This window comes from Furipterus horrens, unplaced genomic scaffold (assembly GCF_987537825.1).
Source record: "Furipterus horrens unplaced genomic scaffold, mFurHor1.1.pri manual_scaffold_10, whole genome shotgun sequence".
NCBI classification, from domain to species: Eukaryota; Metazoa; Chordata; class Mammalia; order Chiroptera; family Furipteridae; genus Furipterus; species Furipterus horrens.
In genome coordinates, this window is record NW_028327180.1 from 83,776,868 (window position 1) to 83,921,046 (window position 144,179).

Genomic DNA, 144,179 nt, shown 5'->3' on the forward strand with positions numbered 1-144,179 from the left:
TCTTAATGCCCACTTCTAGCAGGGCCTGTTGTCTAAGGACATCAACATGTGCTCCCCTCAGGGATGGGTTTACTACTAGCTGTCAGAAAGCTATTGGGTATCCTAATGTGTTAATAGCTGAAACTCAGCTGTAAATTTCTCCTCAATCTGTCAGCATTTTACATTCTGTACATTGTGGTGCTTTTTTCACCTCGTATTGTTATAACTGTAAGCTCCTAAGGGGCAGCAATCTGGTCTTAGGCATGTACCCTGTTCAGTGCCTGGCAGTGCCATGTAGTACCAGGGTCCTAATCGTCCTTTCCAGTGATTTCTCCCGTTCTTCATGGAAGTGATGCTCTGGCCATTGTGGACCATTTCTGGTTCCTCTGATGAGCCAGGCATTGCTGACTCCGTGGCTTCAAGTGCCTCTCTTCCCTGTAGACTTGCATCTGCTTTCCCCCTGTACACATTCCTTGCCATTTAAGTCACTTTTTTTTGAACACCCAGTTCAATAACTAATTCGTTTTTCCCCTAAGAGAGAAGAGATTTGCAACAGGAGTGGGGAACCCCTATTTGGTGGTGGATCTGGCCAGAATTTGAAGTGAGGAACAAATTCTTTCTCATCTTCTTCTCTTCCACATTGTCCCTCCTGTTTGATAGTCTGTCTCAATCTTCATTTTTAGGAAAATGTGTGTTTCTAGAGCACTTGATGCTTTTCTCCTAGCTGAAAACTTCAACCTAGAATTAGATTGACCTGTATCTGTTTTTACTACATTATTAGAACATAACCTCCTAGAGGTCAAGGGCTGAGGGAATTACTCCCTGTACTCCACCAGAAGGTACAGTGGCTCCCGTGAGAGACCTTCAGTGATGACTCCTTTAGCTGAATGGATTAATGTGTTTCTGTTTTCATTTTCTCCAGGAAGGCATGCCTAGAGATAAGACTGCATTGAGTCAATTTTAGACACTATGACATTTCATAGTGGAGGGGATTGTTGGGAAGTTTTGAGTGGTGGGCAGAGGAGGGAGGAAGTCACTGGTCATTTTGAGGTACTTCCATCCCTGGTCTGAGTCATTAGTCATTTCTTTCTGACTGTGCCCAGTATATCTTAGGCACTTTGTTTCTATGCAGAAGAATTTTATGTGCCAATTTTTATTTTCACAAACCTACTCCATTGTTCTTTCAGTTCATGTTATCACCCTTGCCCAAGTCTAAGCTGTCTGCCGCCCTTTCTCTTACTGCCCACATCCATTGTCCAGCTAAGTCCTGTCAGTTCTACCTCAACAGTCTTTCACATCTCTCTCCTCCTCGCCTGGATGATTTCAGTGGCCTCTCAGCTTCCTTGACCTCTTCTTACCCCTGCCTACGTTATACCCAGTACTAGACTCATCTTACTGCAGCATAGCTCTGACTATGTATCCTGTGTGTGTTCTATCTCCCCTCCTAGACTGTAAGCTCCTATGGGCAGGATCTGTGTCTGAGTCATCTTTGTATCTCCCGTAGCGCACATATCAATAAATATTTCTTGAATGAATAACATAAAGCCTTGTCTTAAGTGAAATTATGTTTTCCAGATTATATGTAGGCTTCTTTCTGGGGTAATTGCAAAACATCAAAAGCTCTCCTACATATAAAGTTGGTTGAATAACAACTATGGATTAACCACAGAGAAAATTACAGAAAACTTTAATATTTTTCCATTGGAATCAGCATGGATATGTGTATGTGGATGGTTCAATAAATATATTTTTATATACATGTATCACAGAAATTTTACATTCCATCTTCAAACTGCAGAAACAGGTTTTTTGTTTTTTTGTTTTTGTTTTTACAAGCCAAAAAATAACTGCCATAACTTTTATGACTACATGCAAAAAAGGGAAGAATAAGAGGCAAAAGGGAATTGGTTGATCAAGGTTAAGAGTCCTGTAAGAAGTAAAAATGTTACATTAAGGAAGCGATTGCTTAACACGCTGCTTAAGGTGGTAGCCAAACAAATCCTTAACTGCAGCATTAAGGCCATACCAAGTTTATACATATATACAAATAAATTGCCATATAAAAGACATACTCTCACATTTTCTTCTGGGAAAGGATGAGGAGCTTTGTGAGTAATTCTGACCCAGTTTTCCAGGCCATTGTTGAAGATTTCCCCAGGCTACTTTCCAACTCTTGTACTTTGGCTAGCTGTCAGTTACTGCTCTGTGGGCTTGTGACTTTTGTAGTCTTGAACATGGAAGTATGAATGATCTTGAATCTCTTCCATTATAGGTGATCATGCACACTGTAGCTTCACTCATTCACACTGCCCAGGCCAGCATATATTTTCCACCTCCCTGAAGTATTGGAATTACAGAATTTTAACTTCCGTTGTCTTACCTGTGACAAACTCCACAGCCAATGCTGGCATTGTGACCCGAAGAATTACACTGTACCCTTCTGTTCTTTGGGGTTAAAAAATAACTGAACAGTTACAGTGTAATGAAGCAAAATGTGAAGTTTCAGGCAACATCCCCTGGAGCTAATGAAAGTTATAGTGACCTTGTAAACCCTGTGTATCATGACACATTTAAGTTGGCAGCTATCTTTTTGGAAAAAAGAAAATGTAAAATCACTTGCATAAGAATCATAACATGGGGCTTACTCTTCTGTCTACACATCAAATCCAGTAACCTTTAAGACAAGGGACAGGTCTTTTGTGTATATATCTAAATGAGTGAAATGGGGACAACATGGAGGTGCGTCCTTTGGAGATGGCTGCCAGGTATGCAGAAGTCACTTGCTTTGTTAAGGTTGGGGTGAGACTTGACATTGGACACTTTCTGTTGGTAGACACTGGCCTTAGTGGATAATATTGAGTCAAAAAAAATTGAAAAAATAAGTTTATGATAAATCATATAAATAAAAGACGCCCCCCCAGTGACTGAGCCTTTATTTGATAATGTTTTAATTCATTTTGTAATGCTTTAAATGGATCTGATACTGTCTTTTCATTATTGTTGTCTTAGCTGTGAATTGGTTGTAACTAGTAGTCCTGGGCATCCCCAGTTCTCTGGGCCAGTTTCCAAGTATGGCTCCAGCATGTTCACAACTATGGCTGCAAGATAATTTGGTCTCCTCCCATGGGTTCCCCAGGCCAGTCCAGTGTGAGAATGAGGTCTCTGGAAATGGCCTTCCTGGGAGAGAAGACCAAATAATTTGTGATTTGGAAGCACTAGTATGTGTCAACACTTAGAAAGTGAGCAAGTCACTGTTCTTTCCAGTCATGCACCAGCTGCTCTGTGCCCAGATTACACTTGTTATTTACACTGAAGTAATTCTTATCAGTTCTAGAGAAGTGAGTTTGGCCAACAGGTGCGTTGTAACGGTGAGATCCAGACAGTGAGACATGGACACGCTTTGGCAACCTTACCTAGAGGGCTTAAAAGTATTAGGGGTTTTGTCTTGGTACATTTTCAAGCCTCATTACAGACGTTCAGGATGTGTATTCTGTTCAGTTTTTCAGACTTAAATTGGAGGCGGCTGAGTTCCCTGCTGTGATCGTCTTGAAAGTAGAATTTGGCTCTAGCTTTCTTGGGTTTTTGGTTTTCTCTTTTTGAGACTGTTGCATTATTGTCTGCTTCGCACAAGCATCACATTGTGTAGACATTTCATCTATGGCCAGTAGGTGGAGTAGCGAGATGTGCCCATTCAGGGTTTAATTCACTCATTTTAAGTATTATTAGTGCTGAAAATACTATTATGGATTAAGCATTGGAAAATCCAACCATTAAAATATGAAATAGTATGAATTCTACATTCATGGTATAAATTTTAAATTTAATGCTGAAATGCATTATGGGAACATCAATTTCTCAGCTTACATACTATTCTCAGGCTAAATGGCATACTGAGAGCGTGGTATGTACACCTTTGAATGAGGTAGAAATATATAATGTGGAAAAAAAATTGAGTTTGGCAAACTACTTATTTGGTATGTAAGCACCACTTTTAAAAAAAATATTTGGGCCACATCATTTACTAGGGTAGGTAATACTTATCTCTTTCCCCACAAATATTTTTTCTAAAGAGTTTACCAAAGAAAGATAATTTTCTGAAAGCAACTATTAGTTTTACTTACTAGCAATGACTTTGATTAAAGGTCAGTTACATTTTGTCTTTAAGAAAAGAAGTCACATTGGCAGTTTTTACTCTTCATACCTTTTGTTCTCTGTGGACATAATTTCATTAAAGCATGAAATTATGATGCAGCTGGAAATGAAAAGGATATGCTAGCCTATACTTTTCTTCCAGTTCAGCTCTGTTTGATTCAGTTCAATACCAGGTAATAGTGTTTGCACCACAAGCTCTCCTTTAGGAATACCTGCATTGTACTAAGTATTGGCCTTCTGTTTGACAAAAGATAAAGCTCTAGAAGTTTCTCAGAGTCACTGTAGACTAGTGACCTCAATGTGGAATTACAACTTGATTGTACCTCTATTATCCCCTTTCAGTGCCTACCTAACACAACCTAAATACTTAGCATGCGTTGGGTTGAATTGATGCCCTTGAAGATGTGGATTTCTAGTGGGCACTTATAGCTGCTCTTCAGATGAAGGAAAAGGTAAGTCTCCCCCTGACTCCCACCCCCCAATAAGCATACGGAACTCTGAATCTGGCTGGGAGTGCCAGCTCATGGGAAGGAAATAGAAAGAGCTTCTCTGCCCATGAAGGAATAACCTATTGGTCTGTCTTGGAGAACTGCCAAACTGGCATCCTGCCCCCTTGTTCTGCATATAAGGTGGTTGTGATGTCCTCTTAAGTCTCTCTTTCTGGCCGTGCCAACCATCTATTACACTTGAACCAAATGGATCAGCACTGTGCCTGTGTGTGCCCCTGGTTTTTTACCTCCATATTTTTACTCATGTTCCCTCTGCTGGAATACTCTTTCCCCATCTGTCAAAATCTTGTATTCTTGGAGGTACTACTTATTGCTCCAATGGCCCTTACGCCTTGAAATGTCCATGCTTTATTTCCTGCCCACTTCATGGCACCCTCCTTTCTCTCATGTACTTCCTGCACTCCTCATTAGTCCTTATTTTGGTATTTCTGTTGTCCTGAGGTCATGTCTTATACCAGTGCCCTGCTGTTATGTGTTGCCACATTTGATTTAATAAATAGCAGGTGGGTGACTGGCAGGCAGGTATAGGGAGGTTAAAAATACAGCTGATAGAAAATATATATTCTAGTCCTGGCCGTGATGCTACTGAGACACCTCCCTGTGCTTCCCCTTCCGACCCCCAACCCTGAAAGGCTGAGAGCTGCTTTCTCCACGCTGAGGCATTTTGAAAAATATAAAGTCAAGTGTGGAGCAGTTACCTGGAGACCGCTGGCCCTCACTTGAGGTCACTCCACAGTCCATTCAGGGTGCCACTGATCTTACCAGCGTCCAGAGCTGCGCAGATGGCCTGGCCCTCAGAGCAGCTGCTGAGACACCCTGGAGTTACCGCTGGAGCTTGTGGTCCTGTTACGCCAGAGGCCAAGCTTCTGGACGCAGGTGATGAGACATGGATGAGGCCAAGTAGGAACCGCAGTAAGCAGAGGCCTTGTCCCATGAGCTGGTCTGGCTTAGTTTGTACACATCAAGTTGCCCAGGGGCTTGTTATATCCGGAACAGAAGGCCTGGGAGACCAGCGGGAGCTTCTGCTTCAAATTTTTTTTTTTTTTGGTGGAGGAGGGGATGTCCATACGTTTCCCTGTAATCCATTTTCCCACTTCATTTCCAGAGCATGGATGGGGGTCAAGAGTCATTGGAAGGCTCCCCTTTGCTGGGACTTGGGTTGTGCTGCCACTGTAGGTAATATGCTGTTTCAATGGTGTCTCCTGAGCAGGGGCCCCCTCTTTCTTTACCTTCCCACCTGCTTGGGGTAAGCAGTTACCTGTATTGAACCCTTTGAAAGATGAGCGAGACCACAATTATAGAAACCCAGATAGTAAACTGCTACAGAAAATTAAATTTTGTTGAGAGTCGGAGCTCCACTATCCCATCCTCCGAGAGTTCTTGGCCTGTTCCTGTGCGACACAACTTTCCACCTCTGAATTCTGTCTCGTCGCTGAGTTCTATCCATGTCACATCTCCCTTTTACTAAATTTAAGTTCCATAGTTTGGGACAGTGCTTATCTTTGGCTCCTGTGTCTTGCATTGTTTGCACTGGGTTCTTTGTCTTCGTTAAGTGAATATTTTAAAGGGATTTCAGACTTGGGAAAGACTTCCAGAAAAGGTCTAGCCCTTATTCTTGATTCCAGCCAAATCCAAGCCATTCCAGGCACATAATGATCTCTTATGCAGGACTATTAACAGGGAGCATGTTCTGGATTCCTGCCCTGCCCTGCTGTTTACTCCTTTTACTCTCTCCCACAATTCTGTAGCTAGAACGCTGCCCCACATCAACTCTAAAGCCTTCAGGTACCAGAGACTGGATTAGTAGGCTTTCAACATTTTAAGGTGGACGGATAGATTTATATTGTTTACGACTGAGTTCTGAGAAGATGAAGACCAAGGATTGTTTTGTTTGGTTCTTGATCAAGAAGATGTTTAATTTCCTAGTAAGAGAAAGTATTCCTTGGCATCTAACAGATACTGGAATGTACCTAGGCAAAAGGCTCCGTATTATTTTTATTAACAGTTATAAGACTGATTTAAGCTAAAAGGGCTAGTATATATACTGCTTTGTAATGACAAACTACATCATTTACTTGTTTTTATATTCAACAATTTGGGAGGTAAGGGCTTTATAGGTGGGTGACTAAGGTCACAGGGTGAAATAATTTGTTGAAGGTCGAAAACAGGTAAGTGGAAGAGGTAGACACATCACGCCTCTTTCCAAATCTTAGCCTCTTATTGCTTATGTAATCGTGTCCAAACCTGGGCTGGTAAAAGACACTCTTGGATCCTGAGTGTCCTCAGCTGTAAAATGAGAGAGAAGATCAGGGCCACTGTGGGAATTAAATTACTTCATTTTACGATGCTGACATACAGCAGGGTTCAGTAGCAGTACTGTGATATTCAGGGTTTCCTCACAATCCACTACTAGTTCACATGTGAGTAACAGCTATTTGCAGAGCTTAATACAGTGCCTTCTGTTCCGCTGGTGCTCACATTTCTGGGCAAAGGGGATGGAGGTGCTTGATCAGTGTGATCAGGACTAGAACTGAGGTCTCTCCAATGTGTATGCTCAGAGGTGAGTGTAACTCACCAGTGAGAAAAATCCTTGAGCTTGTCGTAAAATGTCAGCTGCTCCGAAGGGCAGGTGGGTTTGGCCTTTTGGGAGCCTGTCTCAATTCTGAAAGAAAGCTCTTTGATGACCTCTTCTGGCAAACAGGAAGAAGTGATGAGAATTTCAGAGAAACTGCTTCAGTTTACCGGGAGGGGGTGGTGGTGGTAATACTCATTATGTGATTTTATCTTAGCATTGGACCGGTGATGTGGACATTATTGTCCCCAAGTACATAGGGAAACTGAGGGTCAGAGAGGTGATCATGCTCAGGAAAACGTGCTTTTTTTGGCAGTTGCTCCTCCAAGCAAGTGCCCTCTGCACTGTGCTAGGACGACCTGGAACGGACTGGAGGAAAGCCGAGAGGATGAGATGGAGTGGGGTCACCTTAGAGTCTGGGGGACATCCTGTTTGCTTCTCCAATTAAAAAGCAACAGAAGTGGCCTTAAGGAAAACAAACAAACAAACAAAAACCAACTTGACAGGAAAACCCTTCAGGCTCAACTGATTCAACACTCCTGTTTTACAGACAGAAATATTGAGGCTCAGAGGAAACTGAGGGGAAAATGTGGAAGAATTTTGCAGTGACTGTCTATTAACCACCTAGAATGTACAGTTACCATTTCACTCTTATTTGTTTTATTGAACAGCTACCCATCCTAAAGGTCTTTTTAAAATATCCCTGATTTTGGTCTTGTTCGAGGGCAAAGAAGGAGTGGCCAGTTATATAGTGATAGGAGAAAACTTTCGTTTGCCATATGGTTTCCATGTTATGGGAAATATAAAATCTTTTACAGTATTAATTTTAAGTCTTGATTTTTAACTTTGGGAACGAGAAAAAAGTTTCAGTCTGCAATATTCTCATTAATTCCAGGGCCAGATGAAGGGAGAGTGAAGAGCATTTGTCCTTTCGTCCTAGTGTTATTTTGAAGAGCCTCCATTGATATAAAGCGTAAATACATCCCTGTTGGGAAAGACAGGAGCAGTGTTTTCTGATTATAAAGAGTGTTTGTTGGAGCTACAGGATCGTGGAAGCAATTTCAGAAACTTCATTGCCAGGGTGATTTGTTCGGGGGTGGGAGCATTGTAGGGAGCTGGCCCAACTCCAGCCGCACCTGCTCTGATGTTTTTTCTTTTTATAGCCTCGCTAACGGTATGAATTGAGAGGAACCTCCCCAATGGTCTGGAGCAGCTCCACTTTTTCTGCCTGTAACCACAGCTAAATGAACAGAGGCAAACAGGAAAATATTCCTACATCTCGCTGTCAGTTTCTTGTTATACTTAAGTTCTGTCAGTGGGGGTGATGGGCTCAGGCTGGGAGGGGACTTGGAGTCACTGCAGCTCTTTCCCTGGGGGCTCTGCTCTGACCTGTTTCTCTTTGATTCTTCCAGAGGCTCTGGCAGAGAGACTGCCCTGGAAAAAGGGCTACAGCCTGCACAGGACATAACATGCTAACACCTGAGTGGAATGTCCTGATATTGGATGGGATGCTCAGGTGAGAAGCTAGACTTAGAGGCAAGTCCCTCCCTGCTGGGAGACACCTTGGCCTTGGCAGAAGAAAAGTTAAGGTTGTAACTTCCTGAGGGCCAAGACTCCTCTTTCTTGACCTCGCCCTACCTGCCCAGCTGCAGGCCTGGTCGGGTTCTAAGTCTGACACTGCAATGGGGAGACAGTGAAGCATTTTACGACACATGCCCTTTCCCCTTTTCTTCAGCCGATACAAGTATCCAGAGTTTGGCTTTGAATTTCCCCTTCAGGCCCCTCTCTTTACAGGGGCATAAGCAGGCCAACAAAGGTCGAGTAGTGTACCTGTGTTTCCATGGTGAGCCTGAGCTAGCACCAGAGCAAGGACCCACTTCCCATTGACCTCTGTCCACTGCAGAAGGCAGATGTGTTTACATAGGATACTGACTGGGTCTCTCAGGTTACATAAGAAAATGGTGGAATCTGAAGAAAGGAGGCCAGAAACAAGGCAATGCAGGTGATTGAGAAGGTGTGGAAATGGGAGACCCCTTCTGTCTGGAATCTTATGTGGCCAGTGGGTGTCTTTCATCCCCAGGTTAGTTAGCTGGTGCTACTCTGTAGCCTTACGTAAAATACAATTGTCATAGCTGGGTGCTTTGAAGGGTATATTTTTGGCTTGCCATTCTCTATACTCTGACTTCTCGACCCAATGTTCCAATGGAAATTTTCCAGAGCAGTGAAATTTCAAAATGCATGGGCAAGAGGAGCAAGAGAAATCGCAGCCATAAATGAGACAGGAGCTTCCAGGTCCGTTCTAGTCCCCTCATATTCCCTTCCCCCTCAGAAGTAAACCAGCATTTTCTGGCAGAGTTTAGTTTCACAAAATGAGACATGCAAACTGATGGAACAGGAATGCAGATGGAGGGGGGCCGTGGCGGCGGGGGTGCAAAGGAGGAAGAAGTAATGGTCTGGATGCTAGCTGAAGAAACCTTAATGATCCTAAAAATTATTGGGCAATAATTTCTACTTTGGAATTCATTTTGCTGTCCCAAAGAATGATAAAGCACCTTAATTATTGCTTTAAATAACCACAGAGCTCCATCAAAACAGCATGAAATAACACCCACGTATGAGCAGAGCTATCTCTTGCCAGTGCTGTCTTTACAGCTTGAGAAACCCTTAAGGAGCAACAGGATGAAAAATCGATGGACGCATCATCTAGGCTGGGCCCTCGAGATTCTAGACTGCGGAGGCTGGGGGAGATGTTTGCGGGGTGCCCTCGTGCTCCGTGGTGTCCTGGGATCTTCAGCTGGGCAGTCAGAAGCAAGTCGTTACTTTCATTCTCTTAATACTGGGCTGGGGTGGGGAAGCAGCATTTCAGGATTTTTAAAGTTCTTCATATCTACAGTGATTTTAATGTGTGCATGGAGATTCTTTCTATCCATTGGAATTTTAGGGAACCAAGAGACCAAAGCCTTTCCAACATACGCTCTTCCTCGTGCTGATACCAGGAATTAAAAGCCAGCCAGTTCAATCAAAACAAGGCCTATTGCCTTTATTCCATGCTTTGGCCAGGACGAGCTCTGGTTCTGGCTTCGTAGAGCTGCAGGAGAGTAGGAGGGTCCTTATTTCACTTTTCTGAAGGGGGTTTCTGAGAGAAGGCGCTTTGTGGAGGGGGAAAAAAAAGCCAGATTGTCTTTTAAGAATGTGTTTCCTGCTTGCCTGTTCAGAGAATTTTTGGTCCGGTTGGTCCATGAGTTAAAGATGCTTTGTATCAGGGGTAGAGGTCCAGCCATTCACCCTTTCTCAACAGATCTGACCACCCCTCTGAGTGCAAGCTTTCTACTTAACCTGAGACTCACAGCCCACAGAGAAAACCCGATCCTGCCTGCCTCTTCAGAGCTGGGCGAGAGGGTGGGTAGAATGTGCAGAAGGTGCTCACTGACTAAATCCGAGAGCTTCCAGAGTGGTGTTCGTTGTGCCAGCTCTGGGCGTCCAGCCGGCCTGGGGCACAGCTGCAAATCCCAGGTTTCGACCCCCAGTCCTAAAGCTGATACAGATTGGACCACTACCAAGCCCTCTGCTTGCCAGCTTTTTCTACTAAGGAGGCAGTTACAGCAGACACATGACACTCAACTCCCTTCAATTTCAGTGTGTTGCAATTAACTAAGGAATCTAATTTTCACAGGAGACTGACTTAGTGATGGTACCAGCTTAGCGGGGGCGCCAATCCACTCGGCAGTCTAATATCACAGAGCCTCACACAACCATCTCTTTAATGATGCTCATAAAAATGGGTACTTTGAAGGAAAGGAAGCATCTCTTGTCTTATTTTCTCCCCAGTATGAAAAAAAAAAACAGCCTATGTAAAATATTGGTGAAATTCTTAGAAGGATACATTTCTTATTTATTGGCAGCTTAGAAGAAGAAATACTTGGGATCAAATGACCTTTTATGTTTCCAGACTTGAACTAGAGTTATATTCAAGGTACTGTGCAGGCGTGCATGCACGCCCTGTTTCTATTCACGGCCGTCCTTGGTCACTCCCTGTAGCCTTAGCTAAGAATGGACTTGTGAATGTTCGAAAGGACCAGAGGGTGGCAGAGCTGAGCCATTTACTTCGGCTGCTCTTGAAACAAATGAGATACATTATAACCTAGTAGGTGGGAAATTACCAGCACTATCTGTCTGCATAATTGCTCTCTCTTAAATTTGGCTCCTAAGAATGGCTGCAGTTTGGGAGGTGGGGGAATCACCTACTTCTCCATTCCAGTATAAATTCTCCCTCCGTGCATAAATACTCGTCTCTACATGGGAAGGGTTTGAAACCAGTAATCCACACAGTACACTTAAATCAGCCCCCCCCCCCAACGCCTCTCCAACCCCCAGTAGCACTTGGCATGCGTATTCCTGAGGCATGGTATCCTCTGTGCTCAAACTAAACAGGAAATGAAGAAAGTATTGTCCTATTTGTTGGCGCTACCTAACAATCATTTGGCCTGAACTATCTAGTTTTGTTTCCTAGAATGATGAAGTCTAGGTGATTTATTGCTAAATCCCTGACATTATGCGTTAACAGTAATGTCTTCTTGAGCATGCTCCACTCCTAATTCATTATGGTAGTTTTGTCTTTAAAATGATTGATGTTTTTTTTCTCACTACTGTTCCTCTTCAATAAAAGAGCCAGAGGAAAAACGAGTCTGCAAGTTTTCCAAAGAAGAAAGGGAACGAGGACTCGAGGACTGTGTGGGTCTATGTATGTGTGCATATCTGTGTGCATATGTATGTGCATGTCTGCTGGGAAGGTTCAGAAGTCCAAGTGACATAATACTTTTTGTTGTGGGACTTCCCACAGACCAGTTCAAGCGCACAGGACAGTTAGAGCTAGGATGGGGTTAGAGGCCACCTCTACCAGTCTCCCCATTGTGTATGTAGAGAAGCTACAGCTGTCATTTACCCAAGTTTGCCCAGCGTATTAGAGGCAGGACTAAACTTCAGATTCGCTTCACTGCTGTAACGCACCCGCTCCCACCGCTTGCCCTTGAGGGACACTGAGTTGGGAAGAGGCTTTGGAGGAGATTTCAGTGGCATTCATTCCCGCTCTGTGTCTTAAAGAGATGATTCTGTTGTCTGTTGGATACTGTCAACCAGATCTGGCAGCTCCCAGTGGGCCCAAAGGTGAATATGGGGACAAGTTCAGGGACCCAGCAGAGGTTGGGCAAATGGCCCAGGGATTTCTCTGTCTCAGAGCCCAGTTCGAAATTTGCAGGCTGGGCTATTTGAGTGGAGGCAGGATGTCTTAGAACTACTGGCCCTGTCTCTAGTCCCTGACAGAGGCCTGGTGGTGCCTTTGCTGCCTGGTTTTCCTAGACTGGAGACTTTCTGAATGCAGACCAGCAATGCATAAAGTAGAGGGAAAGCCTTCCTTAATTTTTTTCATTAAAAATAAATTTTCTTTTAAATAAGGTGAATAAAGTGCTAGTGAAAGGAGCTAATAGCCTCTCCAAGGACTCATGCACCACTTTAGAACTGTGGTTTTCTTTCTCCCTTCCATAAAGTGAATATAGTGCTGATGAAAGGTGCTAAAAGCAGCTCAGAGACCAATATTCTGGCCTTGAACTGGAAGTAGTTCATGTCCGTCTCCGTAACTTTTCCCCCTTTAGACACACGTTTGTGGTGGGGAAAAGGATGGTTTTAGACAAGAGACTCCTACCCGTGGGGCTCCCATCCGTAAATGCTTCTTAGGAAAAGGATTCCCGCTTCTATCCCACATCATCCAGGGCTAGAATACAGTTTAGCTTCCTGGTCTGCATAGGCCAAGAGAAGGAAGGCAGTGACTCGTTGATCTCTATCCTCAAGCCCCAAAGCCAAATCCTTCTTTGGCTGCATAGGGCATTTTCTAGATCCTTGTCTTGGCCTGCTCTCTTGGGCCTCTGCAGAGGTCAGCTATTATGACTCGGGGTGGGAGAAAATTCCCTATGGGAAGGTGCTTGAGGGAGGAGCTGGGCTCCCCTGTCTCATCTCTGTCCTGCCCCAAATTGAGGACACACTAAAGGCAAGCAAAACCCCAAGCCACAGTACAAACTTGATTGTCAGCTCTGTCTCACCAATCTACCTGCTTTGATCCAAAGCCATACCACTAAAGTGCAAAGAAGTGTGACTCCAGTAACTGACTGGGGCAGGGAGAGTGCCGAAGGCAGGGGTGCCGGTGTTGGGGACAGTGACCCGGCTGGCCTCCCAGACCTCCCGTCTGTGGCCAGCTGGGTCCTTTAGCACATCTCCCTCCTCCTGCAACCCATTTCCTGGCCTCTCTCCTTCCTTCCTAGGGTGCTCTGGCTATCCTGGAATAGAGCTGGTATTTCAGTTAGAAGGAAAGAGGAATAGTTGTCACATGTTAAAGCTAAACAAAGCACCAAAAAGGAAAGAAAAAAAGAAGACATAAAAATATAATGGGGTCATCCCCTCAAGCTTCCCACATTATTTGCAGTATATGAAATGTCAAAATAGAATGAGCAGACTTTGTACACATTCCCATTTCTTTCCACCCGTATTTATCTAAGCTGAGCAGCTTCAGGACCACCCTTTTACCTCTTAAAAGTTCACTCTGCAGAACCACTTTATATAAATTCATTTCACCCCACTGACCCTCACCTTCCCAAATAACTCGGCTCCTCGCACTTTGAAAGAGACTTTCCAAAAAAATAGACATTTGAAAAAAGTGCATCTGTTTACAGTCAGTCTATGCATATTATTTCTTGAGATTATTACTTTGTAACCGTAAAAAAGATTGCATATTGGCAATATAATGAGAAAACCATGGTGGCCATTTCTGGTTGGAGGGCAAGAGGGGTGGGTGTTGAAGCACAGAAGCGAGGGGGCTCAGAGAGCGGCCGCGTCATCTTTAGCCTTGAGGCCAGAGGGCTGAGGCGGGCTTATCTGGATTCTCAATCCTTGGTGGGCCTCTGAAATGTCTCATCTCTTGAGTCCCTCCCTCCTCTCCTCTCCACCTCTTCCCATTGCCACTCCCCAGGCTCTGGCCACACAGCCCTCTTGAAGCAGAGGCGGAATAGGAACATGTGGCATGTGTCCCCCTGGGCCCGTTTGCAGATAGGCATGGCGTTTGGAGCGGTGTGATTTGGGACACACACCAGAGCAAGCTTATTTGTGACTGTTTCCACTCGGGGAAAAATTGTCCATCACTTCTGTGACTTTAAAAATTTAAGCAGTTACTAGGCTGATAGGTTAAGAAAAATTGTTTGTTCTTGTGGTTTTGCATTAATACTAAGCATGAATATATATCATATATTACATTGCTTTCCTGCTGCTCTGGGGCAGACCGCACTCTCCTTCCAAACAGGAAAACTGCGCAGCCCACGGACTCAAATGTTTGAAAGTTGTTCTCCCCCTACTCCCGCCCCACCCTTCCCTTCCTCTTGGCCTCTCTTCCTATATCAGAAGCCCCCCTGGCCCCCACCAGCTTACCCGTGCCGAGATAGATAGTGCCACACTCTAAGACTCATGCATCACCGCCTTTTGCTGTTGCACAGGTTGCAGAGAAAGAGAGAGCTGTGCGTGTGTGCCCCTCCCGCACCTCCACCTCTTTCTCTGGCTCCAGACTCCTGTGCTCGCCCTACTCCGCCCTCTCCCAGCCTCCCCCGCCCCACCCTGGCCCAGACCCGTCACTGGTTGTGGACGTCCTCCCTGCGGACAATCTTGTAGATGATCCAGTAGAACATGTTGAAGATGAGGAAGGCCATGGGGAAGCCGATGCGGGATATTTTGTCGATCTTCTTGGCCCTCTGGATGAAGAGTTTCCGCATCTCCTCCGGGGACTTGGACGGGGCTGGAGGGGGGTTGGTGGTGTTGTTGTTGTTGGCGCCCTTGACCGAGATGCCGTCCTTGGCCTGTAGACAGGCGGGGCCCATTCCGTAGGCAGAGAAGTTGAAGCGGCCCTCTCCGGCCTCATCCTCCTGGAACAGATTCAACATGGGGCTCTACTTAAAATAAGACAGGGGCTGGGCACCCTCCCTGCAAGGCACTCCCCTGGGGGCCAGGCCATGCCCACCTGGTTCTCCCTGCCTCCCTGCACCAGGCCAGGTTTCTGAAGGCTTTCGGCTGGCTGGGGAGCTCCGCCTTATAGAGGGGCGCCACTCGCGTGCCCAAACAGAGGCAAACCAGGGGATAGAAACGTGGCTTACAGTCTCAAGGCCTGTGTTCAAGTGTCAGCGCTTGCCCTTAGGCAAGTATGACCTCAGGCAAGTCTTCTGTGAGTCGGGGTTTATTTTATTTCATTTTTATGTGTAAGTGGGAGTAAGGGTCATCCCACTACCTCAAAAGTTGCTTTTGCCCATCAGAGGTTATCGATGAGCATGTACTCTGAACGCTGCTTTATTGGAAATCCAGGGGACAATTTGGAGAGATCCCCCGCTTTGCTTCTGTTGCCTCCTTACCCTCCTCCCCAACCCCCTGGCCCAGTTAATGTCTTCTTGTGTGTGGGTTGGGGGGAGGGGACAAATGCTTAGGAGGGAGCGAGAGCTGTGGGCCTCAGGGCCATTTCTCAAGGCAGGGAAGCCACAGCTTAGTCCTACCTCCACGTTCCCATATCCCTGGTGGCTCTGACTTCAGACCTACCTCTGGACTCGTATCAAGTCATCATTCAAGGCCCTTCATTATTTGGCTCTAACTTACCTTTACAGACTCCCCCCCCACCCCCATATGCTTCGCTCACCTGCCAGTGTTGTTGAGCTTACTGAACCATCTCTGCGCACCCCCCACCCCCCGCCTTATGACCACTACCAAGGTGCCTGCTGCCCTTATCCTTCCCAGTTCTCCCTTTCCCAGCCCATGCCGATCGTGCCCTGGTCAGAACCCTGGAGGCCCTATTGTCTGCTCTGATCATGTCCAGCTTTGTGTTTGTTCCACATGAGCTCTGAGGTGGCCCGGGGGGTCTCCGCTGAGGTCTTGATTCTGTGTGTGGCTCTGGGGAAGTTTTATCAGCTCACATTACCTTTGTAGACTGTGGGAGCTTTCAGAGGGGCAGCCCTGTCTCCTGCTTGTCCCTGGGCAGGACAGGGCCAACAGCCAACCAGCTGGTACAGGAGCTGGTGGGGCCTCTCCACCTCAACTCTTGTCACCTTATTTTGGGCCACCACCTGGGCTTGTGACCACTTTCAGACTAGTCTTCCTACTGCCTCCAGGCTGCCCCACCCCACCCCTTCTGGGTTGTTATAACAGATCTTATTGGGCATCTTTTGCCTAGAACTTTTAAGTAAGCCAATACTGACTTCAGGATAATTAAAAGCCTTATGTGGTAGACAAGGCCTTAGATAACCTGGACCCTGTGTCCTCCCAGTCCCATCTCGTGCCACTGTCTTTCTGTGCTCCAGTCCCCCTGACACATTCCCACGTACTGGAAAGCGCCATGGGCGCTCTCTTTAACTCCGGGCCTGTTCAAGTTGTCCTCTACCTGGAGCGCACTCTTAGCTGCAGCCCTGCTTCCAACTCCTTCCCTTTCACTGAACGAATTCTTACTCAGAAGCCTTCTCTGAGCCCAGTGATAGGCTAAGTGTCTCTGCTCTGTGCTCCATAAGGTCCCTGTACAGCCCCCCTCCCTCACTTAAAGCTCTTAGCACATCATATACCTTGATCAATGTCTGCCTCTCTCATTAGACTGTAAGCCCCATGCACACAGAGGTGAAGTCTATCATATTCATCGACCCCTCAACAGTAAACGAACATGTGAACAGGGCAAGATCACCATAGGCTCAGAAAGGGAGAAATTAGAAGGATAAGGGCAGCAAGCTGGGCCCAACTGTTGCTTGTCATTAATAACCTGCCCTTGCTGTAGGGTGCAGTGTCTGGAAATGTTCTCACTGGGCTCTAGCTACGTAGGGGGAGCACCAAATTAGCTTTCTATATATTGGGTTGGCCAAGAAGTCTACTACGTTTTTTCCATAAAATACAAGACATATTTTTCCTTTTCCCCAATAACTTCATTGATTTGGATATTTTGAGTATGTCAGCTATCTCCCACTATTGGCTTCTAGTGGGTAGAGGCCAAGGTTGCTTCTAAACACCTGCCAATGCATAAGACAACCCCCCAGCAAAGAATTATTTGACCAAAATATCAATAGTACCAAGAAACTTTGCAAACCACTTCTGACACATTTGATCAGTCACAGCACCTTCTCCATGTACTACACATGTTTTTTAGTGTATTTCAGTTGTGTTTTTACCTTTCTTGAAATAATAAAGCATAATTTCCTGAAAATATTGCATGTCTTCTTCCATCTTCAGTATTATAAAGGCTGTACAAAAATTCACCAATTTTGACAAGTTTTTTAAAAATGCGCGCTGATATGACAGCTGTTACAATACAATCTAACAAAGTTGTTTCGAATGAAGTTAAAGACAACTAAGCACTACTAGAGCCATTGTATGGAAAAAACATAACGGACTTTTTGGCCAACCCAATAATTTTGGGCGAACTGTTCTCTGCCTCATTTGCTAAACATGGAAGTGGAAGGGGTGGAGGTGTGTGAATTAGAGGCCCTATCTGGTTAGATGACTATCACTTTCACCTTGCAGCCAGGAGAAGGGAAATTCTCTAGACATGACTGAAAAAAGGCTTGCTATTCCTATTCTAACCAGCAGGTGGCAGGAGATGAATGCCCAGCAGCATGTGAAGCAGCTTGCGGATGAGGCAGGGGAAATTCTTTCATACTCTCTAGAACGCAGGGAGGTTGGGATTGTGCCTGCCCAGTCCAGCTCACAGAGGTTTCCTAATGCTCTGAATAATGAGGCCCACCAGGAATTAGAGAACCAGATGCTTTCTGCCCAGCAAATGGGGTAGCTTGGGAGGGTGGTGGGAGTTGAGGAGCCTGGCCAGGATCACAGTCTGAGAAACTCAGGCATGTGGCTAGCTCTTCTCCATTCACCATCCGTGGCTTAGAATCCCCTCTGCACACTTCCTGCTAAAGGGGGGCTTCTGCAGCCCGAGCTTGTACACCGCCAGTGTACAAGCCACACCAGAGGGGCTAACGCCAACGGAAGCTCTTTACAGTGAGTTCAATTCTGCATTCTTGTAGTTCCTGACATGTGGGCCAAGTTCAGAGCTCTTAGGAACAAGGTCAGGCTAATTCGAACACACACCAGGGACCAGGCAGGAGACATGGGAGTGATGAAATGAGCGGGCTGAAAAACCTCTCCAGTTAGAGGGGCTCTGGCAAACTGGATTCCCTACCCGAAGGCATCTCCAGTGCACCAGTACCACGTGGGACGTGCGTCCTGTGAGACGAGTGATGTTAGAAGTGTGATTTTTAAATGCTGGCACCTATTCCAGATTTTAAAGACATTGCTGGTGAAATTAATGATATTTTCGTGTTGACTTTGACCTTCTGGCTACTAGTTGTTGACTTCCTCCTTATTATAGTTCTTGTTTAAGATCCAATAAATGCAGGACTATTTTTATCTGCTTCAGTATGGAAACATTGATGGGTAGATAGCAACTCATGCTGTGTGGCCAGTGTTGTGAGAAGAGCCATGGGTCCTTGAGAACCCACCACCTCTGCCTTCGCCTTCAGGGTCTCTGTGGTCCTGGTGACTTGGTCCTCCTCGCTGCCATCATTTGCACAGGAGTGACTGGGTTGCTCTCTGGGAGCTCTTCCAGCACTAGCATGCTACGAGAGAGCCAGCAGGGAACTGTGCAAGAGCATCTGATCCAATCTGGCCAGTAGCCTTATCCATACTTTACCTGGCCAGAGTGAAATCATCTGTTTCCCTCTTGTGTGTAAAACTGGTAGGGATTTGGCCATGGAGGAGACAGCCTTTGGAAGGACTATAGGCCCACCACCTCACACATCTGCAGGGGGCTCCATTCACATTTTAGCCTATGCAAATAGCGCCCCCTGGAGTTGTGCAGTGCATAGTCTAGTGGTCAGGCATTACCATCTTTTAGCAGAAAGCCACTAGCCCATGGGAAAAAGGAAAAATAAACTGTTTGGTCAGTTTCTTACTTTGATTATTTTGGGAGTCAGAGGCTAGGTATCCACTGGACAGTAATGGAAGGACTAAAACCAAGGGTCATTTAAGAAGTGATTTCTGGCTTGCTACACCCAAGGTAGTGTCCTCTTCCAGTGCAGGTTATATCTAACTCCCATGGGCATTTCTGTCCTGGAATGTCTGCCTTCTGCCTGTGGTAAACTGTTAGAAGTTAATTGAATCAGATTGCTAATGTTTAAGAAACAGTGATGGAGATAGATGCCTACATAATCATTTTAATCCCTGGCACTTGCAGCAGGAACAAAAGCTACTTTGGTGTCTGATTTAATCCTCACCACAGCCCCCCTTTTGCCTGTTTTAGCCCATGTTATAGAGGGAAAACTGGGCCTGAAGGAGGCTAGCTTGAAGTCCCATACCAAACAGAGCTAAGGGGCCTGAGTCCTTTATCATAATGCAGAGCCCTTGGGTGCAGCTGAGTTTTCAGCTACGTTAAATAGGTCAACCTAAAGCTTGTAGGGCCTTGGTGTGTGGCGGGTGTGTGGTGTGGCCCGACTGGTCACAGCGTGCAGTTTCTTGATTGTTCTAATCTGTTGCTGGAAAATCTAGGCAGGCTCTCTGCCTGAATCTTGATTCATTAGCTTGTTTGTTCCTTTGTCTATTTGCTCTACAAATGCCTCGTACATGTTTACTATGTATCAGGCATTCTGTTAGGCACTAGGAATGTACCACTGAACAAGAGTGGACCTGGTCTCTGTCCTTATGGAGGTTATAATTCAGTGAAAGACATGAGCATTAAGCAATCACATCATTGAATGTATAATTATATATCAAGGCAAATGTTTGTAGGGAAGAAACCGGGTTTAATTAGAACATGACCTTTGCTAGGACACACAGCATCTTTGTGAAAATTAGAAAAAGGCCTGCCCCTCTGGGGCATATGAATTGGAAGCCTTTCCTATGGCTGATACAGTCCATGCCAGAGCATGACTTAGAGAAGCGTGTCTCGTTGGCTAGGGGCCCTTGTGGGATCCAACCTGCACGGCCACACTCGATGGCCTTATAAAAGACCCTCAGTACAGGGCCTGGGCCTTAGCTGAGGTATCAGGGGAAGATGTCTCAGCTGGGGGCTGGAAAGTGAGTGGGTTGAGGCCAAGCAGAGTGCACTGGAGGAGCAATCCAGGAGGAGAGAGGATACCTAAAGATAGCTATTTGAGGGACTGGCACAAAGCTAATGTAATTGGGGCTCAGAGAGCACGGGAGACAGTGATGTGAAGACGAGGCTCGAGAGAAGAGTAGGTTCTTTGACCCCCCCCTGGGCAAGTAGTTACGGACCCAGTTACGGAGTCAGTTTGCTCGCTCAGGCTGCGCGCTCCCAGCATTTGCTGGTTGGACTACAACCTCTGAGTCGGTTAACAGAGGTCGGAGACTTTCAGAGACAGCCTGCCAAATATCCCTTCATTCAGTCCCTCAGTGAGAGAACCCACTCGGGGGAGGATCTGGCTTGATGCCCCTTTCTTGGAGGCAGGAAGCAGAGGCCTGGACTGTGCACATTTTACTCTAACACCTCACCCTTTGTGGTGCAATTCCCCTCTGGGGCCGAGCCCACTGAGATGATGCAGCCTTGCCGAAAACACCAATAAATAGCCCTCAGCCTGCCACGCACTGGGCTTGTAGCCAGCTGTTATCCTGGCTTCGTCAGCATTTGCTCCATCAGCTCTGTCTTCAGGTGTAACCTGGTAATATCTGTAGTGTTAGTACAGTTGAAGGAGTGACTGCCTACAGATCCAATGAGGGCATTAGTTATGGGGGCGGGAGCTAGGACTGCTACGACTTTACTTCCTATTTCGTGCCTGCCTTACCCACTGAGAAGGATGGTCCAGTGAAACAAGTATCACATGACAAGGCTGCCGGGAGTTCCTCTGTTTACCACCCGTTGTCCCTCCTTAGGCAGGGACCCAAAGGCCTACCTTGTGATGTCTTCGCTTCCTCCGGAACCGGAGCAGCTCTTTGTGCTGCCGAGACACAAAGTTGACGGCAGCATACTCGAGCAGGGCGGAGAACACGAAGAGCAGGCACACCGCCATCCAAATGTCAATGGCTTTTACGTAGGACACCTGGGGTGGGGTGAGGGAAGGACACAGGGGAGTGAGGGCAGGGGAGAGAGAGATCCTAGCTACGGTGGAATGGAACACCCCTCGTCCCCCACCGCTGTCCCCTCCGCAGCTGGGATATCAGGGTGGGCAGTACAGGGCAAAACAGAACAAAAACACGCCAGGAAGGCTGGACAGAAGGGAAAACAGAAGAGCACTGAAGAGAGGAGGATGGTGTATCCAGCATTGTTATTGAGTGGAACAGAAGGCTGTGTTTAAGGGTGATAGGAACAGGATGCCATACCTAGTGTCAAAATGGAGAACGTCAGTGAGAATTGCGGGGTAAGATCTTCAAAACCTCTCTCCTCCATAAAAGCAACAAAAGAACCAGCAAAAATGGTCAGAGTCAACTTTTTTTCAGACCTCTGGTAATAGCCAAAAGCCAACAACAATCCTGTGAGCATTTATTTAAGAAAGACAGCTGAATCTCAGTTAAGAATAGCAAGCTTTGTAGTATTAAAAAAAAAGAGCTTCATTGAGATGTAATTCATATACAATTCACACATTTAAAGTGTACAATTGATTGATTTTTACACATTCACAGATAATGTGCAACCATCATCAAAGTCAACTTTGGAATTTTTATCAGCTAAAAAGAAAAAACCAATTAGTAACTTTTAGCTGTCACCCCCCTATTGTCCCAGTTCCCCTACCCTCTGTCTTAAGTAACTAACAATCTACCTTCTGTCTCTGTAAATTTATCTGTCCTGTAAACTTCATATGAATAGGATAATAAGTATGTGGCCTTTTATGACTGATTTCTTTCACTTAGCACAATATTTTCAAGCTTTATCCACATTGTAGCTTGTATCAGTATTTCATTTTTTTATGACCAAATATTTCATTGTATGTTTATAGCACATTTTGTTGATCCATTCATCAGTTGATGGGCATTTGGGTTGTTTCTATCTTTTGGCTATTATGAACAATGGTGCTACAAACATTTGTGTATAAATTTTTGTGTGGACATGTGTTTTAACTTCCCTTGGGGCTTTGTGGTATTTTAAATTGCCTTGTTTCTATCTTCCCTCCCCCAGCTCCATGCAAGCTCAGTGAGCACCACTGTCGAGGCAGCCATTGATGGATAGAACAGAAGTGGAGCTTCTTCAAAGTGCCATTCCCAGAGAATGGTCATCGTTTGACCTAACCTGTGGTTCACTGAAAGACCTCACTCACAAACCAGGCTCTCTTGTCTTGACCTGACTAGTTGCTGGCTCAGTGTGAAGAGCCTTTTCCCTGGGGACATTTGTTGAAAACAGTGACAATTGTCAAACATCTGATCAGCCTGAGGCAGTTGGTAAGAGCTGAGGCAAAGGATAGGTTGATCCAAAGATTTAAAAGGAAAAGCTAGGGAATGAGATGTCCACAGGGGGCTTGAGAATGCTTTGACACATTTCTGGAAATCTGTGTGCATGCCCAGGCGTTGTACCTGCCCAGGGAGGACCTGAGGAGACCCTTGGTGCTCCACTCTGGCTAAGCTTGATGTGCTGAGCAAGCAGGAGGTGGAGGCAAAGGACAGTTAGCTGAGTGTTGAAGTTGTGTCCTGATACCCAGGGCCCCTAGGCAAAGGCTGGGAGATTTATAGGTTCAAGTCATTCAAGGAAATCTCTGTTTAATTTTTAGCTAACTGCCAAGTTAACTTAGCAGAGACTTCAGATGTCTTGCTTCCACAGCTAAGAAAGAATACAAACACTCCAGAATTAGTTTAGAAAAGTTACTAAACAAACAACAGCAGCAACAGCACATCACAAGGGAAGAGAATCTGATTTCCAGAGATGGCAAATTAAATTTTGTAAAATGTGCAATTTTCAGCAAAAAATTATATGCAAAGAAACAAGAAATTAATGGCCCTGCAATGGACTGAATGTTTGTGCCCTGTCCCCCCACCCCACCCCCCAATTCATATATTGAAATCCTAATTCCATTGTGATGGTATTTGGAGATGGGAGCTTTGGGAAGTAATTATGTCATGAAGAGTGGACCCCTCATGAATGGAATTAATGTCTTATATGAAGAGGCCAGAGAGCTAGCTAGCTCTCCTTCCACTGTGTGAGGATACAATAATAAGTTGGCAGTTTGCAGCCTTATCTCAGACTCCCAGGCTCCAGAACAGTGAGAAATAAATTTCTGTTTTTTTATGAGCTGCCCAGTCTTTAATACTTTGTTATAGCAGCCCAAATTGACTAAGACTGGCCCATTCATAGGGAGAAAAGCAGTCAAAACATGCTATCCCTGAGGAAGCCCAGATATTGGACTTAATGGATAAAGACTTTAAATTACTTCTTTTAAATATGTTCAAAGACCTAAAGGAAACCATGTCTAAATGACTAAAGAAAAATATGAGAACAAAGTCTTGTCAAGTAGAGCATGAGAGAGAAATTATAGAAAAAGAACGAAATAGAAATTCTGGTGTTGAAAAATAAAATAAGTAAAAATTCCAACTGGAGAGGATCAACATATTTGAGCAGACAGAAGGAAGAATCAATGAACTTGGGGAAAAATAGTGAAGTTCAGGTTATCATGTCTGAGGAACAGAATAAAGAAAAATGAACAGAGTCTCAGAGACCTATGTGGAACCATCATGTGCATTAAAATATGTCTGAAGGATAGAAGAGAGAGAGAAAGAGGCAAAAAGAATATTTAAAGAAATATAGCCAAAAATGTCTCCAAATTTGATATAAAACACCACACATCTAAAAAGCTCAGTGAACTCCAAGCAAAGTAGGCTCAAAGAAATCTACGCCTAGACACAGAGTCTTAAAAGAGGCAAGAGAAAAGCAACCCATCACATACAAGGGATCATCAATAAGAGTAACAACTGATTTCTCATAGAAACCATGGGGTCTGGAAGGCAGATGAAAGATGACCTAAATAAATGGGACTACATCCCATGTTCATGAATTGGAAGACTTAATAATGTTAAGATGGCAATACTCCCCAAATTCATCTACTGACTCAATGTATTTTTATTCAAAATTCCTTTTTCATTGTTGCAGAAGTTGACAAGCAAGAAATCCAGAATAGCCATAGCAATCCTTAACACAACAAAGTGGGAGAACTCACACTTCCCAGTTTCAAAACTATGACAAAGCTACGAAATGAACAGTGTGATGCTGGCATAAGGATGTACGTCAGATCAGTGGAACAGAATTGAGAGTCCAGAAATAAACCTATACATCTACAGTCAGTTATTTTGGACAAGGATGTAAATTCAGTGGAGAGAAAGAACAGTCTTCTCAACCAATGGTGCTGGAACATTTGAATGTTTACATGGGAAAGAGTTATATCCCTGCCTTATATAACCCATAAAAATCAAAGTGCATCAAAACATAGACTAAACTATAAAACTCTTAGAGTAAAAACTAGGTGTAAATCTTTGTGACCTGGGTTACACATTAGTTTCTTAAAGATGATAAAGCACAAGCAGCAAAAGAAAACAGATAAATTTGACTTCACCATAATTAAAAACTTTTGTGTATAAAGGACATTGTGAATCAAGTGAGAGAACAACCCATAGAATGAGAGAAAATATTTTCAAATCTTATATTTGATAAGGGTTTAAAATCCATGATGCACAAAGAAGTATGACAACTCAGAAACAAAGAGAGAAATACCCCAATTAGAAAGTGGGCAAAGGATTTGAGTAGACATTTCTCCAAAGAAGCTATAGAAATGGTCAATAAGCACATGAAAAGAATGTTCAACATAAGTAGTCATTAGGAAAATGCAAATCAAAACCACCGTAAGATACCACCTTATATCAACTAAAATGTCTATAATAAAAAAGATACAATAACAAGCATTGGTGAGGATGTGGAGAAATTGGAACTCTGGTAAGATTATAAAACGGAATAGCCAATTTGGATAATAGTTTGGCAAGTCCTCAGAAAGTTAAGCATATAGTTACTATTCACCATATATATAAAACCTGTCTACACAATAGCTTGTACACATATGTCCATAGCATTATTTATAAGAACCAAAAGTAGGAGTAACCCAGATGTGTACCAACTGAGGAACAGATAAACAAAATGTGATATATTTATATAATGGAATATTATTCAGCTATAAAAAGGAGTGAAGAACTGATACATGCTACAATGTGGATGAACCTTGAAAACATTATGCTAAATGAAAGAAGTCAGTCATAATAGCACACATATGTATGATTTCATTTACTTGAGATGTCCAGAATAGGTGAATTTATAGAGATAGAAAGTAGATTAGTGGTTGCCAGAGGCTGGGAACAGGGAGTAACTGGTGATAAGTATGGGGTTTCTTTTGGGGGTGATGAAAAATTGATGGTGGTGAAGCTATACAACTTTGCAAACATATTAACTGCCACTAATTTTATGCTTTAAAAAAAAAGTGAATGGGGAAGAATATGAGGTTGAGTGTTAACAGCCAATGAAACCGAGAGTGAGTCTAGTGTTAACATGAGTGGAGCAGACATTTTTTTTTTTTTTTTTTGATAATTAAGGAATTTTAAATGAAGGTTTTATATTAGATGAAATTATGGAATTATTTCAAATTTAATAATAATTATTCAATTAATGTTAATTTTTTAGATGCGATAATATCATTGTGATCCTTATTCTTTATTGTCATGATGTCCGTAGCTTTCAAATGCTTGAGCAAAAATTTCATCTGTCTATCTTCTTACCCACCTACCTATCTGTATGTAGAGAGACAGAGATAAAGTAAATGAGGCAAAATGGTAACAATTGGAATCCAGGTGAAGGGTCTTATGGTGTTCATTGTGTATTATTTCAAGTTTTCTGTATCAAAAGAGAATGTTAGGTGTGGCGTTAATGGGACATTGAGCAGTATGTTGCATTTAGCGTAAGGCTGGAGGGAGCAGAGTATGTTTCTGGCATTAATAGCAGAGCCGAATGTCGCATCGAGTGTTGAGTGAATAAACAGAATGTGTCTCTGATGACAGCAGGGGAGGTAAGAGAAGGCAGTGCCTAGCATTGGAAGGAGAACAGCAGAATGAGGCATCCAGCATTCAGAGCTAAGGGGGCAGAATGTTGGATTTCGTGTGTGGGTGAGCGGACGAGTATGCGGTGTTTGGCATTAATAGTAAATGAAGCGGAACATTATGTCTGATGTTAGAAGTGAATTAAGCAGAATGTGAGGTCTAGTGTTAACAGTGAAAGGAACAGGCTGGTACATTTACTTTGAAGGTGACTGGAGGAGAATTAGCGCCTGCTGTCAGTAATGAATGAAGTGGAATGCTGTGTCTGGCGTTGGAGGAATGGAACGGAGTGATGCTGTGTCTAGCATGGAATGAATGAAGCAGAGTGTGCATCTGGCATTACTAGTAAATGGAGTGAAATGTGGTGTCTAGGGTTAGTCGTGAATGGAGCAGCCTATGGTTCAAGAATTAATGGTGAATGTAACGGAATGTGGAATTTAACATTAGAAATATAAGAATCAGATTGAGGAATGAGCAGAAAAGGGTCAACATGACAGGCATGAGGCTGATATCTTATGAAGGACCTGCTTGCAAGGCTGGCCCCTGGATGACATCTGGGAACTTGGGGTTGGGGAGGGGGTGTTTCCACTTTCCCTAACTGCTAAGTATGTCTGGACTGCTTGTACAAACAATATGGTTTGTGCTGAACATCTTCTTTCTTTCTGGGAGTCTGGAATTCTGGTGTGTGCTAGGCACCCAGCACCCAGTAAACATCTTTGATACCGAATCTTAAATGCATCTTAAAACAATTTCTCTTTCTGTCTTTCTGTCCAGAAACGCCTCACATTTTTGCTGCCTCTTGTTGCTGGGGTAAGAGGGTGCTTTATGTGGCCCCTTGGGTTCCTCCGGCCTCTGCATGTGTCCGTTTTCCTAATCACCTAGCTGTGTATCCTGAATATCACTGTAAGAAGTCTCAGCCTTGAGACAACTAGGTGCTGAGTCTGTGAGTCCTGTCAAATCTCTGAACATGGGGTGCTCTTGGAGATCCCCAACACAAAGTACTCCTATTAATGGTGAAAGGAGAGGAACATTGTGCTTAGCACTAAAATGAGCAGAGGAGTTGATTGTTAATAGTGAACAAAGCAGAATGGGTGTTTACTGTTGGTAGAGAACGGAGCAGAATCTGGCTGGTGACTATTTTCTTCACTTTTTCTCTTTCTCTTCTTTCTTTTTGTTCTTTTTTTTTCTTGTGTTTTTATTAAACATAACTTAAATCTTGAGGAAAGTTTAGATGGATCAGAGTGCTGGATCCTGCCGAGTACGGTAGATGGAAAAATAGTGACTAATTCCTCACGGTCGCCTGTCTCAGGCAGGGGAGGGAGGTGAGCGGGTGCTCTGTGCTCATGGGCAGTGGGCCTCACCTTGGGCAGGGACGCTCGGGAGCCAGAGCTCTGGGTGGTCATGGTGAGCACGGTGGTGATGCCCAGGCCCACGCGGGCTGGTGCAGCATCCATGTTGATCCAGAAGGAAATCCACGAGAGGATGACAATGAGCAGGCTGGGAATGTACATCTGGATCAGGTAGTAGCCCATCTGCCGCTCCAGGTGGAACCGGGCCTCAATGCAGGTGAATTTACCTGCAAGACATTGTAGTGAGAAGGCAAAGTAGCCTAGCGGGTAGAAACAAGACTTTGAGGGCAAAAGGATTGCGACCGGAGTCCTGGCTCTGCCCGACACTAGCTGTGTCCTTAGGCAAATGTTTGAATCTCTCTGTGTCTCCCTTGTCTTGTCCATGGTAACTGGGGAGAATGATGATGATGACAGTAATAATAATAATATAACAATAGTAATAATGCCTACCTCACATGTTTACTCATATGGTTACTGTGGTTACAGTGATGAGAGAGTGAGATGGTGCCTAAAAGAGATTTGCGCATCCTCACACATCATTAGTGCTCAGGAATGCCCGTTGCCATCATCCTCATCATCACTGTTCTATTGCGAAGAGTGGGCCTAAGTGCACGATTCTCTCCCCTCCTGCCACTGTTCTTCCCCAAACATGACTTGATGCTCTTCCTTTTCTTCCTTCTCTGCGCACACAAGAAGGCCCCCCTGACCTGCAGGGAAAGCTCAGACTCTTTACTCCGCCCTGCACGGCAGAGCTGTTTCCCAGCCCATTTCCCGTCCTTCTTCACCGTAACCGCCTCCCCCTACACTCTCCCGCTTGCCTTGAGCGTGTTTGCACACTTGGTCCTGCCCGTCCGTCTGCCTGCAGTGCCCTACTTCCTCCTCGCAAGCAGCCGGGGAAACCCTCCTGCTCCTCCCTGGGAGTTCCACCGAGAGGTCTCCGCAGCACAGCGCCCCTTTTCCCGCGTTTGTTCCTTCAGCTCTGAGCTAGAGAGCTGAGCTAAACAGGGTGGTCCCCACCCCCTTGCAGCGGACGGTCGAGTGGACCTTTTCCGACTTCACTGTTCGCCAGCCTTCAGTGCCACCTCTCAGCTCCCTCCTGCTGAGCTCTAATGTGAGCATTCGCTGTGCCTTGGTGCTATCAGAAATGCCAGTTCCTCTGTGACAGAGACGGCTACATGTCCCCCCAATGGCAGCTCTTCCTTCTGCCTTAGAAACCGGGTCCATTTTGAGTCAGGCACACTGCTATGGGGAACGAAGACTGTATCTCCCAGCTTTCTTTGTAATGAGCTGTGGCCTAAGCCTCAGCTCTCACAGGAACAAAGTGTCAGAGCCACGTTTTGGTTTCAAAGAATATTCTCGTAACCACCAGTAATAAATACATAGCTATGTCCATCATGAGTATGATCTGTGGAAGCAATGACTGAATGAATGTTTGAAACGATCTCTGGCCCCAGTTGGGAGTGGGGGGTGAGACCTGAGGAGGGTGGCCCTTTGCACCTACCTGTGTTGTAATGCTTGGTGCAGTATCTCAAGTCCTTCTCCTCCTTCAGGATAAACTGGGGCAGAGTGAGCCCATCTGCCACCTGCACGGCTCCCTGCTCCTGCCACTCAAAGATGAGGTCATTCATGGTATATCCAACTGGGACGGGATCAGAAGAAGGAGCAGTCAGCACCCAGAAGCGCTTATTTGAGGTGAGTCAGGGTTGGTTGGGGTTAGAGGCAGAGAGGCACCAGACACTCGGTGGAACTCATGAAACCACGTTGCTTCCCCCTCCCACAAAGGAGCTTAACTCTGGGTTAATTGTTTACATTTACCCCACTATCCTTCTTCCTCTCTTCCCACTGTTCCCAGCCTCCTACCTTAGCTCCTCCTGTTGCCCTCTTCCCCTCACCTCCATGGTCAAGTTCAGTTGACATCTGCTGTCTGTGCCTGTACACCATCCTTCCAAGTTCTCTCTTCTGCTCACAGTACTTTCCTCGGGGGAATGGCTCAATGGTATGCTATTGTGGTGGGCTTATCATTTGGGGACCAAAGTGTGAGATGGTGACTCAACCAGAGCCATCAGACTCTGCCTCAGGACTTTAACTCTTGAGTCAGGAAAGGTTTTAGAGTTGGCTGGTGCTGATTCCCTGCGGAGGTGATGCTCCAAGGGGCCCATTAGTTAGTTCATGCTGCCTAAATGCTCTGCCCTGGCTTCTGTACTTTTGGTTTCTCCGAAAAGTCCATGAGGAACCTCCATGTCCTTCCATTTAATTATATTTTAAAATTAGATTCCTCTCTGGGTTTACAGTCAAAGGATCCAGCTGCCTACCCCATCTGTTAACATCCTGGTTCACTTGCTGTCCGTAAAGCCTTCTCCAATACTGTCTCTTTCCCAATCAGAGGGAAGTCCTCTTTCTGCCCTGAGGCCGCCATGTCTGGTACTTCCTATAGCACACATGCCACTTGCTGCTCTGTTTTAGCCTGTCCGCTATCTCCCCTGCCGGACCGAACATTCCTGTGAATTCAAGGACCGTGACTTATTCAAACTATTTCTCCTTCATTCCTGGAGAGTGTGTTCACAAGGGACATGGGACAGCGCCTCTTGGGAGAAGGCTGCCGGCTCCGGAGCTGGGCCTCAGGCAGTGTGAGGGGAGTTACAGCTCTAAAGCATTTTCTAAGAGCAAGCCCCTCATCTGCTATTTTGAGCTATTACAGTAACCTCCTGGGGTCCAGTGGTTAGGGGCAGCTGTGTGGGAATTTCTGCCAGTCCCGTGAGTAATAAGGAGTCTAGAGCTTTCTCAAGGCCTCAGGTAAGGGACTCACAGCTTTCCAGTTGCATGATACAGGTCTGGACGTCCATGGGGAAATTCTTCAAGTCCATGGGGCAGGCCAGTGTCAGGGTGATTCTGGGAAGAGAAGGGAGCCGAGTGATGCCGGGCCCACAGACCAGGGAGGCTGTGCTTCCATTCTAGGTACTACGAGAAACCGGTTCACTAGGAGAGGTCAAGGGTCAAGGAGGTTTGAACCAAGAAGGTATATTTCTCCACTTCACATATGTAAATGGAGGCTCAGAGAGATCAAGTAGGTTGCATAAGGTCACACGGAGTTGGGGGAACTTCTGTGTTTCTTTGGGGTCTGTCTGGTTTCTAGAGGCCTGCCTTAGCAAGGTGCCCGAAGCTCTGTAGGCTGGGTTCCCCCACCCCTGCTCTTCTGCAGAGACAGCAGGCAGGGGCAGAGCCTGAATTTTCAGTGGAGCAGCACCAGGCCTCGGGCATTCCCAGGGCTCTGGCAGCAGGTGCCGTGAGCAGTTCTCAGCTGCCTCCCTACAACCCGTAGGTTCATCAAAAGTCATTTCCAAAGGCCTCCTGCCTTCTGGGTGTCCAAACACAGCTGACACACATCTGTGGGCTCATGCTGGGTCAGCTGGGAAGTGGTGGGCACCCCCGGCTTCTGGGCGAGCTGTTGATTTTGAGTTGTTCACCCCTTGCAGAGGGCTGCAGCCTCAGACCCAGCGGAAGTCCCCTTGGCAGAATCCGAGGTCAGCACTCTGGCTGGGATACAAGGCTTCAGTGGGAAAGGCTCTGCCAACATCTGAGCACCTGCCGCAGGGACCGGAGAAGAAAGGCTCTCAGAGCCTCAGGTCATCAGGCCAACTCCCTCACTGGACAGGTGAGAAAGCTGAGGCTCAGGGAGGGACAGGTAGGGACTCATGTAAGGTCCCACAGCAAGCTGATGGCGCAGGCAGGATTTAAAACCATGTCTCCCAGCCTTGGGATGCTGGCTCACGTGTTGGCTGGCAGGCTTTCCAGCCCTGCTGCCCCGAAAGGCGCCAAGTGGGTGGCAAGGTAGTGGCACTTGGTGCTGGCACCTCGGCTGCACACGGTGAGACACCAGGCCCACATGAACTTCCTCCCTCCAGCTCACACCCCAGCTCTGGGGGTGGGTCCCTTTAAGCACAAAGTAGAAGCAAGAGGGGGAAAGGGGAAGGGAAGGGAGGGGAAGATGAGAGAGAAAGGAGTGGGGAAGTGAACGCAGGTGATTTCTGAAGAGAAAAGCCCCAAAATGGAGCAGCTGTCACACTGGGTTAATTTCCTGAAGTTGAATGACCTCGGGAATATCACTTTCTGCTGATTTGTCCCCCTGTCATGCTGCACGGGGGCTTAGCTTCCCAGATGCGAAACTAGCCTGCAGCTGCAAAATCCATCCAGGGTGACCCTCCCCCGCCCCCACCACACAGCCAGCCAGACATGGCCTTCCCATCAGGATGTGCACTGGGTGGCGTGTGCTGCCAGGTGGGGAAGGCAACTTCTGCCTCTTGCTCTTCCCAGCCTGCCCCTCTGGGGCGCCTCCTCTTCCTGCAGAGACTTCTCACAGGGCCGTGCAGACTCTCCCATGGGCCTGGACATTTAAAGCTCATCTCCTAAGGGAAACAGAAAAACTTATTCCCCTGAAGAAGGGGTGGAGGGGTGGTCATTTAGGACCAGTGCTCCCCTTTAACCTCTTTCAATAAAAATATCCCCATTTATTTGTCAAATATCTGAGTGTCTGTTGAATGCTACGCCCCTGTTCTTCAAGGTTCTGAGTGGGCACTGGATTAGCTGTGGGAACTTTGGTAAGTTACTTAAACTTTCTGATCCTCACTTGTCTAATCTGCAAAATGGGCATAATAAAACCTACTTTATGGGCTGTTAGGAGGATTAGACATCCTCTCTGTAAAGTACCCAGCCTGGTAAGTAAGTACATTCTCAGTGAATGTTTCCTTTGTAAGACTCACATGGACATTGGTCGTTATCTTCCTGCCCTGGGGGAAAAGATTGGAAATTAGGTGGGGATGGGTAAGGGGAGACTGACCAGTATCTGCAGTAAGGTGGGGATGGGAGACCCAGCTCCCTAGACTCAGCGCAAGGTATGGAGGAGGGAAAGCATCTCCAGAAGGGGCACAGCAGTCCCGGCTGACTGTATGAGCAGCACATTCACTGGGCAGGCCCAGTGATGGTGCAGTTGCTGAAACTTTTCAGGTTTTGAGCCTTTGCTCCTACTATTTTAAAAAAAAGGGTGGCGAGAACATTTAGCATGAGATGAACCCTGGTACAGACACGGAAGTGTACACGCAGTACTGTGAACTACAGGCACCCTGTTGTACATCTGATCTCCAGTACCTGTTCATCTCTCATAGCTGCACGCTCTGCTATTGGTCATCGCCTGTGAATCCTTTGTCTGTCTTGTCTTATTGAAACTCTGGGTAAGCTTAGTGGCCTAACTTTAACCCTTCCTTCTCCCAAGTGCTTTCTTGATCTCCCTGCTTAGAATAAACCACTTGCTCCTAGGACTTCCCATGGTGTTTTATTCTCACCTGCTGATTGTGAGTAACAGAGCTGACTCTGCTTGTTTGGCAAAGGTGCAGGTTGCCCGGGTCCATTTGCCTCTGTTCGACACCCTCTTTGTGTCTGCTCCCAGAAGGCACTTCCTGAGGCTGGAGGGAATGAATCTGTGGAACTCACCTGATACTGTAGAGGACGTTGCCATTCCGGGAGATCCTCAGCAGTTTGTTGTCCGTGGTGATCTCGTGGAAGTGGGCCCCCTTCTCGTTGGCAAAGAACAGGTCGGGTTTCCAGATGGAGTCCAACATGGACGGGTCCAGGTCGAGAGAGTCGTCTGGGTATTCGTTGTAGGCCAGCCGGGGGTCATTCCACTGCTGCCGCAGGAAGATGTTGACCCTATAGTCCTACAGCCAGGAGGCAGGGAGGTGGGGTCAGGCTTCGGCTGCGGGGTGTCAACCCTCCGAGGCCCAGGTGCTTTCAGCCAGTGTCCCCCAGAGCCCCTCTGGAGGCTGTAATTAAAGTGTGGTTGCAGCTTATGCGGGAGTAAGACACAGAAGCCTGTGCACCAGGCAAAAGCCACAGGAGTCATCATTATCCCAGAATATTCTCTAACTGCCCCTTTAAGGATATTCAACTCTGAACTGAGCTTATTTAAGCATTATTCCTTCTTCTGAGAAGTTAAAAAAATAAAAAGTTGAGGCTGATGTAATAAACACCTGCTTTCATCCTGTTCACATTGCTTTTTAGATGAGACAGATAATGCATTACAGATAAAGTTGGAGCCTCCCTTGATCGTGAAGCCAAGCAGTGCGGTCACTCTCAGGGGTGCACCGGCTGGAGAGCCGCTAGCCTGGACAGACGGGAGGGGCACAAGGAAAGACTAGTAGCTGGTGCTTGGGCATTATTTTGCCTAAAGAGGACAATTTCCAAGCCTTGAAGGAAGGGTGAAGAAAGATCCCATCGTGTTTCTGCTGGTCCTACGGTTCCCATGGCTCTGTTTCAACACCGGCCTCCTGTAACCTCCTCTGCTGTGTGTTGATTTGTGTGGGGAGAAGTAATGCAATGGATGTTGTGGAGTCAGACCTAACTGGGCTCTAAACTCAGTGCTAAGAGAACTGCTTCTGCGGGACTGCAGGGCAGCTGCTCCACTGGAAAGAAATTCAGGGGTCAAACCAATTAAGGGAAATGTTCATCTAAACCGAATGCAACAGATTTCTTTATTGTAGGATTTCTCAGAAGTCAATTCAATATGCTAATGAATTGTGTGTATCTCTAAGAGGGGACTAGAATATGTAATACTTTCCTGATTTATTTGGGCTATAGGACTCTTACTTTGTGCATGACACATGTCTTCTACAGCAGCGGTCCCCAGGGACCAGTTTCGTGGAAGACAGTTTTCCCACAGACCGGGTGGGGACGGTGGGGAGATGGTTTCAGGATGTTCCCAGCACATTGCATTCAAACTGCCCCCCTGCTGTGCAGCCCAGTTCCTAACAGGCCCGACCAGTAGGGTCAGCGGCATGGAGGTGGGGGACCCCTGTTCTACAGAACATAGGTCAGGAATTTCTGTCTTAGTCAAAACTCTTCCCCGCTCGCTTTTTCCACTTGGAGAAACTTAAGTTCAGAGAGAACTGAGACTGGCCCAGTGTCACTCTGGAAAGGCAGAGCAGAGCTGGTTCTGGAACTCTTAAGTCCTGACTTCTAGTGAGGGGTTGTCCCGGGGGCCTGCGAGGAACTGAGTCTGTTTAGTTCCCATTCACAACCCGGGCAGCAGGCAGTGGGACGGGTAGGCCTCCAAGGCCAGAAAGTGAGTAATGAAATTAAGAAATAGTTGCAAAGATAAGTTTTAAATTTTGTGAGAGAGGCATTATGAACCTGGGTTCCATGAATATCCTGACACCGCAAGCAGAATTGAGGGCACATCTGTGTCGTCGGAGGAACAAAAGTGTAGCTCTCTCCCATGGAGTCTCAAAAGAGTTTAAAGTTCTCAAAGATGAATAACCTCAGTTCAAATGCAACTTTAAACGTTCTCCTTCAGTAAGCTCCGCTCCTGAGCACTTGCTGCTGTGTTTTCCCCTGAAGGCGCAGGTAAATGAGATCCTGCTGTATTTTCTTTGGGGCCCTGCTTCTAAATGCTGATCACTCTTGATCTGTCATCTGCAGGGGCAAACTAAAACAAACTGCCCTCCCCACCCTCAGCCTCACCCCCAGCAAGTTCCTCCTACAGCACACGCCTCCTTCCGTTTGCCTACAGGAACATCGAGAGCTTCGGAACTGTTCCGAGGTATTTTATGGAAGGGTTCTGTAATTTCATTGAAGCCTCTACCTCCAGCCCCATTGAAAATGACATTTGGACTCATCATCTTACAACGCCCACGGTGGAGGAGACCTGCGGGCCAGACCCGGATGTTGACTCTCTTTTTGTGTTATTGACACTCATAGACAGCTCGCAGTTTGTTCCCATCTGATCAGGGGGTTAGAAACAGCTTTCTCCCTTGGGTTTTACATGAAGTGTGTGTGCATGTGTTTGTGAGTGTGTGTGATGAAGCACTGGGGCAGTCATGGCAGAGGGAACAGACTATGAACGGTTGGGCAGAAAAAGCCTTCGGTCCCCAAACCCTAGCTGCACTTTTGATGTTCTTGCCAGCGACATGTCAAGCCTGTTTATGGAACTGGAAGGAAGAAAAGAAGGTGGCATTTCTTAAAATGGTCTGTTAGGCAGCAGGCGCTGTTCTAGATACTGTCACATACATTTAGTCGTCACAGAAGCCCTCAAAGTTAGACATTCAGGTTCCCATGGTAAGGGTAAGGAAACCGAGGCTTAGAGGGCTTGAGAAACTTGCCCAGGGCCCAGAGCTGGTAAGCGGCAGAGCTGGGCTGTGAATCCGCACCCACCTAACCCTCAGTGAGCGAGCAGAGCCAGTCTGTGCCGAGGATGCTCTCATCCTCACAGCCCAGGTAAATTCTGCCCACTCAGCTTAAGCCTTCCCTCCTGCAGGAGTCTTGATGCCTCAGGCTTCCCTGATCCTTCCTTTTCTGATCTCCTAGCAAAACGGAATCACCAGGAACATTTAATTTAGCACTTCCTCACTGTGTGTGTCTTATCTCCTTAACTTGATTGGCAACAATTTGAGAGGATGAACTTGAGCTCATATTCCTCCTGCACCATCCCACCTACTCTGGAAGTCAGTGCACCTGGGAGCTACCCAGTACCCAGGCTAAGGAGGAGGAAGTGGAAGGTCAGGGGGAGGGGGAGGGACTGAGGAAGAGGAGGAAGCAAAACCAGAAGAAGTTGGAGCGGGAAGAGCTTTCCCAGTTTTATGACTGGAAAGACTGAGACTCAGAGAGGGAAGGTATTTTCTGAGGTCACATAGCAAATCAGTCAAGGACCAGGGATTAGAACCTGAATTGCTTCTCTGGGCTTCACTGGTAAAAGAAGGAGTTAGGCTAGATGGTTTCTAAGAACCCTTCCAAACCTAATAGCTAATTGTTACTAGTTTTGCTTTTTCAAGAAGATTTAACTGAGCACCTAGTAAGTGCCAGGCACTGTTCTAGGCACTGGAGAATATACGGGAAACAAGAAAGACCTATTTAGGCAATCCCAGAACCTGCAGTGTAATGTCTACAGCGCGCTGAAGTCAGGGCTCTGATGGGATTAGGCACCGGGCGCTAAGCGGTTAGAGAAGACAGCCCATCCAGACTTCGGGTGGCAGTCAGGGAAGGCTCCAGGAAGACATGGTGTCTAAGGTGAGACTAGATGTGGTTGAGCCAAAGAGGAAAAGCATTCTGGGCAGTTGGAACTGCCTGTTAAAGGCCTAGAGACAAAGCAAGAGTGCAGGTCTTTGCAAAGCATAACAAGTAAGTGAGGAAGGAGGGGGTGCAGGCAGGGCCTCTCAAGCTGTCTTGAGGAGTCTGGACTTCAGGCTGGGAGTAATGTGGAGCCTTTGAAAGAGTTTTAACCAGGGAAGGACATTATTTACATTTCTGGTCCACAACCCAGGCATGTGCCCTAACAGGGACTTGAACCAGTGACCCTTTGGTTCACAGGCTGGTGCTCAATCCACTGAGTCACACTAGCCAGGTCTATTTTTATTTTTTAATAGGAAAAGGACTGCATTTATTGATTGCATACATCTATCAATCTGGTATACAGTGGATATTTTGACATACTATACATCATTTAATACTCACAACATCACTAAAAACTAGCTTATTATTCCCATTTTATAGTTCTTATTCCCATCTTACAGTTGAAGGCCTTCAGGCTCAGGATAATTAAGTAATTTTCATAAATTCAAAAAGAAAATAAATGTCTGTATTCTAGTCCAAATGCTTGATGCTAGACAATACTGCCACTTCATAAATGCATCATGAAGAGTACTTTCATCCTAAGTATACATATACAAAACATATAATATTCTTTCTGGACAGACATAGTCTCTATTTTGTTATTACTGATATTTAAAAAGATTTTGTATTTTCTTATTACAGAAGTAATGCATGTTGATTATAAAAATACAAACATACATCACCTAAAAGAAGAAAAAACCCCACAGGGTCTCATAATGAAATGACTAATGGAAGGTGAGGGCAGGACCTGGAGAAGGTGCCCCAATCCTCAGGCAGCTTGACCCACTGCTCCCGGCAGCCCCGCTTCTCCCAGCAGCCCCGCTTCTCCACTCAGCAGCTCCTGCCTGAACAGGTTGTACCATTGACTTCTCCCTCCTAGCTGGTAAACAGCAGTGGGAAACGCAGTTCAGAAGAGATCAATGTAATTGGTGTAATAGCCTGAAAGCTAAATGCTGTTTTGCTTACTCAGCCCCATATCCATATTGGTTGGTGTTTGACAAGGTGAGGTCCATGTTCAGGTTCATGGGCCCCGGGGAGCACTATTTGAATCCTCTGCCTGAGAACCTCAGATTCCACCTCTGGCAACTGGTTTCTAGGTCTCAAACTCTCAAAGGTGGCCCACCTAAGCCTGAGGCGGGAGGGATCTTCAGAGCTCTCGTTCAATAGTTTTTAGCATTAGCTCACCATTCTTGCCTCTGAGACTCCCTCATGGTCTGATTTCTGGAAACTGGGCAGTGGCCATGTTTGTAAGACCAAGGTGGAGAATTAACTCATTCATTCAGTCATTCGACAAATATTTATGGAGGACTTCCTGTGTGCCCCCTCCCCCACTGTGTCTGATTTCAGATTCTTACCCTTCCCAGTAAACTTCTCTAAACTCAGTATTGCTGTGAAATAGCCTGAGGTGTTTTAGTTTGAAAGAGCTAAGAGCCTGGTGAGTGTGTGGGTGAGAAGCAGGTGGGGAAGGCAAGGTGTGCGCCCCCTGCAGTCCGAACTAAGAGACACCACCCAGGAGGGGGATGAAGAACGAGATGTTTATTCCTTCCTGAGCTTCAGCACGCCAGCTCCCAAAGGGATGTCTCTTCTCTAAACGCAATCCAACCCTATCACCATTAGGCTCAGAGCGAGGGTGGAGTCACACAGTCCTGACTTCTTCCTCCACGGAGCTCAAGGTATCTAGCAGGCAAGGCAAGCTATGGACAAAAGCATCTGCCACACAAAACTGAAAGTGATAAGGGTCATCAGAGCTTCGAATGCATAGCCGTTCAGTATTGCTCCCAAGTCGTCGAGATTCTTCCAGCCAGGTTGGGTGAATCTGGGAAAGTTTTCGGAGGGTTATGTGGCATTTGAAATGGCCCCATCAGTCTCTCCCATCCCCCTGAAGTGAGCTTCTCTAGGTCTGATCTGGTTCCAAGATGTGAACAATATCTGGTTCCAGCTGGGAAGGAGGCCTGTGATGTGTGAGGAGGAGGGACTGAGGCAAGGAGGACAGGACTGGACATGAGGACTCGGTGGCAGCCTCTGTGTTCTCAGGGTTAGGACGTGCAGAGTTGAAGGTCAAAGGACTCTCACACAGGAGGAATAGCACAAGCAAAGGTGTGTAAGGAGGGGCCTTCAAACAGTTCATTTTAGCTTAACTGTTACCAGCAAAAGTGCTAAAAAAGTCCACCTTACTGAGGACCTACTATGTATCTGGCACTGTGCTAAGTGTGCTGTTTTATCTTTAAAACAATCCTACGACGCCAGTATTTTCAAATTAATTTCATAGATGAAGGAGGCTCAGGGAGATTAAGTCATTTGTCCAAATTCACAGTTAGTAAACAGTGGGGTTGGAATTTGAATGTGGTTTGTCTGATTATATAAAATTTATGCCCTCAACCCCTCTGCTGCAATAAGGCTAGGAAATGGTCTTGAGACTGTGGGTAGTCTTAACCGCCAAACCAAGGGATTTGGATTTTATTCTGTGGCCAGTTGGGCACCGCGGAGTCTTAAGCAGCAGAGCTTATCCCAGCTTGACTTCAGGAAGATCAGTATGGTAGGGATGACCATGAAATGCCAGGAGTGAAAGAAAGTAGGCAGGAAACTGTCTTGAGGCCGTTGTGATGAAGTCCAGTTGGGAGATAAGGAGGGGCTAACCTAACACAGTAGAAATGGAGCGTGGGGTGGATGGGAGAATCATAGTTCTTTGTCATCATCATCATCTTCATCATCTTCATCTTTACAGCTAGAAAGGACCTTGGAAACGTCTGCCTCAACTCCTTCATTTTACCCATGGCTCCGAGAGGGAAAGGGATTTTCTCCGGCCACACAGCAGTTCAGTGACTAAGGTAGGACTTGAAGACAGAAATCTGGCCCCCTATCCCACCTCTTTTTCTCTCTACTTGTAGCCTTTGAGGGCAGAAGGAAGAGCCAGCTGGATCTGCCATCAGGCAAGCTCTGCTGTCCTCGGAGAGGCTCTAACCCAGATTTGGCTCTGACAGGGTTTGGGATTAAGATGCATGAGAGCTGGGCCAGTCTGCTGAAAGCCAGGGGCCAGGGGCATTCGGAGTGGAGGGTGCCCAGGCTTGGTTCATGAGCTGCTGCTTCCTCCCCTACCTGCTGCACTCAAGCACTTCCCCAAACCCCTGGGGGTCAGAGGTGTTGCCTCCACATGTGAGAAGTGTCAGCCTCAGGCACCACACAGCCCTGGCTCACTGGCACATGGCAGGTACAATGCTAAGCGCTTTAACGACTCCTCTCTCCAAATTCTCACAGCAACACCATTTTATAGATAAACTGAGGTCTCGGGACATTTAGTGCTCTGTCTAAAGTTAGGGAAAGAGCTGAGGCTTGAATCCACGACTGGCTGATTCCAAAGTCATGCTTTGAAGTAGTACGTACATTGTTTTGATTGGCTCCTTTTATCAATAATGTCTTATTTGCTGCATTTTAGTTTTCAAAGCACCTTTGCATTAATTTTTTTCTCTGAAGTCTGGCAGAGAAGATTCTTAGCCCCTTTGGATAGATGTCTTAACTAAAGCCTTGAAAGCTCAAGTTCCCGCCATGAGTTACTGGTAGATCCAGAATTGATAACAACAGTGCAAATAGTACTAATAGATTGAGACTTTACCACATGCTGAGAGTGTTATGTTATCTCTACAGTAATCCTGTGATTGAGGTTCTGTTATCATACATGGTACACAGAGGTGAAAGAACTACTTCTAACATCACACCCTCATATTTGACCCACTGTCTGCTCTACACTCAAGTCCAGTGCTGGCGACTCCCCAGATCCTGCCTCACTGCCTCCTTGGCTCCAGAGGCCTGCTCTGTGCCTTGATTCTCCCCTAAGTCACCACCCTGCCTGGTGCATTCTCATTTGGATCTCCCACCATCAGAGATGCATTTGTTGTAAAGAACTGTAGAGGGTTTGGACCAGTGGAGCTGAGCATCTTTGTTTGTCTCCAGGGGATCACTAAAGCCCAGCGTGAGTTTAATAATTACATGAACACGCTAATGGCAGCTACGTTTATTGGATGTTTAACACTTGCTAGAATTCTATAGGTATTGTATCTCTAAACCTTTCATCAACCCAGCACACTGGGCATTATTACACTCATTTTAGCAGGAAACTGATATTTGGAGAGGTTAGTCAGAGGTAAAGTGTCTTGCTCAAAGTTCCCTGGCTGGTAGGTGCTAGAGCAGAGATATGAGTCTAGGCCTGGCTGGTACCCACTTTCACATACTGGTGACAATTGCACACTGCTTCTCTATCCCCCTTCCCTGCTTTTTAAAAACCAAGTTCTAGATGAGCGGGTTGAAGAAATGTAGTAGACATAGCATGTCAGCACCCCAGTGAACCCAACTGACAGGTTTGCTCATACATATCCTTATAGTCAATAACAAGGTGGGGAACTTTGGGCTGGCAAATTGAACAGTGAAGCGAATTCATAACTGGTTGCCAAAGGTTGCAAAGTGAAGGGCGGATATTAACCTGGAAAGAGGAAAGAGGGCAGCGTTGCCAGCCCAGGGCACAATGGTGAGACACTAACGAACTTGGAAATATGGAAAATAAGGTTGCTCTCCGAGAGTTAAACTAGCAGCAGAGATGAATACGCAGTAGAGGAGCTGGCCGAGGCCCAGCGTCAATCACAGTGACCCATGTGCAATCCCAGTGATTTAGGATGGGCACGTGCTTGTGATTTAGTAAGTGGAGCCTCAATTTATTTTATCATGTCTTGTTTAGAGAACTATTTCATAAACATGTGGGAGACACTCATTTAGTGAGGAACAGGAATTTGGCAGTTGGTACTCTGGCATCACCTGGGGGATAGAGTCACCCTGTCTGGGGGAACACCAGCTTCTCTGTCACTGGAGAGGGTTTCTTTGTGGTGAGGCAAAGGCGGTCACTTAGACATCTCTTTAAAAAGGCCTGGGTGAAATTTCCTGCAAGACTGTATTTTTCTCCTGTTCCAGGTATGTCAAAAGCAACTTTTGATTGGCTTTCCTAATATTCAGAGAGTGGCAAGGGAGCGCTTTCATGGAGGATAAGAGCACTCCTCTTATTAGAATGGAAAGATCCATCATAAATTAAAATAGCTTGGCAGTCTTACTGACCCCCTTCAGCCTTCTGTGGGTTTGATTGTCCTGAGTCAGCCTTCCTGGATCAGACCTGCGGGAGAGCCAGCTCTGCGCTGTCATAAATTCATGAGGTGACACCTCCCTTGGTGGTGTGTTGGGAGAGAGTCAGCCAGCAGATGTTTCCAAGACTGCCTATAATTTCGTTTTCTGCCTGTAACAGACTAATAGCATTTTTGAGAGCCCTCTCCTTGGCCTTCTCATAGTTTTCAGTTTCCCGAGGCTTTGTGGAGTGTCAAGTCATATCTAACTGGATGACATTTAATAGACTTTCTCTTGGGTCCCCCAACCCACGAGTATAAGAAGTGACCTGGCATTAGCTGTGTAGACAGCCTGGAAGTGTAATGGAAAACACACAAGAAAGGACCACATCCACAGTAGCAACCAGCTCCACAAAACATCTAGGCATAAACCTACCAAGGAATGTATAAGTTTAAAACAAAACAAAACTCTAAAACTTTACTGAGAAGCATAAAGGAATACCTGGATAAATGGAGACACACACCATGCTTATAAAATATAGTAAAGATGTCACTTCTTCCCAAATTAATCTATAAACTTGATCTCTAAAACCGGAGGCAGTTTTTATAGGCTTCAACAAGTTGATTCTAAAGTTCATGTGGAAGGGAAAATGGGCTGAAAAGGTCAAGAAAACCTTGTAAAAAAAGAACAGAGGACTGTCTCTACCAAACTTAGAAATATAATGTTAGGCCACAGTGATTAGGATAGTGTGGTTTCTGGCAGAAACAAACAAACAGAGCGATGGGTCAATAAGCCGGGACTAGAAACACACTAAATACATCTAGGGATTTATTTATGGAAAAAAGCATTTCAACCCAGTGGAGACATGATGGCTACTTAAGAATGATATTGGAAATATTACTATTTAATCAGAAAAGTAAGCCACGACCAAATATTTTACCGAAAACTAAACTAAACCAAATGGATTAAGGAAATACATGGAAAAATAAAGAACCTATGATATTGTTCAGACTGCCCAATAAACAAATGCAAAGTGCTCAAATTCACTAGAAATCTGGAGTGAAAATTAAAAATGATGATAAAGTACCATTTAAAACATCTCATCTGGTAAAATAAAAAATAAATGGTAGTCTCTTGAGCGGCAAGGACAAAGAGGAGCGGACGTCGTTTAAGGATGGTAAGTTATTGAAGCTTCTTTGGAAGTACGTTGGGCAGTAACACCTGTCAAAATAATGGATCAACATGCCTGTATTTTTTATAAAGTAATTCCGGTTCTGGAATATATCATAAGGAAAAGGGCAAAAGGCTCTACACAAGAATATTCATTTGTAAACATGAAAAGCTGCCTAACCCTGAAGGTCTATCAGAAGGGGGGTTAAATAAAATGAAGGGATGTCAGACCATGGAGTTTTACAGGTAGGCCAGTCGGGGAACATGTGTTGAATATACAGTTATAATAATTACCTATTGTGTTTCTAAATTTGGCGGTGTGCGGAGAGTTAGGAATGTGGTAGACCTACATGTAGTGGCGTGGACAGATTCCAAGGTGGCGGCAGTGAAAAAAGCAAATTGTACTGCACAATCCTGTTTCTACAAAGATGTGTGTGTCCACAGAGGAAGGTACAATCAACGACAGGACCTAGTAGGATGTACCCGAGATTGTTCATCTGCATTCCTATTTCTCTCGTTTTATTTATTTTTTATTGGACTTATTACAAAGCTTGTTTTCATCTATTACTCATATACTTTAAAAATTGTGCAGAGTTTTGCTGCCCATAAGCATGGCTGTCGCTAACCTCAGGGGTCCTGGCCACAGTGTGCCTGTCTCTGCGCCAGGTTAGCTTGATCCCAGATGAGAGAGGCTGGGACTCATGACCCGATAATGGAAATACGGGGATTCATGCCCAGAGGACACCAGTACACACACACACACACACACACAATGTACACACACACACTCTCATTTGTTTACATATAGTTCCACATGAATTGCAGTGATGCACATGCCCCCATATGTGCACACTCACATGTATACCTGCACATATGTATAGACAGACTTACACTCACATTATCAACACATATGTACATGCTCTTTCACATATTTACATATACTCACACATACACACATATAAATATGCTGACTCATGTTGATGCCTACTTAACCAGGTGCTTATGTATTTACAGATATCCACATACAGTTACATAAATGTGAACAGTCCCCTTTAGGGACAGCTGGAGGGAGGGGGGATCACTGGGTGGAGGGGAACAAAGGGAAAATAAATTAGGACAACTGTAACAGCATAATTAATAAAGCATATTAAAAACAAACAAACAAACAAAGAAAATAGTCCTTTTTAGGTACATTCACTCTTAAACACTTTAGCATATTTTACATATCTCCATACACAGACATGTGCACATTCACACTTATACACATTCATGTGTACATTTATCACCAGAATGCACATACTTATACCTATACATGGTCACACACATTTCCCTTTGAGGTTACACATCCAATTACATTCAAACCAGCATACACATGCCTTTGTGCACATTTGCACGAACAATCCCACACTATGCACATGTGGATACATACTACACAGGCGCATCGATGCTGCAGTACACACTCATGCACACTTATAAGCATGTGTGTCCAGACCAGCCAGTGGTTCCCTGTAGCTTCTGGCTCCAGCTCTTTCTCTTGTAGCCTGCCACAGAGGCTGCCCTGGATCCGGAGCCCCTCCCTGCCTTTTCCTCATTCGTTCCTGTTCCAGCTCTACCTTTGTCTGGCTGCCTAGACTCAAGGAAAGTCCCTGGAAAGGTCGGATGAAGGACCTCTGCCCTCCCCTGGTCTGGAATGGATCGAGACCCCTGCCGCTTTGCTAGCTGCCTGTTCTGCTCTCAGGTCTGGTGAATAAGTCCAGGTCCCGGGAAGCAGACCGCCAAGCTTAGGACCTCCAGCTGTTTACTGAACTTCTCTGCACTCCTGCTGCTCCTGAAGAGCTAGTACAGCCTCGGAAGTCCCCGACACTGGGACTGCGTCCATATACCTGCGACACCGGGTGCACAGTGAGCTCTTTGCATGGTTGCAGAGACAGAGCCCTGGCCTGGAAATTTGGGGCCCAGACATGTCAGTTCTGTGAAGTTTCCTTTCAGCTCTAACTCCCTGTAATCAAACCTTTCCAGCTGTTTCCTTGTCAGTAAAATGGGGATCACATCCCTTGCCTCAGGGCCATCGCTGTGAGGTCTTAATGAATGAGATGGCACGTGCAGAAGTCCCTGAGAACTGCCTGGCGCACTAGCGTTTCCTGTGTGCTTATGGCTGTTGTGTGCTGAGTGACAAGGGAAGAGGCTTGAATGGGAAGGTGGCCCAAATGGTTTGGCGGGTAGGAGGCAGCAGGGAGAGAGCTGGAGGGTGGGAGCCCCTGGCCTGCACAGAGCATCCGTCCGTGCTCTGTGACCTTTCTCAAGCCCTGTCACCGCGCCAGTCATCAGAGTCCCTTTCTGTAGACCAAGGAACTGGCTTAGACCGTTTCTTAAGTTCTTTTGCCAGCTGTGAGATTTTTAGTTTTTTCCTCCCCTTAAATCATCTTCAAAGCAAATTAAGCACATGTAGATAATTAAGAACCCAGTGGGGGAAAAATCACGGTACTGTGGATGTGCAAGCTGGAAAAGGGCAACTCCTACTTTGGGTTGAGTTTAATAAGCAGGGAGAAACCTGCGTTGGCTGCGGCCCACTCCCAAGAAAGCACGTCTATACCAACCCTTAATTTCCTGTTCACTCCCCCCCCAGCTCCAGTCCTTCTTTGGGCTCCTCTGGTTGGTTATCTCTGTTATCACTTTGTACTGTTTCCCCCTGAGGTGTGCTGAGCCGGGCATGATATGAGACTGGATTTCCACTTCTGATAGCACTTAGGTTATTATGTAAGTGTGCTTTGTGGGTCTGTGGTCCCCAATTTCCTGAGTCTGTGCTCTTTGGTGTCATGACAGCACAGTGTAGAACAAACACTTGTCTGTGGGTTAATCCCTGCTCCTGATACCTCCAAATCTTACGTTCCTCAGCTGTGTAATAGAGAACAGAAGGTCTGCCATGTTTACTTAATAGAGTAAGACTAAGTGTTTGGTGAAGGACTCAAGTGATAGCGTGAGGGTAAAATGTGTTGGAAATTCTAAGTGGCGTTTAATAGTAATAGCTGACACTCACTGTGGGTGTGCTTTGTGTCAGGCCCTGCGCTCAGTCTTTCTGTGCTTGATGGCTTAGTCCTCTCAGCAGGTCACATGGTGGGTGCTCCTGGTATCCCATATTACAGATGAGGAAGCTGACTTAGGCCACCACCTTGCCCAGGTCACAGAGTTGAGCCTCAGGTTTGCTCTCGGCGTGGAAAGCTGTCTGAGTTGCTCCACTCAGTAGGAAGCCACACGCAGCAGGGGTGGAGTCTGGATAGGCAGCCAGAGACTTGGGGGAGGGGGAAACTAAGGGGGGTCTCGCTCAAGAACTCACAGCTAATCAGGGATAGCTTTGAGGCTTCAGTGCCCAGAGTCTCTGTCATCCTCATCCTCATCCTCATCCTCAAAACATTTAGAGCATTTCCAAAGCATTTACTGTGATAGACACCGTCCTGCACATGATAACTTGATGAGGTCACTGTGTTCATCTTATGGATTTTGCAGATGAGGAAAGCTGAGGCTTAAAGGTAGGAAGCAAATCAGCTCCTTACATTTAGTGAGTCCAGGTCTGTGTGACTCCAGAGCCCAGGCTCTTAATCACCACACAAAATAAGGGCAAACAGCTGTTCTTTCAGGAAATAGATCAAGGAAATAGATCTGTGTGGTCATTTCAGGGCAACAAGTGGCAGTAGTGGGAGAGTGTGGATATGCACACCTGTCCTCAGGTGACTGAGTTCTTTACCTAGTGCTCCCTGATGGGGTTTGCTAATTATTAACCATTTTGGAAGAAGAACAGAGGTGTCAACACTCATTGCTCCATGACTATGAGGGATGCAAATGTCAATGCACCTCTGATTCGGGAGGGAAAAGAAAAGCAGAGGGCTCCTCTGGAGCTTCCACAAGCGATCCAAAGTGTGGAAAAACTTGGCTTTTTGACCTGGATACTCAGTGAGAAGCAGCCATGTTTGTTCTCAGGTGACAGGTGGGATCATCTCTCTTTCGAGATAAGGGGCCTCATTTTGGGGGAATTTAATCAATTGCCCTTTGGATGTGGGTAGGGTCTACTTGGCTATATCAAGAAACAGATAATAGTGTGGTGATCACCAGAGGGAAAGGTGGTGGTGGGAGGAAGAAGAGGGTAAAGGGGGGATAAATGGTGACGGAAGGAGACTTGACTTGGGGTGGTGAGCACACAATAGAGTGTACAGATGATGTATTTATATAACATTGTACATCTGAAACCTATATAATTTTATTAACCAGTTCACCCTAGTAAATTCAATAAAAGAGAGAGAGAGAAAAAAAAAAAAAAAAAAAACCCACAAAGGCGTCTTTGAAAAGGAGAGATTTTGGACCATTTGTCCCATGACCTACAGATCTCAGTGATTTTTGACAGTCTGGGACTGAAAGGTTTGATGTAATCTAATTTTTAGGACCAAATGATGGTTTTAATTGACAGGTAATATATCTAATTTGATATATTTATTTTAAGAAGTTATCGAGTACCTGCTATTAAAGCACTGTGCCGGCTGCCTGAGGCCAGCACAGGAAATGAGACCACAAAGCCCTTGCACTGCAGTGAGAGGGGGGACAGAGAAGAGGACTGTGACGGGGGGGTGTGCTATTAGGGAACTGTAAAGTGTGTCATGAGAATGGGAAGAGGGGACCCGTCCTTGTTCTGGGTCAAGCCCATATGTGAACTCATGCATACATGTACACACATGTTAGAGTGTGAAGGCTTCCTGTGGAGGTAATTCGAAGCAGAGACTTAGCAGAGAAGAGGACAGGGTGAGGGAAAGGAGGCTGGAGTGGGTGCTTCAGGCAGCCCTCACGACAGCATCAACAGCTGCTATAACCCAGAGAGGGAGCCCCTCCTGGATGGAGGACTGGAAACAGTTCCCTTGTCCTGAGTAGGCAGTGAGAGGAGAGTTGAAGCCAGGCAGAATCGTGAGGGGCCTTCTCAGCTTTGCGAAGGAGTTTGGGTTTAATGCTGAAGGCGAGGGGGACCCCGGGGGAGGTGTTAGAGCAAGGGGATGGTGTGGTTAGTTTGTATTTTTGTAGTTTGTGCGAGAAAGAATGGATTGGAGGTGGGGGCAAGATGAAAGTTGAGAGCCCTTTGCAGTAAAGTGAACAAGCCGGAAGTAGACTAGAGGTGGGGGTGGGGGTGGTGGTCCAGAAATGGATGGTTTAGAGGAGTCCAAGGAAGTGACATCTATTGATTTCTGTAGGACTTGGTGACCGGGCTTCTTCTTACTCTGCTCCTGAAGAGATGACTTTAAGAGGCCTTAATTATTTTCTCACAGATCACTCCCTTCAATACAAGCACAATTGATTATTTTTGTTTTCAAGGACTGAGAAAAATATTTTAAAGTATCATTGTACTTATTTATAATTACTAATATAATATTTACTCCTTGTGGAAATTTGAAAAATACAGAAATGCTGAAAGGAAGAAAACAAAATTATCCATCAGTTTACGATATAGTTTGCGATAATTGCTGTTAACATTTTAGTATTTTTCCTTTCAGCTTTTCTGTAGTGTTATTGATTTATTTTAAACATGTAACTATAGGACTTTTTAATACATGCAGAAGTAGAGAGTAGAGTAGAATCAACCCAGTATACCCTTTTCAGCTTCTATAACTGGTCCTCTGCTATTCCGCAGTTGAATTTGAACCTTACAATACAAGCAGGTCTTTACGTTCTCTTTTCATCTGATCTTTAACCCATTGATATGACTTTGTTTCTGGAATCCTGGGTGTTGGCATGTGCAGGCCCTGCTGCCTCTTTGACCATTTTCAGGTGTATGTCCTCACCTGAAACATTGACTAGGACAGTAAAAACACCCAATCACTATACCACCGGAGACCTGAAAACACCAGATTCCACACCTTGGTGAAGGCCCTCGCAGAGAGTAGATATTTCAGGGAGAGAGAGGCCCCAGCAGGAAATAGGAGCTTGTGTTTTGACTCACTCACCATAGTTGTCTCAGCAATGGAACCAAAGCTGTTGATGAAAATGTTGCAGCTCACATTCACCGGGGGACCTGCCAATCAAGAGAGACCCCTGCTTAGCTCTGCAGTCACGAAGAAACCCACAGGACAGGACTCATTCTTGGAACACTGATTTCAGGGGTGGAGACCCCTTGGTGAGGAGGCCCTTGCTTGCTGCCCACCGCACTCCTGGGCATCTGGGACTCCCAGCCATGCTGCTCTGCCAGATTCCCTGGTCCCCGAGTGAGCACCAGGGACAGAGCAGCGGAGTCTGAGTTGAGATGTATTTTCATTAACACAAGATGATTCATCAACCTGCCATATGGTTGAAATCCCTTCCCCAAACCCCAACGGCTGCTTTCTGATTTTCGGCTGAAAAGTATTTACAGCTACAACATTTGGAGGCCATCTTGGGAATGACAAGGAACAGCAAATCCCTTGCCTTAAACTTATGAACAAAGAATGGTTGCCTGAAAGGGCATTGATGGGAATTATCAGCTGAGGAATCCAGAGGGAACCTCAAGGGAAGTCCATAGTCTTTGCTAAATACTTTCCAGGCAGGCTTTTTGAATCCTACTGCAAAGCGTAGTAGAGAAGTGGAGGAATCTTTGCTCTTTGGAAACATTGCTAGAGGGACCCCTGTCCAATTGAAGCTAAATATCTTCATTTTATACTATTAATTATAGCAGTTAGCATTTATTGAGCATTACAGGGTTTGCTGCTGGGCTGAGAGTCCATACAGCTAGTAAGTAGACAAGCCAGAGTTTGAATTCGGATTCATCTAATTCCAAACTTGGTGGTCTTAATGGCTGTACTTGTAGAAAAGAGGTTCAGAGGAGGAATGTAGCCCGTTCCAGGTCACACAGCAGTGGAAACCAGGATTTTAAGCACTGGACTTCCACACAAGTTGACCAGAGGGCCAGCCTATAATAATCAGAGTGGGATGTGAGACCCTGGGTAAGTGCGATATGAGCAGTAGGAGCTCAGGTACAAGAGAAGTTCTGGAGAGTGTGGTGTTAGGGAAGATCTCATGAAGGTGATGACCTTGAGCTGACCTTGACAGTGGGTCAGACTTGGATGTGCAACTTGTGAATTTTTCAGGTCCACTTTCTTGTTGATCCCCATGAAGTGGAGGTAGGCTAGGCAAAATTACTGTCCTTACTATCCATGTGGAGCACAGAGAGTCTTAGCAACTTGCCTGGGCTTATTTATCCAGCAAGGGGCAGAGCCAGGACTTGAACCCATTTTTTGGTCATGGAGAGAAGGAAGCAGATGTCCTTGTGTTCTGTTACCAGATTCTTTATGGCTCACTTGAAAAAGTAGCCCATGGATTTTACCCAAACTCAGCCAAGATTACTTTTTTCAGAAATCTTGGTGTATAAGGTGGGACTCAGTCTTGTGGTGAGAATACAGGCTTTCCCTCCTGGGGAGTGCAGGCACAGCTCCAGCGTTCATTGGCTGTTTCATTCAGGCACATCCCTTGTTCTGGGTCACAATTTCCCCATCAATCTAGGAGAGTAGTTCTTGATCTGGGCAGTCACTCTGAGCACCAGTGGTTTGGAATTCCCTTATGGAAGCTATTCATTCAAATCACAAGGTTATAGGATTTCAGGACTGGAAGGTTTCTTCAAGGCCACCTGGACTGATGTACAGATGGGGCTGTATGCAGTAAAGTCACCTGGGGAATGAGTTAAACTGCAGGTTCCTCAGCCCAGCCCCAGAGCTAGTAGACACCAATCTCTGGAGATTAGCCCAGAATCTCTATTCTAATGAGCTCTTTGGGTGCTTCTTGTGCACAGCCAAGTTTAGGAACCATAGCTCTAGACCAGCTACCCATTCATAGCTCAGTGCTTGAACTCATTTCATCTTGAGCAGTCCTTTCCATAGTTGATAGCTCTGTCTGCTAAAACATTTTTCTAATGCTGTGTGGAGATCTGCCTCCTTGTCACTTCCACCTAAACAAAGGCCCATTCAGGGTTTTTTTTTTCTCTCATTTAGACTCAGGCCCAGGTTTTTCTTTTCATTTAGCCACATACTATTAAGATGCCCCAAAGAGTTACTGCCTGTGTGTCTTGAATGATGTGCACAGAGTCCCCACCCAGCCCCTGCAAGTGTCTGGTGCTGTGACTCCCCTATAAATTAGGTCCTGATTTATGTGTGTGGGAGGGCGCCAGCTGAAAGGACCCCTTGGGGAGGTGAGATTCATTGACATAAATCTGAAATTAAATTATCCTCAAGAAAATTACAATCTGGCTGCCTTTGGCAGCAGGATAATGTATATATTTCATTAAATATTAAAGTTTAATTTTGCTTTTGTGTGTGTGTTTGCATTTGGCTGTGCCCCTGATCCTGGGAACCATTATCTTACACAGAGTCTTAGGAGATACAGAAAATCAGAGCCGGAAGGGTCTTGTCCTGCCGGATCATTTTACAGATGCAGAAACAGAGACCCGGCTATGTCAAGGATTTACTCCAGGTCACACATGTCTGGTAAGTAGTGGAGTTCTAGAATTGAATTTTAGCGCTCTTTTACTTCCCAGTTACAATCTGCATTGCCACTGTTTTGTGCAGAACGAGCCTGCTGTTCCCAGCCATCCTTATCTTCAGGAGAGTCAGGAGCAGGCAAGATTTCTGGTGCTTAAAGGAAACCACTGAGTGGTTAATCACTCTGGTGTTTTCAAACAATGCAGGCCTCTTCCTATTGGGTTGGGATCACAGGGGCCTGATCAGGGGCTGTGATTTGTGTGGGGCTTTAGGGAGTCTTATCTGTGTCTGAGTGGAAGCCTGACGGGACCAGGGCTCAGGGGAAGGAGGTCCTCTTGTCATGCCAATATTTCAGCAGGGAAGCTTTGCTTCCCAGCTGTTGGGTGGGGTGCCAGGAAGCTGCACCTTGCTCAGAGCCTGACTCATAGGGGACTGAAGGGGTTAGAGACAGTGCAGGCTTGAGGGAGGACTAAGATTTTCTAGTTCTCTATATTTTTGGTCCCAAGTGTTCAGAGTAAGGTTGTCAGAATGGGGAGAGGAAGAGCCCTGATTCAACAGTTTTATAATCTGGGTGAAACTGTATTTATTTAAGTTATTCACTGCCAAGTAAGTCAGTCAATAAATAAATAATAAGCAAGTAAACAAACAAATAAATAAATGACCAGCATTAGTAAACAATTGAGTCAGAGTAGCTAGCTGGGTTCAAGTCCCTACAGCCTTGGCAGCATGGCTTGGGAATCACTTAGCTGCTCTGAGCCTTAGCATATTTGTTGGTTCATTTGTTCACTCACTCCCTTATGAAAAGTTTATTGAGGGCCTTTTATGTGCCGTGTGCAACAGTATGCACAAAGGGTAACTAGCATGTGAACCCTGGATGTGTGCACATTCGACAAAGGATTCCCTCTGTCAGGTGAGCAAGACCAGGGGACTCAGGATGGAGTTCTGAGAGAGCCCACCAGGGGGCGTGGTGCGCTGGAATTCCTGAAAACTGGACACAGCGTGGTTTGGGAACGGGCCCGGGAGGCAACCTGGTGGTCAGTTCTTGAATGTATTTGATTTCACCAATGGTGTTTCTAAAATATGAGATTCAGCTGCCAACTTGTAAGATTTCACAAAATCCCAGACTCAAGTCTGACCTTGGGACGCCTGCTGCTCAGGGCCTGTGTTTCTACCAGGCAGTTACCGCAGGGGGTGAGAAGTGGCTGCACTTGGACTAGCCCTGTGTTTTCTCATTTTCCTTCCTCATCTTCACCCTGCTTCATTCATGTGCTGTATCTGCCTGGTGCCTCCGGGTGTTTGATACTATGACAGCAACCTTGGTCCTCACGTACCTGTCCTTGAGGGGACCAAGGATTATGCTAATAATGCTGGAAGGTGTGGCCTCAGGAGCATGGTGCTGGGGGAGCGAAGAGCCTGGAGGTAAACAGGCTGGGAGGTGGGCCCAAACAAACCTCAGAGCCTCTGCCAGACCGTTTTCTGTTTGCAGAGCACTCTGAGAATGCGAGTCAAATGAGCAAATATCAGGAAGCTGTTAGCGGCTGTCACGTCCCTTGTTTGGTTTTGGCCTTGAGCCAAAAGGAACAGTGAGGAAGGGCACTGGGAATCGGGAGTAGTTAGAGGCTGCAGTGCGAGCTTGAGACAGGTTTTTTGCAGGCGTGCTGGGAGGAAGGTCGGAGTGCACAGCCTCCCAGGGAGGGAGTCAGGCTGTACCTGCAGAACTCTGCGCAGCAGTTTGAGGTGTTTACAGCCTCCCAAAGCACCAGAGCACAGCGGAACTAGTCCGTCTTAGAGATGTTGAGATCTCACGGGACTGTGAGGGCTAAAAGAAACATCTCAGATCACTTTGGTTAGGGTTTGCAAATTGGCTACCCACAAAGTGTATTTGACTCACAGATGTGTTCTGTTTGAATACATATATTTTAGGAATCAGGAAATTTTGCATAAATGTTGATTTTTGGCTCTTCTTGGAACACTGTAGAATACTGGATTATCTCGCAATATGAAGCCTACGTTCCTGTTTGGTAACTGGGCTGTGGCTAAGGGGAGGCTATCCTCTTCAGAGGGCCTGCACCTCTCTTTCTCCATAGTCTCCACTGCTCCCTATTGCCTTACTCCTGGCTCCCCTCACTCATTTAAGTTACCTACCTAATTCCTGTAGTCACTTGAAATTGTGACTCTGATTTAGACTAGAAAGCTTCAAAATTATTCATTAATCCCTGGGAACCTTTCAGGAGATGAATTTTAGTTGAAAGTCTCTTACCTAAAACATGTAAAAGTGGAGCTGCTTGGGAGAGAAGTAAGGGTGAGCTTGCTTCTTGTGTTCTTTGCCTTTCCCTTTAGGGGCACATGGAGGAAGCCCTAGAGTATCCATGAAGTTTAAAGACTACAGTTATAGCCACTTTCATCACTACAGAGATGAGGAAACTGAGGCCCAGAGAAAGGAAGAGGGTTATCAGAGTTCAGAGAGTAAGAGTATGCCTGAATCAAAAATGGAACCCATTTCTTTACATTCCACGTTGTCTATCTGCCCATCATACTAGAGGTAGCAAATAGGTTTAATTCATATACTGACTCCGGGCAACCAGAAGTATTGTCTGGTCGGGGTGCAGACTGAATCGATTAACAATGTCTGCCTAGGGCAGAGGAAAGTCATGAAATTCCTACCACGTATTTACCATCTTCAACCAATACCATGCTGGTTGCTTCTTAATCTAGGAAAGCAGGTACCTAGGGATTTGAAAGGAACATTTTCTCTACCTTTAAAATTGGGCCTGATCCTGGCATCATATCCGGAGGTTCTCCCCATGAGCTTATCCAGGAAGTCCGAGGGAGACATTGGCTTGGGTGCAGAGCGGGCAGCTTCAGCCTCCTTAGAAGCAGCAAGGCTGAGAAGGGAGAGAGGAAAACATAGGGTTAATGATGGCCCTTTCTCATGCTGCGGTCAGATTCCAGCCTTGCCCAGCCCTTGTAGAACCATTACAGTGTTGTCAGCCTAAGAAACAGGTAATACAGGCCCTTAATTAAGTAAGGCCTAGGCTACAGCCCAATTATCAGCCAACGTGGGATCCTGGCAGGCAGCCGAGTGTCTGATTGCTGCTGAGAAGCTGCTGATCTTTTAAGGCTCTATACCTGGGGATTAGACCCTTGGCTGCTGGTCTCCCTGGGAGAGGAGATTGAAGGCTTAAGCTCCGGCTAGGCCCAGCCCTGTGTTTGGGGTGCCTGACCCCTCCTAGGTCCAGAAACAGCAGGCCGGAAAGAATCTTAGGGACAAGGTGGTCCAGGCTTTCCCCAAAGTTTCTCTTCAGAGTCAGTCACTGATTAAAAGAAAGAAAAGTTGCCCATGTCAGATGCATTTGGGAACACAGGTTTAATCAGGCATCTTTTATTTACCTGAGGTCTCCTCAGAAACTTTAACAAGCTCAGCGCTATGCTTATGGGACTGCCGTCTCATGAAATACACACTTTAGAAAACTATCAGCTGGGAAAAGTGAGGCTGAGCTGGTGGGAGGGCCCTACCCCTCCGTTCCCACTCGTCAACCTGGTTTCAGTTTCTTATTCATACCAGAGCATGAGTCACTAACGTCTAAGAACACGCGTGTTTCTAGAAGAGTCAAAATGGGCAGCTGAAGGGCTGAAGAGCAGTCATTTGGGTTGCTTTGTGCTAAGCTTTCCTAGTCCTGAAAGATACCCAGGAGAGAGCTGGGAGCTGATGCACCCTGTCGTGTGTGCTGAGGGGCTGGCACGTTGGAGGATGTGCACGTATGGAACATGTACCTGTGTGTTGCCACGCAGGACATCGTGTTCCCATTCTCTAGGACTGGAGTTTCCGAGCCATCTTGTGTCCTTGCCCATCTCCTCTCACACCCTCACTGAGCAGGACCAGCTATGCTACCTCGTAATATAGTGCCTTGTGTTGTGTTTTAAGACCAGGAGTCATGGTGTTTTTATTTGTTGTTTGTTTGTTCTTTTAATCTCCTACTGTGCCTACCATGGTGTTTCAAACAAAATTGGTGCTCAGTAATTGCACAGTGAATGAATGAATGAATAAATAGTATGTTCCTTTAATTGATCAAGTATCCTGGTGGGTAGGGTATTCGTAAATATGCATGTATGGGTCAAAACAATTTAAAAATAATTAGACTATTATACCACTAATGAAAAAATACTGAAAGCAACTTAGTATTCCTTTGAAGATTCGGAAGGTATTCCAGGATTATTTAGACACTCTTAGTCAATAATCTGAAGGTCCCTTATTCATAGACTGAAGCACTAGTTTTGATAGACAGGATGAGGGACAAATGCTTTTTACTGTTTTTATGTGTGTGACAGTGGATGTTTATGAGTTTGTGTGAAGTGGGTAGATTTCCAGGTGAGAGATGTATGCAAGGTCTGTGTACAAGTGGATGGATATGTATGGATGTGTGGGGATTAGGGTGTGCATGGGGGTGTTTGTGGATGAATAGTGGATCATCTTACATAGATTTGTATGTGCAAAAATGTGAATACCTGGGTTCATGGGAACGTGTGCTGCTAAGTGTGACATTTAGTATGGGCATTTTTGTGTGTATATGTGAGGTGTATGTATACATGGGGTGTAGGGTGTGACTGTGTAAGATGACTTTGTGAATGAATGTGTGTGGTGTGTATATCACATGTGTGTGTGCGATATAAAATAGAACAGATGATTTGGAACCAATGCTGTCTCATACTAGCTGTGTAACCTTGGGGAAGTTACTTAACCCCTCTGAACTTTAGTTTTCTTATAATGTCATATTAGTTTTACACAAGGAATAACTTAGCACAGGTAAAGAAACAAAACAAAATACCTAGGACAGTTCTTGGAACAGAGCAGACATTCAGTATATTGTCTTGCTCTTGTCTTCCTCTGTGCACACGCGCGCGTGCGTGTGTGTGTTTGAAGTAGTTCAGAACCAGTCTGGAAACTCTTCTTGTCCCACTGTACTTTCAGCTGTACCATGGACCCCAGGTGACTGGAAAGTCCTGCCAGAAGCCTTCCATGGCCCACAGGTAATAAGTTCCACATCCTCAGCCTTTTCTCCATTCCCCAGACTCATGGTTGCTCTGTGGCTCTGGTGTGGGCCAAGGGGACCACAGACATGCAGCTGGTGATTTACGACTTTTCTGCTGCTATAATTCACTTCTAGGACTTCTCCAGGAGTGGCAGTTATGAAGCTTTCATAAGCTCCTGTTCTCTGTTCAGCCCCTCCTCTCGGATAATAAGATTTGGGAACATAGTACTCCCTCTCAGCAGTTACTAGAGCACAAGCCATCTCTTGGCCCTAAGGCCTCTTCCATAAGCCTGAATCCCATTAGGTGGTGCAGTGAGAGTATGAGTTCACCCCAAATTATCCCTTACCATTTGCTATTAGCAAAATGTGCCATTTAATACCGGAATCCTCCCTGAGCTTGCATGTCTGTAGCTGGGCATTTGCAGTCTGGTCAACTGGCCATTGACTCCCTAAAAACCCTGGCAGGGCCAGCTGGGCTGGAGGGGAGGAAACTCTGAGGGTAAGTAACCGACCTCACATCACATAGCCCTTTAATGACAAAAGGAATTAGAACACACATTTTCAAGTGTTGACTCACCCCATGCTACCGGGTATGGGAAAGCCTTTTATAAATGGCAGAGTATAAATCATGATAGTTATTATTATTACTAATTGTTTTTGAAGCTCGTTATGTTCTGTTACTTTCAAGAAAATAAAAAACATGAGTCTAATTTCCAGCAACCCTGATATATACAACTCTGAACTTATCACCTTAAAGGAACAAGGAATAGTTGTAAATGACCAAGTGATCCTCTGTTTTGCTGAGTGATTAACAGTAGAGTCCTCTGAAACTCTGAGATTCTTTTGTCCAGACTCTCCCATGTGTCATGTACAAATGGCTTCTGAATTGTCTTGTTTCTTTGAAATTTACCCTTTTACAAAACGGAGGTTTCTGTTTTACCACTCACAAATGACAAACCAGCGTGGCTTGCCATAATAGAGATAATTATGATAGTGAATACAATGAAACAAAACAAAACCAAACCTAAAAGAGGAGTTTAAAATTCTATGTAAATACTGTTTATTGCCAACAGGACTTCCTAAATTCCAGAGGAGGACCATCAGGTGCTGGGAGGCGTGAGAGACGCATTAACATCTGAGACTTTCTCCTTGAACTGATGAGAAGAACTGAAAGAGAATTGGCTCAATAATTCACTGTTACTGGGTGTGAACCACATAAAAACATTCCTATCTCTTGCTGCCCTAGTCCATAATTTCCTTGTTTTTCTTTTTTGTAGCATACAATGATTCCATTTTAATGGCAAATAGCCATGCCCTTCTATTTGACAGTTGTTGCACATTTCTGTCTATATTTAGATATTTTGCACAGAACTAGTTCAAGGCCCCCCATCATAGATCTGTGCACCCGTACAGAGTAAATAGGCACTGACAGGCCCTTGCTGCACAGGTAGAACCACTACCTGTGCTGAACGCAAACATCTGCTGATAGACTCAGAGCCACTGGCCAGAGAAGCTAGGAAGGGAGCTGAGACAGGAAACATTTGGTTGTTAGGATTTGCTGAGCCTGTACAAGTATTTGGAAATGATGCAAATTGTTTCAGGGATTATTGCCATGTAATGTAGTGAACCAGATTTGGTTTAGTCGGATTTGATTGGAAGTAATTTCCAGAAAGACAGTGGGGTCTTCTGGGACCAAGTGTTCCACCGTTGGCAGAAAAGGCTTATGGCCCTCGCTGACTGGGTGGGGCGTTAAGTTATCCATCACCTTTTAGTTAGGGTATTTGTCTAACTAGGAGACTTTGGCACTTGAAGTACCTCCGTTTTGACTCCTCATGACAGAGACCTGAGAAGGCCCAGGTGTGAGGTTCCACAGTGGGGGTGCCGGCAGGGTGACACACTGCGGTGGGTGCTGTGTAGCCTCCTGTGAGTCGCTCTCCTTTCTGCTTTCAGTTTCCCAGGCTATAAAATGAGGGGATCAGAATAATCTCTAAGAGTCCTTGTGGGCCTAAATCATTTTTGTTTAGTCTGTAATATTCTTTCTCTTCCACTCCTCTGGTCTTGGGATTTGAATTTGTCCGGATTCCTTTGAGGGAATGTGAGTGTGTCTGTGTCTTGATTCTTCCCCATCCAGCCTCAAGATTTCTCCCCAGTGGAGCAACTCACTTTTCAGGGATTTGCTGAAAGAGAGGCTGGATCAATGCTGAGATTCTCGTCCTCCATTTGTGATGTCAGTTGGAAATAGGGAATCAATATGGAGCTGTCAACCTGAGTTTCAAATGAGCAGGGGGTGGTGATGGTTCTGGGGAGAAACAGTTTTCATCACGCTGGCATGGCACCCCCCAGGAACCATTCTGGGTCAGAAGAGGGTGTCCCCCCATCGGATTCCGTCTTCTCAGTTCACCATGGGCAGAGAAGTCAGGAGCAGGAAGAGGGGAGGAAAGGCACAGTGAGGGGAGAAGACAGAGCAAGAGGCTGAGGAGAACCAAGGGAAGGACATGTAGTGCTGGGGAGGAAGCTGGAGGGGCCAAATGGGCAGGGAAGGGCGATGGGGGTGTGGGGAGAGGAAGAGGCAAGTGTGAAGGTGGAGGCGTTCGGGGTATGGCCAGTTGAGGAATTCAGTGAGCACAGAGGGCGGGAACCCAACTGCACTTGGAGGAAGAGCGAGGCTTTCCAAGAGGCTTGTGGAGAGAGTAGTTTTTTACAGTAAAACTTGAAGGTTGGGTATGGAGTTGGCCTGGAAGAAATAGGGAGGAAGAGTGTTTGGGGCAGAAGGAACAACACATGTAAAATCTAGAGGTGAGAGAGGACTTGGAGAACTGAAAGTTTAGTGTGTGTATGAGGGAAGGAAGGGCGAAAAGGAGAGACAGAGAAAGAGAGAGAGGAAGAGAGAGAGGAAGAGAGAGAGGGGAAGAGAGAGAGATAGGACAGTGATACGAGGTGAGCATGGGACAATGAGTCTATGGGGTTGAAAGTAGTAAGGGCTGCACCCCAGGTCTCTGTCCTCACAGAGGGTCTGAAAGTTAAAGGAGATTATCCCTCCCTAATCCCTTTGCAGTAAAAATAATCCATTGGGATTTCTCAGTTGTTCCTGGTCAAACTGAATTGTGGCCTGGTCAAGCTTGGGATATAGGCCCCCCAAAGACACCTCCAAATGGTGGGTGTCCAACGTGGTTTCCAGGCAACTTGTCCTCTGACTTGGGCTAGAATATTTCTTTGCTTAGGCAGAAAGGTAGTACAATGAGCTGGTGTCTATTCTGAGCAGAAAGTACCTGGGTACTAGTCAATGTTGTTTGAAGGTCAGCTCTGTGTTTCCATGGGCATTTACTTAATTCACAATTAAGAAGGTCACTGTGGAATACAGGAAGAGACATTAAGGTCAGAGCTGAGAAACTTGGATGTAGTCTTGGCTCTATTTCTAACTTTCTGTGTGGTCTCGGGCTAAGTCCTTTTCCAGATGGTCCTCACTTGTTTCTTCTGTGAAATGGGAGTTTTGGATTAGGTCAGGCACCATGAACGGTTTTACCTTGCATGCCCACTCCAGTCTGGCAGTGGCTGCTCAGAGCAGGGTTCTGGGGCTCAGCCTGGGAGGGAAGGGGAGCGAGCTGCATCACCGCTCTCCGCCATGGACTAGATTGCGGCGTGCCTGCTTGCCTCATTCCTACAGGCCCTCTAGCTCTAAAAGCCCCTGATCCTTCTGATTTATTAAGCACTGCTATATGCATAGGGCACCGTGGGGGGGACACAGACAAATATGTCACTGCTCTGCGTGGGCAGAGTTTGAGTCTGTCTTGTTCAGTGCCTGGCATGGAGCAGCAATCGATCATCATTGGTTGATGAATAGCCTCTGCCCTCTCATTGTTTATAGTTCAGCAGATAGACTAGATTAGGTACAGAGGCGACTCTAAGAGGCTGCCATCCAGCCCCGGTGGCATAATTGGACTGCAATGGTGGATCAGAGAAGGAAGGCGGTACTTGCGGGAGGTGGGGACATAAATCGGGCAATTTTTCTGAGTTTTATTAATTAAGCCTTTGTGCACATGTGCCATTGTTCACCTTGTGTATTTGGGAGAGAAGGCTTTCTTGTACCCGTGGGCTGTCCCGGGAAAGGAAGGGAGAGGCGGTAGGGAGGGCGTCCTTGGCTCCTGGGAAGCAGTAAGGCTGGCTGAGGCTGCTCTCTGTCCTTATGGATTGAACCAGTTTCCTGGCCTAAGGACTTGCAGAAGGGGCCCTGCTGGTGGTCACCCTCAGCTTTGCCTGTGTGGTTGGAAGTAGTTGCATCCTTAGGTCAACATCCGGCTTTCCTCCAGCCAGCTGTGCAATTTGGATTTTATCTGATTGCTGTAAGGGGCTTAGGCCGACCCTGGAGTGCCTGACGTTTTATTACTCTCACTCCAGGAACCGCTAAGCAGCCCTGGGGCTCTGAGCCCAGTTCTCCCAGGGCACAAGCCATCCTCCCCGCTTCCTGTCCAGCCCCCACAGCTGTATCTGCTTCCTATCAGGAAATTTTATCTGGGCAAAAAGCACATGCATTTGAATGATTCTCTACTACAGTGAGATAAATCTTGGGTCCTTGCTTCTGGTTCTTCCCCTGCCCCTAGGGAAGTCTGATTCTCCGGGGCTCTCTCATGCTCCCTATCATTACTTCTGGTCTGCTCCTCTGGCTAGCTCTCCATCCACTACCTCCCCTGCTTTGTTTTCTGTATTCCCCACAAAGCAGGGTCAGCAGGGTGAGAAGAATGAGGTGCCGAGCAAAGTTTAAGGAGGCACTTGTTCTCAGGCTTGTGTAAGTGGCAATCATACACTTGCTGGATCCCGAAAACGAGTGCCTCCTTAAATGTTGTGCCCCGGTTCACTTGGTTCGCTTGCTGCCCCCTAGTCCTGGCCCTGCTGCAGCATCCCAGACCTCACACCCAGTCTACCTGGGGCAGCAGTTCCTGTGAGTCATCAAATGTACTCACCCTGGAGAGGGAGGCCCTACCTTTCCCAGCCTCCCATTTGATTGCCAAAAACCTTCGTTTTTATTTTCTTGTTTGGTGGCCCAAAACCAACAAAACAAACAACAACAAAAAACCCAAAACAAAAAACCAAAAATCCCGCATTACATCTCTTATCACTTTGTCCTGCAAAAAGCCTGAGAGGCAGGGATGCCTGTCCCCAGTTTACAAATAAAATCAAGATGCGTATGTTTGCATCTAACCCTGGCATACCTCACTGTATTTGGTTAACGTAGGTTGGTGTTCTCCTTTTCCTCGCTTCCCTTCTCTTCGCTTCACAGGTCTGTTTCAAGGCTGGAGTCATGGCCACCCTTGGTGTTCCCTGGCTCGAGCCCAGCCTTCGGCTCTCTACCTTCCTATCCCTTGGAATTGGGGCAATCAGGTATTACGTAGACAAGGGCCTGAAAGAATGATTTTTGCAAGCCTCATCCCAGGCTCTTAATAAATTCGGTTTCCATGAAGCACAGAGCCTGGCCCATGCTCAGGGATCAATAAATATTTGTTAAGTGGATGATAGAAACCTTGCCTTCCAGAGGAAGTTTAGTTTAGCTGTGCAGGTACTTTGCATTGGTGATGTGATTTAAGTTCTAGCTCTGAGACCTTAGTCAGTCCCTGGGGAAAACACCTGACGTCCTCTGAGGAAACCCAAGGCAGAGAAACAGGAGAAGAAACCATCCTTTTTTCTTTTAGAAGCATCTATAACCCTCCACGGAATGACCCAGACTGGTGGGCTAGGTCAAACCTTTGTGCATAAACCTTACATTTCGCCCCACTTAGGACACTAATTATAATTTTACAATGACCTCCTCACTTTGTCCAACCATCCCTGTATGTCTCACTTGGGGACATTTCCCCGTGCCTCTGGCTTAAGCCTGGGAACATCGGGAAAGCCCCCAGATGAGTTACAATGTGAGGAACCTAGGAGGATTCTTCAGAGGCTTGAGTTCTGAAGAACAGGCCCGTGTGGTTTCCTAAGCTCCTAGCAGGCCCCGCATGATCAGCATGCACCCCCTGAGTTGGGCAGGAGAGCAAATGGCTCTCATTACCTTCAATGCAGCTTTCTTTTTAATCAGATAAATCTCACTGGAAAAGTATGTCTTTACAGAGAACGGAGCTCAGAGCTTCTGGACTGAAAGTTTAGGGGAAAAAAAGATTGCATTAATCAGTAGAGATCGGTCATTTGAGGTCGGAAAGTGCTGGGAGAATAAATATTGAGGAGAAACAATAATAGGATGCAAACAGATAAAGACCCGATATTAGCTAATGATAGTAATAGCTACCATTCACTTACTACTTACTGTGTGCTGGGTACTTTAGATATGCTGTTGTATTTAATCTTCCCCACAATCCTCTGAGGATGATCTCATCACCTCCACTTTACAGGTGAGGAAGGCGACACGTGTTTTCATTCAGAGATTTAGCTGAGGTCGTACGGCTTGGGAACGGCAGAGCTCTCCCGTTAGCTGGTCACCAAAGTCCGTACTATTCACCACTGCACTCTACTGACTGAGTGATGTGCAAAGTCCCTCGGAGGAGCTGCTCTGGTTCATGACATAAGTGTTTGCATGACTCTTTGGAGCTACAAGGGAGAATTCATGGAGCTCTGGGAACCGGAAAGTATGGGCTGAAACAAGGTCATGAGCGCCGTCACACCAATACACTTTCAGTTCACATGGCACGCCCAAATCCTTCACTGTGTCTGATCCTCAGACCATCCTCATGTCATTATCTCCACATGCAGGTGGCGACACTATGGCTCATCTGAAGGTTAGGAGCTGCTCAGGGTCTCGGGTGGCAGAGCCACAATGTGACCAAGGTCTCCACATCTGCTCTGGGGCATCTTCTGCTTGACTGTCTTCAATTCATTCCCAAAGAACAAGATGGGGGATGGGTGAACACTTCTTTCTATTTTATGGAATTTATTGGGGTGACATTGGGTAATAAAATTACATAGGTTTCAGGCATACAATTCTACAATACATCATCCGTATATTGTATTGTAAGTTTACCACCAAACCCTTCTTGATTATTTATTAAATCATCTCTCAGAATTTCTCTGTAGGCAGTTTGCCTTTCATTTTATTTTCCTCCATCTCAGTTCACTTGTCCTGAAAATACGACCAGCCTGTACCACTTGCAAGTGCTGTTTGAATGGCAGAAACTCACGAGGCTTTTGCAAATGAAGGCTTTTCCTTCGCAGACCTGCCAAGCTTGTCCATTTGCTGGGCACTCTGAGGCAATCATCAGTTCATTGGTGATAGCATTATCTATTACTTCATTTATTTACTTATTTATCCAAAGTAATCATGGTGCCCACTATATACCAGAGATAGTGCTAGGTTATTGAACAGGACATAAAGAATAACATAACAGCTAGCCCTCGCCAAGTGGTTATACAGTGCCAGGCCTTTCACTGAGAGCTTTATCTGCAATATTTAATCCTGAATATAATCCTATGGGTTGGGCATCGTTACTTTTATTTTACTGATGAAGAAACTGAGGTTCATAGAGGTTAAATAACTTATCCAGGTACTCCTGACCCCACAGACTTCTCTTAACTGTATCAGTAGCGAACATGTCATAACCCTTGTTTTCCAAGAGCTCCCAAACTAATAAAGGGAAACCTATGTGAAGACAAGTGAGTGTCTGACTATCTGCGCCCTGTTAGAAAAAAACATACACTTTCTCCTCCCAAGTCTACACTAGTTCAAACCCACAGTGAAAAATTAGCCGGGTTGCAATGAACCTGTAGGAAATGCAATAGCAAAATGGGCCATTTGTCCCAGAGAAAACATGTTTTCATAAGAAGTGAAGACCACATGTGTGGTCTTCAAGCATTTGAGAGGCAGATTCAAAGGAGAATATTGAGAAAATAAACCATCCTCATTGGGCGCTGAGGAAAAAAATGATTTTAAATTGTAGAAAGAGCAACTTGGATTAAAATCTGAAGCTGCCTGTAATAAACTGAACGACTAGTCTTCAGATGAGAACACTTCACTGTGAATTGAGAGGGTTTAGCTGAAGTGGGTATTTGTATGTAAATACAGAATTTACTGACGCTTGGGGCTCTAATCAGGCTCTAAGTAGCCTCGCTCTCCGTGGATTCCCCGAACCCTCCGTGACAGAGAGCTCAGCTATGCTCAGTGGGGTGGAACTTCTTGGTCTCACTCAGCAGGTTCCTAAGTCTTGGGGAAGAAGTAGGTAAACAAGTCTTAGAATTATGGGACCTGGTCATCTAGTGCATTAAAAAAAAAAAAAAAAGACATTTATTGAGCACCTGCTCTAAATTAATGACTGCATTGTGACTGACTGCAGTGTTAGGAGGGATGATCATCTTCATTTTCTAGATGAGGAAACAAGACTTAGAAATTAACTAACAGTCACAGCAATTGCTACCAACGATTATACCCTTTCTAGGTGCCACGTGCGGAGCTTTTCCATACGTGCTTACTAATCCACTCCACCGCTCTATGGAAAAGGTCCCATTTTCTCTATTTTCCAGATGAGGACACTGAGGCCTGGAAAGGTTAAGTGGCTTCAGCAAGGTGCTTGGATGACAGAGTTGATACGTGAATCTAAATGAGGTAGAATTTGGCATAAGTTTTGAAGCAGCTGTTCAAATGTGCTAAAACAGCTCACTCAACTCGAATATGCATTGTGGTAAGTCCCTGCTGCTCCATGGGTTCGTATAAGCTTCCATCGGGAGTATTTACAGAGGAGACTGTAGGAGCAGGGGCATTAGTAAAACCTGTGGGACTTAATGAGACACAAGGAGGATAGACAGATGGATGATGAGGGAAGATAGACAGATGGATGATGTTTGCCCAGTGCCGCTTCTCGGTTTTAGGATGAGGGAGGGCTAATGCCCAAGGAGTTGCAGGGGCTACCGCTGAGTCTTTTCCTTCTGAGGTGTCTCCTTTCTACCCTGCACCCCAGGATCCTCCAGCAGGGTCACCTCTTTGTAGCTCATGGGAGCACCAAGCAGGGGCCCCGGATTCCTCTGCCTCCTGCTTCTTGTCATATGTCACTGAGGCAGAGAGAAGCAGCCCAGGGATGGGACAAACTGTGGATGTGGAGTCAGGAATCCTGGGTGTGACTCTGCCTGTTCTGATCCTTTCTCGTGCGACCTTGAGCAAGTCCTTTACTATATTCAAGCATCATTTTCTTCATCCATCGAGTGTAGATAGCTCCTGTCCTAATTTATAAATTACTATTTGAGATCATGTTGAAGACAGCGTGAGGCACTGCACAAATAAAGACCTATTTCTGGACTGAACCAGGGGCATGCTCCAGGCGGAAGCACATGGACTCCCATCAAATCCAGGCTCTGTCATTTGCCAGCTGTGTGGCCTTGGACAAGTTATTTATCCTGCGGGTCTTGGTTTCTGCATCTGCTAAGTTGGGGTAATGGTAGCTGCTGCTCATAGTGTTGCTGCAGAGCAGAAATCATTCTTTTCCGGTGCTTACTTTGGTCCCTGGCAAATGATAAATGTTCAATATGATTGTTATTGATTGAGAGAGAATTGGTTGATCTAGGCTTTATGATGGGGGATGAATATATGAACCCCTAGAGGCTTCTTTGTGCTTTGAGCTTGAGTCTTCAAGGAGCACCCCCTCTCACACCTAGAGGGGAAACCACAGCGCTCTCAGGTGATCATTCTGCCATGCTCTTAGTAAGCAGTAAATTAATAGCATTACTTTGGCATTTCAATCAATAGGATTAAGGTGATCTGATGGTAACAGAGTAGTAATTGCTGTCGCATAGATGGAGGCTGTCTAGTGGCTAAAACTGTTCCCCGCTAGCTGGCTGGCTGGCCTCAGACTGGGTTCTCTCAGTCCTTAAAAAAGTAACGTTTTCCTCTGATGATTAAGACAATAAATACACACTGGAAAATTACAACAAGGACCAAAGAAAAATAGAAAACCCACCTGGAAATTTCATTATCTAGATACCTATTGTTAATATATTAGTAAGTCTCTTCTAGTTTTTTTTTTTCTTCCAAAGATTACAATCAATTTTTTCCCTGCTTTTTTTTTTTACAGATGACTCTAAATGAGCATTTTCTCTTGTTATTAAACCTTTAGAAGCACGATTATAAATGACTGCCTATGCCAGTGCATGGCTGGATTAGCACTCATTTAGCTAACCCTCCCTCGATGGGCACTTATATCATTTTCAGCTTTTAGCTATTATAAATCATGCTATGAAAAACCCCTTTGGTCACAAACCTCTGCTCATGTCCTAGAAGCAAAATTTTGCTGAGTCCAAGGGTATGAATTTTTTAAGGCAGAAAAGCTATATCTGTGTAAAGGAGCCCTCCACCCCAGGACCAGCAACTCCGCTCCTCGTTGCAAATTAATTCTTCATAAGGTGCGGTCTGCCTTATGAAGAATTGTTTGTTTTGTACATGGTCCTGCATAGTGCTATACGTTTATTTTTTTTTTAAACTAAATTGCTTTGCCTATAATTTCTGTTTGTTTCATAGTCAATTTTTATTTCTGAAAGTCCTTAAAAATTATAAACATCCCATATATGAGAAGTAGGGTAGTACGGTAGACTCCAGTCTGATTCTGCCAATAGCCGTGTGTTCCTGGGCAAGTCACTAAGCCTCCTCTAATCTATCGGTAGAGTGAGGGTAATAATGGTGCTCCTAGGACTGGTGGGGTGAATGGAGAAAAATATGTGCCAGGTGGTGCTACAGTGCCAGGTGTATGGAAACCTCTCAGTATGTTAGCCGTTATTATCAATAAAAATTAAAATTTCTTTTCATAAGAAGCAAATATTCTTCATTAAAATGTTATGCCAGTCTAGGTTACACCCAGTAATTCTGAAGAACTTTAGAAAAATCTAAAGACTAAAAGAGTCAGGTATGGCAGGAAAAGCTGGCTATGGGCTGTGCTTCAAATCTTGGCTAATTATTTATATTCCATCGTAGGTCCTGCATTTTAAGAGGGACATTAGCAGGTTGGAGCAGGTCCAGAAAAGAACAACTGGGCTGGTAAACAAACTTGAAATTGACCTGTAAGGAATAATTAAGGACTCTGTGGCTGTTTGGCTCAGAGAAGACTTTTTTTAGACAGAGAAATCATTTTTTTACAAATCCCTGTTGGACTGTCATGGGGAAGAGGGTTTCAGCTTAATAAAATAATGTCCTTGAGTACTTACTATTTGCCAGACACTGAGCTAAGCCCTTTGCAAATACTACTTATTTTTTTCTCCAAACCACTTCATGAGGTGCATGTTTGTGTTTGTATTGCACAGATAAGGTGACCGAGGCACAGATGGCAGAAGTGACTTGGCTGAAAGTTAGATGGCTAGTAGGTGGCGGGGTAGGAATAGAACCATATCTGATAGTTATGGTTCATAGTTAATGTACCTTCAACAGCCCACTGACTTGTTCTAGGTGACCAGGGAAGGTGGATGGGAATTGCAAAGAGGGCAACAGCTGCCTAAAACATGTGAGGACAAACTATTTTGACCATTAGATCTACCCAGTAATGGAAGGGCTGCCTTAAGGAGACAACAGTTTCTGGGTGCTGGGACTGTGCAGGTGCAGGCTGAACTCTTCATAGCATGCCATATGGATGAACCAGCGAGGAGGGGGCTAGAACGGTGGTCTTCCTATCGACTGCTATGACCCTGAAAGTTACTTAACTTCTCTTAGTCTCAGTTTGTTCCCCTGTAAGCTATGAGTACTAAATTCTAATTTTAAGATTGTTGGGAAGGGTAAAAACATTCAGATAAATTGCTGAGCCAGGCACCTGGCATTCCGAAGTTGTTCATTGTATGTTAAGTGAAAAATTACCTATGGTCTTGTATTTGCACCTGTGATATTCATTTATATAGTGACACTATCTATTCATTTCTTCAGTCGGGTCAGTTACAGGTTTGGAGATGTCACTGTAGAGTTGGTATTCTATCTCTTTCTTCAGAGGCCGGTATCTGCCAGGATCTGGCCCCTCAGGCAAATGACAGGTTGGACTTTGAAACAGGGGCAGTGAAGCATGTTTAGACTGAAGTGTTAAGCAACAGAATAAGTATTATTGGGAGAGAGATTAGAACCATTTCACCCTATTGATCAATGACCAGATGGGTTTGAAGAGCCCACTGTGTGCCCGCACAGCTGGAGGCACTGTCTTTGTCATCAGAAGCCTCAGAGTCTGGGATGGCTCAGACACCATGAAAAGAGAATGGGACTGAGTGTCATTCTCTGCTAAACCCTTTGGCACAGGGGGTAGGGAAGGGATGCTTAGAATTGGGGGCTGCAGAAGATGACCTTGGAAGATTCTTTCCACCCTGGGATTTTCTCTGTTTGATTGCGTCCTCCCAGGTACAATGCGGTCACGTTGACTGCTAGCTCCCTTGGGCACATTTCTCTAGTCCTTCCCTCTGGGAATATGCTAATCATTGTTGTTCCTTGTCAGGCCCAGAGGAGGAGGGGCTGCCCCCCGTCCTAGACCTGGAGAACAGGGCAGCATCCTCCTTCCTTCCCCTTCCTCCTCCAGGGCTGCTGTTCTTCAGACATCAGCCATGGCTCCTGCCAGCACCAGCGGGCTGACCGAGGATAAAACTTTTATTGTTGTTAATTCTTGTGTGAGAGTTTTTCCTTGTTTACTTTCAATAAGACAAGCAGCCTCCAGCTGCTTTGGGGAACGCTTTCCTTTCCTCCTTCTCATTTCCTCCTCTCATCATTGTTCTTTAGCATTTGCTTCTGCCCACCAACATCTCTCTCCCTTTCTGGCCCTCTACCTTCTTCCTTTTTCTTTCATTTGTTTCTGAACCCTAGAATGATGGAGCTAAAAGAGATCTTAAAAGTCATTCAGTACATCTACACACCCATTTTATAGACGAGAACACTGTGCTCCAGAGAGGGACAGAGATGCACCCACTGAGTTCTTGGCTGAACCCAGAGAAGACCTGAGTTGAGTGCTCTTCCCTCTTTACTTTTCAGCATACCTCCCCCATTCTTGCCCTATTTTTGTTTACCCCCATTTTTATTTCTTATTCTCTTTTGAAAATATGTCCCATCCATCACTTGTTCTAAAAACCCCAGCCCAATATAACTCTGGCCTTCCATTTCCCAGGGACGATTTCCTTCCAGCACACTGACTTCAGTGGGAAAACAACTTCCATTTGCTCAGAGAACTCTTCCAAACACACCAGGCTCAGCCTCCAGGCTTGTTTTCACTCATTTTAATCAACCAGGCAGTGGCTCAGCTCACCGCAAATGCCTTTTTTTCTCTACCTTGTGCCGGTTGTCTTTTATTAAGGTGGGCTCAAAGCATGATTGTGTGCCCATGCTCTCTGACATCCTTTTAAAAAAATCTATTTTTTAGCTTTCAAAAGTAATATGTATAGTTGTAGAACATTCAAGCATTACTGAAATATTTAATGTAGGAAATAAAAGTCCCCCATAGTCTCATTCGCAATAGATAATAACAACTATAAACAGTTTTGGGTCCATTTCTCTGGACTTTTTTCCCCACAGGAGAACAATAAAACATTTAAAAAAATATAAATGGGATCCTACTATACATTCTGCTTTGCTACTTACTTCTCTCCCCGACCCCCGTTTAGTCTTTTGTTTTGGATATTTTTGACTCTTTTGCATTGAATGAGGCCACCTGCCTTTGGCACTTACTGGCTTCAAGACTTTGGATGAATCACTGCTCCTCTCATTGTTTCTGTTTCCTCTGGGTGAAAAGGAACAGTCCTCTTCCACCGGCTCATCTCCTATGATTGAGGCTCAAGTGAAAGGGTAGGTGCCCCTGGGCAGACTCTAGTGGACCATCCTCCATCCCATTATTCTGTTTTACTAGGTTTGTAACACTGACCATGGCATGAAATCTATAGTTTCCCAAGTTGTTCCTTTGTTTGTACCCCCCCACAAAGTTAAGTTCAGTGAGATGAGGGACCATGTCTATTCTGCTCATCACTATTCTATCCCCAGGACTTAGAACAATTGCTGGCATATAGTAAGAATTCAATACATATTTTTTGGATAATGAAAAAATTATCCACTCTCAGCTGGGCTCCCAATGGATGAAAGACCCAGTGGAGAGAACAGAGCAGAGCAGGAGTGAGTTGAGCTTGGGGAAGGGTGGACAGCTGGCTGATCCATTGCCCTCGAGCTCCACCTCACCCAGCTTGCCTGCTCGGCAAGCCCTGTTCCTCTGCCTGCATCATTCTCTCTTGGCACTCCTTGCCACCTGGTGAATTAGTCATTCTTTATAGCCCAGATTAAGTGTCCTGACACCTATGGAATTGTCTTCAGCTTTGTACCATCTCCCCACCTCCAGGCAGGGTTAGTCAGACTCTTCTTTATGTTCCTGCAGTGCTTTGCACCTGTCCCTCTTGAATAATAGTAACCATGGCTTTTCTGCTTTGCACGGCTGCTGTGTGCCACATGCACTGCTAACAATCTACATGCCTTTCTTCATTTCATCTTTAGGGTGATCTGTCAGGGAGGGATCATTATCATTGCCATTTTATAGATGAGGAAAATTGAGGCTTAGGAATCTTAAAAACAATCTTGCTCCAAGGCATTCAGCTAGCAAGTTGTGTAACAAGGACTCTAGATTATATCTGGCTGATACCCAAGCCAGAGTTTTTCAGTGCTGGGTCTTCTGTGAGCCAACTTAATTTAAGAATTATGCAACGACAGCTGGAAAGACCCACTGTCTTTACATAGTCAAATCTTATTTCAGGGATGGAAAAACTGAGATTCAGTTGCAAAGCCGGAACAGGGCCTGCAGGGGGAAGGAAACCTTGCTATAATCTCTAGGTTGTCCAGTTTGAGGTAGCATGGGGGTTACATCTTTTACTGAAACTTGTCACCCTCTTTTTCAGGAAGTGTAGCTTTTTATATTTGAAGGCATAGTCAATGACTTCCTCCAAGCCCCTCTGTCCTTGGATCCTGTGAAGAGTTTTTCTATTCTACCAGATGGTTTAGGTCCGATCAAGAAAATGATCTCCAATGAAGTCCTTGCTTTCTGTCCAATTAAAAACCATTTTAGAAAGTTTGCCGTGTCCCATGGAAGGGGCCTTTCTGTAGACCCAGGTGATGGTGGGAAGCAGCCCTGTCATGGCTCAGATGCTTCAAGAGGCCCAGAGCTTGGACACACTTGGCCACACAACAAGGATAAGGCTGAAAAACTCGCTGCAACAGTGACTGAGTCAGGCCCCAGCTGCCATGTCTAGCTCACTCTCACAGTGACTCATTTCTTGGAGCAAAACAGGTCACGGTGAGACACAGCAGTGCTTTGGGGTTGGCCGGGTAGAAGCCTTCTGATCCTGGACTGCTGCAGAGCCAATAAGAGGAGGACAGCAGCCGGCATGCGGGGACAAAGCAATTCGGTTGCACAAGCACTGAATAGCTAATATGCATGAGCCATGGGGATGGTACTGCCTATGAGGGGGAAGTGGGACAAGTTAAGAACTCTGGGTAGCACCCAAGTTTGTGTCCCTTGTCTTCCTGTTGGCCTTTCGCACATACCAAGAACTTCATTAAACTCATAGCCATCAAAGGGCTGACAACCCACAGGAAAGGCAGGGCTCCAAAATGTACGCAGGGCCACTTGGAGCCAACTAAGCTCAAAGGGGAAGCCCACATTTCCAAAGGGATTTAGGAAGGAGAGCCCAGCCCAGCCAGGGATAGAGATGGTGGCCATCCAGGGGTTCCTCGTGGAGAAAGCGATGGGAGGGGTGGACCTGGAGGCTAGGATCCCAGAGAAGTGGAAAGGGAATTGCCGTTTGTTACGGGCCCGTGCTCTGCTGGGAAAGAGTGCTCCAAAGGTGACTATTATCTCTCAGTGAAGTTGTTATGTCTATTTTCTAAGAGGAGAAACTTGAGACTCGGAAAGGTTGATCAAAGTGTTGAGATAATAGCAGATGGAAGTGACAGAGGCAAGATTCAAAATTAAATGGGCCTCGATCCAGAGCTTGGGGGTGTGTCTTTCAGGGCAGAAAGGAGGAAGGGGGCTTTTCTAGATGTACAGAGGGACAGACAACAGTGTGAGAGATGTACAGACATGGGAATGATGGGCATGTTACAGAGGCCTGTGAGAAAGTCCGTCTGGGCTGCAGTTTGGAAGAGGAGCTGGGAATGGCGGTGGGGCTGGCCTGTGGAAAGCTGAGCGTTGTGTCATGCTAAAAAACCTGGCGCTCACAGCGTGAGGCAGCCCAAACACAGAAAGGAATGAGGTAGACCTGTATGTACAATGACAAGGTATTGACGAGTGAAAACAGGGAAGGTGCAGAACACGGTGTTTAGTATAATCCCATTCTTGTAAAACAGAAACAGCTTACTATTGTAGCAAAGCAGTTAAAGGCTCTCTGAAACCCACGACTGCTAGATTTCACTCTGGCAGCGCTGTTTCCAAGTGGGGCAACCCCAGGGAAAGTATTTCAGCTCTCCGTTTCCTCTCTCTAACCTCATCCATACAACAGGATTAATCATGTTATACTCTTTATAGGATTGTCCCGCTTCATTCATATTCAACTTTTAGAAAGATCAGGCACATAGCAAGCACTCATATTTTTGTCATTATCATGCTATTAAAATCATTTGCAAAGATGAATATCAAACTGTTTAAGTGATTTACCCCAGGGAGTAAGATTTCTCTGTATTTTAGTTCTAAACATATCTCCCTATGTGGTTTAAATATTTGATAGCAAACATGTATCATGTAAACAAACAAACCAGCAAGTTTATTTCAAGAGCTGATATTAGGAGACATATATGTCCGTTGTATTTTTTCTTTCACCAGCAACAGGCCCACTAGGGACACATTCAGAGATGTCTCTGGTGTCCCTTGGAGAACTCTTGGAAACTGGTGTCTGAGGCAGCATTTCCGGGGCTTCCCACAGGCCGTGACTGAGTGACACCCATGATCATGAAGGAGAGGTAGCCCAGTCCTGGCTGCCTCTCTCCATTCTGCTCCCCGCACCCCACAGGCTGGAGGTGTTCTGTGAAGCCCTTTGCGGCAGCTTTGGGAGGTGCAGACCTGGAACTTGTGGTGAGACCTCCAATGCTGGAGACTGGGCGCCTCTCCAACCTTCCATATTGCACAGAAAGGGAAACTGGGCACACGCAGGCCTTTGTGTTCGGGGGTTAGAGCATGCGGCTTGGAAAGGTCTTTGGTCTAAGCACCAGGGAGCAGCAACTAAACAAAAAATTTTAAACAGGCCAGAGGTGGTGCTGTCCTTCCTGACCTCCCAACTCAGCCAGAAATTCTCTTCCATAATCCTCGGCAGCTTTTTCAGGTGAGGGGCTGTGGTCCGAAGGCAGGCGGGGCAGGGGAGAGCGGACGGGCTGCAGTAGCCTGTCTCCACCCTCGGAGCTCTAACCCCGCGCCTCTGCGAGGGGGTGGCAGTCAGCTCCCCTTTCCTCCTATGCGAAGGACAGAGATTGAAAACTCGTATCTATTTATAGATGTGTGTTACCTTTATGAGTATCTAGAACCGCTTGCAAGCGATTGGCCCTTGAGGATCTGGAGAGGCAAATTCTGCCTCCATCTTCCTCACCCAGTTCGGTCTCCGCCCTCCTCCCTGGTCCTTTCCTGGAGTAATGACGGCAGTGCGGTGGTGACAAGAATGTTTTCTGGAGTCGGACCTGTTTTTGAATCCTGTCTCTGCCTCTTACTAGTTGTCTAGCATGGGCAAATGACGTAACCTCTTTATGCCTCATTTTTGTCACCTATAAAGTGGGAGTATAATAGTGCATACGTCTCAGGACTTTTGTGGGTTTATGAGATGAGGCCTATGGTTGTTAGCACAGCACCGAGCATCGAATAAACAATTGTAATGGTTATTGTCAGTGAGTTGTTGTAGTCAAGGCTGAGATGGAGCGTCGTGAGAGACGAGGAGGAAGGGAAGGTGCGGGAAGAAAAGAATGTCTGCCTGCAGTACCTGTTAACATCGAAGATGCAAAGGCTCTGTGCCCGGCAGTTCCATCTCTTGTCCTTGTTATCTGCCTGGACAAATGTCACATGTGTTCACAAAGCTGTAGGCACCCTGTGATTGTAGCAGCACGGATCGCAGTGGAAATATTAGAAAAAATGGAAATGCCCATCCACAGGGGAATGGCTGAAAACAATGGGAAATATATAACGGAACGGCTGGCAGTAGCTGAAAGAAGGAGGTGGAGCTGTAAGCCTCAACAGGTGCGGCTTCCCGAGACACGCAGATACGTGAACAAAGCAAACTGCAGAATTACATGGGCAATGGGATTCCATGAAATGACAGTATATATATTTCAATAGAGAGTATATGGAGTTCAATACATTTCATTGTATTTCGACATGTGGATGTATAACTACTGGAATAAATATATCATTGTTTCATGTGTGTATAAAAGTGATCAGGTAGAATATTCCTTAAGGAAATAAAAGCCAGGATGGACTTGGAGATCATTATCCAAGGGGATTTGAGGGTTCCATCTAGTTTTAGAACTTAAGAAAAAATGCATATATGGTACAATTAAAAGGGATCATGAACAGAGAAAGCAATACTCATCTGGCTAAGAATCAGAAGAAAAGGACTCTGCCAAAGCGAAGCCCCAATGGGAAATTGCCAGTTTTTCTCTCATAGGGTTCTTTCCACCCCTATGGCCCACTGGCCAAGGGTAAGGGCTGTTAGCCTGAGAGCAGCACCAGCTCATAGGGCTGCAGCTTTAAGAGGAACATATAAAGGGGAATAGAGGTAAAGCATACAGGACCAGGGATATGTATGTATTCCAGCTTTATGGGGAAAGAGGCCCTGTGGTTGGCTGGGAGGAAGGAGATCTGTATTTGGATCCTGGCTTTCCGCTGAGATGAACTCTGTGGTCCTAGGCAGGTCCATATGTCTTCTTGGCACCTCAGTTTTCTCATCTCTAAAATGGGGCTAGTAACCACTGTTTTGTATCTCTTCTAAAGGTGAGTGGGCAACTCACATGGGGTCGTGGATGTGAAGCACTCTATAAACTGTGGACTGCATGCGTGCCTGGCAGGGAGGGCTGCAGCAGCCTGGCCAGGCCATATTCCTCTGGAGCTGGGAGTGTTGCAGAACTGAGTGCACAGCAGTGAACACACAGCTCTCAAAGGCCGAAGGTCATAGCACTTCCTCTATTCGATGTGGAGGATCCTAGCGTACTTTTGCAGAAAGGATGATAGGTCAAAGAGGTGGAGAAGGAAGGACATGGGTCCCAAGTCAGACAGATGGTAGAACGGGCAGCAGTCTCTGAACATCTGGGAGTGCTAAGTAGGCCTCTGTCTACGCAGGGGAGATAGAACAACGTGCACTGGAAGGCTGGCCAGAGAGGTCATCTTGGAGAAAGAATCCATGGATTTCCTCCTGAGCACCTTGATCTGCCTCTTCCGTCAGTCCCAACAGACTCTCACTGCTGTGCCCCAGGGTTCAAAGCCCATTCTCCAGGTGCCCCTTCTCTCACCCAGTGTCACCCAATGGGAGTTCCCGGCCGTGGGAGTGAGAGCTTTGGGGGCACTAGAACTTCAGGGGATGTGGAAAGCTCTCAAGGAGCCCTTCTCGGTGCATGTTTGTGTGTTCGGGGAGGACAGTGTGTGAGCGGGTTGAGGGAGGGAAGTGTGCTGGCAGAGTCCAGGCCTCTCGAACTTTACAGATGACCTAGGGGGACAGGTTTGGGGGACACGCACAGTTGGGTAGGGCTTTGGGAGCTCTGCCATTTCCCCTGTAACCTTGGGGAAGTCACTATCCGCTCATCTGCAAAATAAAGGGCCCATCAGGGCCCCCCAGGCAGAATGACCCGGAGCCTTGCTACTCTAACTTTTGGTCCTTGGAGCATGAGCACCCCTGGGGGCTGTTAGAAGCACAGACTCTCAGGCCCCACCCCGGACCTCCTGAGTCTGACTCAGCATCTTCCTGAATTTCGAAAAGCACTAACTCAGAGACTCTTGTGAACATTACAGGTTTCTGGGTCCCGATCCTGAAAGATTCCGTTTCAGTCATCTTCTATGACGATGGGAAACTGTTCTACAATTCCTCACAGCCAGATCTGAGAACTGTTGAACTAGGGAACTGCCCTGCATCTCCATGATTCTGTTGGTACTTAAAACACCGAAGGGAAGTGTGACTCTCTGGGGTCAATGAGTGGGAGATGGAGGCTGGTCCCGGCGAGAAGGGGAGCAGAGACTTGTTCTCCAGGGGCCTGCGGGCTGCCCAGTGTGTGAAGCAGGAGAGAATGCTGCCCATTTCACGGCTGGGATTAATGACTGTCAGCGGCTCCCGGTTAAGACGGCAAACTCATTTAGCAACGGACACTGAAAAACAGCTGAATTCAAAGGCAGAGAGTGGTAATCTAATTGCACTGAATTAGCCTGGGGAGACTCGGACAATATCAACTTCAGAAAACCACAAAGGGATCCTTTATAAGGAGTTTCAAAAGCTTTGGGGCCTCGGCTCCCCTCAGAAGGGCTTGCATTACAAAGCATAGGGTAAGCCCCTCTCCCCGGCATCTTTGGGCATTGTTCCCTTCCAGTGTGCCCTCTGAATGAACATGCTGGCCAGCCGTATGGTGTTATCAGTTATGCATCAGGCTTAACAGGGAGTTGGTTCAGGATAGACAGCAGGAGTTCAGGGCTGAGAGGCCTTCAGCCGTCCAAGCCGTCAGTCCTGTGAGTGCCATCCGCACCGTGTGTCTGCGGACCAGTGCGTTTTCCGGTCATCCTCCTGGCTCTGACTTTCTCTTCTGAGGGCGTTCTCATGGCATAAAACTGGGCTCTTACATAACAAAAATGATTTCCTTTTAATGATCCTTTGTTGTGTGGTCTGTGTGTGTGGTCACTGCCCCATTCATTCTACAAGCCCATTTTAAGGAAGAAAAAGGTATGAGGAAGCATGTGCTTACAGCATGACGCAGAGAGCTTACAAAGATCAGATGGTAATCTGGAAATCAGGAAAGAGGGAACTTAAGTCTCATGAAGATTTGCCTCTAATCTGCATTTCATTTACTTTGCGATAGCAAATTACAAATCTCAATCCACAAAAGCATTTCAAATTTCTTCTATGTCCCTCTTGGAAGGAGGACACCCAATCTCTGCTTGCACACCTTCACAGACAGGGACCCTCACTACCACTGAGGCAGCCCCTTTCACCATGAGACAGATCTGCCAGAAAGTTTGGGATTGCATTGAATCAAAACTTGCATATACACATTAAAAAATTAATCTATCCATTTACTCAAATTCCTCTCTCGAAGCGATATAGAATAAATCTAATGTTTTCTAAATGGGACCCCTGGGTACCTAGGCTGTTCATGAAATAGTAATGAGGACTCAAAACCTATTTTAAACATGTCAAAGAGTCTAACAAATTGCATGTTTAATACTTCTACAAGACTTTACGGACTAACTAAAAATATCATGTGCCTTTACTTTCGTTTTTTCTTAGGTCAACTCGGCGTGGTGACATTGCTTATCTTATGATGTTCCTATTTCTGGCAGTTATGTATGCCTTTGATTAATAAAGATAAGGAAAATAATTTAATTATGAATGGGGTTTGGTAAACAAAAAATTAAAACCTGATCTTTATGTGGGACAAAAAGCCAAACAGAATCACTGACTAGAAAGTACAGGAAGCTTTGGTCTCTGTCTCAGGGCGTCTTGAGGGCTGTGAGGATGGTGATCGGAAATTGTGTTTGCTCATCAGATGAAACTTTTTTGGGAAACTGATATATTCATGGGACCTGTCAATAATGTTTCTAGGTTGGGATAACTCCCCAGAGAGTGAAGTTGTCAGTGAGATCTTCAATTCTTTCAGACCTTTGAAACTGAATATAATTCAGTGTTGTTCCTTCTTGTAATAATTAAAATATGCTGATAGCTGTACCCAGAACTGTTCTATTAGGGAGGAGATTGGGAGAATATTGTCATTGACTGGCACAGCTAAAAATTATTTTAGACAAAGTGATTTGTCCATTTCCTTTTTTTTTTTTGGCTAGGGAAACTGAGGCCAGAAAGGTCATGCAACTCTCTCAAGGTCATGCCATAAACTAAATTCTGGATCCCAGGTTTTCTGCCCTTTGGACCAAGGCCGCTTTGCCTGAAGCAGCAGAAAACCTGCAGCACAGCATCAAGATGGCCAGGCGGGAGACAGTGCCATCCATCTTAGAAATCATTCTGGCTTCTGTCCGCTGATGAAGGAAATCAAGTTAATGACGACCACATAAATGTGGTGCTGTCGCAGGATGCGCACGGGCTGTCTGGAGCTCTGCGGGCCCTCTGATGTAGCTTTAAAGGGAGCAGTGTCTCCCTCCCCTGCAAGGACAGGCACTGTGGCATCTGTTACCTCTGTCTCCCCTGCGGAGTGCCTAGTTTTGGACTGGACACATAGGCCCATGATAGATAAGTGCCTGGTTAAGAAAGGAAGGCCGTGTCAGCAGAGAAGCAGGTTCATCCGGAGCCTGTGTGGGTATGGGCCTCTGTCTCCCTGAAAGACCTTATCCAAGGCTAGGGGGAACTCAGAGGCATTGGAGTCAGTCATTGGAGTTCATTAGCAAGAGAACTGAGTCCCTGTAGGGGAAAGAGACTTGTCAAAGTCATGCTGCAGGGTGGGAGCAGAGATGGCTCTGAAAGGGGCTCTCCATCAGAGCCTCTGCTCTTTCCACTGCTCCACATGGTTGCAACCTCTTTCACAAGGTGGTCTGAAAAACAAATTCCCTCAGCACCACCTGAATGTCATGATCAGTTTTGCAGCTATGCAGAAGGTATGTGCTGATCTGTAACTCCATTTAGGGTGTTAGGGTCCTTGTCCAAGCTGTCCCATGGGAACAGAAGACATGAAGGTTTCTCTTTCTCAAGGTTCCTAAGCTCCCCAAAGTGGGTAGAGTGACATTTTGATTATCCCTACTGCAAACCTGCCCAAGGGGCTTCTTTCCTTAAGAAAAAATCCTTGACCCATTTCAGTAGCTCCTAGATACTTTCCGCAGTGCCCAAGATGCAGCGGGTGAGATGTCAGGAGAATACCGCTATGCTACAGGAGGAAGGACCCAGGTGGTATCTGCCCCTCTTGGCAAGCTCGGAGACCAGGAAGCCAGAAAGGCCACTTCAATGGAAAGCACATTTACCTTTCAACTGGGTGGTTTTTCAGGACCGAGACATGAAAAAAAACATTATTTGCCATGTTCCTTTTGACCCTAATGTGCATAGAAACATTTTTCCTCCAAGGTTTTAGTGACCTTTCTTAGCAAGTGAGCACCATAGTCAGTCCAAAACCCTGTAAGGGCACATTTCCTGGGATGGCAGGTGGAATTGGCACATAATTGAAAAGCGGTCATCTTTTGGGAAAGCCACCTATGGCTTAGACCTGGTTTGTCTCCTCTGCCATTATTCCCGTCTCAAGCATAAGCTAGGTGTCTTTTTGCTTCCCTGGGATGCTTTATGTGTTTTCTGAGGGGCATTTTCTCAAGGAAACTAGACTTTTCTCCTTATTATAATTAGTACATGAGAGCAGTAGATTAAATAGTTGTCACTCTACACCAGTGGTTCTCAAGTGCAGGCAGTTTTGTCCCCCCAGCCCTGGGTTTTTGGCAGTATCTGAAGAGTTTTTTTTTTATAGTTATGACTGGGGAGATGGTGCTATGGTGTCAAGGATGCTGCTAAACATCTTACAGTGTACAGGAAAGCCCTCATAATGAAGAATGATCCAGTTCCAAATGCCAATAGTGCTGAGATTGGGAAACACGGGTCTATTTGAGTTATTAAGGTGAGAAAATTTTAGGGTCACGCTGGTCCCTTCCCACCCATAAGCCACTGTAAGGGATTTGGGAATCAAAGCAAGTTCCCTTTGGCTTGAAAGGAATACATTTATGCTATTAAAAAAAACCATATCTTTGCCTATTATTTTTGACCAGTCTGGATATAAAGCCCCATCCCCATTGATAAAAATAAAGAGACAAAATTTAGGGTATCCTAAAATGTCACTCCTAGAATTTTAGATCCACAGGCTATTCAAATATCAGAGCAGGAACTTTAGGCAAATCACCCCTTCTCACTGATGGGGACACAGTTGAAGAGCACCGCAATGCTGTATGTCTCCCAGGACCCCAGCCCCTGTCCCCCTCAGCTCTCTCTAAGGCCTCGGTTGTTGGCACCAGATGAGGTTTCTGCCTCACGCGCTCCGATTGTCATTTCGTTCGTTTTGCAGTCGGGTTGCCGTCTCGCTGGTTACGTGCCGATGCAGCAGCACTTCTGCTACCCAGCTTTCCTTTTCTAACCCCCATATTTCCCCAGCAAGGTGAGCAGCTGGCATCATTTAATCTAAGGAGAACCTGGGTGCCTGAGAGAATTGGATTGGCTCATCCCCACACGGCACCTGTCCCTCGGGGGACAAGGGGTTATTCACACGGAACCTTCCAGGGAGCTGTCAGTCCCCATTCACCCCCACATGCATTCTGTTGAGACCCCAGATTTTAACCCTTCCTTATTTTTCACCTAAAATTTAGAAAATGAGAGAATTGGAAATGCCAATGCCAATTAGATAATGATAATACTTTTCTTCCTTGTAATCCACCCCCACCCCCTTTTTTTAACTTCTCTGAAAAATTGCTGAGGGTATTTCTCTGGTTCAGGTCTCACGTTTATTATTTTATATTTCAGGATATTTCTGAAACAATGTTGACTCCTCAAATGCTGTAGCCATTTCTGTATTTTGAAAGTGCAGTGGTACCAGTCCCTTTCCAGCTCTCCATTGTCATGACTCTTCTTTCCTTATAAACACATGGGACTCTAGCCCATCTCCATTGTGGCTCATGCATGTCTTGACACATGTAGGGGCAGGAGATGTAGAGTGATACTTCCAGATGGGCCATCACCAGTTTCCTTAAAGTATTAACATGGTAGATCCATAACCTTATCAAAATGATTACCATGCAGACCTTTTAGACTGTGTTTCCCTTTCGTGAAAGATAATGTCTGGAAGAATAAAATCAAGTATTTCATACTATTCATCAAGAAAAAGGGAGTTGGGGGGGTGATGTGTTTGGTCTTATTAATGTGCTCTTTAACCTCTCTGGTTCAGTTCTGTGTCCATAAGGCAAACAGAGACTCAATTTGCATACAAATGTTACCAAGTACTCTACCTCCACAGCGCGTTACAGTTCTGCTATGTATGTAGGGGAGCAATGATTTGCTATTGTTAAATTACGAGGATACTTTCTGGCCTTTCCCTGGCGAAGTCGCTACATTTTACAAGGCCCTGGATTGTTTCACTTTTTTTCGTTCTATTTGACTCCTTGACTATTTGCATTCTGAGCTGTGGGCAGTACTGTGGCCTATCAAAGAATTATTTGAACTGGAGATTAGAAGCTTTAAGAATTGAGTAGCTCAGAGAAGGAGAGGGGTCTTTTCTTCATCTCAAGAGAAAGGCATGAAGAAAGGCTTACATATAGACCCTTACAATTTAGGGGGAGGTATCATTCATTTAATAGACCAACTGACAGTCAAACCAGTAATTCATATGCAGAGTTCTTTACAATGTAAAAAAATACAAAAACAAAAATCCAAGAATTATTTGCTAGTTTATCATAGGGGAGAATAATATTTGATGGTTACTTATATTAAAAAGCAACCTAGAGTAGGTTTTTCAAATTGCTGTTAGTCCTATGCCATGGTAAAACATGAGAGGCAGGCATCTAAAATGAGGAAGATTAATGATCCCTGCAGGTCATGAAAGAAAGATAATTTTTTTCAATTCATGTAAATGGAATTTATCATAATCATCTCTGAAGATGGCATCATTCACCCACTTTCAAAAGGACTATCTATTTCAATGCTTCCTGAAGAGGTGATTTTTTTACTTTTTCTTGTACTAACATAAGAATGCTAAGCCTATAGGCAGAAAATTTTTACCTGGGAGACAATGGGTGGGGGAACTCAGCTACTGAGTCAGGGATAGACATAAATTTAAAAAACAAAACAAAACAAAAAAAAACAACCACACAAACAGAAATTGTCCCCTTAGTTCAGGACCTTCAGCTAACAAAGTAGAGTTTGGAAAGGTGAGTGGGGAGAGGAGAGAGTCAAAGTTTCAACAGGGAAATGTTTCCCAGAATCTGTTTCTAAATAGATCCACTGTGCACCCAAGTTCAGGGCTTTACAACCTGAGGTCATAACTGTCGTTTCCAAGCACCAAGCCTCAGCAACACACTCCCACATCCCGCAGAAAAAGAAAACAACACACACACACACACACACACACACACGCACACACACACACAAAAGGAGAGAAAATGAAATGTTTTGTGTCCAGTGAGTTCCAGTGCAACCTCCCCCGTCACCGCTAGTTGTCACTTGGCTCCCCCAGACAGGAGAGCTGAGGTTTTCGGCACTGCGGTTAGAGAGAATGCAGTCCTAATTAAACTGAGTAACTCCTAAAGCTTCCCCTTCAAGTCCCCAGCTGAGTGAGAGCCAATATGCAGGGGGCCTCGGGGCCATCGATGGGGCGGGGGTGTAGCAGGCGGAAGGACAAACAAATCACAAGAAACAGGCAAACAGCTGCCAGAGCAACGACTGTCTCAGACCTCCACGCACAAGCCAGACACCCTGCGGGCGGGGCTGGGGAGGGGGGAGCGGGGGATGGAAGGACCCGATTGCAGCGGTATACGGCACCCCTCCCCCCAAATGAGGGGATCACGGACAGAGTCAGCCTCCTTGCTCCTTTCCCCCATTTTCATCCGAGCGATGTGGTCAGTAGAAAATTGCATACCTGAAGAATACAATGGTCTCCCAAAGGTAGAGTCGAAGAGTATTGAAGCTGTACATTTTCAGGTCCTTGTGCTTTGTAGTCCACGAGTTATGGGGCCAAAAAATGTTTCAAATTGGTGCGTACAAAACCAGCGAGCGCAATTGAAAAATAATCCAGATGCTAAGGGGAGGTGGGGACCGGGAGTGGAGGGAAAAGCCCCAGGGAAAATTGGAGCCAGGGGGCTGTAGGTACCACGGACAGCAGCCGCCGCGAAGCGTTTCAGCACCACGGAGAGCGTCCAGCCCTGCTTTTCCAGAGCGCGAAGAGTATTGCTGTTTGTTAAACTCCAGCGTGTCTGCTGGCTCCCTGCTGCGCTGGGGAGGCACGTTTGGGGGTGGGTATATTTTCTTTTTTACCCGTTTTTCTGTTTAAACGGCCAGCTCCATGCAAGAAAAAATAATCTTCTATGGAGATCAGAGCGCTGGCCGCAGACTGTTAGATTGGGCGAGCATCTTGGGTAGAGAGAGTAGGGCTTAATGCCCCTGGGCTGGCCTGAGGGGGGATAGGGTTGAGGGGAAGCGATGGATGGTGCTGCCTTCAGTTAAATCCCGGAGAATGTGCCAGGCTGGCGCATCGCAGCCCAGTCCCAGAATCTCGTTCCCCTGCCTGTGAGTCTGTCTGCTGTCGCCTCGCGATTCCTGTTCTCTGGTCCCTGCCGAATAAGTTATGATCGCTGCAGGAAAGATGTCCCATTGCTCGGGGCTGCAGACGTGAGCGAGCTCAGGGCAAGTTTCAGGGGCTGCTAAGGTCCATGGCGACTCCGTGGGGCTCAGGAGCCCAAGGCTTCAGATGCATCTTGGTTTTCCGAGCTCGCCCATCTTCCTTTGGCCAGGATTCCTTCAGATCTTCAGACTTTCTTACTGCATTAATTTAACAAACTGGCGGCGTTGGGGATTGAAGGAGGGGGGCAGGCGATGGCTGATGGGAGGGGGTGGAGAGAAAAAAAGGGGGGAAAACTCCTTAGTATCTTCAAACCCTCCCACTTGAGGTGCTCATTGGCCAACAGCTGCGAAAACCAGATCTTTTCCCAGTGTTTGGCCAATTAGGTGTTAGACTCTGTGTTGAGTTTAACACTTAGAGTGCTGGATGAGATCACATCTCCCTCTCCTTCGCGTGGGAGTGGTGGGGTAGAGGTGGATAGGGAGTTAGTCTCTGCAGGTCTCTCAAAAACAATGCCTTGTTTCGTTTTGCTTTTTAAAGAATGTAGTATGTGAATAAAACAAACCCATAGGCCCCAGTTCAGATGTGCTTCTGGGCTCGGTTTATCATCTTAAATGGGAAGAATTGAACCAGATCCATGAGTTTCTTTAGAGCACTGAAGTTACCATATTTGGCCCCAGAATAAAAGGAGCAGTTTCAAAGAGAAGCCTAGTCCATAAAGGAAGATATTCCATGCCCCCCTCCCCTTCCCCCAGGGCCACTGCAGCAGGAAGATAAAGGGGAATTCCTTGAGCAATTTCCAGGACCAAGAAGAAGCAGCCCTGGCCTCACTGCTGGCCACCTTTTGGGAGATAAGGAAAATATTCCATCCTCCAGCTGTGCAGGAGACAGTTTTATTTACAGCTCATAAACTGGAGAGACAGAGCCACAGAGAGCTGTGGCTTGCTCCCAAATAATGGTAGAGCCAAGCTGTACATACAGGTATTCAGTACTTACTACTCCCATTCTCTGTGTTCTTTCTCCTGCTTCTCTGTTTTCCCACCAGCTATACATTTCACTCTAGAGCTCAGCTGGGGAGGTGGAGTTAATCAGATTTTATTCAAGCTACTAGACTTTAGTGGATTAATGGCCTCTGCAGAATTTTCTGGCTGATTTGAACTGGTTGAGACTCTGGGGTCTCTCCCTCCCAGCCTACTGAGCCTCCTTCTTACCCAGTAGCTTTAGGAGCTCTTTCTTTTGAGTTTTTTAGAGACTGGTTTTCTCTAGAATAATTCTTAACAGTTCAGTTCCCTCCAAGCCCAGGCCTTTTCCCCAGGAAAAAAAAAATCTGGAAAGCTTTGTTCACCAACCTCTTCCCTCCACTAGGGCTATAGCACAGCCTGCATTACTCCCTCTTTTACTGGCTCCTACACACCACAACAGCAATGGGCTACCTAGAATTTCCATGAGATTCTGAGTAGAGAAAGGAAAGAAAATTTTCTCTGAAGGTAGGTATTCATGTAAGTTTGAAACAAATTGATATTATGTATCTATTGATCACTAACCTTTATTAGCATGTCTTCTATGTGCCAGGTATTACTGTGCATGTCACATAATCTCATAAAGTCGTCACAGTCATGCCTTGAGGTAAACATTATCTTTGGCAATGTGTCTGTGTACAGGTGTGTGTACACTTGGGAGTATCCTTGGGCGAGACAAGCACGTATATTTCTGTGTATGTAAATTGAGTTGTAATTTTTATTCTGCCTAAAACTATAATGAATGTTAGGCACACATGTGTATTTGTACATTTGTGTTTGTAAATAGGACCCTGTCCACACAGGCATACAGGGTGGGGCAAAAGTAGGTTTACAGTTGTTTGTATGGAAAATAATATAATAATAAGTGATAACACTAGAATAAACTCTGTGTTTCACAACTGTAAACCTACTTTTGCCCCACCCTGTATATGTAGGTATCTATGTGTGTCATTATTGTGCCCTAGGGTACCAAAACAAAGTGTGAGCTGGCAACTTTGTCCTTGTTCCTCACCTGGCTAGGAAGCACCTGTGCAGGCAGGCAGATGTGGATAGTGTGTAGACATTACTTTTTCTTTTCCTTCTCCTTCAAGGGACACTGTGTGTGTGTGTGTGTGTGTGTGTGTGTGTGTGTGTGGCGGTTTTGCTCTTTGTGGGTGTGAATGCCTCCAAGGCTGTGGCCTGGCCAGAGATGAGAGTAAATATTACCTGAGAGTAACTGTTGTCTAGTAGGCTTCTGTTTGATATGAGGCTACAACTTTTATTTAATCAACACACATGAATCAAGCAGGTGCCAAGCATTGGAGATTTGACAATATGTAAGATAAATGGCACTTTGAAAATGCCTGGAACATGCAATCACTTCAGAGGTTCAGTGGGAAAAGTACCTCATGGTTGTGAATACACGTTTTACCCTATACCTCAAGTGTTTCTCAGGCATAGAAATAGTACACCCGGATCTTCTGGTCTTGTGTAGGCCACTATTAAAAATAAACAACTAGAACCCTGGCCGGGTGGCTCAGTCAGTTGGAGTGTTGTCCTGTACATCAAAAGTTGTGGGTTCAAACCCCAATCAGGGCACATACCTGGATTGTGGGTTTGATCCCTGGTCGGGGTGCATATGGGAGGCAATCAATTGATGTTTCTCTCTCTTTCTCTCCCTTCCCCTCCTCTAAAATCAATTACAAAACATATCTGCAGTTGAGGATTAAAAAAAGAAAAAGAAAAAATAAACAACTATAGGATTGGAGGTCAGGGATTTATGTTCTTATTGTATCTCTGCCCCCAAAAGGATGGATGATGTAGGATAAATGACCAAACTTTCTGGGCTTAAGTCAAGTGAGGACAGTGATGCCTACTCTTCTCAGCACAGGAAACTGCTTAAAAGAAATGGCATTCAGGTCTGATCTTATTGTGACTACCATGCCATGAAAGAGAAATCTGAGTGAAAGGGAATGTATGGGCTTCTGCTGATGGTCCACTTCTATTGGTAAGTATTCTGTGTAGCTTAATTCCAATATTTGACTGGCTCCTTGTATGTCCCAGAAGGCAGATTTGAATCCTCATAAGTATGAATAAATTTTGACACATACCGAGGCTTTGTTATTAGAGGAGATTTGTTCCTTCCTTAATTCAGAAGACATTTATTGAGCATTTACTATGTGTCAGGCACTGCTCTAGGCACTGGGGATATAGCAGGGAGCAAAGTAGGTGAAGATCCCTATTCTAATGGTATGTGTTTTCTAGTGAAGGGAGACAGACGATAAACAAGTAAATTATGATATATTAGATACTCCTAAGGATCGAAAAGAAGCACAGTAAAGGGCTAGAGAGTGACATGAAGGGGCTATTTTATAAAGGGCAGTCAGATCAGGAAATGCCTTCTGAGAAGGAGACATTCGAACACGTAACTGAAGGGAGTCAAGGAATGAGCGCGCACCTCCACCTCTGGGAGGGGAGGGAGAGCATCCCTGGCAGCAGCACATGCAGAGGCCCTTGGAGGGCAGTGTGCTTAGAGTGTGCAAGGAACACCATGGAGGCCGGTGTGCCTGGGCAGCATGAGCAAGGGGAGAACGCCAGGTTAAGGAAGCAGTTTGGGGCTAGGTCATGTACCACCTCCAGGACATAGTAAGGACTTTGGGTTTCATTTTGGTGGAGCCCCATTGGGGGGGATGTGAGCAGAGGAGTATCAAGATCTGACATTTTAAGAAGATTAGTCTGGCCGCTGTGTTTAAAATAAAATAAGTGGGAGGAGCGCAGGGAGATTAGTTAGGAGCTACTGGAAAACAAAAACTTATGCAAGAGATTTTCAGACACTGCTCTTTTTCAGCATTTTTATTTAAAGAAGAGGAAAGTTACATCCAGACAGGTTAAGTGACTTACCTCTTAGACTAGTAGCAAAGTTGGAACAAGAATACAGGTACCCTAATTAGGACTAAAGGGTCTTTTCACTATTTTTTGCTCCAACTAAGATGAAGGGCATGCAAGAGAAGGTCAAGGAAGTCTCCAAGGGAAGGGACTCTACCTGGCATGTTACTGATATATATCTAGCACCTGGCACAGGGCTTGGCACATAGCAAGTGCTCAGTAAATACTTCTTGCAAGGATGAATGAGTGAATAAGTGAAAGAAGAAAAAAGGATTCATGGAGAGGGCCTGAAGACAGGAAAAGAAGAGAAATAAATACTGTTCATCAGGTAAGATTATGCTGTTCTGAGCCAGCTAATGTAATTAATACAATGCCAAGCCTCTGACCACAATGACATTCACAGAGGAGAGTGCTGGATGCTTCAACTCTACTTTGACAGGCTTCAGTGACACTTCGTAAAGAGAGATGGATATTTGGAGTAGCTTGCCTAATTGTGCTGAAGTATTGTGATGAATATGGGTCTGAAAATGGGACCATGGAAGAGCCTGTTGTCCAAGGAGCTGGAGGCTTACTGCCAGCCTATCCTAATCCAACTTAGAGATGCACTTGCTTTATGTATGTATGTGTGTATGTATTGCAGAGGAATAGTCTGTTCTTTGTGCTTTAAAGAGGGGACCTCGGAACCACTTGGGAAATCTCAGTGGCACCAGGAAAATTTTCAGTCATAAGAAGTAGATGCACAAAATGCTGATAGACTTTCCCTTGCATTTTACTGATTAGTCACCCAGGGGCCAAGAGCGCGGCATGATGGGCTTAAGGTATCGCCACAAAGCTGAATCTAGAGTTCAGGACCCCTGTCTCTCAAGTCATGGCTCCCAACCCTTTGCTCAGAGACCTGAAATGCAAGAAGGGGAAGTGGGATCTGTGAGGAAGAAAAGCCTCATATCAAGCTGATTGGACCTTGGCTTTCTGCCCACAGACTCTCCAAAAAAATTTTTTTTTTTTTTGCAGCCAAGTCTATACTTGTCCTCTGGGGTCTAGCAGCTCAACATTCCTGTGAGACTTTTCATTATCTCTTTGTGATTCATCCCCGTCTTTCCCTCCAACCACCCCTGCCTCTTTCCCTGACTTTTCTCTCAGTCTGCCATTAGTTCTTATTTCTTGTTTATTCAGCCAGTTCCTCTTATTGGGTCTCTCATCTTCTTCCTCCACAAAGACTTTTAACATTAAGAAGGTTTAGCGGAGGACTTACTTTTTTTTCTTCTGAGTTTTCATTCAGTAGCTCATTCATTTGCTTAAAAAGATACATAAATATTAAATTCTGGATGAATGTCTGACCCTGGGCTGAAGTTTTACATGTCTAACAAAAGATTTATTTAAGTTTTTAACAAATATTTATTAAGTACCTTCTCTGTGTTAGGAACTATACATGAAGCACAAGAAGAGAGTAATCAATTTTGCTAGAAGGGAGGAGGTGATGGAAAGAGTTTCCTGTACTGCATATTTAAAATAGAAATACACATGTATAAAGTGTATACACTTTGATCAATGATTTATGTAATGAATGATACCCATATCACAATATAGAATACTACTAGCACTGTAGAAGCCTGACTCATATTACCCCCAGTCATTATCTGCCAAAGGTATCTACTATTTAATTTTTATTACATCTAATTTACTTGTTTTTGACTAAATGAAATTATCTTTGTTCATGAGTGGGGCTGACCTATAACTTTCCTTTTAAAGACTATGGTAGCTTTATCAACAAGCTGTGAATATTTTTTCTTTTCTATTCTTTAGAAATGTCTATATAAGATTGTAGTTATTTCTTTTTAAAATGTTTGGAAGTGTTCATTGGTGAAGCTATCTGGGTCTGGAGGTTTCTTAGTGGAGGTTTTTATTTATAAATTCAATTTATTTAATAGATATAGGACTTTACGATCAGATTGATATTCTTTTTGTGTTGGTTTTAGTAAGTTGTATTTTTCTAGGCATTTGTCAGTTTAATATAAATTTTCATATTTATTTGCATAAAATTGCCATAATCCTCTTATCTTGTCAGTCTATAGCGGTGGTTCTTAACATTCCTAATGCTGCGACCCTTTAATACAGTTCCTCATGTTGTGGTGACCCCCAACCATAAAATTATTTTCGTTGCTACTTCATAACTATAGTTTTGTTACTGTTATGAATCGTAATGTAAATATCTGATATGCAGGGTGTATTTTCATTGTTACAAATTGAACATAATTAAAGCATAGTGATAAATCACAAAAACAATATGTAATTATATATGTGTTTTCTGATGGTCTTAGGCGACCCCTGTGAAAAGGTCGTTTGACCCCCAAAGGGGTCACGACTCACAGGTTGAGAACTGCTGGTTTATAGAGTCTTTAGTGACGTCCTTTTTTATTGTTGTATTGGTAATTTGTGCTTTCTTTTTTCTTGTTTATTTTTTCTAGGGGATTAGCCATTTCATTGGTCACTTCAAATAACTATTTTAAAATTTTTTCTATATTATAATTTCATTTTCTATTTCTTTTTTGTCTCAACTTATGCATTTATTTGGGGGTGATTGATTTGTTTATCTTTTTTCTGGCTTTTTGAAATGGATGTGCAGATAATTGATTTTAACCTTGATTATTTATATAGATCTATAAATATATAAATACATATATAGCTTTGTGTTTTCTTCTGAGCTTTACTGTAGATACAGCTCATAAGTTGTTATATTTTCAATATTATTCAATTCAAAATATTTTTTTTTAGTTAAAAGATGAGATCCTTAGTGGTATTTTGAAGTGTATGGTTTAATAGTGTCATTCCAAGGTTTCTGCTCAAGATGGTGACATAGGTAAATGTGGTACTTGGAAGCTTCCACAATCACATCAAAATTATACCTTAACTACAGAGCAACCATCATTCAGAACCACCTGAAATCTAGCTGAATGGAGTCCTACAACCAAGGATATAAAGAAGAAGCCACATTGAGACTGCTAGGAGGGGCAGCGATGCAGAACAGGCTGGTCCCATACCTACATGGGGCAGATAAAAATTGGGAGGGATATCCTAGCTGTGGAGGTTCCTACTGAAGAGCAGGGGGTTCCAGCCCCACATGTAGCCCCCAGCCCAGAGTTCCAGAGTCAAGAAGGAAAGTACCCATAACTTCTGGTTGTAAAAGCCAGCAGAGATTGTGGCTGAGGGAGATGGAGGGCTTCTGGAGTCCCAGGCATGGACTTACTTGGGTTTGCTCCCTCTGAGCTCCAGCACTGGGGGGAGGAATTGAATTGTCTGGCATCAGGGCAACAGCTGGAGGGGCAGCTTTCTCACAGACAGAAGTGCTGACAGAAGCCATTGTACCTTTTTTGAGCCCTTACCCCACAGAGTCAGTAGGTAGGTACAATATCCAAGTCTCCATCAACCTGGCCATCACTGTTAGTTAGACCCTGGTGATTCCCTAGACACCCCCACCCAATTTGCAGGCCCTCCCAAACTCTTTCTTATGACTTCCATACAAATGGCCTGTCTTGGCTCATGCTTCAAACTTTTCTAAAATCTCTCAAGCAAGTAGTATTGGCCTCAGCATGCTCCATACCTCTCACTAAGTGGCCCCAGGCCCAGCACTAGAGGCAGCTGGTCTTGGTTAGCAGCTTAGCCTCTTCTGGGGACCTCCTCACCGAGCACAAGTAACAGCCACCTGCATATCACTTTGTAGTCTATGCCAGGAGGCCCTGGGCAGAACACAGGTGACAACTGACCTTGTCCTGACCTCCCTGGAGGCCCCAGAGTCAGCACACCTAGGGAAGAGCTTCAGACCACATCAAAGCCCATAATCACTTCTGTAAGTGACACACTCAAAGGACAGACTTAGTGGACACTAGATCCCTGCTGAAGTAAGTTCTTCTGGGGTTGGGGGTACTCCACACAGCTGATCCTTCACAGTGGTCCCAGCAAGTTCTTGCAGCTGATGGATCTGGGGGTAAATCCCTCCCATTGCCATGCCAACAGCAATCCTCAACTACAGTAGGAGGATGTACACAGTCCACTCAAGGGGTGTACCTGGAGTGCCCAGCTCAGGTGAATGGAGAGACTGTGCCACTGGACCCTACCAGACAACAACTACTTTAGGCCATTCTACCAAGCCTGAGAGATATAGAAGCTCTACCTAATAAATAGAAACAAGAACAGAGAAGCAGCCAAAATGAGGAGAACAAGACATGGCTTCCAAGGAAAAGAACTAAATGAAATGGAAGCAAGCAAACTAACAGCTACAGAGTTAAAAAAAAAAAAATGTTTTTAAGGATGCTCAGTGAACTTAGTGAGAATGCCAAGAGCATAAAAAGGACATGGAAAGCATAAAAAAACACCATTCAGAAATGAAGGATACACTAACTGGAGAATAATTAATAGGAAATGAACAGAAGAGAAGATAAGCCAAGAAGCAAAGCAGTGATTTGGAATATAAGGAAGCAAAAAACACCCAATCAGAACAGCAAAAAGAAAAAAGAATCCAAAAAATAAACATAGTATAGGGAGCCTCTGGGACAACTTCAGGCATAACACCATTTGCATCATGGGTGCCAGAGGGAGAAGAGAAAGAGCAAGGAATTGAAAAGTTATTTGAAAAAATAATGAAAGAAAACTTCTCTAACCTGATGAAAGAAATAGACATGCAGGTCCAGGAATTGCAGAGTTCCCCAAAAGAGGAGACCAAAGACACCCACACCAAGACACATCATAATTAAAATGCCAAAGGTTAAAGACAAAGGGAGGATCTTAAAAACAGCAAGAGAAAACTAGTTATCTATAAGGGAGTTCCCATGAGACTGTTGGTTGATTTTGCAAAAGAAACTTTTCAGGTGAAAAGGGATTGGCATAAAATATTCAAAGTGATGAAAAGCAAGGACCTACAACCAAGATTACTTTACCCAGTAAAGCTATCATTTAGAATCAAAGGACATATAAGGAGATTCCCAGACAAGAAAAAACTAAAGGAATTCATCACCACCAAACAAATACTACATGAAATGTTAGAGTCTTTTTTAAGAAGAAAAAACACATAAAATTATGAACAATAAAGTGACAATAAATATATATCTATCAAAAATTAAATTGAAAAATCAAAATAAGTGAACAAGCAGAACAAAAACAGATACATAGAACATTTTGATGGTTGCCAGATGGAGGGAGGTTGGGAGAATGGGTGAAAAAGGTGAAGGGATTAAGAAGTGCAAATTGTGGCTCAGTGGATCGAGCATTGGTCTGTGAGCCAAGTGTTGCTGGTTCAATTCCCAGTCAGGTCACATGACTAGGCTGCATGTCAGGCCCCCAGTTGGGGGCGCAAGTGAGAGGCAACCACACAGTGATGTTTCTCTCCCTCTCTTTCTCCTTTCCCCTCTCTCTAAAAATAAATAAATAAAAAAACAAATAAATTATTAAAAAAAACAAAGAAGTGCAAATTGGTAGTTACAGTTAGCCATGGGGATGTAAAGTACAGTATAGAGAATATAGCCAACAATATTCTAATAACTATGTATGATGTCAGATGGGTGTGAGTTTTATCAGGATGATCACTAAGTTATATAATGTCTAATCACTGTGGTGTATATATGAAACCAGTATAATATAATGTGTCAATTCCAATTGAAAAATAAAAAATGATTTAAAAATCATCTTGTAAATTTATAGTTAGGATCTCTATTATTGGATTATGAAACTATAGTTGGAATAGGCAAATAACTTAAAATATATATTATATTAAACATGAACATTTTTTAGAAAAGTGGACTTGAAATTCATCCAATTTTAAAATTTTAGGCCTTGTTTCCTGCTGTATTTTCATCAGAAAATATAAGAATATATGCTATATTATGACATATTGCAATGATAGGAAGGATTAGTATATTTTGTTTATATAAGGACATCATAATATGTATTGAGATAAATATCTATTATTACTAGGGTTTCAGATTCTTCAAATTAGGAGCAGCAGCTGACACAGAAATGTCTCAATTAACCTAATCTTTCCTGCCAGTCTATGATGCTTTATATTTTTGAAAAAGATTCTTTCAAGCCAGAAAATAATCCTGATTATAAGTTAAGCCCCTTTCAAAGCTGCATGAATTTTTTGAGACCAAGATAGTTCTATTTAAGAAACAGAAACAGTGGTTTGGATCGTGTGACCAAGAATGTAACCCTCATTTTTATGAGATAGATACAATATAATGTTTTCTTATGCATTCATCAAGTCTTAGTGTTGTTTGTTGATTCTTAAATTTTTTTTTCAATTAAAAAGTTCAGTGCATATAGACTTATACACAATAAAAAGTCTGGTGCTAAAAAGAGAGCATCACTCCATTCTTTTCTGCCTTATTATATCTTTGAAAAGTCAGCTACAAGTCTTAATTTTTGACACTTTAAAGGCAATGCATCTTTTTTCCTCATGGTTTTTCATATTTTACTGTCTATGTTTTCCATGAGTTTTATATGATGTGCCTACATTTGGTTTTCTTTTTCTTTTTCCTAAAGAATAAAACACAATTTATTTTAGGACTAAATAGGACAGATTGAATAACAGGAAATTTTATCCTAAAGTTTCTCAACAGATATTTTCTCCTCAGGCTGCCTGTTACTGATTTGTATTGGTCCCATCAGTGGCTTTCATAATATATTCACAAAAGATGTATAAATTGTGTCATTTGGTTGAAGAGTCAAGTTTTAAAATAACAACCTTTCCATTTTTTGTGCTTTATAACAATTCTCAAAACACATTTATTATGCTCCTTGTCCAAAATTGTTCAATTAAATTTTTCTTCTAAAAATAACTTAGAGCAAGGGAATCACTTACTTCATGCATATTAAAAAACAGAACTCATCCATTTTCTTCAGTATTCCATGGAGGGAAAAATTAGTCCAACCAAACACATGTAGCATAAAGTTATGTTTTCTATTTGGCTTCTCTGTTTTAATGACTAGAGAAAATCCTTTGCTGTTTTCATCTCGATTTCAACACAGTGGTGTCAATATCCTTTTCTTCCTCTGAACCTTGATCTGGCATCTAACATTGATCTTTTACATTTTAAAAATGCATATTTCCAAGCTTTTGGTTTCCTTTCCGTTAATGCTGCTGTGGAGTGGCTTTTCCTTCTGGGAACACATGGTCTTACTGCAGCAGACCTGCGCCTAGGTGCTCGATCAGGCCTCCCACCCTGCGCAGCCTTGACCTGCTTCAGCCTACAATGCTGCCTGGGTGTGTTTCCTTTATGAATATTCTGCTTGGGGCTGGTAGAGCTTTTTGAATTTGTGTCTTGATGTATTTAATCAGTAGTATTTCCTTAATTATTGCTTCTTCACTCACTTCAAATCTAGAGTCCCAATTTCGTGTATGTTAGACTTTTTCATTATGGTTCCTCTTGTCACTTATGCTTGTTTCTACGTTTTCTATTCTTTCTCCTGTTCCCTCGCCGCATCAGTCTGGATCTTTTCTTCTCTTTTGACAAATCTTCTCTTCTACTATGTTTAATTTGGTTTTACACTTACCTATTGAATTCATTTTAATTGATTTAATTTTCAGGCTAACATTTCCATTGGCTTCTCTTTTCTTTTTGTAAAAATAGATTCTCTGAAGAAATTCTCCATCTTTTCACCTATTTTCTGGAACACATTAATTGTAATAATTTTATATCTCCTGCCTGGTAATTCTAGAGCCTAGGCTATCTATTGGAATGTTGCCATTGCCTGATACTTTATTTCATTGGATTTAGGTCATTGTGTCTATTTACTGGCATGCTTGGTACCTTAAATGGAATATAAAAAATTATAGTGGCTCTGAATCATGTTATCTTCTAGAAAGGATTAAATTTCCATGTGGCTGGCAGAGAGAGTATGGACAGATAACCTTGATCCATCCATGAATTGAGATGATTTGAGGCTGTGTTTCAGGCTTTGGGAGGGGTGTCTGTTTTTAATTTGTCTTACTCCTTGGGCTTAGCTCATCAGGGTCTCAAGGCCAGTACATTCTCTTTGGTGGGCCCTGAACCCCAACTTTTGTTTCCCGACTCTATTGGGACTGCTAAAACCATTGCTTAGCTTTTTCACCTTTCAGCAGCTGCTTTGTCAAAAATAATCTTTTTATTTAATTTTTGTAATGAAGCCTTCCCAGATCACCCTCATTACTGTTGTTTATTATTATTATTTTTAGACATACAGAAAACTCCCCATATATCCTTCACCCAGTTTTTGCTATTGTTAACATCTTATATAACATGCTACATCTGTTGAAACTAAGGAAGAAATATTACCTTTAACTAAACTATAACTTTATTTTGATTTCTCCAGTTTTTTTGCTTTTGTTCTTTTATAGTTCCAGGATCTAGTCAAGGATATGGCATAACATTTAGACTTAGTCCTTTTAGTTTCTGAGTCTTGACAGATTCTCAGTCTTTCCTTGTTTTTTTTTTTTGTTTTTTTTTGTTTTTTTTTTTCATGACTTTAACAGTTTTGAAGAGTGCAGGCCAGGTATTTTGCAGGACATCACTCAATTTGAGTTTATATGATTTTTTTCCTCATGATTAAATGGAGTTTATGAATTTTGGGGAGAATATCACAACAGAGAAGCACCCTTCTTATCAGGTAATATCTGCAGGTACTTGATAGCACCATGATTTATCACTGTGGATGTTGACCTCGACCATTTGGTTATGGTCGTCGCTGGCAGGTTTCTCTATTGCAGAGTCATTAGGTCCAGCTGTCAGTCAAGGAGAGGAAAGGTCGTCCCGCCTCCTAGAGGAGGTGATCAACGTTTGCTTGGCTTCCCAGACTTTCGCTGCACACATGTGCATCCGAGAACCTGGCAAATGCCCTGTGGAGAGGGAGAGATTGCATGGAGAATGTTGGATTCACTTCTCTGCGGTTCCTTTTTCTCTAGGATACTGGCTCCTCAGTTTCTGGCTGCCTGTAACTTTACATTTTTTTTTTTTTAAATTTGTTGTTCTAGTCCAGTGAAACTGCTGTAAGCTCTAGGTCACTGCTTTCTGTTTTGACTTTTTGTTCTGCAATGACAATCCAAAAATGCCCCGATTAGAGAAATTACCAAATCAGAACCCAATTCAGTATGTTTTCCTTCCCTGTGGCCCTTAAAGTCATGGTTGCCTTGTTCCTCCTCATTGCCTTCAAAGACCTGATTTTATTTTTGATCCTGTTTTTATAGTTATTCTCAGCAGGAGGGCTTGTCAGATACAAATTGCTTCTTCACAGCCAGGAGGCACTAGGGACCCAGCGAGGGGCTCCCACCCTGCTCTGTGCTGCGCTCACGGCTCTCCTCCGCTGGCTCAATTCCAGCCCCCCTTTCTCGCTAGCTCACCTTACACTTCCCTCAGGGATCAGCTGTTAGCTTTTCCTCTTTATTTCTTTCACCGAGCACTTTTTCTTCTCTAGCCCTTACTTCTACTTTTATACCCTACCCATAGACCGTTCTTTACATAGTAGCCAGAGTAATCTTTAAAATATCACGTCTTTGCAGTGAATGCTTTACACTTAGAATAAGACACAGTTCCTCATCCCAGACTTACATGCTCAGCCCTGACCGCCCTCTCTGACCATCGCTCATGCCACTCTTCCCTTATTTTATCAAACTACAGTTTTTTTCACTTGTGTTTGAGCTCAGATCGTCACACAATGAGTTCGTGTCCTTCCTATCTCAGTTATAATGTTACCTCCTCAAGGAAGCCTTCCCTGATCACCTTCTCTGAAGTGCCTCTGCCCCATCACTGCCATTCATTTTGTCTTAGTTTTCTTTTTTTTTTTAGTACATTTTATTAATTATGCTGTTACAGTTGTCCCAATTTCTTTTCCCTTTGCTCCTCCATGCAGTACCCCCCCTTCCATCCAACAATCCCACCGCCCTTAGTTCATGTCCATGGGTTGTGCATATAAGTTCTTCAGCTTCATCCTTTCCTACCTTATTCTTAAGTGCCCCCTGTCTATTTTGTACCAACCAATTACGCTTCTTAATCCCTGCACCATTTCCCTATTTCTCCCTCTTCCCCCTCCCAGCTGATAACCCTCCAAATGATCCTCATACCTATGATTCTCTTCCTATTCTGGTTGTTTGCTTAGTTTGTTTTTTGTTTTTATTTTTTTAGGTTCTGTTGTTGATAGTTGTGACTTTGTTGTCATTTTAATGTTCATAGTTTTGATTCTCTTTTCCTTAAGTCCCTTTAACATTTCATATGATAATGGCTTGGTGATGATGAACTCCTTTAGCTTTATCTTGTCCAGAAAGCACTTTATCTGTCGCTCCATTCCAAATGATAGCTTTGCTGGATAGTCATCTTGGTTGTAGGCCATTGCTTTTCATCACTTTGAATACTTCTTGTCAGTCCCTTCTTGCCTGCAAAGTTTCTTTTGAGAAATCAGCTGACAGTCTTATAGGCACCCCTTTGTAGGCAACTCTCTGCTTTTCTCTTGCTGTTTTTAAGATTCTTTCTTTATCTTTAATCTTTGGCATTTTAATTATGATATGTCTTGGTGTGGTCCTCTTTGAGTCTAGTTTGTTTGGGACTCTTTGTGCTTTCTGGACTTGTATGTCTATTTCCTTCACCAGATTAGGGAATTTTTCCTTCATTATTTTTTCAAATAAGTTTTCAATTTCTTGGTCTTCCTCTTCTCCTTCTGGCACCCCTATGATTTGAATGTTGGCATGTTTAAAGTTGTCCCAGAAGTTCCTAGTCCTTTCCTTATTTTTTACAATTATTGTTTCTTCATTCTGTACTGGTTGACTGTTTATTTCTTTTTTATATTCCAAATCATTGATTTGAACCTCAGTTTCCTTCCCTTCACCATTGGCTTCATGTGGATTTTCCTTCATTTCCCTTAGTTTAGCCTTCACTTCTTGTGTTTGCTGTACTCAAGAATATCTGTCAAGTCTGTGAGCATCTTTATCACCAGTGTTTTGAACTCTTCATCTGTTAGGTTGGCTATCTCCTCATCACTTAGTTCTATCACTGGAACCTTGATCCGTTCCCTCTTTTGGGCCATACTTCTCTGTCTCCTCATCTTGACAGGATCTCGTGTTTGTCTGCCTCTGTGTCTTAGGTAGAACTCTCGCACCTGTTACGTTGTAAGGGACAGAGCCGTAGGTATTTGTCAGTATAGGGTGACTCGTTTCACCATGTTGTGGCACTGTATGTCGGGGAGGGGACTGAGAGGGAACAATGCTGCTTGTTCAGCACTCGCCCCTTTTCCAGGCACTTCTCCTGCTTCCTGTATGGGACTGGTGCCTCTCTAGCTGTTACCCTGGTTGTGGTTCCCAGAGTGGGTGGGTTTGTGGATGTTCTGGTTCCATGGGGGCCCTCTTCCTCTACGCTAACCCCCACTGGTTTTCACCTCCAGAAGTAACGAGGCTTTATTTTTCCTGGCGTTGGAACTGTAAGCTGTATGGTCTGGTCTGTTCTGGTGCTGGGATCACTCCCCAGGTGTCCCTCCCTACTTTTTAATATGTGTGACTGCGCTTTCCACCAACTGGCCATAGTTGCTGTTGCCGCTGTTGCTGCTGCTGTGTTCTCTCTGCCCTGGCTCTGCCCCTCCTTCCTGTTTGGATGAGTATTTCTTCTTCATATCTTGGTTTCTTGGACTTCCATGCAGCTTGATTTTCTGGAACTTGTGATTGTCTTCAGTTTTGAGGTAGTTGTATTCCTTCTTAGTTGTAGAGGGAGATGCAGTGTGTCTACCTACACCTCCATCTTGGCCAGAAGTCTGTTCTAGTTTTCTTTATAGCAATTATTCTTATCTAAAATTATCTTGCTCATTTACATATTCACTTTTTCATTTTAGGATATCTGCAGCATGGTAATATGAACTTTCTTCTTCTCCACTGTATTGCCAGTGTCTATAGTAGTGCTTGGCACGTATTAAGCCTGAAATGAATGAGTGAAACCCTACTGGATTTGTCTACTGTGTGCTTCATTCTTTTGATGCACTGTCTCATTGCATTATCACAGTAAGCCCATGCAGGAGAGTCTATCATTGTCTCCATGCCACAGAGGACGTATGTATGGTTAAGGCACAGAGAAGTCAAGCATCTTGTTCCGTTCTAGCAGGTAACTGGTGGTGCTGGGCTTTCGTCCCATGCCTGCACTTTTAACCCCTAATGTCATTTTTTAGACTTATGCTGTGTACACTTATGTATACTTTAGGTTATTTCTTACAATCGGTTTGGTTTTTTATTAATTTTACATGTGGCAACTTTCTCTCAAGTAAAGAATAGTTTCCTTGATGACAAAAATATGGCCTTACTGTAGATTTCCATTTTAGATTTCCACCAGAAGAGTTTTGAGAATAAGACATACGTTGTTTCTGCTCAGCCCATACCCATTCGTCGTTTTTCTGGTAGCAGCATCTGGATTTTCCTCGAGTAACACTCCTCGTCTCAGCCACTGTCAGTTAAGGTGGCTGGATGGGCTTAGCCCAAGATCCCAACATGGGAGTACCTGACAAAGGGCTGTTTCATCCATACACTCCAGCCCCTGAACAGGGACCTGCTCAGGAATAAACATATAACCCAGATCCATCCAATCACAGTTCATTAGACTTCGTGCTTTGAGGATGGAAATAGGAGAACCCACTCTCTCTCCCTCCCCAACCAAAACAAAACAGGAAGGATGAAGCCAATAGTGAGGCTATCGCAGTGAGAGCTGGAGAGGGCCTAGAGCCAGCTTCGCAATGACACTGTTTGAGCACCTGCACCCAGCCCGCTGCAAACCACGATCTCCTCCAGCCTTTTTAGTTAAATGGGCCAGTTAACTTATTTTGTGCTTAAGCCAGCTGGACCTCTCTTCCCGTTCCACCTGTGTGAGCCCTGATTTATACAGGGTTCCCTGAATGTCTCTTGACGGTTGATGACTATGTGGACATGGGACTTGCACCTCACCCAAGAGTGTATCTGTGCAGGTTGATTAGAGGCAAAGGGGGGGTCTCATGGGAGCCTTGCAGTGAGTCTCTGGTGCACCTGCCAAAGCTCTCTGCCTTGGCCCGTGACAGTGTGAGGGCGGGCTCTCCTGTCTCAGGTGGTGGTAATAGTGAGCCAGAGGCAGTGGCTTCTGAGGCTGTGATATCAATTAGTGAAGCTCTAACTGCAGGAAAACCTCTCAGTCACGTCCTAAGTGTCCTAATCTCTCAGTTGGCCTTCTCCTCTATAGGCTTATATGGCTGATAGCATGTTTGAGCTGTTGATCCTTTCTTTGATCACGTCTTATAGGATTATTCTGTAATGAGATGGTGCCGAGGAACCGGGGCTGTTCCCTGGTTGCCTTGGCTCACACTTACGCCACGGGCTTCGCTCCGGCATTTCGGTTTTCTTTCTTTTCCCTCTGATTGTGCTGGGGCCTCTCGCCAAATCACATGTCTTCCGGTTCCTCCAGCTCCCAACAAACTGCAAGTGTCACCGTAATCTTCAGGTAGGAAAATGGGATTAAAGAAGTCCTTGCCCACCCAGGGCATTTTCCTCCATTATCTTATTTCAAAACCCCTGTACCTGATCCATATGGAAATGCGGGGCTGGTCAGGTGTTACTAGTTCTGTTGTAGTTTACGAATGAGGAAGATTGGGAGCGGGGAGAGACAGCCACAGCATTGCAGGTCCCTTCCACCCCCAGTGCTCCCCTGATTACACCACCTGTGCCCCTCTGCCTGCCCAGTTCTTTGCGACACCAGGTGGCCAGTGATACTTCCTCAAGGCCAGGCTCGAATACCTCTCCTCTTGTCATCTTCACATATGACCCAGCTGGGAAAGGTCTCTCCTCTGAGCCTGTATGACACTCTTCCATGTATTCTTACCATTTCACAGTTCGGTATCTGGTAACAATCCTTTGCGTGTATTTTGTCTTCTCTCCTATAACTTAAGCTCCCTAGTCCCTCTGCATGTAGATTGCAAAGCGTTTGATCTGTGGTAGGTATTTGGCAGTGTTTATTGAGAGTGTGAGCAAGTAAATAAATGCCTTAGTTTTTGTGTGTGTGTGGGACGGGATGGGGTATGGGTAGGTAGGGGTGGTATGTCTGAAGGGACCACAATTATTGTTTCCAAAGTTCTGAAGAGGACTGTCAGGTGGAAGAAGAGTTGAATTTGCTCTTTGCCATCCCAAAGGGTAGAAATAACCAGTGGGTAGATGTTTTGGGGAGACATGTTTTAGTTCAGTGTAGAATTTCCGGTAGCCAAAGCTCTTAAAAAGTGAAGGGACTGTCTGATAAGATGGTTAATGTCTGTGTTGTTGAAGGTATGAAACAGGTACTATTACTGGGTGGTCACTTGGCAAGCCGTGCAGAGGAGAGTCAGGCTTCTTAGGAGGCATTGGGCTTCTAGTATCCTTTTATGCACACAGTAATTAGTATTCAAGAGATCCTTGGTGTCATTGGCTTTTGGGAGCAAACCTTGTACTCAAGAGGTGAATCCTCACTCATTTGTTATTCACATAGACAGTTGGTTGTAGTGACTAAGAATGCAGGCACTTGGGTTCAAATTCTGGCTCCCCTGCTTACTAACGTGTGACCTTGGCAAAGTCATTTCACATGTCTGAACCTCAATTTCCTTACATGTAATGATAACAATACCTCTGTCATTGGCCTGTAGTGTAGTTACACACAAAGAGGACTTAGCACATAGTGTGGCACAGAGAAAGGGCCCGATTGTTGTTGTTATTACCACCACTTCTCTCTCACCATGATCCCTAGTCCGAGTCTGTGACCTGTGAGTCCTGGGGCCGTCTCAGTCCTTCCTCCTGGCAGCCTCTCAGGCCTCCGGCAGAAGAGACATCTGCAGGTCTTTCAGAGACCCCAGGGCTTGTGCCTCTGAGCAGCCCGTTTAGAGCCGACTGTGAGACTGGAGATCTGAGCCTTTGAGGCTCCCGGCCACTTTCCAAAGCCAACAAAGCAAGATAAAAACAGTGTCATTTCTCCAGTCTCTTCTGGGATCCTGGCTGCTGGCCCTCATTAAAGGCAATTTTCTCCTGAATTTCAGAAGCAAGCGGTTCTGTATTTGTTTTAAAAGCTTACGGTCTAACATTGGATTCCCAAAAGGCTGATGGCAGTTTCTTAAGTTTCCCTCAAAATCCCTGACCTGAATTTCCAGTGCCTGGGTTCTTAATGCATCAACAAAACATGTGCCCTGGGACTAGAAAATTCGTGTTGTCCTTTGTTTAGAGAACAGCAAGAGGAGATCTCAGGTCCCCGGCACACCCCTTGGGTGATAGCACAGTTGTTCCCAGAGTCCTTCTCTGTCCTGCAAAGTTTGTGATTTAATAAGGATGGAACAAAATTGACTCGAGGTCTCATATAAATTCTTCTTTTATAGAAGCTCCTTGATAAAAAATGACTACACGTGGTAGGTAATTAATAAATATGTTTTATCTACTTAATATGAGTATCATCTCCACTTTAAAGAAGAGAAATGAGGAAGTGTTACCACGTCTGCTTTGAAGATGAACAGGCGCAGCAGCTGCCCTTCCTCAGCCAGTACAGGGTCGAGCTGAGACTCTGAGGCGGATCTGTCTGACCCCAAAGCATGGGGCATTTATGGTGACTCCTGCTGTCTTCTGTGAGGAGGGCTACCAGAGAGTCTTTATGATTTATATGAATATATTTAACAAATGAGGCCCTGGCTGGTTTAGCTCAGTGGATTGAGCGTCGGCCTGCGAGCTAAGTGTCGCTGGTTCGATCTTCCAGTCAGGGTACATCAGAGAAGGAAAACTCTGACTCCAAAAAACCTCCGCTGCCTTGCGGCATACCTCTTTAGGGGAAAGGCTAAGGGAGTAAACCCCGACAGAAAATCTGGAGCCGGAGTCCCTAAGGCGGTTTGACGTTGTAGTCAACACCGGCAACTCCTGCGGCGCACCTGAAGCCAAGCTGTATTGACTCCGTCTTTCCCTTGGACCCTTCAGCTGCGAAGAGAGGGGAGGTCTGCTGCATGGGCAACAGCAGACCCTCCATATTACCCTGCCCAGGCTCTGTAGCTTCAGCGTCATCGCATGATGTCGATTCAACACGGGAGGAGACAGATACCATGTCACTCCCGAGTCGGACTGCACAGCCATTCTCGGCGGTGCAGATAGACTCTTAAGAAGCTACACCATCGTCTCTCGAGACGGACGGCTGCCACCGATTTAACAAATGAACACAGCACAGCTGTGGAAACCTCTGACATGCTAACACATGCCCACGGGGAGCTAACGGAGGCATCCCCACATTTGGCCCTCCGCAGCCCCTGACTGGTGAGTGCTCACCACCCCCGCCCCCATGACTTACAGAGGAAGAACAGACTCCAGGGGGTTCAGGAGTTTGCCCAAGGGCGCCAACTCTGCTTCTTGAACAATTGGCTGGTGTACTTTCTGTCACAGGACCGTTGTAGCTCTATAAGAAATAAATTTTAAAAAAATCTCCTCAAGATAGACCTTCTTTTTTTTTTTTTTTTCTCTTAGTTTTTTTTTTTTTCAGATTTAATGTGTTTTATTGATTAAAATATTACATTTGTGCCAATTTCCCTTCCCTCTGCTCCCCTCCACCCGGTGGCCCCCCTCCCTCCAGTTGTCCCCCCCTTTTAGATTATGTCCATTAGTTGTGCATACAGTTCCTCCCAACCTCTCTCCGTCTATTTCATTCCCTCCTACCATGATCCCCAATTCCTATATCATCTCCCTCCCTCTCCCCACTCCCCCTCCCTGTTGACCTCCCCCCAATATGCTTCCCGTACCCACAGTTCCTTTTCCACTCTCGTTGCCTGTTTAGTTTGCCTTTGTTTCATCTCCCTAGCTTCTGTTTTTTAAACCAGTCCCTTTAACATCTCATATAACAGTGGTTTGGATCTAATGAACTCTTTCAGTTTTATTTTGTCCTGGAAACACTTTCTCTGTCCTTCTATTCTGAATGACAGTTTCGCTGGATAGAGTATTCGTGGTTGTAGGTTTTGGATTTTCATTACTTTGAATATTTCTTGCCAGTCCCTTCTTGTCTGTAGGGTCTCTCTTGAGAAGTCAGCTGATAGTCTAATTGGGACCCCTTTGTACATAATTCTTTTCTTCTCTCTTGCTGCTTTTAAGATTCTCTCTTTATCTTTAATTTTTGACATTTTGATTATAATGTGTCTTGGAGTGGTTCTCCCTGGGTCCAGTCTCTTGGGAACTCGCCTTGCTTCCTGGACCTGCAAGTCTATTCCCTTCCCCAAGTCTGGGAAGTTCTCCTTTATTATATTTTCACTCAATTTTTCAAGTTCTAGTTCATCTTCCTCGCTCTCTGGCAAACCAATGATTCTTATGTTGGGCCTTTTATAGCTGTCCCAGAGGTTTCTGATCCTCTCATTGTTGCTTCCCATTTCCTCTCTCTGCATTGGTTGACTGCTTGTTCCTTCTCCATATTCCAGTTTGTTGAAATGAACTCTGGATTTTTTTTCCTCACCATCTGTCTCGTATGTGGTTTTGTTCCTTTTGTTATGAATGTTTTTCGCTTCTTTCATATCTTTTTCCTGCTCTTTTGTGAATTCTGTAAGCCACCTGATAACAATGGCCCAGAACTGAGCCTCTGACAGGTTTCTTATCTGTTCATCTGTCAGGTTCTCTATCTGTTGGCTGGTGAGCTGTGTCACCGGGATTTCTATAGTTGTCTGCCTCATTTTGACAGATGCGTTTTGTTTTCTTGGGCCGGCTGTAGGGGGCAGTGCCTGTGTACTCCTAATGACCCAGCGACCGGCGCCCTTTGGCAGCCTTTCTTGCTGTGCCATGGTGCTTTGTCGTCACAAGTCAGCGACCGGCGCCTGTCTGCGACCTATTTCGCAGCCCTGTGGTGCTTTCTTTGGGGGCGGGGGTCCAAGGTGGATTCACACAGTTATTCAGCTAGGAGACCGGGATCCGTCCTCCCGCCCCCCTGGGCCTCACTGTTCAAGGCGATGGGGTGGCTGTTTTCCCCAGCGCTGGGGTCGTGCACTGCCAGGGACTTGACTGCCGCCGGGATTTTTCGCCACCCCAGGTGCGACCGCAAACAGCGCTGCCCTCTTTAACTCTTACCTGCCCAAATGGCACCGCTGGTTTATAACTTCATATGTTGGGCTTCCGTGTAGTTTTATTTTCTGGAATTTCTAGTTATCCTTTGTTTTGAAGTAGTTGTATTCCTCTCTAGTTGTAGAGGGAGACCTAGCGTGTCTGTCTAAGCCTCCATCTTGGCCGGAAGAAGATAGACCTTCTTTAACTTCTTTAAATATCATCCTGGAGCCTCTCCGTGGCCCAACAGCCTCGGCAGGTGTGCTCAGCATCCTGTTCTCGTAGTAACTGGCCTGAAGTGAGGAGGTCTGCCGAGTGTCAGACAAGGAGATCAGTGAGCGAGATGGGCTAGGACCAGCTGTTGTCACCTGAGGCTCAGCTTTGGTTCTGCTCTATTTCACTTTTTGTCCTGCTTACCTTTCTGTTCCTTGAGTTGCTCAGTTTCTTTTGACCACTCAGGTCTCCAGTCTGGTGCTTCCTTGGGTCTTCCCTCCCTAGTCATTCATTGTCAACCCCTTGCTCTAGGCCAGGTAGCTCCCTGGGGAAGAGTTTACCTGAAAACCAGTTGTCCTGCTTTACCCCTCACTTCCCCACTCCTTAGTGCTCTCCCCAACGCCACTAACTGGCACCTATCCCATGCCAAGGGACCTCATGTACAAATTGTGTTTTATAGACATTTAGGATAACCTAAAGTGTTACCCTGGTGTAACGGGTCAGTGTGAGGGTGGGAAAGGTCAATGCCAAGTTCCTAGAGAAAAGAAGAGAGCTTGGTGTTGAGATTAAGAGATCAGTCTCTGGAGTCAGACAGCTGTGTTCAAGTGTTTGGCTCCTTGTTAGCTGTGTGACCTTAGGCAAGGTCTTTTGGGCCTTGTCTTCTAATCTATCAAATGTGCCTAATTTATAGGGTTATTGTAAAGATCACAGGAGATAATTATATAAACTATTTAGCACAAGCCATGTGCTCTTTTATTATTGTAGTAAGTGCTGAGTAATGGTAGCACCATTTACTAGGGCAGATAAGACACACACTAATTCAAATACAGAGCAGGGGCTGCATGTTTATGACTGCAGACTCCTCGTGCCCAGCTAGGTGCCTGGCATAAACTTGAGGTTCTAGGTCTACAGCTGTGGGACCACCTGTTGACCACTCTTCTTGCTCCAGGCGTGGGCTAAGAGTTTCACATGCGTGATGTCATTTAATCCTCCCAACAACCCCTGACCGGGGTATTCTGGCTCTCTTACAGATGTTACAGATGATGAAATTGAGGCTTGGAAAGTTTGCGTCAGTTGTGGTCACATGGCCACTCTAAAGGCTACAAACTAGTAAGGTCAGGGTTTGAAGCCAGTCATATCTGATTACAAAGCCTGTGGTCACTTGCTTATTCAGTGATGATTTATTCATTCAGGTGACGATCTTTGAGACTCTCCACTGGCGGAGGTACTGGTTTAGTGCCGGGAACGCAGTGGGGAAGATGGCATAATCCCTGCCCATAAGGAATTCATTGTCTGGGAACTGGGCGTCTATCACATGGGGATGGGAGGAGGAGTGCCATGGAGAGGGAAGGGGGGAGCTCTGGTCACACCCAAGAGAGGCTTGCCTGCTGGTGCAGATGGACTTCAGTCTTTGGAGATGGACCCATGGTAGACCATTGAGCAGAAGGAAGAGGGTATGGAGGTGAGCAATGAGGAACGAAGCTGGAGAGGAAAGTGGAGACCACACTGGGGGTGTTGCAGAGCCATTTAAGGAGGGTGAAGGCGGGGGTGGCCAAGTTGAGTTAGAGACTGACACAGATTTGGCCATGTGGGCGCTTGCATACCCAGAGTGTTCGCTAGAACATGGAGAAGTCACATGACTTCGTCACGTTTTTGTTTTTCTGTGACACAATCTTCCATACCACAGGAGGAAGCTGTGAATTTCAGCAGGTGGGCAGGGTCTACAGAGGTCCTTTTAGGCATTGGGAGTTTTGGGTCATCTCATGTCAGGTACCGGGTCGCAGCTGTCTGTCCCACTTCTTTCCCAGGAGGTTGTGAGTGTGGAATGAGATAAGGTGAGCCCCCAGTGAGCCTCGAAACCCTCTGTTCCCTGAGGGGGGTGTGACTGTCACTAAGGAGGTGCGAGAATGGGCCTTGTTTCTTGACAGTTCTGCCAGGGGCTGTCCTGCTGGTCCTCCGAGCTCCTTGGAGAGGCCCTGCTGGGCATTTTCTGCAGCTGCTTCGCAGCCACCTTGCCTTACGCTGTTACTCACTGGCCCATGTGAGGTTATCGAGTTATCCAACACTCTGGGAGCCCTGCAGGTGGGAGGCAGTCCCCGCAAACTACATTTGCTGCTCTGTGATTCCATTGCAGTCTATAAAGGAAGAACATTTCTCATATTTATGTATGGGTTTCCAAATGAAGGTGAAAACAAGCATGTGATGCTCTATTCTTTCTTTTCAAAAACTACCCTCAGGCTATTCCCATTCCCATTCCCATTCCTTTGCCAGTTCTATGCGGTATAACACATTTGGTGGCCCTGGATTCATGTTGTGTGTGTGGGGTCAGAGCAGGGCAGTGGGATCCTGCGTGGAGAGCACTTGATTTGGCACCCGAGTTCCTCACTACAGTCATCCAAATGAGGCCACCCCAATTTTCTCCTGGAATTGGAGCAATTCAGTGTGGGCAACAGTAGTCTGTCATGGTGGCTGGGGAGAATGCATGTCATTGGTGTAGAAACAGAAGGACAGTCATCAAGACCTAAGTCTGCAGTTTAGTATTTGATATATTTTGAAGCCAGGAAGGCAAATGGGTCCTCAATGGTACAAAAGTCAAGAGCCACCAGTCCTAATTATTCTGTCTGTTCCTTGGGCCTTCTCCAGAGACCCTGGTCCGCATCTCCTTGTCTCCTTCACATAGAAGAGCCTAGAAATGGAACCTTGAGCATCCACCATCTCGGGGAACACTTGAAAAAAAAACCAGCAGGGTTGTATCTAAACCCTGTTCTGGTATTCCAGCCACTCACAGTTTGGAAGCCACATCTCTTCTTAGTCTCATCTCCATTCACTCTTTTATTCAGGGATCCTGGAATGCTCTACCTGAATTTTATGTCTAATGAAACCCTAGACCTTATCCAAAGTCCTGCTGAAAGGCCACGTCCGCCCTTAAGTTTTTTTTTTTTTTTTTTAGATTTAATGTGTTTTATTGATTAAAATATTACATTTGTGCCACTTTCCCTTCCCTCTGCTCCCCTCCACCCGGTGGCCCCCTCCCTCCAGTTGTCCCCCCCTTTTAGATTATGTCCATTAGTTGTGCTTACAGTTCCTCCCAACCTCTCTCCGTCTATTCCATTCCCTCCTACCATGATCCCCAATTCCTATATCATCTCCCTCCCTCTCCCCACTCCCCCTCCCTGTTGGCCTCCCCCCACTATGTTTCCCTTACCCACAGTTCCTTTTCCACTCTCGTTGCCTGTTTCGTTTGCCTTTGTTTCATCTCCCTAGCTTCTGTTTTTTAAACCAGTCCCTTTAACTTCTCATATAACAGTGGTTTGGATCTAATGAACTCTTTCAGTTTTATTTTGTCCTGGAAACACTTTCTCTGTCCTTCTATTCTGAATGACAATTTCGCTGGATAGAGTATTCGTGGTTGTAGGTTTTGGATTTTCATTACTTTGAATATTTCTTGCCAGTCCCTTCTTGTCTGTAGGGTTTCCCTTGAGAAGTCAGCTGATAGTCTAATTGGGACCCCTTTGTACATAATTCTTTTCTTCTCTCTTGCTGCTTTTAAGATTCTCTCTTTATCTTTAATTTTTGACATTTTGATTATAATGTGTCTTGGAGTGGTTCTCCCTGGGTCCAGTCTCTTGGGAACTCTCCTTGCTTCCTGGACCTGCAAGTCTATTCCCTTCCCCAAGTCTGGGAAGTTCTCCTTTATTATATTTTCACTCAATTTTTCAAGTTCTAGTTCATCTTCCTCATTCTCTGGCAAACCAATGATTCTTATGTTGGGCCTTTTATAGCTGTCCCAGAGGTTTCTGATCCTCTCATTGTTGCTTCCCATTTCCTCTCGCTGCATTGGTTGACTGCTTGTTCCTTCTCCACATTCCAGTTTGTTGAAATGGACTCTGGATTCCTCACCATCTGTCTCGTATGTGGTTTTGTTCCTTTCGTTATGAAAGTTTTTCGCTTCTTTCATATCTTTTTCCTGCTCTTTTGTGAATTCTGTAAGCCACCTGATAACAATGGCCCAGAACTGAGCCTCTGACAGGTTTCTTATCTGTTCATCTGTCAGGTTCTCTATCTGCTGTCTGGTGAGCTGCACCACCGGGATCTCTATATTTGTCTGCCACATTTTGACAGATGCGTTTTGTTTTCCTGGGCCGGCTGTCGGGGGCAGGGGGCAGTGCCTGCGTACGCGTCACAAATCAGCGACCGCCGGCGCCTGCCTGTGGTGCTTTCTGTGGGGGCGGGGGTCCAAGATGGATTCACACAGTTATTCAGCTAGGAGACCGGGATCTGTCCTCCCGCCCCCCTGGGCCTCACTGTTCAAGGCGATGCTGCGGCTGCTCCCCAGCGCCGGAGTCGCGCAGGCCAGGGGCTTGATTGGAGTCGCGCACGCCAGGTGCTTGAATGCCTCCAGGATTTTTCGCCGCCCCGCCCCGCCGCTCCGCAAGCAGCTTTGCCTTCTTTAACTCTTACCTGCCCAAATGGCACCGCTGGTTTATAACTTCATATGTTGGGCTTCCGTATAGCTTTATTTTCTGGAATTTCTAGTTGTCCTTTGTTCTGAAGTAGTTGTATTCCACTATAGTTGTAGAGGGAGATCTAGCGTGTCCGTCTAAGCCTCCATCTTGGCCGGAAGTCCGCCCTTAAGTTTTGTTCTCACCCCAGTCCAGATGTTTCTCTCCTGCTCGTGCACGTCCCAGAACGTGGGCTTTGTGAGCCTGGTGGCTGGGAACATGGTTTTGCATTGACAAAGACATGGAACTGAAGCATGAGATGAGAAAGCGTTTCTTCTTCAGTGTTTCCAACCACATCAAGAAGCGGGCCTCATGTTGGTGCCGCTATGACGCCAGCACCTTTTGGCCACTTCTTGCCAGTTCCTTCCTTTCCTTCCTTCCTTCCTTTCTCTCTCTCTCTCTCTCTCTCTCTCTCTCTCTCTCTCTCGCTCTCTTTCTTTCTTTCTTTTCTCTCTTTCTTTCTTTTCTCTCTTTCTTTTCTCTCTTTCTTTCTTTTCTCTCTCTCTCTCTCTCTCTCTCTCTCTCTCTCTCTCTCTCTCTTTCTTCTCTCTCTCTCTTTCTTTCTTTTCTCTCTCTCTCTTTTCTTTCTTTCTTTCTCCTTCCTTCCTTCCTTCCTTCCTTCCTTCCTTCCTTCCTTCCTTCCTTCCTTTCCTTCCTTCCTTTCTCTCTCTCTCTCTCTCTCTCTTTCTTTCTTTCTCCTTCCTTCCTTCCTTCCTTCCTTCCTTCCTTCCTTCCTTCCTTCCTTCCTTCCTTCTTCTTTCTTTCTTTCTTTCTTTCTTTCTTTCTTTCTTTCTTTCTTTCTTTCTTTCTTTCTTTCTTTCTTTCTTTCTTTCTTTCTTTCTTATAAAGGCAGAGGGCACAACAGACCTTATGCCCAGTCTTAGGCAGGCGGTTGCAGGTAGCTAGAATTTAATAGCAATCACTTAGTTATATTGTTTTTATTTATGTTCATCTTCTATTTTTGGCAAGTAACATGGGTTTTTCATTTATAAAAGGTATTATAACATTAAAAAAGAAACTTATTTAAGTCAAAAGTGAGCTGGTAGGGAAAACGAATGAAACGATAGATGTTTCTGCTTTATGGCAAGTGTGTGGAAGTTGTAACGCAGTGATTGAACCTGAACTGAAACGAATTCTCTAGGAGCAGAATTGGTTATGCCTCCTTTTCTCTGAGCCTGTGAGGGCGGGGCTCTGCCTCATTCATGTCTGTGATATTCTAGTACAGAGCTGGCAAACTTCCATCCGTGGGCCAGATCTGGCCTGCTGTTTTTGAATGGTGCACCAGCTAGGAATAGTTCTTACATTTAAAAAAAGGTTGTAAAAAATCAGAAGAATAATATTATAAGACCCGAGAAAATTACATGAAATACAAATTTCAGTTCTATTGTAAACACGGCCACCCCCTTCTGTTTCTGTGTCACTGAGGGCTGCTTTCATGCCACAGTGGCAGCAGGGTTGAGCAGTTGTGACAACGACAGCGCAGACCACTCTATGGCCCTTGCAGAACAGTTTGCTGACCCCTGTTCCAGACGGTTACCAGGCTCAGAGTCAGGAGGCCTGCGGCTGACCCCTGACACTCCCACTTAGTCACTGCGCAACCTTAGGCAAATCCACTCCTATCGCCGGACTTCAGTTTTTCCATTTATAAAGTGAAGCTAATAATAGTACTTACCTCACAGGGCCTTTGTGAGACTGGCTGCATGTGAATCCACTTCATAAGTATGAACACATTACAAAAATAGGCGATATTTTTATTCCCTCCATAGTGATAACTTGTGTCTGTGAATACAGTGTACACTCGTAAGGTCCAGCTCTAGTTCCTCATCTTTTCAGTGGAACCTGGAGGTCTGTTTTTAAGCTAAGGAGAGTTTATGCACTCCATTTTCCTGCTTCTAATATTCATTGTCTTGCTTTATTCCACTGTTCTACTTTTTTCCTCACTGGCAATTAAGAAATACTCCCTACCTCTTTTTCTTTTGAAGTTATTTGCCTTGGCCTTTGTAGTCAACTGTACCCCAACCCAGGATTCCTCCCTTGACCAAATTTTACTTAAGGGAATATTATCAGATCAGAAACAAGAAAGTATTTCTCTTTAGTACTGTCCTAGATCTGGTGTGTGCTCTACAAACATACTTAACTTCTCCTTGTCCTTTCAAATAGAATTTTCCCAGGCAGGAATATTTGCGTGAAATTGTGTGTGTGTGTGTGTGTGTGTGTGTGTGTGTGTGTGTGTGAGAGAGAGAGAGAGAGAGAGAGAGAGAGAGAGAGAGAGAGAGAGAGAGAATACTTGGACGAAAGATACTGAGAGAAATTATTTGGCATTTATTGAGCATTTACTATGTGCTGGGCACTGTGCTGGGCACTGTGCTAAAGCATTTTATACTCACAATCTTATTTAATCCTCTCAATAATATTAAGAAGGAGATGAAGTTATTATGCCCACTCAATAGACTGAGGGCTGAAGTCACCTGCTCAAGGTCCCCTTGCAGGAAGGGGCTGGTGCTGGGTCATCTCTGTTCTGGCTGCACTAGAGCTGGTTGGCTCAGTAGGCATCCTGCTGCCTGTGCCCAACAGGCTTTCCATGGCTCCCTACCTGTGCTCCCAGTGTCATGCTGTGCCCCACCTCAGTCCTTGTGTCACTGCACTAGGTTTGCCTGTGTAGCCCTCCATCTCCCTGACCAGCCTGTAAGCCTGAGGAAGGCAGCGCCTGGTCTTCCCTGGTCATCACTGTGTTGTGGCACCTGGCACAGAGTGGGTGCAGGGTGGTCACCTGCAAATGTTTGCTAAATGGATGAATGAAGAAATGAGTATGGTGAGCATTTATTTTATTTAGCTCAAAGCAATCACCTGGAATCCAAGGGAAAGAAAAATGATATAGTCATACTTCTCGTCAGCTGCAAATTTCTCTATTGCTAAGACAGTCTTGGGAAAAGAAAGGAAGAAGGAAGCAAAAGAGCCCAGTTTTCATTTCAGTTGGAAAAACAAGGCAACAAGATATATTATTTAATTGGAGAAAGTAAGAAAAAATGTTTCATACCATGTAGTTCTTTCTAGCTAATCCAGTGTTTTTCCAATTTTAGTTGTTTTTCCAATGTTAGTCTTCTGTATTCTGTCTTTATGACTATTACCACATCTGTGAACCAGCTAGAATATTAATTTTAAAAAAGTCATTCCACTTTAAAAAACATACATATTTATTTTGAATGAATTTTAATAATACTACAATAAATGGGAAGCTATTACTGCTTGCTTTAACAAGTAGGTGCTGTGAAAATATAACAAAAATAAAAATAATTACATTCCAGCAGATTCTGTTGCCCACTAAAAGGAAGGAGCCAGGGCATGCTTTTCTGTTGTTGGAAACGATTAAGAAGTGGTAGAACAGTGTTAAAGACATACTAGTACTGAACCGAGGCTTTCTTTTCTTTTTTTTTATAACAAGAAGAAGTTAAAGAGATGGAGATGAAATAACTTCCTCCCTAAGTGACTTGGCGTGATTTAATGTGTCCGCGTTGCACCTGAAATCATCTGCACCATGTCAAGTGAGCGCTCCACGGGTTGGAAAGCGCTGACTCAGTGGAAGTAGGCCTTCTCTCTCCTCTTGTGATATCTTAGACACTTCTGCTAAAAGCTACTGTCCTCTTGAAAAGAGACAGGATGATTTATTTCTTCCTGTCTCCATTGACAACTCTCCTCCCCAGGGAGGCAGAGGGCCAGAGGGTCAGCAAGCGCCAGTGACAGCCCCCACCCTCCGACCCAGAGCCCCTATGCTCCCAGGACAGAGGCTCACCCTGCCCATGCTGAGAGCCGGGAAATCCGGGGCGTCTGGGAACCTCTGCAAACAAGGCAGATCTACTTCAAGTCACCCCTTCTGCCCAGAACGTTTCAGCCCAGTGAGCTCTCTCTCCTGCTCCAATTCACTCACTGCAAAAACCAACATAATTTATCTTCTGGAGGGAAGGGTGCAGACTTCAGCCTGGGTGTTTTTTTTTGTTGTTGTTTGTTTTTGTTTCTTTTCTTCTTCTTTTTTTCTTTTTGGCTCAAGCAACACCTCAACCTGTCACTTGAAGAAAAAGGGCACAAAAGCTTAGAGAATGTTGGCGGGTTGCAAGTTTGAAAATAAAACCAACACGGGCGTTATCTCAAAGGCTGGGGAGAAAGAAGATTGCCTGCCTTAGTGTCCCTGAGAGGAAGCAAAGGAGCTTTCTGCGTCCATGTTTGGTTTGCCTTATTTCTATCAGAATCACAGACTTTAAGAAATATCACAAGTCTTGGAATTCTGCATGCTCCCTTAGAAGGGAGGAGGAAACTGCCATTCACCGAGCACCTATGTGCTGGCAGGGTGCAGGGCTCACCCCCATTGGTATCTCAACCGCAGTCTAACCCAGAAGGTAGAGGAAGAGTCAGCCCCGTTACACGCCAGGAAAACTCCACGCACGGGCATACAGCCTCTAAATAGCAGAGCCAGAGCTGAATGTACTCTGACTCTGAAAACCTCTGCTGACCCTGGCCGGGCGGCTCAGTGGTTGTGGGCTCGATCTCCAGGCAGAGTGTGTATGAGAGGCAACAGGTCGATGTCCCCCCCCGCCTTCTTCTCTCTCTCAAATCAATAACTTAAAAAAAATATCCTTGGGTGAGAATTAAAAACAACAACCACAACAACCCCCCTGCTGCCCTCCAAGGATCACGGGACACTAGAGCCCAAGATTTGGAAGAGACTTCGAGGCCTCTACTTAATGTTCGACCCACACAGCGTCTGCTCTTGGGGCCCCAGCAGGTTCAGTGTCCACCTGGCTCTTTGTCCTATGGAGTCAGCCCGTCCCAGTGACTGAGAACATGGATTGTTAGTGAGCTCCAGGAAGTGGGACTCTCCTTGCCTCCCTGCTTTCCCCAAAGACCTCCTTACTCTCCACTGACATCTCACCCCAGACCCTTGAGGTGGGCTTGCCACCCTGGCTTTCACAGCACAGGTTCCCCAGGACCCTGGGCTTTTAAGAACATGGTGTTGTATAAAAGGCAGACCAAGATATGGGCGTTTTCTTTTTAAATCAAAAAACACTCCAGGTTTTATTCCATTCTTTTCCTGCTGCCAGGATTTTTCAAAGTATTTCCCTGACCAAGGAAGCTATTTATTACAGGGCAGATGAGAGGAGTCCAGGTGATTTATTTAGGCCGTACAGGGGCTAAAGGCCTATGTTAGGTTAGGCCAGAGGTGATCACATGCTGGGACTGGCAAACAGCTTGGCCACGACACCAAGAAGTCACAGGCCTCTCATTAAGGGTCTGCGCAGATGGTGGCACGTGGTGGGCCTGTCTGCAGAGCTGGGGGCCGGCTGGCACAGAGGCCAGATGGCTGGGGTTCCCCAGGCTGCCTGTCCAGTGAGTGATGGTTCCCTGTCCAGCCCTGCTGGGTGCTCCAAGGGATGCGTCTGGTGAAGAAAGGCTGGAGGGAGGAGCCCTGGGCTTGGTTCTTTGTGCTAATTCACTTTGCCGTCTTGGGTAAGACCTTCCTCTCTCTGGACCGTAGTTTCATTTTCTCTGTGAAGGCAGTGACGGCCCTGGCTCTTCCAGATTACACAGTCCCTGAGAAAGTGAAATACTTATGCACTAAGTCTCCATCCTTTATTGGATACTCAGGACGCGCCGCCCTGGGCTAAGCATGCTTCCGCTGGAGTGAACAGAATTGTCACATTTGCTCTCCAGGACCTCTTCTGCCACAGGGTGGTTGTAAGGATTAAATTCTACGTCTGTTAGCCATTGAGAACAGAGCCTGACATCCACTTCGAAGTCAATAAAAGCTTTTATTGCTGTGACTGTATTCATATTTTTATTACTGTTAGTGTGGGCTGTGAATTGTGTAGGGAGGGAATTTCAAGTTGGGGCACAGAGGGATGAATCAGCAAGACTTCCTGAAGGAGGGAGGCTTTCACATCCTTGGAGCCTGGGAAATTCTAGGCAAAGGGAAGGATGAAGGCACAGACCCCAAATGGAAATGCCGGGGAGAGCTCTAAATGCTAAATTGTTGAATGTGTTTTTTCTTCAGGAGCCCAGGTGGGGTGGGTGGGGGTGCTTGTTTGTTTTGCTCCCTCAGGGACCCCATTTGGCAGGTGGGGAGGGAGCGGGGTGGAGGAGAAAGCAAGCAAGGGCTTCTCATTCAGGCAGACCAGACCCGGGTTTGAATCTGGGTTCCGCTCCTCCCCGGCAGAGGGACTTGGCGCTCAACTATGTAACCTCCTTGTATCTCAGCGTTCTCATTTGTAGAGCGATTGAGAAAGGACTTAAATGCAGAAATCGCTTTTTCTCTCCGCCCCCACGCCCCTCCCCCTCTCTTCCTTCCTCATCCTCACCCAGGAACTCTTTGGGAGGGGGCAGTCTATTGGACCGCTCCAGCGCTGGCTCCCATGAGCACATCTGCATCTGGCTGCCAAGTCTGGCAGGGTGCCCAGGGGATGGTGCCAGGGGAGAGAATTGTCGGTGCCGCTCACACAGGACAAGGGGGATCCATTGATGTGGAAAGAGCCTAAGTGGCTCTTCAGTGTGGGTCACAAACAGGTAGAGCAGAGAGTTAGTTTTGCTGTATTTTTTGTTTTGCCCTTCCGGAATTTTAGTCAGGTGATAGCAAACGCAGCTTAGCACTCTTACCACCTGCCGACCCTTTTATATATGTAAGTATGTACGTATGGTATCTGTCTCCCCCGTCATTCAGCTTTGTACACACTGATCAGGTCAAGAGGGCAGAAGTGACTTGCCCAAGGTCACAGTGGCTGGGCTAGACCACCCGGGCCTCAAACGCAGGATAGGGCTGCGATGGGAGGAGACACAGCAGGAAAAAGGGAATTTGTCTCATAGGTGAGGCCGATCTTTTTTCTGGTTGTTTGGACTGCGCGGTCCACAACGCGTGCTCCTCTTTGCATCATGCTCACCGCATCCTGCGGATTGGATGCTTCTCATCATCCTTTCAGGCTTGGAGAAAAAAAAAAAAAAATCACAATCCCTGATTTTCCCTGAGAACCTGCGGCTTCTGCTCCCCTGCCTCCTTTCAGGGCCCCGCCTGCGGGCACGTTTTTCAACATGATGAATTGCCGTGGTCAGCGCGCCGTGCCCAGGGGAGCCAGCTCTCGGCTCCTCGGCCAGCCCTCATCTCTCCAGCAGGCCAGCCTGCTGTGCGTGTCCCAGCGCAGACCCTGCCGCTGCGGCTGCATTTCCTCTGTCCCAATGGAGGCATCACAAATCACCGAGAGGGACGTGTCCACTCCATGGCTTGGCAGAGCGGAGAGAAGAGGTGGGTGTCGCAGAGGCGGGAGAAATTGCTTCTGGTGACCCAGGGATTCAGTTACCCCCACTGGATTCCTTAGGTTTTGCAGCATTTTTTGCAGGAATAAATTCAACTGGAGGCTGTGCTATGGATGTGCCTGGGGCCCTGGTCCCTGTCCGCTAGGCACAGCCAGTGCTCTGCTGTTCCTGTAGGTGTGTCAGCAAGCATTTGTTGAGCCTCTGATCTCATGCTGCATGAAATGGGGGGCTCAGAATTGGAAGGCAGGTTCTGACCTTCTGTACTTACATTCTATTTGAGAGCATGTACAAAAGTTATAATGATATAAACCTGTGGGAGAGGCATCACCAGGTAGCATATTAACCCACAGAGTAAGTGTTTATTGACTGCCTACTATATGTAGCTTATTAGGTTATTATGGTTGAAGTTCACTGGTCAGTGAACTCAAGGCGTCTGGGAGAAGGAAAAATCTCTGCATGATGCACAGTTTTATCATTTTTATAGTTACTAATATTTATTCATCCCTGCCATGGTGTTGAACACGTTATGTGGAAACCTCATTATCACTCTGTGAAGGAGGGGCAGGCATCATCCTACTTCACAGATGGACCCAAGGAGCAGAGAGTCTAAGAACCCCCCTCCCTCCCCATAGGCCACTAGCTGGTGAGGGTCAGGGCTGAGATGGAGCCCCGTATGTCTGTTTGACTGCAAGGCCTCAATCCCAGAAGACCTGGCTCTTCTGGTGAAAATGGAGCTGGAAATGGAAGAGTAGGCAGTGCCAACGAAGAAAGCTTCTCATGGATTGAGCATTGCCAGAGGTTTGAACTTTCCTAAATGTTTCAGGCTTCCTTTTTATTCCATAGATAAAGAGGAAACTGACACCAATGTAGACTTCCAAATGCCCCACGGCAAGGACACGAACTTCTCCATCACTCAGCTTATTCCTACAGAAGAACAAGCAAGAACCTCTTTCATCTTCCCAAGCCCGCCTTCTCCCTTTGCCCTCTGATGGCCCTTAAACTGCCTGGCTCCCCTCTTACTGCAGGTGTGGGGGTAACAGAAGCTACCTTCAAAGGTGTTGTGAGGATTAGATAAGATAATACCAAGTGGACCATTTTCAGAGTAAGAGCTCAAACAAGTTAGCTTGTCTTAATTATTATTCTGTACATTATATTTTGCTTTAATTTTGATTGTCTTATTAGACTCTAAACTCCTCAAGGTACTTCTTACCTCCCACAACCTAATATCAGGCCCGAAACACAATATGAGGCAAAAATGAATGAATGTCTAAAGAGATGTTTTCCTATTTACATTAGGCAATGCTGAGCAGGAGCTTAGTTAACAGTAAGTTATGTTTTTATTTGCTTGCTTATTTTTTTACTCTTACCTGCCCACTCACCAATTATTGACTCATTTCCTACAACATATGATGAATGGTGCCAGGAATTAAATTAATTTTTTTGTAATGGAATATAAAACAGACAAAAAAATTTAGAGAAAATGGTGTAATGAACTTATCACCCAGTTTTAGCAATTATTGACATTTTACTAATCCTGTTTTAATTATCCCTCTACTTAAAATGTAAAAAAAATTTTTTTAAAGATTTTATTTATCCATTTTTAGAGAGAGGAAGGGAGGGAGAAAAAGAGGGAGAGAAACATTGATGCGAGAGAGAAACATCGAGTGGTTGCCTTCCACATGTTCCTCAATTAGGAACCCAACCCGCAACCCAGGTATGTGCTCTGATTGGGAATTGGACCAGTGACTGTTCACCTTGTAAGATGATGCCCAACCAACTGAGCCACACTGGTCAGGCCTACTTTTTTTTTTTTTACTGAAGCATTTTAAACATCAGAATTATATCATTTTAGTTGTAAATACTTCATATCTAGCTTTAACTGATAAAGACAAAAATTATTGTGCCTCACAACATTTATAATCCTTAATATCATTTATAACCAGTCCTATTTAGATTTCCCACATTGTCTCAAAGATTGCCTTTCAATAGTTGATTTGTTGAAATCAACATTTAAACAAGGTTCTCGCATTATCTTTGGTAATTACGTGTCTTAATTCTCCTTGACTTTCTAAGAGTGTCCTCTTCTCCCCACTCTTGAATACCATTGGCCTGTTGGAGAAATTGGGTTTTTTGTAGGTGATCTCATATTGTGGATGTTGGTGATTACTTCTTCCTGGTGTTACTTCTGTTGTTCCTTCATCCCAGTGTTTCCTGTAAAGTGGTATTAGTCTAGAATGTGATTATCTTTGGGCTCAGTTGTTTAGGCTGGAGGACCTTGTAGTGTGTTCTTCCTCACCTATGACATCGGGGTGCATATGTCAGGCTGCCCTAATTTCTGTGACTTCATCCGGGTCCCACCCTGGCAAGGCTCTCCGTCAGCTCTTCATCTAACGGGTTTAGGATTCACTGTTCATCTCATTTACATTCATCTTTTTATTGGTGGTTGCAAAATGGTGACTTTCTAATCCGTTAGTTCCGTCCAGGGCCTCTTTTGTCTCCTTTTCCTACCCTAATCTTTTACAATATCCAGCAACCTTCAAATGTGACCACGTATGGGGTCCCCAAATTTAGCTCATGGTTTGGAGGTTGGGCTGGCTATCTAAAAATCAATGGGGAATCTTCATAAATATATAGATCCCAAGGTTTTACTCCTGTGGGTTCTGACTCAAAGGGCCGGAGAAGGATCAGGAAGTGTTTTCAGTTTCTAAATCAAGTTGCTAAGACACGGCCAGTCCCAGGGTAGGGGAGGTTTTAAATCTATCACCACTTAATATTGCAAAGGATGTAGTTTGCCACCATGTATGCATGTCCTTGTTTGATTGGGACACCAGATTGGGGACAGCAAGTGTGAGAGAAACTGGAATGGACTGGGGATGTTGAAGGGATACTGTGGCTTCACCGTGATGCCACTCACTTGGAAATATGGCTGCACTTTCTTTTGCTGATCCTGGTCTCTCTCATTTCATGAACCTCAGAAACTTCAAATTGCATTAATTTATTATTCCTTTGTACCTCTTCCCAGTCTAGATCTAATTACTCTGAGCTGTTGGGACTTGAGCATGATGACAGAGGATTTTCTAGGATTATGCTCAACATGTGACATTCAATTACCACTCCCCAGGAGTGCAGGGCTTAGCCAGGCAGGGAGCTGGTAGGGATGGATAGCATTTCCGGATGAGAATTGCAAGGGATTCAGTTTCTGAAGGGGCACTATGGTAGTGCTGCCTCAACCTTAGTGCAAATTTGTTAAAAAGCAAATCCTAGGGTGGAGCCCATGAGTGAGCATTTTTAACAAGCTCCCAGATGATTTTCATGTATGAGGCTCATGGACCTTGGGGAGTCACTGTTATAGGTCCTCGGTGCCCTCTGGAGACTGGAGACTCAAAGGCGTCTGGAAAAGCGGAGAGGGGTATGGAATGTGTACTGACTGGGAACTGGGAGACCAGGTCCTAACCCAGCTCTATCGGTGACCGCTCAGGGGTCCTGGGCAAGTGCTTCTCCTCCCCAGGCCTTGCTTGCCCTTGTCTAAAACAGGGGAGTTGGTTGGATCTGTGATATAATTGTTTAAAGCACTACACTGTTTTTGCACCTCAATATGTAAGTGGATTAAATGGGGACGCGCTGTTGGTAACAGGGGCATGGAGTTGGCTCCCTCGGCATAGCCACTTGTTTCTCCCATCAGATTTTGGGGCTCTTGCCTTCTGACAGCCACACATAGCCCTGGGGCTTTGTAGAATCAGTTGGGATCCACTGGACTGGGCGATGGCTCAAGTTTCTTCTCACTCTGACATTCAGTGATTCTGGATTTGATCCTTCTATACATGAAGACAGAACCAAATCCCAGGCTGCGCTCTTTGCATGAACTTAATGAGAGAGTGAAACTGCTGCAAGGCAACTTAACCTCTGCCCCCCACCCCAAGTCTGACCTAAACGCATTTCTGATCATGGTGGATGGGAGGCGGGTGAACTCAGCAGGGCTTTCTGAGTTCCTACTTTAAACAGTGCATGGTGCTGGGCATATGGATAAGGTGGACATAGCTCCTTTGTTCAACGTACTTTCCTTTTATCTGGGGAGGTTCTGACCTGAAACATGAATGAATTAAAAATGTGTGGGAGTATGGTGCACAAAATCGGTGCTGTAAAGAGAGGAACAAGTGTTGGGGGATAAAAAGTAGTATCACACACCTGTAGTTGTTTATTAGAAGGCACATGTGTTAAATCTGTTATAAATGTCCAATTCGCATTAGTTTAAGAAGGGATCTATCGGACCCCGTGATTAGGAATTTCAGGCATGACTCCAGCTTCAGGCATGACTGGACCAAGAAGCTCAATGTCATTGGCGCTCTTGCTCCATTTCTTGGCTTGACTTTCTGCTCTGTCTTGGCATCATTCTAAGGCAGAATTTCTCTAAACAGAAGTGGCATCATAAGTCTCCCAACAATTCTTGGTTTATTGTGATCTTTTCAGCTTGAAACTCCAGAGGGAGTTTCTTACAGTATTCAGATATTAAGTCTTAGAGGCTCAGACTGGGCCATGAGGTCCCCTCTCACCCAACCACTCTGTGTAGGGGAAGGGAAAGCTCAGCTTGGCTAGCCCAAACCATGTGACAATCACTGCAGGGTGGAAGTCATGGGAGTGGGGATGAGAGCACTTTGATTGCCCTGCCAGCTGTATGGGCAGGATGGGTTGTTTCCCAGACAGGAGCAGGCATGCAGAAGCAACATCTGTCCACCAAAATATGGAACTAAGAAAGAGCAAAAGCACTGGTAATCTAACGTGGGAGAGGTTCATGCACACACACGTATGTGCGCAGAAAAATACTGTGGTACTTTAAATGAAAAAAAAAAAAAAAGAGACAGAAAACAGTTCATACAATAATATTCCATTTTTATATTTTAAAAATTATATATAGTCTATTTGTATATGTACAAATATAGATTCTTTGAAAGTGTAAAAAAATAAATGTGCTATTTTTTTTTGTGCAGTGTTTTTCCACTTGATAGTTATGAACACTGTTCCTTCCTACATTATCCTCCTTGGGACTGTATTTTGTCATATGGCTGTAGAATGACTCAGCTGGTACCTGAGTTCTTTTAAGAGAGCTGGGCAGCACTGGGACCTGCTGTCCCAGCTGTCCTGCAACTCATGGTTCGGGTCAGCATGTCTGCTGAGCATCTCCTTTTCAGGTCCTTTCCAGGGGTACCCAGCCACTCAGGTCCCACGCAAGCTTGGGGAGTTGAGTGGGTCCTTTAGATAGGGATGTATCGACTACGGCTGAAACAGGAACCTCAGGGCTCAGGCATTTATATATAGCCTCTGTCTCAGCAGCCTGTGCAGAGCCGGTGTTTTTGGGGTCAAGGGAGAAGAGATCAGGGACAAATAAAAGCTGCAGGGACTGCCTGGTGGAAAGCAGTTGCTCCGAAGTTGAGGGTTAGGTTGGGCTTGGCAGTGACGGTGTGACTGCAGAGAGGTCATGTGCACGCCAAGGCTTTGGTTCTCAGTCGCCTCGTAGAACTGTTGCAGGTGACACGGCTTCAGATGACATGGGTGAGGAGAGGGAAACATGGGCGAGCCCGAAATAACTGCCACTGGGCTCTGAGGTGCCCTGATTAGACTCAGCGGTGGCCATGGTGACAGGGCCTCGGTGACAGTGGAAGACCTGTCAGGTCACTAGCCTGTGTCAGGCCAGTAGAGGACACAGTTTTGGTGAGACCCTTACTTGGTGGCCATGCAAAAGGTGACCCACTTGACTCCTAGAAAAGACTGACGTGTTAGCTCACTGATCCACCTGAGACACAGGGCAAGGAGCTGGGGAGGGCAAGCTGGCTCTGCTCCTCCTTCTCTGAGCAGGGCCTTTCAAACTGGAAAAAAAACAGGTGGGCTGTGGGTCCCTTTCTGCAAAGGAAATTGCACTTGGCTGGGAGAGCACTGAGGGCTGTTAGTGCAGGCCCCGTGGGTTTGACTCCAGCCCTACTGCTTGCTGGCTGTATGGCTTTGCACAAGTTACTTCTCCTTTCCAACCCTCAGTTTTCTCATATCTAAAATGGGAATAAAGCTAATATCTACCTTATGGGCTCATTGGAGTTATTAAATGAGATAATGCACATAAAAATGCATAGCATACTGTCTGACAAATTGTAAGTGCTCAAGAAACATGAGTGATGCTATTAACAGGTAATAGAGATACGTGCAGCCTTGCTTTGATTGGAGCAGAGGAAGGTCCTGGCTCTCCCTGTACTCTGGCCCATCTCTCCACCTGCACTGAATGGTTAGGCTCCAAGGAGCATCATTTGAAAGCTGTGTCCTATGACACTGTTTTATATCATACACATACAGTTACGTGGAGGGAAAAGAATGGACAACCAGCATGTTGTAGTAGGACGTGCCCTCAGCCAGAACTTGTGAGTCCTGCACCCTAGTCTGCATCCTGTCCTGAAGTTCACTTTGAGACTTAAGAGTTACTTCGCTTTTCTGGGCCTCAGTTTCCCCATTCGTAAAATGGGCTCTTGGATGGCTGGTCTTCAGACTGTTCTCTGGTGTACACAGAGCAGTAGTAATGGTGTGATCAGTTTGATATGTTGAGGTTCTACATAAGAATCCTTTTGAGAATAGGAGCCACTCCTTATTACCTTCTCTGTTAGTTGCTTTCTAAGGGTTCCTGCCACTCTAGCTCTGGGTGAAATGGGATGAGAAATCCAAGGGGTGATTGCATGTTCTTATCACAGCATTGTTAGGATGGTGGCTCACACCATTTCCTCATTTTAAAGGTGAGCAGGGTGAGAATGAAAATGTTTCAGCAATGAGGTCAATGACTGGCAGCTGACCCAAGGCTCAGTGTGTACAATGGATTCTCTGCCTTCTGATGCTCATGTGACTCCATTGCTCTGCCTTTCGTAACAACTGGACACTGTATTTTATAAGATGGAGCTGCCACAGGCTGGGTGCATTCAGTGTCTCTGATAAGCTTCCCATCTTAAAATATCACCATCTTCCTGTGCTCACATGTCAGACACATTCGTCATGAAGGAAGGGCAGGTAGACTTCCAGACTTCATTTGACCTTTAAATCACCTCCCTCTAATCGGCTCTGGCTGATCAGCTGCTCTTTTTGAGAGTAGGTGGGTCAACATGAGATTGATTGGTTTCCTCTGCAGGGGATGGGACTTGGCCCCCTCCAGCCCTCTGACCTGCAGAGGTCCTCTGAGGTCTGAGAGCCTCGGCCAGAAACAAGTGCATGGGTTCATACAGCAGGATGAGGGTCCCTCTATGCCTGGACCTAGGACAAGGAGAGTAGCTGATGAGGACTCAGAAGCCCAGTCTTTGGGACTTTGGACAAGTCCCTCGGTCTCTCCAGTCCCAGGAGCCCAGGATGTTGTTGACAATCAAATGAAAAGTTGGATAAGTAGAGACTCAGTCGCCCAGGATGAGTCTGTGCAGGACATTTTGGCTCAGAAGCCATCGTGCTGTGATGGAAAAGTGTGAACTTTGGGTCCAGTGGATCTATATTTGAATCTCAGACCTGGTGCTTACAGGAGAGAAAGAGTTAAGAGAGTTGTGAAACCCTGGGCAGGTTGCTAAACTCCCCTGTGCCTCAGTTTCTTCATTTGGAATAGGGAGCTAATAATGCCCAACTCACAGGATTATCATAAGGGTTAGGATAATCAACTTGCCTAGTGCCTGTCTTATAGTAAGTACTCAAAGTGGTAATTTTTGTTACTGATATGAAAATGTTTTATAAAATAAAGACCTAAGGGCTTAAGAGGGCTGGTGGTTATTTTATTGGTTAACAGGATGTCCATTCCTGCTGGACCAAATGATAAATTAGTCACTTCACAAGGAAAAAAAGGATTTTAAACGGGACAGAACACATGAGTTTCCTTGGTGGGATCCATTTCGTTGCATTTTGCTACAAACCAACTCACTGCTGAACAGAGGAGCTGAGTCACTCACAGGCTAAAAAAGGCCACTTTGAAAAAAGACTTAGTGAAGGCTTAGCTGTTTGGGACCAAGCTCATCACGAGCCAGAATGTGACCTGGCTGCCGATGCGGACAAGGGGGCTCTCGGAGTGCATTAACGAAGTAGTAAGCCTGGAATGAGGGAGGAGATGGTCCTTCTTCATTCTCTTCCGGCCAGGAAACCCTTAGAAGTCTGCGTTCTGTTCTCTAAGAGTCCCCTTGTCCAACCTGAGTCTGTCCTGAGGAAGGCAATTGAGACGGGAAGGTTCTGGAGACCTTGCTAAGTGGGGAACAAGGAGAATGAAATTTTTCTCCCGGAGAGGTGTTGGGGTGATCAATGGCTTTAAACCTCTGAAGGGCTGCCACGAGGAGGAGGGAGATGGCTGGCTCCGTGGGGCACCTAGGTCGCAGGGGTGGGGGTAGGGGAGGCACAGAGTCACAAGGAGGCTTATTCAGCTCAATTTATGATCGTGCCTGGTAGCAAAGAGTCCTCTGCGATGGACCTGGGTCACCTTGGGAGGTAGTGTAGACCCTGGCACTAGGGATGTTTAAACCGAGGCCAGCCAAAGTGAGGCAGTGTGGTGGGGAGGTTGTGAGAACAAGATCGTTCAAATCCCGGCCCTGCCATTTGCTAGCTGTGTGGGCCAGGAAGGAAACCTCCCTAGATCTAGTTTTCTACTAATAATGTGGAGCTAGTGCTTCTATTTCCAGATTGTGAGGATTAAATGAGATAATATATGTAAAGCCCTTACCAGTCGCTGGTGTAATTACTTCGGATGTTGCGCTCCCCAGGGTCTCCTGCCCACTCCACGTCTCTGGGCTTCTGTGAAGAAACAGGCCGCGGCTCTTTCTCCTTCATTGTTCTCTTCTGTTCTCCGCTTTGAACCAATTGCTGTTTCACTGCGTTTTGTCAGTAATATAATTCTGGAGAAAGCGGCCTGGTGTGATTGTTTTTAGTGTTTCTTCCTCATTAGCTTAGATCTTCTTCCCCAGCTGATGAACATTTTTGCTTAGCTGAAGTTCATTACTTCTCCCCTCCCCCACTCATTCCAGCAGCGCCATTTAAACCATACTAATCCCGTATTTAGTGAGAAAACGGAGTTTTATAATGAGAAACAGTTTGAGAGTTAATCTTCTCTTTTTCTTCTTACACAGCATTTAAAAATAAATCTAATTTAATGATGAATTACCATCACCTGTCCTGGAGGAACATTTGAGAGGGCATAACAGAAGTGGGTTACGGAGTTTCAGAGTCAGACGGACCCTGCTCCAGCCCCCTCTTCTCATAGGTGAGGAACTGACCACCACCCCCCACCCCGCCGGGAGGGAGGCGGAATTATGGGTTCCGGCCACCAGAGCAAATGGCGGCGCTCCTGCCATGTGACGCTTCTCCCTCGTCCAAGCTGCGTCTCTACTGCTGTGGTGGCAGCAGGCTCGGACCCTGCTCCTCCACGGTCTGGCCGGCACTTGGTGAGTTTTTACCTTCACCGAAGCCCAGCTCTTTCTTCTATAAACTGCCCGTGTGATAGTATGTAGTTTCTTCCTTGTAAGTATCAGGGGTAGGAAAATATAAGTAAAACTATTACAACGTTGCTGGCAACTAGAAGGTATAGAAGGAGTATTTTTCGAACGAATGTATAATAAGGTTGTTACTATTCATAGTTTTATTTACCAGACTGTTTCCCATGTGCTGAGGCCTCCAAACAACCCTAGGTGGTAGGTATGTCTCTCCTGTTAGGAAAACTCTGGAACTGTTATTTCCCAGTTTCTGTCTTGATTGTTACCTCCAGACTGCATCCATTTCCTACAGGAATGAACAGTGAAGTCCTTAAAATGGAAAGTTCTTGGGGATCTGTTTCAAGACTGCAGGGAGGTGGTTCCTGTGGAGATCCTCTTATTCCACAGTCAGGGGCGGGGGTACCTCCCAAAAGCGGCTGTGCGTGGCAGCGCTGAGAAGCAGGGTAGCAGGAATCACCGTGGGCCCACGAGGGGGAATCTGCTAATCAACCCTTAGACCAGTGGATCTCAACCAGGGACAATTTTGTTCCTGCTCTTCCCCCAGGGGACATTTGGCAATGTCTGAAAACATTTTTGGTTGTCACAGCTGGCAAACACTCTGCGTGTGTGTGTGTGTGTGTGTGTGTGTGTGTGTGTGTGTGTGTGTGCGCGCGTGCTGGCAAACACTCTGCATGTGTGTGTGTGTGTGTGTGTGTGAGATCTTGCGGATAGAGACAAGGGAGGCTGCTAAATATCCTAAAGTGCACAGGATAGCTCCCACAACAGAGAATTATCTGACCTAAAATGTTAATAGAGCCAAAGTTGAGTTGTCCTGCCGTAGGCCATCCTATGATTTGATCTTCACAACAAATTGTGAAGTTGGAGGGAGCTAACATTTAATAAGGATAATGGGATTGGCCTCTCTTGTGCCAGGCATTGAATTAGCCCGAAGTTGGGAAAGTAGATTTTAATCTGCATGCCAACTTGATCAGTTTGTAGGGGCTTCTTGGACCATGTATTGCTGAGGCTTCTGAGGCTCAGTGGGAAGGAAGGTGGCCTCAGTTGGCCCCCGGCCCTACCACTCTTTAGCCGTGGGCATTGGGCAATTACTTAAGCTTTCTGTGCATTAGTTCTCGTGCTTACAAAATGGTAATGCTAATAGTATCTGCCTCACTGGGTTGGGAGGATTAAATTAATGAATGTACCTAATATACCACAGTGCCTGGCACCTTGTTAGTTATCAGCCTTCTCCTGCTCACCATTAGGGACATAACAACCTTGCCGCATGTTTACCATCTTTGTTCTCTTCAAATTGTATATGGCATCTTATTTAAGTAGGCAAGACATATGTAATTGGTCCCATTTTTAGGATGAGGAAATTGTGTTTCACATTGGTTAGAGGGTTCAGAGAAGAGGCTCAAAGGGTTCAACTGCAGGGGGTGGGGGTCGACTGTGCAGAGGGCATATCCGGACTCATGAAATACTTTGTCGACCATTTTCATTCCTTGCCCAACTCAGATGTGTGTACAGATCCCCAGGGACTGGTCTTCACTGCACATTTGTACTATTCGGATTTGTCTGAACTGTGTTCTCATCATCAGGCAATAAGGGACACTTCTGTGCTGACCTGCCCCTGGGGTTTCTAGGGGAAGAGAGAGGAGGAACCATGGAGGCCAGAGGGTCACATATAGGGAGCCCACATGCGGACTTATTTTGTTGTGGGAGCTATTCTGTGCACTTATTTTTCAAGTTTGAATTTGTGATCAACATTTAAAAATATGAAGTAGCAAATAAAAATTTCAAGTCTCAATGTCTTTGAAAATGAGAATTGGTTATACTCGGCTCCCAATACTAAATGGCAAGACTTGGCTGGGTAGCCACTCTCCTCCCTTCAGATGCCACACTTGCTAATGTTCCCCACTCCGCACTGGGCCTCAATGCTCCTCAGCCCTGAGCCTGAGCGGCAGCTGCCGTCTGCTTGCTCACACTTGGCCTGCTTCACTTGCTTCCATTGCCCCGTGCCCTGCAGGCACAGGAGTTCGTAGCTGTTTGCATAGAGCTGATTATAACTACCCCTTATAGTCAAGGTGTTTTCACACATGTTGACCTTCGCTACCTGTGAAGAAGTCAGGGCAGGGGTTATTATGCCCATTTTCCAGATAGAGACATCGAGGCCCGAAGTTAAGCCACTTGCCCAGACAGCAACTTCACTGCTGAGTGGAATAGTTTTATGTATTCTCAGGCTTTGGATTTGGTTTATAATCAGCTATGAGAACATGGAAACATTTAACTTTTTTCCGGGATCCTGTGCTTCCATAGGTGTAAAAAAAAAAGAAGAAGAAGAAGAAGGCTATGGTTTCGAGAGTTCATAGATTTCTAAAACTTGCCCAAAATTGGGATACCCAAGAACCAGGGTTTTGCTGGTAAGAATATTAATACCCCAAACTAAGTACCATTTACTACCACCAGCATTTTATAAAAGAAGGAAGAACATAGCGAGAATTAAGGATGGTCTTTTTCAGGAAAGATGTCTTTGCATGCATACAAGCATCATTAAACATTTCCTGACTTCTTTCCTTCACCACAGCAGATGGAGGGACTAGTTTTGGGGGAAATCACTGGGCTGGGAGAGATTTAAGCTTATTCTAGAGCTTCCCTTTTTCCAGTGCTATATATAGTGAGAGCCAGTACACCAATTCCATCCCCAAATGCACATCGGAATGCCAGACTGTCCCGGGTAGGTCACTTGGGCACCTGTTCTCTGGTCTCTGCTCTGCCCTTGTTTCCAGAGTCTCTGGCCTTGAGGAAAGTAAAGAAATCACCTGGTCCTTATGAAAAGATTATTCAAGAGCTGAGAGTTAATTCCTGGTTACAAATGGAGCTTCCACCAGTACGACCGACCGTGCTGAGGGCTCTCTGTAGGGTGACCTGAAAGAATCTGGACACAGGGCCTGCCTGACCTCAGAAGGCAGCAATCTGGAAACGAGGCTTGGAGAATCGGAGAAAAATAATCTATAAACGAGAGGTTGGGAGACAAGTGGGTGAGTTCCAGTTTTGCTCCCCATTTACAGAGCAACCTTGGAGAATCCACCTCCCCACTCTGTGCCTGAGTTTCTTTCTCTACAAAGCAAAGAGATTGGGCCAGATGATTTAAATTCCCTCCTAGTTCTGACAAGCTCTGATTCAATCTAATTCAATTTTTAAAATCAAAATATCAAAGGGAAGGCCCTTAAAGGTCATCTAGCAGAAGTACCCTTCAGTCTGCTCAACTAAATGCCAAGGAAAACTCAGCCACAGCTCCAGGAGCCCTAGGTGTCCCTCCTGTCCCTCGGGGTGGGGCTTTGCTCTGAGAGGCAGGGCTGCAGTGTGGAGGAGTTATCCTGGGCAGCCTGGGTGGGTGAGGAGAGGGCCTCCTTGTCTCCTTCGAACTCAGTTTTCCTCCGTCCCTGGGCTGCAGGGCTCTGACCGTGGGAGGAGTCTTCCATTTCCATTGTATTTGTTAAGACTCCAGCTCATCTTTCCTTTTTCTTTTCACCTAAGAGCAAATTCTGACAACCTCTCTGCTGTGACTTTTTCTTTGGAGCCTCTGGGAATGAGTGATAGGAAGGTGCGGGGGGGCGGTTGGTACTCACTGGCCCTTAGAGTAGAAGGTGTGGAGGGACGCACAGGAACGGTTCTGTCTGGATCCCCATCTGAAGCGAGACTCCCTCCAGGTGCCTTCCCACCAAGTCCTCGTGCAGCCTCTGCTCAGCACCCAAGGAAGCCGCTCTGTATTGTGGCGTAACACGGAGTGATGGTCTTTTCACTGAGCCGAAATCTCCTGCCTGTGATTTTCTTTTTAACCAGTTGTTTCTGCCTCTGTCCTTTGCTGCTGCTCTGACGAAACCTCTTTCCTTCCCAGTTTTCGGGTCGGCCTTGCGTCTTTTCTCTCAGCTGAGCATTCCCTTCCTCCCCAGCTATTTCTTATGATATACTGGCTTGGCCAAAGAGTCTGTATGATTTTTTTCTGTAAAATAAAAGACACGTTTTTCATTTTCATCAGTAACTTTATTGATTTGGATATTTTGAGTTCGTCGGCTATCTCCTGCTATTGGCTTCCAGTGGGTGGAGGCCAGGCGTGCTGCTAAACACCTGCCAATGCATAAGACAGCCCCCCAGCAAAGAATTATTTGACCAAAATGTCAATAGTACCAAGAAACTTTACAAACCACCTTTGACACGTTTGGTCACTCACAGCACCTTCTCCATACACTGCACAAACACTTTATTTTGCATTTCAGTTGCGTTTTTACCTTTCTTGAAATAATAAAGCATGATACGCCAGACATGTTGCATGTTTTCTTCCATCTTCAATATTAAAATGACTGCACAAAAATTCAATTTGGATGTTTTTATTTTTTTAATGCATGCTTATGTGGCAGCTGTCACAATACAATCTAACAAAATTGTTTCAAATGAAATTAAAGACAACTAAGCACTACCTGAGCCATTGTATGAAAAAAACATGAAGGACTTTTTGGCTGACCCAATAATTCTAGGCTTCTCACTACTCTTTGGGCCCCACCCTAATTTACTCATTCAATTACTCATTCAACCAATATTTTAACTTAAAAAATTTATTTATTGAGTTTAGAGGGAGAGAGGGAGAGAGAGAAATATTGATTTGTTGTTCCACTTACTTATGCATTCACTGGTTGATTCCTATATGTGCCCTGACTGGGAATCAAACCTACAATCTTGGCACATAGGGACAATATTCTAACCAGCCGAGCTACCCGGCCAGGACCTCAACAGATATTTATTAAGTGTCTACTATGTATGTGCCAGGCTTTGTACTAGGTGCTGCTGATGGAGACCTGGTTCCTGGCTTCTGGAGTCTCGTAGGAATAACATACAAAAGCAAATAATTCTGACATTAGATTGGGTTTTTAAACTCCAGCTCCCGCACCATTGGTGACATTGAGCAAGTTGTTTGACCTTTCTGGTCCACAGTTTCCCCATCTGTTGGATGGGGGTAAATAATAATAACTTGCATTTATTAGGAGTTAATAAATGAAAGTGCTTAGAATTAAGCTTGACCCATTGTAAACACTGAGAGAATGTCAGCTGTTGTTACTACTGCTACTGTGGAACAAAAGAGATGCTTAGCTACATGGCCTGAGTGATCATGGAATCATGGAAAGCTTCACTAAGGAAGGAACATTTAACCTGAGGCTTATAGGATAAACAGGAGCTGGCCAGGCGAAGAGAGAGAGGAGCGCAGTCTAAGCAGAGGAAACAGCATGTGCAAAGGTCCTGAGGCAGGGAAGGTGTTGGGCATGTGGCAGGAGCTGAAAGCAAGCCAACGTGAGTGGAGCTTCATGAGGGAGAGAGCAGTGGGAGATGTGAGGTTAGAGTGGTGACTAGGGCTGTGTGGTACAGATTTCATGGGTCTTTGGAAGGACTTGGGTCTTGTAAGAGCAATGGCCGGCCACTGAAGGGCTACAAGTGGTGGAGAAGCATGACAAAGATTCTGGCTGCTCTATGGATTCTGAGTACATGTAATTCTTCAGGATCATCCTGTCTCTTAATTTGTACCCTCTATTCTTATTAGTATAAAAAACCAAAAACCACATTTGCTCTTTGGGCAGTTTTACAAAAACAGTGACTCATATTCAGGGTCTCATTCCAGAAGGCCTTTTTTTCACTTACTGGTCTTCAAACTCCCTAAAGAATTACATGATACAATGTCACTAATTGTAAAGCTTAAAGTATTATCCTATACAGAAGACTGAAAATCTTTCAGGCTGGAAATCTTCAGGTTACAGGAGCACAGACTCCAACAGGCATTGCGACAGGTGGTGGGGGTGGCAGCTTTGGGTAGGGGATCTTCATATTGTCTTGAAATCCTGAGGCGGTCCTGGCCCTCTGCTCTGCTGGCACGGACACCTGCGACTATGTGCCATTTTGGGATGCCCAAGGACATCTTTGAACCAAGACTTGCAGAGAGACAGTTCTTTTATGAGGCACTATGCCCTCATTCCTTTCCAAGGAGCTCAAGCCCTGCCTGAGTATCTCTTCCTTCTTCTATCAGGGGCACTGAAATAACAGGGCAAGAGTTGGGTGGATTGTAAGGGACCTGCTGACATCAGAGCGACAGATCAAATAATTCATTTTCTTCTGAATCTGGATTATGTTGCTGTAACTCCCAGGAGCTATTTTTAGTGCCCAGCAGTCTTGCCCTGGTTGTGAGCATTTTGAGGTGTGCACACACACACACATGCACACTGTTCCAAGTAACACATACTCACATATACTTACATGGAAGCAGGTATGGGTATGTATGCATGAGCAACCTTCATAACTGTACAAGTCTAGTCCTGAGCCCGTACAGTGTCTCACCTTGACCTACGGACTCAGACATGCACTGATAACCCACCCTCTGCCGGCTGGCCTTCAGGGCTGGAGGTCATTTGACCATCCCCTGCTTCCCCTTGGGTCTTGGTTAACTGACTCATAAGAGGTTAGGGCCTGGCTGCTCAAAGTGATGCTGGTGGGCCGGCAGGGTGGGCATCACCGAGGGCCTGTTAGAAATGCAGAATCTCGGCTCCACGCCAGGCCTCCTGGTCAGAATCTGCCTTTCCACAAGATCCCCGGGTGGTTTGTAGGCATGTTGAAGTTTGAGATGCTCTGGGCTAAAATATTTGCCTGCCTTGGCAAACACAGCAGCGGCTCGGACCAGAGCAGCCCTCCTTTCACGTTTTATGTTAATAGATTCCACAGAGAATTCTACTGGAAGAAAGGGCTCCCCTGCTAGGCCACGCGAGAAAACGGCTGCGCCGCACTGTGCTGGCTTCCAGGCTCCGAGGATCCCGGCTCCTCCCAGAGCCACCTCTGTGGCCCCATTTTCCCATCCGGGACCTCTTCATGTACTCGTCCTGATCCCTGGAACTTTCTCTCTCACATACAGCTTTCATATCTCTCAGCTTTCGCTGTCCCCCTTGTAGGCTCCCAGGTCACTGACTGTCTCTTTCCTACCACTGAGAACACCCGGAATCACGTGCTCGACGTCCACCTCCCTCCTCCCAGAGATTGCAGACTCCGTCAGGACGGAATCGTGTGTGCCTTGGTTCCTGTCCAGGCACACAGTGACTGTGCATGGGAAGAAGGGAGGAAATAGGTGGCTTGCTCAAAGGAGTATGAGGAAAGGTCAGTCACTCATGCAGAAGACAGTTTTTGAGCATCTACTAGGTGCCAGGCAGTATATGGAGTCCTGAGGGCGCTCAGAGCTCAGGCCTGGGTCCTGACTGCGACTGCCCACAGCCTAGCAGGTTGAGATGGACATTAAAGCCTTCGGTGCTGGTGGCAGCCCATGCGGGTCACCATGAGACACACAGGAAGAAGGGGGTGATGGCACCTCGCCTCGAAGGTGATTTGTTAATATCCCAACCAGGGCTCTGGGCCTCTCTGTTGGTCCCTCTGTGAGGAATTTGGCTGTTCCAAGGAACTTTCTCAGAGGAGCCCTTGGCTCAGAGGACATTCGGAGTCTTGATTGTGAATTCTTCTTAATTTCCATGGGTAAATTTCTCAGGTACAGCCGTTGATTTTTAAAGAATAAATCATTATGCTTTAACTTCTCTTCTCAATGCTCCTCTATGGCGGTTTGTTGGGGGTGGCTCCCTAGCTCTTATTTCTTCCCAGAGGCCAGATGAAGAAGAAACCCGAATGTAAGCACAAAGCAAGGGCCTGAGGGAGGAAGACCTTGGGTGGGTAAGGCAGTTGCTTCCTGCCCGCCCGCTTTCGCCTGCTCTTCCTTGCTTGCCTCTCTCTTGTTAGTTTCTCAGGCCTCAGTATTGTCCATCCCCACCCGTTGCTTGCCATGTAATGGAGCAAACAGACAAACAAGCAATGGCAGCAAATAGTGGGAGTATCTGCCCTAGTGAGAGCCAGGAAAGGCTCCTGGAGGAAGTGACATTTCAGTGGAGAGCTGGGGGGTGAATACATTTAGAGCAGCAGTTCGCAACCTGTGGGTCACGACCCCTTTGGGGGTCGAATGACCCTTTCACTGGGGTCGCCTAAGACCATCAGAAAACACACATATAATTACATACTGCTTTTGTGATTAATCACTATGCTTTAATTATGTTCAATTTGTAACAATGAAAATACATCCTGCCTATCAGATATTTACATTACGATTCATAACAGTAGCAAAATTAGTTATGAAGTAGCAACGAAAATAATTTGTGGTTGGGGGTCACCACAACATGAGTAACTGTATTAAAGGGTCGCGGCTTAAGGAAGGTTGAGAACCACTGATTTAGAGGAAATGTCAGAACTTGAGATCAGTTGGGGAAGGGAGGGGGGCCAGAGTGGTGGGAGAGCCCCAGGCAGGGCACAGCACCTGCAAAGGTCCAGAGCCAGGGGCAGCACAGCCTGGCGGGGGAGCCGAGAGGAGAGCAGTAGTGGCGGGCACACAGAGGGCTTGGAGAGGGGGCTTGCGGGAGGGGGAGAGAGGCAGTGGCCTCACCATGCAGGACTCAATAAACCACTCTGAGTTGTTTGGACTTGATCCTGGGCCAATGGGGAGCTAATGAAGGATTTTAAACTGAGGAGTGGCATGATCAGGCTTGAGCATTGGTGAGACTGCTAGTTTGGAGAATGTTTTCATGGGATGAGTCTGAAGGTAGGGCAACTAGTTAGGGGGCTGTTGTAATCGGTCAGGTAAAAGGTAATGGTGTTCTGGATGGAGCCACGTCGATGTGCGCTCCTAGAGACTGGGCTTGTCAGGGCTAAAGCCACCTTGACCCTGACCACCACTCAGGGAGCCTTGATGTTGTGCCACACTGCTGCTGAGCGCTTCACTGTCGGACTCTGTTTACCCTGCGTACAATCCTGCCAGGCATTTTCACCTCCACCTATCAGAGGGGACGAGGATCCATGCCTGGCAGCAACCCAAATATGGTGCTGCTTCAGCAAGGGCTTTGACAAGCGTAAGCCCCACTCATAAGGATGACTTAAAAATTCTTCTCAGTTACAGTTGACAGACAATACTAAAGCAGTTTGGACAGGAGGGTTTGCTCGCTCTGAGAATTTTTGTCGTGTAAAGGAGTTGGGAAACTCATTTGTATTTATTTTTAATGTTTACTACACAGGCCTTTTGTTATTTTATATTGCCTTGTTTTATTATTATTTCTGTGTTTTATGAATTATGTTATTTTTTGCCTGGTAATGTAGAATAGTTATATTGTATTTGTAATTTCTTTGTTTTGAGAGTAATATTTTATCTATATTTATCTCATTTTGCCCAGAGCAAAATTGCGTTTCCTGTAAAACATTTAGTATATGTTTAGTAAACTGATTTTCTTGATGCATGTCTCACTCTTTTTAAATGTAATCTGGGGTTTAGGTCTAAGTTGTTTATGCTAAATTAGTGCTTTTGATATTCTATTTCAATAATAATTTTTTCAGTTCCCTTTGACATACATTATATTAATTTCAGGTACACAACATAGTGATTAGACATTTATAAACCTTATGAAGTGATCACCCCGATAAGTCTAGTACCCATCTGACACCAGACACCAATAATATAATTTTCATATAGTTTTATCTAGAATTGTTGTAACTGAGATTCATTTCTTATTACCTTTAAGTGTTTACTATCAATCTCTTTATACTATCAATCCTCTATTTCTGAAGTCCTCCTATTTTTATTCTCTTCATTTCTTTCCTTTTTGGGGGATACCTTAAAATATTTTTTTTAAAGCAAACATGGATGGCACATTTTTCTGAGCTCTTGCCTACCTGGTGCAAATGGGGTGAGTATGGGTTATAATTCATTTCAGATAGGAATATGAAAACTGCCTGATGTTTGTGCCTTCAGAGAAATTCCATTTCCTTTAAGTCACTGCATGTAGGCAGTATTAAACCCTATATTCATATCATTCCTAAAGTTTTGTTTTTTGTTTTATGTGAGGATGGCTTTTCATTGAATCAACCTGGAAACCAGTGGACCTTTTCAACCTGTTATTCATGAGTCTTTTCCATCTGCATGCATTTAATTTTTATTTTATCTTTGATTATTGCTTTGATTTCTTTTGTTCTAATGATATCTTCATAAATGCTATCTACCTATTAGCTCGTTAGTTTCTTTCTTCCAGTTTTCTCATGCTTTGTATCTTTTTCCTTTCTCTTTGCAGTCTGGGAGGATATCTCACATTACTGTTGTGATTTTCCAGCTTGATCAAATCTGCTTTTTTATTGCCTTTCCTGTGTATTTTGATTCAGTGATTATATTTTTAGTTTTCATTAAGTCTTTTTAAAAATCAGATCCATTTTTATTTCATTCCATCCTTTATCTCACTGGGTCATGTTGTGTTTGTTGTCTTTATGTATTGGCCCTCTGTCCTCGTGGTTTCCTGTGTATTTCATGGATGCCAGATCTCTGCACTCTGTTAAGAACAGAAAACAGTTTTATGAAATTTTCTTTTGTATCTTGCAGTAGATTATTTCTGGGGTCTTTAGGATAATCTTCCTTTTCCTTTGTTCTGCATTGGCTCCCCCTCCTGCCCCCCGAAGCCTGTAACTGTTTTTTACACTAGTTATCCTTCTAAGTTATCCATTCAAGGCCATAGCCTTCCCCTCGCCCTGGTTCAAACGTGTCTGTTTTGCTCAGCTTTGCAACTAGAGGGCAATGTGATGTGAATAGTTCCCATATGATTTCTAGTTGCGTAAACATTCATCTTTGCTAGTGGTTCTCAACTGAGGGTGATTTTGTCCCCTAAGGGACATTTAATAATGTCCAGAGACACTTTCAGTTGGTACAAATTGTGGAGAGGTGTGTGTGCTACTGGTATCTAGTAAGTAGAGGCCAGGGATGCTGCTCATGCCCTACAGCGCATGAGAGACTCCAAACAAGAAGTAAGGACATGGCTCCAAGTGTTAATAGGGCCAAAACGGAGACACTCTGACCTATGGCACTCTGTTCTGCTAAGGTGGGCTTCCGTCCTAGTCTCTCCACCTTTCTTTCTGATACTCTGAATCCGTGGAACACAGGTAAAATCCAATTTCCAGCATATACAGGGGTTGGCAAAAGGAGGTTTACAGTTGTGAGTACGTGAAAGAGTTTATTCTTGTGTTATTATTTATTAATTGTATTATTTATTTGTATTACAACTGTAAACCTACTTTTGCCCACCCCTATATGGCTCCCAGAAATCCTTTTCCTTCTTTTTCAGATTGAGTTACTTTATGGATAAGAACAGCACGCTCCAGGATGCTGTTTGCCACGTCCAGCTCTCCCTGCTCCTTGCCTTTAGAGTTGCTGACCCACAAAGGATGAGAACCGGGGCATTAGGAGTAGCGGGCGAGGGTGGGTGGGTCAGGGAAGGGGTTTGTCCATTCATTCAGTCCTTTAGCAGATATTTGATTACTGTGCCGAGTACCACGCACTGTGCTCCAGCCTCCTTAGAGGGCAGTGTCCATGTGACAGCGAGGTGGCTGTGTGGTGGGAGCCTGAGTCTCTTGAGTGGGGCAGACAATGGAGAGGTCCTTCGTGGGGTTTCATGAGATGGGGCCTGGCTCTCTGAGACAAGGCTTGGGGCAATTTTTCTCCAGCCACATCAGCTCCCTCACAGTTAGTAAACTTTCCTGCCTGATTCTCTCTCTCTCTCTCACTCTCTCCCTCTCTCTCTCTCTCTCTTTTTTTTTCATTATGAATTTCTGTGTTTCGTCTGTCTTCTGGATATTTTAGTGGAAAGCAGACAAAGGCTGCATCAGGGCTAATAGCAGATGCATTTCAGAGCTCAGTCTGATTTTGTGTAAGTACATGTCATGTCTCTCCTACCGAACTCTTGCTCCTTAAAAGCAGGAACTCCATTTTATTGGTCTTTGTAACCTGCACGGAATCCTGTACACAGTGATGTTTGGCCACTTGTTCAGTGCTTAGATTTTATCTGCATTCATGACAGAAGGACTGGAGAGAATTTTCCACATTTCTCTTTGGAATTTATAGTGTGGCTGAAGTGAGCGTCAGTGATCGGGCTCGAGAGATGGGGATTGTAGGAAACCTGGGCAGTGTTGCTTGCAGATCTAATATGGACATTTCGACTGTCATCTCTGCAGAACATTTTAAGCTGCTTTCCCCAACATCATCTGCAGAAAAGCCCGTATGAGGGCCCGCAGCAGTAGCGGTTATAGCTGCTTCCCTTTTGTATTTTATTGGATAGAAACGTATTAACTCCAGGACCATCTGGCCAATAAGAAGAAGCCAAGGCATTCACCATAAATTGAGGATAGATCATCTTTAGAGAGCCATAGAATAACCTTTTTCTTCGCTCTTGGCTGTGTCTGAAACTCCCTCCCTTTCCGGGTGAGCCCTGTAGCAATGATACCAATGTCATGACATCTGGGCCCCTCAGGGAAGCGTGGCATGGGGACATTATATAATTCAGTGGGCTAGACAGTCTTTAGGGCATGTCTGCAAAGCACTCAGGCACAGAAGCTGAGGAAAGACAGCAGGGAGAGTGAAGGGCAGATTAACCTCTCTTACCCAGGTGAAGGGGGGAGAGCATACCTGGTTATTCCAAACATCAGTGTTTGTGCATTTCCCTCTGAGAGGACCTGTTTAAGGGCCCATTGGCTACTTCCTAGGCCATGGTTTCCGTTTCTAAGTGCTTGGCCTAGTGGATATGATCTTGGACTTTGGTTTAGAAATCCTGGTTCTAGTCCTTACTGCCACTCGTCAGGTGTGTGACCTTGGGTAAACTCCTTTTCCCTCTCTGGTCCTCAGTTGCATCGTAAGTAAAGAGATTGCATAGAGAATGCACAAAATTCTCTGTGACACGGAGACACATTTCCTGTCATTGTACAGAAATGAGTTTTTGGTCAGCAACTTTGGCAGGCCGGTGAGAGCTTTGTCACACTGGTGCAGATGCAAGCAGAGAGTCCAGCAGCTGCAGAATCCATGTCCGAGAGACAAGCTGCTTCTCTTGCTTTCTCTCTTTTCAACTCCCTTCCTTCCTTCTACCCCAGCACATTGCACACGTGAGTGATTCCAGCCTCTTATGCACTGCCCTGAAAGTCAATGACAATCCTAGTATGCCTTGGTCCCAACCCTGTCACTTTGATTTTTAAGGACCAGACTTATACTCACATGGTAGGGTATCAGGGGCAGTCACCATTTTAAGGATGACACTATTATAAAAATGATATTATGGTAATGACCATCATTTACTGAGTACTTACTCTGTGTCAGGAATGGTACCAAGGGATTTATTTAAATAACCAACTCTGATAACGGTTAATGCTTATTAATGCTTATTATGCATCAGTGCAAGGCACTGTCGTAAATACTTTACATATATATTAAATCACTCAATCCTCCTAACCAGCAATCTGTTTTTATCATTTTACAGATGATAAAGCTGAAGCACAGAGAGGTTAAATGGCTTTCCCAGGGTCACACAGCTAGTAAATAGTAGAGCTGGGTTTAAACCCATATAACCTGACTTCAGAGTCCATGCTTTTATCCACTGCATTATATAGGCTCCATTGTCATTTTTTAGTTCTTTTCTCAACCCTGTGAAATAAAGTTTAATTGCCCGTAGAGAGAGGAGGTAACTTGCTTTAGGTCACACAGCTAGGGCTTGGATTTAAACTAAGGTATGAGTGACTTAGAGCCCAGCTTTCTAATCATTGGATCTCGTCAACAAATTTTCCTCTGATGGAACAGCCTGTGAGATAGCTCTGGCTGACTTTGTCAGGCCCACTGGTCAGATGAGAGACCGAAGCTCAGAGAAGTGAAGCATCTTGCTCAAGGACAAACAGGACTCCCTGCTTCCTTCCCCAGTTCCTGATCATTCATCCATACCTTATCCTATGGCCCCAAAGAAGGACCACGTTGCGTTCTACACAGAGAGGAGGCTAGACATTGGAAGTATTTATAGCAGCGAAAACACAGTGACGGACATTCTCACTCTGCTGTAAAGGACAGATGAGAGATACCTTTCTTGGAGGCAGGCTGATAAAGGGAGAGGAGGACGACTCGAAGACACCGCGTTCCGGGTGGGAGGAGAAGGCTGATGGATGGCGGGGAGGGCGGAGGCCGAGGTGGCTGACGTCAAACCCGCCGCCGCACAAGCACAACTTTAGCTGGGAACCGGCTCCATTTACTGCACACCTTTTCTGCACTGAATCAATTTCTCTCTGTAAATGTGGGTTTCCTGCAGCGCGGATACGTTTCCAACCCAGCCTCATTGCCAAGAGTCCAGTTTCCCCCCCAGAGAAGGGGGAGGGGGTTGGATCTCAGTCCATCTCGCTGGGGGTGGCGGAGCAGCCCCAGCCCCGTCTCAGTGCTGAGACAGCTGCACACATGTGCTGGAGGGGTCACGTGCGCTGGAGGGGACACACGGGTTGGGTGGCTGCAGGGATGTGGCAGTTGGAGGTTGCTGGGCAGAGCCGAGGTCCCTCGACCCCCATCCGCCGCCCCCAGCTTTGCCTGGCAGCCCTGCAGCTCTTGGTCCAAGAGGAAGAGGGGACTGGGCGCTGTGCTCCCGGCGATGCCTGGGCTAAGAGTAGGCAAGAAGGAGCGTCGCAATGCAGAGGCGGCTAAGGCAGTCCTCAGGGCTCTCCTGCTGCGGTGGAGGCAGAAGAGAGAGGGCGGGTGGCCTTTCAGGAGCTGGGCAACTGGTCAGCAAGGGCAGCCACTCAACCCATTTTCTTTTATGGGGTCGGAGGTAGGTTGGGGGTGGGGTGTCAGAGAGCATTATTCCCATAGATCCGGGACGTCTCAGAATGAGGCAGAGGTCAGGGATCAGGCAAGCGCTGAGGATCTCAGGAATGGGTGGCCTCCATGACTTGGGTTATTCCGGCCTTTTCCAGTCACCATAGCGACACTGAGGTATTTTAGACTGAACGGTGGGGGAGGGGGACAAGGATCCTTTCTGTTCAGGGGCTGGGACTAAGATAAATGCCTAAGAATTAAATTTGGAGTTAAGAGAATGGAGTTTGCCTTCTTGCCGCTGCACCAGTTTGCTCTGTGACCTGGGGGGAATCATGTCCCATCCCTGGGCCGTGTGGGATGGGGATACCTGCTGCTCGCCTCCCTCACGGGGTTGACACAAGGGTCAAGCAAAGCTCATCACAAGCAGAGCTTTGCTGTAATATTGCAGTCCTGGCAAATCCCATGCCCCGCTCCCCGTGGAGAGCTATAGTGATTAATCGAGAGTCCTGGGGTCAGAGAAATTTCATATCTCCCTAACTTGGGACTCATCTGTGCCTCTCATGAGGCATTTCATGGGAGGTCTTATACAGGTAATGAGAGCCAGGATGAGTTGTCAGGTCGCATGTTCTGTTGAACAGTGACTAGAATCCAAGCTTCCAGTTCTTGGGGTGGGGCTGTACCTGCAAGATAATATTGCATAATTGGGAGGGTTCTTCAGACCAGGGCAAAAATTTCTGTGTGCCCCTGGCACAATCAACTCAAGTGATTGATTCTCAGTAACACTAGATGCTAATCTACAGGTGACAACATGATTGACCAGAAAATGGGCAACAGACCCACGGGAGAGTGGAGCTGAAGGAGACCTAAGGGTCTGCTTGCCCAACCCCCTCTTTTTTTGTAAAACTGGCTGCTGATTATTTATCATTTACTATGCACTTGTGCTGTTTGTATTCTTTAGGGGGATCAGCTCATGTAATTCTGTGAAGTCAGAACCTTTATTCTGTCCTCTGGAGGTGAGGAATTTGAGGGCCCCTCAGCATCAGTCTTCTCCTTGTGTAGGTAAAGATACTGAGATAGAGGGTAAGGAGTCGCCGGAGTTCCCCAGTGAGTCACTGACAAAACTGGGATGCTAACTCGGGTCTCCTAATGATTGGCTAGTGCCCTTTCTTTGACTGGGGCTCCTCTAGTCCAGGTCCATGACTTTACTACTCAGTCACCTTCCTAAGAAATTAGAGGAAAAGAGAACCAATACATTCTCTCCTCTAAGGACCCATGTGAGACCTCTTATAATGGTGCCTTTTGAAAAGAGGTGAGTTGTTTGACCAATGTGAGCAGAAACCCACAACCCACTCCGTCAATGTGGAATTGCATTAGAGACCCACCTTACAGACCCAACAACATGCCTTGCCAAGCCAAACAAAACAACTCAAATAGCAGTAACAGAGGCATGTATAACAAAATGACAGTTTAAATAATAAAGGTAATTTCTGCCTGCCCTTCTGCCTGTGGTGGAATGCCCCAGAGTAAACTGAGGTGGGAGATGTGAATAGACATGAGTGAGTTCAGCTGGTCTTGATTTCTGTGCTTTCCCTTTGTGTGAACATTTTGCCAGACTAGGTGTGCAGTGTTTAAAGACTGCATTTTTATGTATAGCATGGCTACTGTCTATACATATTTCTATCCAGTGTTGATATGAAAGATCATGTTTACTATATTTTAATTATGAGAGATTTATGGGCTTTTCAAACATAGTTTTGATTAGGCATTATTTTCACCCTTGGCTCAGACTTCAGAAATTAACTCTGCCTTTGAGCATCCCTGAAAGGGCTTTCTCTGCTGCCCAAATGGCTCCTAAGCCAGGCTGCCATGGTGTCTGATGATCCGTCATTATTCACTTGTTTAAGACAATGAGGACTCAGTAAGTCATTAATACTTTAGCATGAACTAAGTGTCAAGAGAACTTGAAACCAGAGGGCATGGAATAAGGCACAGATGTATTTTTTTTTTTAACCCTCACCCGAGGATAGGCTTATTGATTTTAGAGAAGAAGAGAGAGAAAGAGAGCCATCGATGTGAGAGAGAAACATGTATGT

At 45.4% G+C, this 144,179-nt stretch overlaps 1 protein-coding gene across 2 annotated transcripts; it reads right to left on the reverse strand.

Moving 5' to 3' along the window:
* Positions 1-14,876: 14,876 nt before the first annotated feature.
* Positions 14,877-83,376, reverse strand: GLRA1 (glycine receptor alpha 1). Of its 2 annotated transcripts, none has more exons than XM_090289611.1 (9): positions 83,321-83,376; positions 54,332-54,459; positions 49,076-49,143; positions 33,159-33,382; positions 30,481-30,563; positions 29,176-29,313; positions 27,687-27,901; positions 21,165-21,311; positions 14,877-15,167 (listed from the first exon to the last, which is right to left on the reverse strand). In XM_090289611.1, exons 1-9 carry the CDS (start codon positions 83,374-83,376, stop codon positions 14,877-14,879), a joined length of 1,350 nt encoding a protein of 449 aa, XP_090145737.1. The 2 variants fall into 2 exon arrangements, with proteins under 2 accessions (XP_090145737.1, XP_090145736.1); XM_090289610.1 differs by having other exon boundaries at positions 14,877-15,191.
* Positions 83,377-144,179: the final 60,803 nt, after the last annotated feature.

Excerpts from the sequence above, each read along its gene's own strand:
- GLRA1 (XM_090289610.1), bottom strand. The coding sequence starts at position 83,376 with ATGTACAGCTTCAATACTCTTCGACTCTACCTTTGGGAGACCATTGTA. Across the intron at positions 21,312-27,686 it reads CCCGAGCGTCCCTGCCCAAG|GTGTCCTACGTAAAAGCCAT; the intron begins GTGAGGCCCACT and ends ACCCCACCCCAG. Across the intron at positions 15,192-21,164 it reads GGAAGCGAAGACATCACAAG|AGCCCCATGTTGAATCTGTT; the intron begins GTAGGCCTTTGG and ends TATTTTAAGTAG.